This window comes from Bos indicus, chromosome 2 (assembly GCF_029378745.1).
Source record: "Bos indicus isolate NIAB-ARS_2022 breed Sahiwal x Tharparkar chromosome 2, NIAB-ARS_B.indTharparkar_mat_pri_1.0, whole genome shotgun sequence".
Taxonomy (NCBI): Eukaryota; Metazoa; Chordata; class Mammalia; order Artiodactyla; family Bovidae; genus Bos; species Bos indicus.
Window position 1 is genome coordinate 133710274 of NC_091761.1, and position 141372 is coordinate 133851645.

General features: G+C 55.9%; 1 protein-coding gene across 2 annotated transcripts; it reads right to left on the bottom strand.

Moving 5' to 3' along the window:
• Positions 1–688: 688 nt before the first annotated feature.
• PAX7 (paired box 7) lies at positions 689–107615 on the bottom strand. Of its 2 annotated transcripts, none has more exons than XM_070777955.1 (9): positions 107419–107615; positions 104636–104871; positions 103943–104072; positions 102131–102259; positions 51761–51960; positions 44135–44300; positions 42711–42913; positions 11398–11644; positions 689–4586 (listed from the first exon to the last, which is right to left on the bottom strand). In XM_070777955.1, the coding sequence occupies exons 1-9, from the start codon at positions 107501–107503 to the stop codon at positions 4471–4473; spliced, it is 1512 nt and encodes a 503-aa protein (XP_070634056.1). In that variant the 5' UTR covers positions 107504–107615; the 3' UTR covers positions 689–4470. The 2 variants fall into 2 exon arrangements, with proteins under 2 accessions (XP_070634056.1, XP_070634050.1); XM_070777949.1 differs by having other exon boundaries at positions 102131–102265.
• Positions 107616–141372: the final 33757 nt, after the last annotated feature.

Consider the following 141372-nt stretch of genomic DNA (forward strand, 5'->3'; position numbering starts at 1 on the left):
CAGGTAAAACCTCCTCTTTGCCCAGCTCCTTCCCCTGCCCCATCCTTCTCCTTTGACTCCCTTACACAGGGCTCCCCAACTGCCTGGATCTAACGGCTGATGATCTGAGGTGCAGCTTATATAATAATAACAGAAATAAAGTGCACAACCAATTTAATATGCTTGAATCGTCCTGAAACCATTACCGCTGCCTCAGTCCCCCGTGGAAAAATCGCCTTCCACGAAATCAGTCTCTGGTGCCAAAACGGTTGGGGACCACTGCCCTCAAGGATTTCTCTTGGAGGCTCTGCAATAATTCAACTGCCCCCAACTCTCTCATATCAGGCTCTGCTTGAAAGACAATAAGTGAACTTGTGAGCTCTCTGCCACCTTGCAAATTCTGTATATTGATACAAGGAGAGACCACAGAGGGTTCTATGTTTAGTGGCGGGAAAATCCTGGTGAAGAGAACTGAGGTTTCCCCAGAGAGATGCGTCCACTGAACAAACATTGATGAGGCTTCTGCTACGTGTCCAGCATCTGCTTAGCACTGGGAGACCTGGCGGGGCGCGAGAGAAATGGAGTTCCTACCCCTCAACACACACTCTCTAGGTTAGGTCAAAGGTTTTCTTGACTGCCCCTCGGTCCCTTTTAAGGGCCTTCGCACATGGAGATCAATTGAGTACACGGAACCCTGGAGATGCTTTTAATTTCTTTTTAATGTATATGTAACAGTTACGCCTGAGTTACAGAGGAAGCGCTTACAAGCAGGTAGTTAAAGCAAATGCCAGTTTCTCTTTCTAGTCTACTACTCCATATAGCTGAATAAATTATGGTGCGATTATACTTAAGCACACGCCTTCGTGCCCACGCGGACACCCCACTCACACTCTCATGCACACACACTCGCTCCCACATGGAGGAAAATGGCTGTGAGTCAAACACGGAAGCAACCAAGTTGCCGTTCCTAGGAAGAAGGAATGATGGCGAGTGCTACGCGGATAGTTCCCAGGCTGGGATTGGCCTTATCGATATGCAGATGTCTCTGACAATTGAAGGCGGCGGCTGGAGGACCCCATTTGGCCTCGGCTGTGGTGCCTCTGCGGGAGGGGAAGGAGAAGGTCAGTCGGCCTCAAAAAGCATCCAGCAGTGCGGGGCACGTTGGGGGGCCTGAGGAGAGTATCAACCCGAGAGAGGCCCCAGAGCGTCGTGTCTTTCTCGGGCCATCGTGGGGTTTCCCAGGCTCCTGGATCCTCATCTCTGAACGCACTGCCCGCTCCAGATCCAACAACACAGGATTTCGGTGGAGTGATCAGAGTCATGCATCTGCCTTGTTCTCAGGCCACCACCAGATGGAAAATCTGACCTTCTCGTTTTCCTTCTGGGCAAACCTCTCTCTCGATTATTCTCTCCTTCTCTTTCGTTCCCTGCACCCCCACCATCTCTCTCCTCCTTCACGTTCCTCTGGCAAAAGAATGGCAAATGTAAATCAAGGAAAACATACGAGTAAAAAATAAAACATAGCTTGGTTCTTACACATCACTTTTTTTTTCATAGCAAGATAGAAAGACCAAGTGAAAAACAAAGCAATAAAAATGAAAAAACCCAGCAGAGCCCGGAATGTATAATTTGAAACACACGATATGCAGATATATCCCTACAGATGGTCCCTGGCGCTAGCACGACACGCACTGTGGGGGGTTTTCGGTCCTTTTTTTTTTTTTTTTGTATTTATATATATATTTATAAAACTTCCTATAAACGAACAGCACATCACCACGTTTCCAACTAATGTACAATGAGTTCAGAAGAGGGGCCCCCATAGGTAGGACCAACAGCTACTTGTGAGAAGTTGGAGGAAGCATGTTTTATTTCGCTATGGACTCTATTTACAGGGCTGGAGCGGGATCGTTCCTGGGCCAGCCTCGCCACTGGGATTCAGACCTTCTTTCTCAGCCTGTGGCCAACCCTCGAGAGTTGGAAGCTTTTATAATTCTCATCCAGTATCATCTTGCTGGTGAAGCTGCAAGCTGCCACCACCAGACGGAATTTTACAGACTGAGTTGGGTACACACGTTAATGCTCTAGGTTTTAGGAAAAACCTGTTAGGGTCAGGGTTTCTTTCTGAGGAGGGTGGGGCCGCTGGGGGAATAAGTCCCACTTTCTACCAAGATGGTCGCCTGGGAGAACTCCAGAGAAGACGGACTTAAGGAGAAGTCATTTGCTTCACACCCATTTTGCCATCGGAGGCAGATTATTTGGGATTGGTCCTAGCATTGGAATGTCACTTCCAGGGGTGGGGGGAGCTGGGTGGTTTTGAGGTCACCAGCCTGAGATCCCTACTGCTCCCGGAAAACCCAGGGTATAAGGAGATGCAGCGGAGGGCTGAGACCGGCTTCCAGAGGGAAAGACTGACCATTCAAGGAATGTGGATGAAGACTGTAGTTCAGCTTAAGGAAGAACTGCTTCCTGGCTGTGATAGCTACAAAAACACGGACCGGGTCGCCAACAGACAACACACATCCTTCCTTTTTGTCCAGAGCTTAAAGAGCCCAGAGTCTCCTGCCTTGGATGCTCCCGTTGAAACTCTGGCTGACCTTGATGGGCCACACGTGTCTGGGTGTCCACTGCTACTAAAGAGTCTGTTTGTCCCCAGTTAGTCATAGGCTCCTTGAAAACCAGAGATACAGGCCGCCTTGGTCATGGTCCAGGACAGGCCTGAGATACTGAGTCTGAAGACGGGAAGTAGGTGAGAGCGTTTGTCACAGAGGTGATGTCCATTCAGGGAACTGTCCTAGTATCTTGCTAACCCGGCTCCCCAGAAGGGAGGAGCTCAGGTTGATTCCCAAAGCGGCAGCCTTTCCCTCTGGGAATGTCCTGTGAGCTGAGGGCGAGGCGTGAGTTGAGCAAAGAGGTGGTGCCAGGTGCCCAGGAGGGGCCAAGCAATTTGGTCCGGTCTATGCAGATTCGGTGCTGTGTCTCCCGTCTCAAGTGCTTTGACCCAGCAGGACTTGATGCAGGTGATCCACGCGTAGATTACAATGATGGAGATGAATATAATTTTGATCAAGGGTAAAGGGAAGAGTTAGAAGGGAGGCCGTAGTCAGGGGCCTGAGCCACTCCCCAAAGGTCTCAACGTGTAAAGAGAAGGCAGTTGGGGAGAGCCGCTGGAGTGGCTGTGGAAGATGACCTTGCCCTCTTCTCCAGAACCTTTGGTGCCCCTCTCTGCCCAGGGGCCGCGGCTCAAAGACTGACCACATCTCCACGCCCTCAGCTGAGAACAGGTCAACACTGAAAGATGCCAGTCTGGGTGGGACAGGGACATGCCCCTCCCACCCCCCAAATGCCAAAGGGACTCTGTGGTCTTGTCTGTGGGGCAAGCAGTCCCTGATGGTCCAAGAACCATTTTCTAGAGCAGATGGAGGCGCCCTTCCTAGAGGGCAGGGCATTCAGGGGATGGGCCCAGGTCTCTGAAGGAGGCTTTGTGAGAAATCGATGCTCCATGGGGTGTGGACTTGAAGGCAGACCGCTGAAGCCTTTGGCAACAAAGGTTTGCCGCCCACAAGCAGAGCAACCCCAGTTATGAGACCCTCCTCTGAGCCTGCCTCATCGCTCACGTGTTCTCAAGACTTGGTCTCCTCCCTGTGCCATCTGATTCAGCAAATGAGGAAACTGGAGGGTCTGTGTGCTCCCCAGACCCCACCCGGGGTGGGCAAGGTTGGAACTGGGGCTTCAGTGTTAAAGCCTAAAGCTGCTTCCGAATACCCGGCCTGGGTCCTGGTACCCTGGACCAGCCCACTGCCAACAAGCCCCACCCATGTGGCCCTGCCCCCTTGGCTAAGCTTCTTCCTGGTCCTCCCAGTCCCCTTGCTTGGGCTAGATTTCCCCCCTCCACCCAGCAGAGGTGTGTGGAGAAGTCCTGAAGTCCTCAGAATTCGTGGGTGATTCCTGGAAGCAGCCCAGGGCCAAGGTCCCCCCTCCTTTGCTAAGGAGGATGAGCTGTGGTTCAGGCCCTGAGCCAGAGACCCACCAGGAGGGCTGGCTCCCGGCACTGCCACCAAGATCAGCCCCGTGGGCTCCATGTCTGACCAGGGGACCCACTGGCACTGGGGTCAAAGGGCTCCTGGACCTCATCCCAGACAGCGTTCTCCTTTGGTTGCCCCAGGAGCTCTGTTCAGGGTGAGCTGTGGTCTCTGGGTCTGAGATGACAGAGGCCACGTCAGAATTTGGCTGGGGCAAGACGGCAGGTTACCAGAGACCCTCCAGTGGGGAGAGTGAAGAGGCAGACTCCACGGGGGTCACTCCAGGTCCCTAACCACAGAGGAACGGTGGGCAGGCTGCCTGTCTCCAGAGGGCTGGGCACAAGAAGGGAATGGGCTCCCTCCCTGGCCTCCAGGGACCCCAGGGCGATGGAGGGACTGAGGATGGGAGGCTCAGGGATCAGTAAGGGTTAGGCTGGGACTCAGGCTGGGGCAAGTCGCCCCAGGGGCCCTAGTAAGCTTGGCCAGTTTCCACAGGCAGGAGTCCCAGCACAGCCGAGTGCTCCCCGAGCTTCATGCGACGCTGTGTGGACAGGCTCACATTTTTGGCCAGGTAATCAACAGCAGCTGGGGAAAAAAAGAGAGACTCCTAGAAATTGACGTTCTTTTTGCCTGTTAATTCAATCTGTTCTACATCAATTCATCCACCCATCCATCCACTTATCAATTCATCCATTCGTCCTTCTCTGCATCTACCCATCTCTTCTTCCATCCGTCCATCCACAACCATATCTTTATCCATCTATCTGTTGTCCATCTATTTATCATCAATCTGCCCATCCACTTTTGATCTGTTTATCCACCTGTTCATCCATCCACCCACCTATCCATCAATTTCTCATAAGACTCTTTCTCTCACTTCCTTTGCAATCATTCAGCAAATATTTGCTTACCACATTGTTTCCCCAGCTCCCCTATGGGCTCTGTAGGAAAGTACCTAGGGTATCCCATTGTCTAGTGAAGAACTGTCCCTTTCCCCAACACGCCTCTACGCATCCCTGTTCTGAGGCACGTCCAGTGAGTCCCCTGGGGTCCAGGTAGGAGTGGGGGCAAGGTCCTTCTGCCTCTTCTGGACCCTAAGCCCAGCTCACGGCTGAGGCAAAGCAAGACCTCGTACTCAAAAATGAAGGGAGCTTTTGCCAGGGAGCTGAGGGGTCCCTGCAGGAGGAAGGGCCGGGAGCCTGTGATGCAGGGAAATGAGACCTGCAGCCCTGCCAGTTCTGGTCACCCAGAGAGGGATGAGAGTCTGAGGGCGTACATTCATGTGTGTGTGGACAGTGGGAACAAGACTCTCCACGACGGAGCGATGGACACGAGCAACACTTGCACTTGTATGTGTGCACAGACGTGGGTGAGTTGTGTGCACCTGCGTGAGGTGAACGGTGGGAACACAGGAAACTGCACAGGTGAGTCCCACCTCAGCCAGGCTCGCGCATCAGGTGTGTGCAGGTAGGCCCATTTGAGTTCTGGGCCGACTCTCCTCATTGTGCCTGCCTGGGGCTGCAGCAGAAACCATCCTGGACCAGACGATTTGCCTGGCATGTGACCGAGGCCCCTTGAGGCACAGAAAGGCTGCCTCCCAAGCCAGAATTTGCAGCTCTGGCTGATCCTACCTTCTGGGACCCCTCCGATCTGGAGGTGAGAGGAAGCTGGAGAGAGGGCTCTCCCTTCACTGTCCCGTGCCCACTGACGGACCCGGTAACACTCTCCATGCCTTCCCAGAGTTGGGGGGCCCCTGCCTAGGGTGGGTGGGTGGAGCCGGGAGGTGACGGCGTGGCCGGAGGGCAAATAGGGAGCTGAGGTGGGCTGTATCAGTAACTGAGTTCCAGGAGGCCCTACTGCCTGGGGGCTCAAATGCCCTACGTTCAAACTCTGCACCTGCCGACGCTCCGTGTGTGATCTGGGGACACACCATCTCCCCTTTCCAAGCCTCAGTTCCCTTGTAAGGTGATACGAGCACCTGGGTTGGAGGGTTATTGTGATTAGATGAGAAAACGTATATGCAGCGGTCAGTCGGCACCACGCCTGGCGCACAGGGAGTGGGATGGATGAGGGCTCCTGGGGCTGGGGCGCAGTAAGCAGGCATGCCCTTTGATGGGGAAAAGAAGGAAAGGGACGGTGAACTGGGCAACCCAGGCTCCTGACTGCCTCCTGCTCACGTGGCTTTGGGCAAAACACTCTGTCTCTCCAGCCCTGCTTCCTTGTCTGTAAAATGGGGAGGACAAATTCCAGCCTCCTCGAGGGCTGTTTTAAGGACCAAATGAGACAATGAGGTTTAAGATGCCTGGCACAGGGGCTCCGGGCACGGCTCCCTGGGTTCCTGAAGGATATACGCATGCCCTGGGCCTTACTGGAGGCCTGGACTCGGCGTCCCTCAGCTTCCCAGGCTGAGCCCCCAGGGGTTGCCTCTAGGGTTCCTCAGCCTCCAGGCTCCTAGCTGGTGGGGCAGAGTGGTGGTGCCCCATCTTACCCTTGTCCAGGGTCCAGCCCTTACTCTGGGGGAGGGTGAGAAAACCTCCCGTCTCTGGTCTCAGGGGGCCCCGGCAGCTGTGACCACACCGTCTCTACTAGTGGGGTCTGTCTTACCTGGGTTCCGGGTCTCGCCCAAGAGGAGGCCACATTGTCAGAGTGGTAACAGGAAGTAGGGGCAGGAAAGAGCTGACGTTTCCCCGGAGCTGACTCTATGCCAGTCCCACTCTAAGCACTTGACATGCATCATCTCACTCAAGTCCCCCAATACCTCTGTGAGGCTGGGATTATCACCATCCCCATTTCACGGATGACAAACCGAGGCCCTGCCCTGAGAGGTTGCATAACTTGAAAGATCCCAGCATTCCTAAATTGTGGGGCCATAATTCAAATGCAGGCAGTCTGATGCTAGCTGCTAACCACCCCTGCCAGCTCCATCCCTGGTCCCCACACAGCACTTGAGAATGGATGGAACTCCCTACAACCCGAAGCCTGGAATGGCCCCATTCTCTACTCCAGGCAAGGTAAGGGACTTGTCTAAGGGCCAGCTCTTCCTGCAAGAGTGGCAGAAAGGTCTGGCTTTGAATAACAACAATGGGAACTGCTAAGTGCCAGGCAGACAATATCTCATCTAATTCTTTCAACTGCCCCATGCTTTAGGCTACAGTTGTTCCCATTTTACAGATGTGGAGACTGAGGTTCAGGAAGAGCCACCGGCCCAGAGGCACATGTGAGCTGGAGGTGCCTGAATTTACTCTGCTTGTGCCTCTGGTCACTCTGTCTCTTCCTCTTTAGCCTCTCCCTGTCACCAGCCATGGCCCTGCATGCTGTAGGGACTTCCCCAGGCCCTGTTGTCAAGACGACCAAGGAAACACCAAGAAACACCAAACTTTACTGACGACTCAGCCAGCTTCAAGGGCACCCGTCATCCCTCAGAGCCTGCCTCTCCCTGGGGTGGGGCCGGGGTCCAGCGAGGGCAGGGCTGTGACATTTCTCATTACAGCCTGTCAGTGGCCCTTCCTGTCCCTCTGTCTCTCCGAGCCTCCCCTCCTCTGCCTCGTGCCCGAGCCTGGGCTCTCAATGTCTCAAATTAGATTAATCAGGAGTTGGCAGGAGAGGTGGTGGCGATGCCAACCAGTAAACAAATCTCAGCCGTCAGCGTCTCGTCAGCCAGCAGCCCCAGAGGAGGACCCTTCTAGACACAAATTCTTATTAGACTTGTCAGATCTATTAAAATTCTTTTCACACTTCTGCGTTCTATCAGCCCCATCATTAGTACGGCCCTGGCCTCTGGGAACACCAGGGCCATATTAATCTGCTATGCGCCCTGTCCCTGCCCCCCTACCCCCACCCCATTTAGGGACGGGGAGAGACAGACGGATGGATGGATGGCGGCAGGGAGCAGGCGGGGACGGTGTGATGGTGTCCCTGGGAAGATGAGAGGACCAAGGCGAGGAGGTGGACTCTCCTGCTTTAGGGTTTGGTCCACCTGACCCAGGCACACTCAAAAGCGATGCTCTCCACGGTCAAAGGGGTGGCCCTGTGCGCCTGGATAGATACTGTTTGGTGGTCCCAGCCAAACTCCCTGGGATCCCCTTCCTCATCTGCCCAGAGGGAATAACCCAGGACCCTGCACCAGGTGGCGGTGAGGATGGGGTGCCAGACCCACAGTAGATGCTCAAGAAATGATCACTTCTCCTTCCTTTGCAGACGTGCGTGTTGTAACGTGATACCCTGGAGCCATTATAGACACAGAGTAGTGAATACTCACAGAGAAATAAATCTCTGTCCACGCACAGATGAGTGTGAGCTTGTGAACAGGACTCCACACCAGGGCTAGTGTGCATCATTCCTCAACATCTTGCACGAGTTTGTGGTTTGACTCAAAGAGAACTAGGTTTGAAGTTAGGAGACTCCACTTTCTGTGGGACCACGGGGAAAGCTCCCAGCCTCTCTGAGCCTTAGCTTTTGCATCTGTAACCTGAGGACAAATAACCTGGGGTTTTTGAGGATTACACGAAATGAAGAACATGCATTTCACCCAGCGCCCAGTGGGCTAACTCACGCACAGGACAGGTGTGGGTAGACAGCAGGTGGCCCTGGGCATACACAGCATGGCTTAGAGCATGAGGATGTCACACATGGACTGTGGTGAATTCAGCTGCCCGTGGACAGGGGGAGGCGGTCAGTGGGAATCCCACGTGTGTCCCTGGGCTGTCCCAGGATGTCACAGCCGAGGGGGATGGTACCATAGGAAAACATCAAGACAATGGAATCGAATCCCTGGGCCCCCATTTCACAGATGGCAAAACTGAGGCTCAGAGAGGCGGGTAACTTGCCCACATCAGGGTGGTGGAGGGACAGATTCTCCCTCAGTCCTCTCCTAGTGTGCCCCGGGAGCCTCTGTGGGCTGGGTGGAGGAGAGTGGGGTCCGAGCTGGGGTACCCCCGGGGAAGGGCTGGAGGAGGTGGCCCAGGAGGAGCTCTGAGCAGCCCCTGGCGGAGCCAAGGGAGGCAGGGTGGGGCTGAGGGGGATGACTGGGGGGCGGAGCTGGAGGTCGGAAGGGTGAGGGGGTGTGGGGGGCGAGGAGCGGGCAGGGAGGAAACCCCGGCCAGCTCTTCCCCAGCGAAGGGGAACAAAACTCCCTTCTCGCCCCCCGGGGCCCTTTCCCTTTTGATCCCCCCTCCCTCGTGGCCCCCATGCTGACTTCGGGGTTAATTTTATTTCCGAGTTGGGCAGGCGCCCCTGGAGGCAGGCACGGGCTCCGGGTGTGACTAACGCCCGCCCCGGGCCGGGGCCATGGCTGCCGCTGGAGCCACGCTGAACTCTTTATCAAGAGCATGTGTGGCCTGCTCCGTGCTCGGGAATGCAGGCCGGGCACAGGGTCACCCTGGCCCCTCTGGAGACACCGCCCTGCCCGCGCGCACACCCAGTTCTCAGACTCGCAGGCACACACACACACACAGACACAATTATACACGCCTCGTGAGTTCACACCCAGATGCACACCTGGATACCAGTACACACAACTACACCTGTACCCACGCTCAAGCGTACCCATACCTGTAAGTACACTCTGCACACACACGGACTCCAAATACACACGCTCATTCCAGCATACGCACATGGCAAACGCATGCATACACATGTACACACAGCCACGCATAGTCCATATTTACACACATGCACGCATACATCCACACAGCACAGCAGGGCAAACTCACAGGCGCCCACACACACGGAGCCACATGAACACACCTGAACGCACATCTCAACACACATGCGTATGTTATGGCCACATATACTCACACGACCAAATGTGTACACATGTTCACATATAAACCCACGTGCACACAATATGCTCATTTACACTCACACATGTAAATCGTCGTGTGCACAGATACACTGTGTCACTCACACATTCATGGATCCACATGCGTACGCATGCTCACCTAGACACAGAATGTGTGCACTAACACGGGTGTGCCAAAACACACACACACACACACACACCGCCCGCAAGGTACTCCTGACACGCTCACTCACGCTCACCTAGACACATGTACGTGAACACACGCATCCACAGGGAGGAGGCCATGAACACAGCCGGGAGGTGAGGCCGGCACAGCTGGCCCGCATTTAGCCGTGGAGACGAGGCTGTGTGGGGGGTGGGGGCGGGGGTGGGGTCAGGAAGCAGAGGTCAGGGGCCAGGCGGGGCTGCGCAGGGACAGAGAGGGCCCTGGGCCGGGAGGTCACACCCTGCTGCCACACGCCCTTCTGATGAGTTTGACACCAGCAGGTGACGCCTTTGCCGGGGGCCGGGCGGGGGCCGCATGACCTCAGCCCCCCCAACCCCGGCCGTCGGGACTGGCTCCGCGGCCGCCCTGTCCACCTGGCAGCTGGAGGCGGCGGCCCAGTCTAAGGGCCCGCCGTCTCTGCTCGACCAGAGGCCAAGAGCGTGGTGCTCGGGGTGGGCACCAGAGACCACCTCACGGTCTGCGGAGACCAAAGCTGGGGTGGGCTGGGGGAGAGAACTCGAGACACGGCTCTGCCCTGGGGGGCGAGGGAGAAGGAGAAAGGGGCAGGGTCTGTCCCCTGGCTCCCCAGCGCTCGGCATGTGCCTGGCGCAAGCGGGGAGCTGCAGGTCACCTTCCGATCTGATTTCCTCTTAGATTTAAAACCTGTAATTTGCTTTAATTTAGTGGTTGGGAAGATCCCTTGGAGAAGGCAATGCCTACCCACTCCAGTAGTCCTGCCTGGAGAATTCCACGGACAGACGAGCCTGGCGGGCCACCGTCCCTGAGTCTCGAAGACTCGGACACGACTGAGCGACTATCACAATCACATTCACAGCGACTGAGAAATTTTTCAAAATATTCGGAACAACTTGAGTGTGTAAATCTACTTCCTCCAGTTGTAAATTTCATGAAACAAAGGCAGATCTCATAGCTCCAGTGAAAACTTAGTAACTGAAGGGAAACGGTCTGGATTTCAAAAACAGTCTATGAAAAAAATGTGAAAAAGTCTTCGTCATCATGACATGTGGATTACGTATCGGAATGATAATCTTTTTTAGATATACCGGGTCACCTAAAAAATGTTAGTAAAAATCATTCCTCTTGTAAAAGGGGGCTAGGAGGAAATTTTAAATGGTACCGGTGGCTCGTATTATGTTCCTACGGGACAGCCAGGCTCCAAGACAAGAGGAGCGTGCGTGCAGGGGTCCAGGGCTGTATCATGTCAGGACAGCAGTTCTGCCTTTCTGGACCTCAGTTTCCTCACCTGTGTAATGGGCACCCCCACCCAACACCCCCTCACAGTTTTCTACAAGTAAGTGGGAGGTCCTTGTGGGGGGGTGCGGTGCTGGGACAGGGAGGGGAGGAGGGCGCCCGGGGCGCCAGGCACTCACTCTGGCCGTACTGGCCGTACTGGTAGCCAGCCACGGGGTCCACGCTGTAGCCGGTGGTGCTGTAGGTGGGCGGACAGTACGACTGCGAGGTGGGCAGGCTGTCTCCCGGCTTGATGGGGTCCGCCCGCTGGCTGCAGCTGGCCGAGATGGAGGTGGCGGAGTCCAGGCCGCCGTGCAGCGGCGAGATGGAGAAGTCGGCCTGGGGCTGCGGCGGCACCGCGCTGGGGTTGCTCAGAATGCTCATCACCTGCGGGGGGAGAGTGTCAGGGTGGGCAGGGCGAGCGGGGCCCCCGCAGGGGCAAGCAGGGAGCAGGGTCGATGCCAGGCTGGCCTTGAACGGCCTTCGCCGGACTGTCTCCCTTGAGGGCCCTGCAGCCTTGCGATCCTCCGTTTACCTGGCTTGCTTGCCTTTGTGGGAAGATGGTTAGGGGTTTGTCTGGTTAAATTCCGCCCCGGGAGCGTCCCTGCACTGAGAGCTTTGGGGGCAGGGCAGGCCCAGTTCCCTTCTCTGTTCCCGGGCCCTGAGGGGCACCTTGTGCCTGTCTGAATGAATACACATGTGCATGAATGAATGAATGGACCAGCTAATTATGTCTCTTCCATCGGACAGGGAGCTCCCCCAGGAACTGCGTCTCCCCATCAGCCTGGGACGCCCCCATCTTCCAACACAAGGGTTCAAGGCTCTGCATCTGTCAGCGTCACCCCCAGTCCCGTGCTACGCCCACTGCACTCTCGACTTGGAACTTGTGCCCCTACACGGCCGGTGCTTCCAAGTGCTTCAGATGTCTGTGACCATCACCCCCTTCTCTGCTTGGCACGGTTTGGCAGACAGGAAGTCACTATCGGTGATGGCAAGCCCAGTTCGCGCGGTGAGGCTTGTCTCTAGAAACTCAGCTGAAAGAACCTGGTGTGGGTTCATTGGTGTGCTCACTTATTCATTCAACAAACACAGACGGATGATGACTATGGCTCCAAGCCTCAGGCCAGGCCCCAGGTTTTCAGAGAAGGAAGAGCCCTGGTTCCTGACCTCGGCCCAGGGAGAGGGTTTGGGTCTGCGGGGGGGGGGTGGTGTAAGTAGTGTCAGACCATCAGGATCTGGAGTGACGAGGGACATGACAGGGGGCTGTGGGTACCCGCAGGAGGGCACTTGGGTATCCCGGGGTCCAGCTCTTGGAGAGAGGGTAGTAAAGGCAGCAGGGGAGGGGAGGGGAGGGGCCAGGGTGACCTGGCCAATCCAGAGAGGAGAGGAGGGGAGGGAGAAGCAGTCCTTGTGGACCTGACCTGCCGGGGGACCCTGGTGACCTCCTGGTAACGCCACCTTTTATGGGAGGGAGACCCCAGGCCCAGGCGAGGTCCGCCTTGCTGACAGCCTGCCCTGCATGGAGCCAAAGGGGCACACTGGCACCCATGCTGGGCACACGGTGTGCTCTCTGATGCGCCCACCCGCCCCCTGGGGAGAAAGCAGACTTTGCACGTTGGAGCGCTGAGCTTTCGGCCGACTGGACACCTTGTGAAAACTTCACCTTCCCGGGTCTGACTCATCCCTGCTCCAGACAGGAGGCACCGATGTGGAATCCTCAGGCCAGGGCCAGATGCTGAGCTCCTCCACATGCGAACCTTTAACCCCTACGACCACCTCTATCCTCAGAGCGGGGCCGGCAGGCCGGGACGTGCTCAGGCATCAGCGGCCCCAGGTCCTCTGATCCTCCTTCTCTTTCCCTCCTCTTAGCAACAGACTCGGCGTGACTCTGCCAGTGCAGAGCCCTCCAGAGACGTGTGGGGCGGAGTCATGACGCCCATTTCTCAGATGAAGAGACCGAGGCCCACCCAGAGGTGCGTCTTCCCCAGATCTCACAGCGGGTGTGCCAGGGCTTGACCCCTCTAGCCTGATGATGTCAAGTCTGACTCTCAAGGATGGGTTTTAGACACGTGACCATGATAGAGGTTCTCACTCCAGATGGGGGTTCCCTGGGGGTGTGGGGTGGGATCCCAGGCCCGCAGGGGGCCTGGCTCCTCAAGAATACCATGAGCACAGCCTCCCCTGACTCTTCCTGCAATGCACCCAGCGTGCACCTCTCAGCCTTTCTCTCAACCCCTCTGTCCTTTCCTCACCCCACCCCCAGAGCTGAAGTCAAGGGCACCAGGCCTACTGGGGCTGGACTTTGTCTCCACCGCAGCTGGTGAAGTTTGGGTGGGACTTTGCACGGTGCCAGCCCAATGAGATGGCAGAAACACAGGTGGAGCTGGGTTTGTTCTTTCCTGACTGTTGCGGTGGGGTCCTGGGCCTGAGGAGTTTGCTGGGTGTGTGTGTTTGGTGGGTCTGTGGGGCCGGGGGCACTCAGGAGGCTGACACTGCCCTGGGGTTAGGAGACCTGATTCATTGCTAACACTGCTCCTCCTTCAAGGAGCCCTGGCCCCAAGAACAAACTTAGAGGCTCAGGGAAAACACACAGCTCCCATTTCTCTTTCTTTGAAAGGATCGTTGTGGGGTGGGAAGCCTCTCATGAGGGTTTGTCAGTTCTGATGAGCCTCTGGTATAATCCTTCTCTTTACATACCACCAAGATGCCAGGCCCAGCAAGGATGGGATGGAGGAGACAAGTGGGGAGGTATTTGGGGAGAGGAGAAGGATGCTTTGGAGGACAGGCTGGAAGGTGTGCCTAGATCCATACTCATCCTGCAAGGCAACAGCCGCCCAACAAATCTGACCACGTTGCTCAAGAATTACCCGTGGCTCTTTGGAACCTCCCAGATGAACAGGGCGAAGCTCCGTGGGACTGGACCTCCACTTGCCTGTCCCAAATCCCTGCCTCCTTCCTACCTTGCACTTTCTGTCCCAGCTGTCCCAAACCACATAGTGTTTCCTAAAGACATCCTTCCTTCATTCATAAGACACTTCACAGAGCGTTATTATATGCCAGGCGGGAGACAGGGCTCAGCTGTGAGCTCTCTGAGGGCAGAATGAAATTGTGTTTCATCCATCACTGCAGCCCCGGTGGCTACACTGTACCCCCTGCAAACTATAAGCTCAGAAAACCCTGTCAAATACATGCATGTTCACTTAACAAATATTTATTGAGCACCTAATATGTGCCAGACACTGTACCAGGCATTGAAATTCAGGAATGAAGAGTAACAGCTCCATGACCTTCAGGAGCTGCCAGTCAGTCAATTGTAGGAAGATGAAAACAGATAATATAATTTCCAATACTGATAAGTGCTATGGAAGAAAAAATATGTGGAGTAGTCAGGGAAGACCTCACTAGCAAGACCAGAAAGAATCAGCCAGGGGAAGAAAGAACAGAGAGTTGTCCAGGCAGAAGAGCCAGCAAGTGCAAAGGCTGGCACACGCCTAGCAGGTCTGAGACACAGCAAGAAGGTCGATGCTAACCTTCCGGGAATGCTCTGTGAGAAGGGGTTCGTGTGGTGCCCAGTGGCTTGGGGGGGCTTGGACCCTGCGCCATTAACAGACAGCTCAGAATCTGCTCAGGCCCGGGGAGCTTTCCCTGTACTGGGATTTGTTCAGTGGGATTTGCCCTGCAACATCAAATCAGGTCCACATCTGGGCTGGGTGTGAATGGGGGGTGTGCAGCATCTGCTCGCTCTCTTACAGGGTGCCCGGAAGTCTGGGGATCAGAGGCCTTTGCCTGCGTCCAGCCTCCTGTCTCAAGGCATGCATGAGCGCTTCCAAACTGATGGGGTCAGACCCCTCTAAAGAGAGGTGGAGCGTGGAATGACTTCTCCGGCAAATGAGCTGTTTTACCCCCATTCTACAGATGGGGAAATCAAGGCACAGGGACGTGAAAAGGAGTGCCTGAGACTGCACCGCCAGGTCGTGGCAGACTGGGACTTGAACCCGTGTCTCCTCACCCCTCGCTGTGATCCCTCCCCACAGCAAGCTGAGCCAGAGAGCATGGGGAGAGAGGCCCACGGCAGCCCCGCAGGGCAGAGCTCCACAGGCCTACACGGCCCTCGCCAGTCTCGGGCGGCTGACAGACCCCCACGGGTCCCCCTTCGCCCAGGGAAGCAGGAAGCGTTGGCCCACAGTTAGGGGCCCACCAGAGGTCTGGGGCCTGCAAACTTTTGAACTTGAGGAAGTCCTGATCTGATGCGGTCATCACCCCCCTCAAGAATGCCCTGGCCTCTCCCCCAGTGGGTTTTACCTTTTTCCCAGTGACCTTGCTTCCACTAATGTATTACTTCTTGGTACCTTACCGTTACTAACTCAAAATCAATACCGACCTCCACATCTGTAAGGTTTTATCTGAAGGCCGATCTCTGGGCTGTCCGTCAGGCTGAGTGACAGCCGTCCCTTCCTCCCCCACACCTGCCCCCCCCACCCCCGGCCCCTTGGTCTCCCTCTGCTCTCAATCAGTCCCAGCCTCCACCGGACTAAATCAATGAGGGGCCGGCCTCACCTCCCTGCACCCCCACCTTCCGCCCGCTGGGGAGAGGCTTGTAGGTTTTGGGGGGTGGGGGCCACGGGAACCCAGCAGCAGCCCCCCTTCCACATCCTTTGCTCACCGCCCCCTCCCCGGGGACCTGCCGGCACTCCCCTACTTTAAAAGAAGGGGATGGGAAAATGTAATTAATTCCCTCCGTTCCTGAGCTGGCCCTGAGGGCCTGGGACCGGGGAGGCTGAGCTGTGAGATCTGCACCCTCTGTGATAACCGAACGTGGCTTTGGGAGCGAGGCTGCAATTAGAAGGGCGATCACCATCGTGGGCGCTCCATGGCCCGGCTCGGGGTGGGCGAGTGGGGGCCGTGGTGGGATGCAGGCGGGCAGGGAGGGGCAGGGGCCGAGACGCGTCTGGGCAGGACGGCGGACCTCGAGGTGAGACTGACGCCAAGGACCACAGGACCAGCAACCAGGCGGTAGGTCGAGCGCCCCATCTCCTCCACGCCAGGAGACCGAGGCCCGAGGCCCTGGCCGACAGCAGGTTCACCAAGGGCACTCAGCCAATCAGGGGTCCAAGGGGTCTCCCTGCAGCACGGGGAGGCCAGGACGTCTGCATGAGCATCCACGCTCTGCCCCTGACTAGTTCTGACCCTGGGCAATTTCTGTAACCTTCTGTACCTCCGTTTTCTCATCTGTATAATGGGAGTGATAATAACTGTCGCTACCCATAGGGTTATTGGAAGGATTAAATGAGTAAACTCACATAGGATGCTTCAGCCAGTACCTGGCACGTTACTGATTCTTGGTAAATGCAAGCTCTCCCTCACCTCTCCTTCTCCCCGCAACTGTCAACTGGATTATGTGTGCTGAGGCTTGAGAGAGGGCAGATCCAGGAACTCCTCGCTGTCAGGGACCCTGTCTTTTGCCTCTCTTCTGCCCCATGGCGCATGGCAGCCAGCGGGTGCTTTCTGAATGAAGCGCCACTCTGCCTGCACTCTGGAAAGGGGCAAGATGGGCCTTTCTTGCCCAAGGAAAGGCCACACCCGCTCTGGGGGATGGTCTGGGAGGGGGAGGGCAGTTCATGGCCTGCCTTGGTCCCCGAGGGTCCTTGAACCTGCTCACTTGTAGAGAGTGATGGCGAATCCTGAAGTCCCAGTGGAGAACTAGCAAGGCCCAGAACTCACGTTGCTGCACAGCACACGCCATTCACAGGGACGCACGCCTGAACCCCAGAAGGTGAGGCAGCTCAGTGCTTCTCCAGATTGCCAAAAAGCCTTCCATCAAAAGCCCAATAAACCGGCTTGATACACCTTGCGTATGCCCTCCTACCTTCCTTACTCATCAGTGCGCTTGCACAAGGCATGCACGCACGCAGATGCACCCAAATACACACAGGAAAGCTGGGAGGCGCCGTGGAGACGGGCCACGGCTTCAGAGGTGGGGAAACTGAGGCTCAAACACTCAGGCCGAGTGTCACAGCCAACGCGCGGCAGGGTGGCCAGGCCCAGGACCCCCACCAGTCACTCCTTTTGGCCCCGGGCTCCAGTTTGGCCCCAAAATGACCAGCTATCTTGGCACACGGAACACTTTTGTCTCCAAGTCTCAGAGCCGACTAGACCTCTGCCTGGCCCACCCTCTTACTAACTCATCCCTCTGACTTCCACAGGAGCTGGGAGGAGCGTGTTTGGGGGGCAGCCTCTCCCTCTGGTCCAGCAGAGGAGGTGAGGGCACAGCTTGCCGGGGAAGCAAAGCAATTTCTCTCTTGGGGCCCCAAACTGCCCCAGCTTGGGGCTGAGGTGGGGAAGCCCGGCTCACGACTCGCCCTGGTCCCGCAGGGCCCTGAGTCCATCCCCGTGTCCCGCTAAACCCCACGGGGGCAGGTTAAAGGCCGGGGAGCAGGCACAGGGTGGCCCCACGGGGGTTTGTCTGCTGAGACAGCTGATTCTTCACCTTGGCCGCCCAATGCAAACGCCTGCAGAGTCTTCTAAAACACTGATGCCAACATCCCATCCCTGAGAGCTGCGGTCTCCAACCTCTTTGGCACCAGGGACCAGTTCCATGGAAGACAATTTTCCCACAGACCAGGAAGGGGGGTGGTTTCAGGATGATTCAAGCGCATTTGCATTCATTGTGCACTTTATTTCTAAACCAGCACCTCCACTGATCTGACAGGAAGTACCAGTCCACAGCCCAGAGACTGGGGACCCCTGCCTCAGAGACGCTGAATGGTTGACCCAAGGGTCTGGGAATCGAGATTTTTAAAAGCTCGTTCCCCAGGTGATTCTAAGGCTGCCAAGTTTGAGAATCACCACTCTCAGATCATCACTATTATTGCTACACACACAATATGACTACACACCCACACTCACGTGGGTGAAATCACGGGCTCGCACACAAAACACACTCAGACACGCACACTGAGATAAGCATAGCATTACACAGACGGACCAAGACGGACACGCGGAGAAGGACCCGCGTGAACAGCTGCCTGCCCCCGTGCCATCCACACGCTGCACAGACGCGCACGGGCCAACAGACCTGAGCACATTCGCACACGGCAGCCTCTGAACCGCCAGCTCACTAAGGCCAGCTTCCGTGCCACGTTCGCCCCCGCCCCCGCCCCCGACGGACGCGCAGACACGCATCACAGATGTACCCCGCCCGTCCGCCGCCTGTCCCCAGCTCCATGCTGGGATTAGCGCAAGCGAGAAATCACCCACCCAGGCAGCCGCCCCCCGCCACTCCCCCCTCTCCGGAGCTCAGTTCTCGGCTAAGAGGATCGGGGCCCCTCCCCGCTCCCTGCCCCCTGTGGACAGCGGTAATGGGCTTCGGGTGCTGACTTTGAGCTTCCAAACAAGATTTCCTGCAGGTCTCCCTGTCCCCACCCGCCTTTCGTTTCCTTCCATCTCTGCTTTATGGCCCTAGCCCGCCACCCCCTCCACCAGACACAACTCACACGGCAGTCCCCCCGCCCCAACCCGGGAGAGCTGGTACCCTGGCAGGCGCCCCTGCCCTGCCCGACTCCGGTGCCCCTCTCAGTTGCCCCACCCAGCCCTCCAGCGAGGCCACTCTCTTGCACAAGCACAGAACGTACAGTTCCCAAAGCCACCTCCCTGTAAGCCTCAGGACTATTCTGTGCAACTATTAACCCCATTTCTCAGACGAGGAAACAGAGGCTCAGGAGGCTCTCAACCAGAATAACCTAGGGGATGAGCGACAGCCCTGGGGCAGGAACGCTTGAGCCCGACTTCTGCTCCAGTACTCTGGCCCTGCACTGCTGTGGTTGTCGTTTACCAGAGATGATTCTGGGTCCTTCTTAACTCTGTGTGTGTTATACCAGCCCTCGTGGGGATACTGCGTGTTTGAGGGCAGTGTGGGAATGCACACGTGTGCGTTCACACGGAAGTACTGTGTGTACGTACACTTGAATTTTGTGTGTCTGTGAATCCGTGGGCACATATATGTGGGTGTTCTGTGTCGTGTGTGAGTGCCGTGCATGCACACACATGACCCCATGAGAGTACGTGCAGGGATGAGTTCTGTGTGTGTTTGTGAGCTCATGTGAGTGTCGTGTGAGAGTACTTGCGTGCATGTGTGTGAGCACAAGTGAGTCTCATGTGAGTGTTGCTGTGGATACTGCCCGCGTGTCTGGGCACACGTCCAGCCTGCCCCACAGGTGACCTCTCCGAGGGCGCACGCTGGGGTCTGGAGGCCTCAGAGGCTCCCGCGTGCTCCGGAGAACGCCGGGCCATGGAGTGCCACCTCGGGCCCCGCCCCCAGAGCCCAGCGGCTTCTCTCCCCCTCCATGGGGTAGCTCAACATACGTGAGAGTCGCTCAGTCCTGTCGGACCCTTTGCGACCCCATGGACTGTCCATGGGCTTCTCCAGGCCAGAATACTGGAGTGGGTAGTCTATCCCTTCTCCAGGGGATCTTCCCGACACAGGGATAGAACCGGGGTGTCCCGCATTGCAGGCGGATTCTTTACCAACTGAGCCACCAGGGAAGCCCAGTTCAACATAGAGGACCCGAAAAGACTTCAGGAGTCAGGCTCTGTTTGATTGGAGAGGAAAGCAGGGAGGGTAATTTCTGCAGAGCGAGGACTCAGCCAAGACCTCCTGTAAGAGCCTCCTGCTGTGTGGAGGGGGACACGCGGACAGAGGAAGCCAAAAAACGGCCTCTCTGAGAGAGGACTTTCAGCCCGACTGGGCTCCCCGTTTCTGCCCTGGCCGCAGAGCAACCTCGACCCTGGGTCGGCCAAGAGGTACTAGAGGCGCACTCACTGTCCTATTCCCACTGCCCGTCGCCCCACTGCCCGTCGCGTGGCGGTGCCCAGCCAGGGCTCTGCGTGTGTGTGTGAGTGCCGTGTGTGTGCACACGTGTACATGTGAGGGAGCGTGCACAGGTATGAGTTCTGTGCATGTGCTTGTGAGCTCGTGTGAATGCCGTGTGAGAGTCCTGTGTGTGCAAATGTGTGTGAGCATGAATTCACACCTGTGAATGTGTGAGTGACTTTTCTGTTTATCCCCAGCACAAGGCCTGGCATAGACTGGATGGATGAAAAGAAAGGGAAGCTCCCTCCCCTCCCCTCAGCTCTGTGGGTGTCAGAGCCCCCTCTTCACCTCAGGGGTCCTGCAGGCTTAGCTAAAGGCTGTCTAGAAAACGGGGGGTACACATATAACATGGGCAGTGCACATAAATGGGGGTACTCATAGAAAGTGGGTGGGGTGCACAGAATGCCTTCCAAGAAGCTAAAGTGCTCTGTCTCTCACACACATTTCCAATGTTTGGTCAATAAGATGTCACACTGTATCTCTGGAAACATCTAGAAATACCGCTGGGGCGGAGCCGGCTTGGGCTTCCCCCTCCCTCGGTGGACCCCGGGTTGGCCCCAGCCTGAAGGCGCTCGGTGCCAGGATGGGTGCGCGGGCCCCGTGTTCCGCGCCCTGGGCCCCGGCGGGTGCTGGAGCCAAGCGGGTGCGGAGGGTTCAGACACTGTCTCCGATGGCGCGATAATGGGGGGCCGGGATTAGCGCAAGTCCGCTCGGAGCGGCGGCGGGGTTGGAGAAGGAAGGGGCCGATCGCCGGGAAAGATATGACTATTTAAAGATAATGATTGCATAAATTTAATTAGCACACTTTCACGCGGCAAATGGCCGTTTTGTAATTAATGTATCTGGCCTTACTAAGCATGAAAGATGCCATCTCCTCCCCCTCCCCTCCCCTGCTCAGCAGCCCTAATGAAAGACAGAGAGCAAGTGACAGAAGCAGTTTGTCAGCGGCTCCAGGTGTCGGGGGCCTAATTGGCTGAGCTGGGGGGCGGGGGCAGCCGGGAGGGCCAAGGGGGAGGGGGACGGGGCCTCCCTGCCTTTGGCCGGGCGGTTTGGAGAGGAGGTGGGGGACAGGGTGGCTTGGGCTCTCGGCGCCCCGGCGGGGTGGGGGAGCTCCCTCGCAGTAATTACCCGAGACTGGACGCAGATTGGCCATGGCAGGGAGTGAGTGGTGGCAGGGAGGCCTCGTTAGAGCCTGGGCAGACAAGCTGGCACGTATCACAATGCGTTAGGGACTCGCTGCCCTGATGGCTCAGGCCCTGCTGGCCCTCTGGGAGCAGCAACACCCTGAACGCGGAAAGAGGGAATGAAAAGAGGAGCAAACCTCAATTTTCTCTTCTACATAAAGCAACCCTTCGTGATCCAGAGGCTCACAAGGAAACCTGATCCAACCCTTCCATCCTTAAGCACCTACTATGTGCCGAGCACCTACTATGGGTGCGGGCAGCACTGCCATTCACTCCTTAGCACAGCTGTCGAATGATGTGACTTCAGTCTTGGGAGAACTGGAATGCATTTCACCACCCACGGCACCGTGCTACGCCTATCGTGGCAGCCAGGATGCTGGTTCGCGTGAAGCATTTCTTGAGGCCTTCTGAGAAGTAAAAGAAAGGGCCAGCCTCAAATTGTCTTGTTGTTGTTGAATTGCTAAGCCATATTCAACTCTTTGCGACCCCGTGGACTGTAGCCTGCCAGGCTCCTCTGTCCATGGGATTTCCCAGGCCAAAATGTCGGAGTGGGCTGCCATTTCCTCCTCCAGGGATCTTCTGGACCCAGGCACTGGACCTGTGTCTCTTGCGTTAGCAGGCAGATTCTTTAGCACTGAGCCACCAGGACACCCATCAAACCGTTAGGTTCAATGAAATATGGGTATTGGCTCTTCCGTGTTACAGCCAGGAAACTGAGGCTCAAGGAAACTAAAAAATTCACCCAAGTCTGCACAATCGGGAAGTGGTGGGCTGGGATATGAACTCAGAAAGTCTAACTCCAAAGTTGATTCTCTTTCTAGCATTTTCCTCCTGCAGGGCCAGCTCGGTACCTCGCCCCCACCCCAACCCCATGGTACCATTCTTTGCAGGCTGCCTAAGAAGCTTGCGTGGTCCCATGGGAAGCCTCTTTGTTAGAGGGGTACAGCAGTCAATTGCAGTAATGTTCCCCAAAGTTAGAGCTGCCTGGTTTTCTTGTCGGGGGAGCAGCTGATGGGGTTGAGAGGGTGTCAGTGGCCCTAACTGAGCCTTGGTGGCTGTGCCGCGCCCACCTCTCTGACAACGACCCTCTGCCCACTTCATCAGCTGCCCTCTGCCAGCCTCTGCCACCAGCCCCTGCCTGGTTTTCTTGGAGGAGGGCAGGGCAGAGAGGCCTTGAGTCAGCCTCGTCTGGGTGGAGCAGGGCCCAGCCAGCCCTTTCCCGGACCAAATTCAATTTCGAAGCTTAATGAGTTTGCAGAGGAGCCGGGTGAGCTCACGGACGCCACTCCTTGCCGGCTGGGTGGTTCCCGGCCGGGCCACCGAGCGCGCAGCGGCCCGAGCGGGGAGAGCCCTGGGCTCCGTCGAAGAGTGGCGGGGGCACTGAGCGAGTGAAAAATGTCAGAGCAAATTGCTCTTGACAGCGTTAATATCTGCACCTCATAGCAATAATTACATGTAAATAAATAGCAAAATCACACTCAGCTGGAGGCAGCTTGGGGAGGACAGGCACTGCAAAGGACCAGCTGGGGACCCTGGTCGCTCTGCTCCATCCTTTTCTTCCCTTCTGAGAAGAGTCTCTGCTCCCCACCCCCCTCCAACCAGACTGCACCGCAGCACAGAGCAGAGACTGCAAGATCCTGGCCACCATGCTAAAAATGGAAGGGAAACGCAAACGTTTGAGTCTCCCCATGTCCTCCTCCACCTAGGGGGACAGCTGGACCAAGCGTCCTCCCAGCCTCTCCCTCCTCTCCCTCTGAACATACATTCCGTCTCCTGGTCTCTCTAGAGAGAAGCCGCTGAAATCCACATCTCTGCCCCAACCTCTCTCCTGGGCACCGCCTGCCTCCCCCGAGCCTTGACCTCCACACGTCCACTTGGACCCAAGTCCTCCTCCTGCACGCCCTGTATCTGCTAGGATTACATTAGCCTCTTGGTCACCCAGACTCCACACGTCCAGTCATCTTTGCTTCTCTCCCAGCCTCGACACCCACTCTGTTGCATGGCATCACATACCATGCCAAGTCACAAGATGACATGGCACAACTTCCTGGAGCATCGACTTGCCCTGGTGCTAATTAATTTTATTATGATGGCCAGTAAATATGGCTCCACAGTGGCAAAGCAGACAAAATGAGCGTGCATTTTAAAGGTAATCATGAGCAGTCTGTGACATGTTGCACACCACTCCCAGGGCCTTCTCGTGGGGGCACATTTTGGACTTTGGAGTGAACCTCCAGAAGTCCAGTGCGCACCCAGAGTTGCTTCTTGTTGCCATGTGTGGGGACCTCTGGGTTTGGTATGGTCGGTTGTCTGTAAAAGCAAAGACTATGTCTCATCTACGACTGGATTCACAACACTTAGCAAAATCCCTTTAGAGGTGGTTGAGGGAAGACAGAAAAGAAATGAAAAGGAAGTAAAAGGCTAGGAGGAAAGGGGGGAGGGAAGAGAAAGGTGTCGGAAGGTGGAAGATGGCGAGAAAGCTGCTGTCCAGGGAGGTGACAGTCCCCAGATGGGCCTGGGGCGACAGGCAGCGGAATGGAACTCAGGGGCCCACCCTCTCCTTCCCAGAGGACCCAGAGGCTGCTTCTGCAGGGGGACCCAACCTCCCTCCACTTCCTGCTCGTGCTGTAGCGAGTTCCCACGAGTCAGCACTCCCCTGCCCTGGGAGAAGGAGCTCAGAGGGCCGGCCCGCCAGCTACTCCTCCGCCCTGCCTGCCTTGCTGCACAGGGCAGGGACGCAAGCTCCATTCTTCGAGAAACAAATATCTTCTCCGGAGCAGCCCCCACGTCCCGCACCATCTTGTTTAGCTCACCGACTAATCCACTTATCGAGGATAAAGCGCCTGTGAATCCCCATTTGATAAAGGCAGCCACAAAATTAGCAGAAACGCGCCCACGGCTCCGATGTACCAAACAAACAAGAGGCTGGGGACGGCCATGGAGAGATGTTGTCTCTTTGCTGGCCCCAGGCTGGGAGAGATGCAGGATGAGATAGGAGCTTTTCGGCTGGCACTCGGGGCTGGGAAGGCGATGCCCTGGGTTGTTTGAAAAGGGGGTGGCGGAAGGAATCAGAATGGAGTGCCCACCCCACCCTCTAAGGCACGCACGCCAATGCAGTGGGTTTCCCAGCTCCCAACACAATCCAACTCCACGACTCTGTGCTGACTGCACTTCCAAAGGTAACCATCCCAGCTAATGCGGCTTCAGTGCTGACTCCACGCCAAGCAACATTCTAAGCGTTTCCTGTGTCAACCTATCTACTGCTCACAACATCCCTGCGAATCAGGCACTGCTGTGATCCACATTTTATAGACGAGGAAACTGAGGCCCAGAGAGGTCAAGTCATTTGCCCAAGATCACACAGCTGTAACCTCTGCTCCCACCTGGAGAGTTATCGTCTAAAGCACTCACATTCACCATGACCAATCGGAGCCCCACCTGCGTCTCCAAGAAGGGTCCCCGACTCTGACAGTCGTCCCCAAGCCACCGGGCAGTACCCCCAACCAGCCACAGTCCCCTCCTCGGCCACTCGCGTGAGAGCCTTCAAGTGCCTGGAGGCCGTGTGCCCCCACATGGTTCGACGACTGTCAAGTTGCCTCCTGGGGTAACTGCCAGAGCCACACTTGTTCTTCCACCCAGGCTCAGCTTTAGTGCCTCTGTCTTCGGGGCTGTAGGGACCTCCCCGCAGGCCCTCAGAGGTCTCTGTGCCCTGCCCCAAGGGGCTCTGGGCACTTTGCTGACATGACCTCCTAACCATGGTTGCAGGGTTAAGGATATCACAGAGACCGGAGAACAGGAGCTTGGATGAAAAGTCGGCTCGTCTGAGTTTAAGTGGCTCCTCCAAGGGTGGCCTTGAGGGAGGGTCTTCCCTGCTCTCGGGTCCAGGAGGAGGGAGGACCAGATGGGGACTCTGGAAGGCTCAGGCCCTGTGCTGCCCACACACCCACCAGCTCTGGGGTGGGGAGTGGGGGCAGGTCCCAGCCTCGGGAGCGGGGAGATTAATCACAGGGGGGCCCCCTGTCAGGGTGGCATCTGGAACTAAAGAGAAACACTCATCAGAAGGCCAAGACTTTTCACCCCTGGTTCCGGGGGCTGGGAGACCAACCACCGCCAGGCCAGGAAGCCAGGGCTGGGAGCGGGGCATTGCGGGCTCAGGCCGGGGCTTGGGGTGAGGTCCCTGCTATGGACATCTGGCCCATCGGTGTCCATGTGAGGGGGAGAGGGAGCCTGGACGGCAGCTGGGCTCAGGCAGGTGCCCACACCCCCTGATGCGGGAACCCAAAGTGCAGCGCCTTCCTTCCCCAAAGCTACGCAGCTAGCAGGTGGCAGGGCTGGGAATCAAACCTGAGTCTGGCTGCAGGGCCAGGTCGGCGCTCCGGCACGCCCTCTGCACCTGCCCCCTCCAGCTCTGGGGTCCCCTCCTGTCTGGGCTCCGGGGCCCCATCCCACTTCCGTGAGCTCAGCTCCCTGCAGCCGCGTCTCTGACGCCATCACTCCTGGCTCCCCGTCATCCCGGCCTCTCCTGGTTTCTGCCTTCTGCTTCCCGTCCTCTCCCCTCTCTGCACAGCTCTGTCCGTGCTATTCTTTCTCCTTTTCTTTTTCTCTCTCTGTCTCCAGGCGTCTCTCTTCCCGTTTCTATTCCTCTGTACTCGTCTCCCCCAGATTCTCTTACCGTCTTCCCACCTCCCTCCCTCAGCCTCCCCTCCTCCCTCTTCCCGACCATCCTGCCTGCCTAGCCAAACCCACCTCCCCTCTCTCCATCAGCATCTCACACCCCGATCCTCTCTAAGGGTCTGTCCACTTCCTCGCCCCTGTGCCACACACCTCCAGCAGGCAGCGCCCTTTAATCAGCCCTGGAGCTCAGCGTGCCAGAGTCGAGGTTACCAGGTCGGAAGGCGAGGTTTGAACCTGGTCCAGCAGGTTGTCCGCCCGGGCTGGAGGAACCCTCAGCCAACCTCCCCTGCTTCTTCCCCTGAGGGGTTTTGGCAGCTTTTCCTCCAAAGCCCCTTCCTGTCCCCTTCCTCTGCCGCCCGGGGTGGACCATTCTGAGTCACTCCAGAAGCTCAGGAGGCATCTGAGAGCTGGGAAGGCACAACACGGTCATTTCGGTCAGTGCTTCTCAAACTTGCCTGCACGTGGGAATCCCCTGGGAGCTTGTCAAGGTGCAGAGCAGACCTGGAGAGGCAAGAGTTCTGCTCTGACAGCCTGGCATGGAGGGAAGAATTTAATCTCTGGGATCGGGCGGACCGGGCTTTTGAATTCCGACACTGTCCTTTGCTGCTGACCTTGAGCTTTGCCTCTCCGAGTCTGCAAGATGGGCATGACAATTCTGGGCCCTCAGAGCTCAGTGAGGACCAAACAGTTAACGGGGGTGGAAGCACATCACTGACCCCTCTGCTTCTGAACAGAAGGGGGATTTCTTGTCATTATTGAGGACTGTATAAAGGTGCTGGAAGAAAACCCCATTTCTTTGGGGGTCAAAGCAGAGTGGGACCTCAGCTGGGACAGAGGCTTAGAGAGGGAGACTGGAGTTGGCTGGGGGTGGAGTCAGCATCCAGGGCGTTCAGGGAAGGACGCCCGGGGGAGTCAGGGGTGGGGATGGGTGTTATGTGTGATGGGGAGGAGAAGGCAGCCCCCGGGGGAAAGCTCAGGAACTTCTGCCCCGGGGCGTCACGTCTCAATTTCGGCCTGGATGCACACTTTTTGTGTAAGATGCTTGCCAGTGTTCTCATAGGACCTTAATCCTCTGGTGCCGCAGGTCAGACCCCCGTCTAGCAGGAGCGTCAGCCTCACACTGAGCTCTCATGCTCTCTGCTGGCCCCCAGCAGCCCAGCAGGGTGGAGGGACAGGAGCTGGGGAAGTGATGGGTCTCCCTGTTCAGTGTGCTCGAAAAGGCTTCCCAGGGTTTTGTGCCAAAGTGGGGATTGCCCATGCAACTTGACTGCATACGCTGTCCACTGATCAGATCTGAAAGGATCTGGGCATGGCCACGCTCACTGTGCCCTAGGAAAAGTCCGGCTAATTCCCGAGTCTTTCTAGGCAGTGACAAGTGTGTAGCGCTATAGCACGTGTCTATCGTAAAAGGTACCGGTGGGTTAATTACTTCAAGGCAGTCGCCTATCCTGGAGACTGCTGAGAGGGGTCTCAGTCCTGCCCCTGAGTCACTTCCTAAAGAAGGGGGCCTGGGGGTCAAGGTGCTGACGAGAGGTTGACAAGGTGAAGGCTCCCTAATCCACTGCTCAGGATGTGCCAAACCTCACAACAGCTGCCTCGGACAGTGCCTTCTTTAAAATATAGACTCCTGTCCCCCTTGGACTGCAAGGTGATCAAACCAGTCCATCCTAAAGGAAATCAGCCCTGAATATTCACTGGAAGGACTGATGCTGAAGCTGAAGCTCCAATACTTTGACCACCTGATGCAAAGAGCCAACTCATCGCAAAAGACCCTGATGCTGGGAAAGATTGAAGGCGGGAGGAGAAGGGGGCGACAGAGGATGAGATGGTTGGATGGCATCACTGACTCAATGGACATGGGTTTGAGCAAGGCTCCAGGAGATGGTGAAGGACAGGGAATCCTGGTGTGCTGCACTCCATGGGGTCGCAGAGTCAGACATGACCAAGCAACCGAACAACAACAATTGATCTATCAGGGTGGAGCCTGGGAATTTCTATTTTTAACAGGCATTCCCAATCATTCTGATGCACAGCTTTGGGAACTACTAATTGAATCTGCTACCCTTCCAAGAAGCCGCTCTCCAACTTGCCAAAACCAGATCCTGCCTGTACCCCCAAGATGAGGGTTTCTGCTGCTGCTGCTGCTAAGTCGCTTCAGTTGTGTCCGACACTGTGTGACAGTAGCCCACCGGGCTCCCCCATCCCTGGCATTCTCCAGGCAAGAATACTGGAGTGGGTTGCCATTTCCTTAGACGACAGGTTGCCTCCCCTCAACTCTGCCCAGCACCCCCTTCCTGCATCACCTGGGACCCGGGGGCTCTCCCTGTCCCAAACAGACCAGACAGCCCTGGGGGCTTAGGATGGGATTGTGAAGGTTCCCTTTTGCGCTCAGGTTACATAATCTGACCTCTTGTCACCTCCTGGATTTCCACGGTGGACTGGGGAGCCAAGGAAGGTGGTGGTCCGTCCAGCCCAGCCTGGCGGCTGAGGAAGGCGTGTGCTTGTTCGGTGAGTGCGGGGGCCACAGACGCTTTCCCGCCACCGCTCCCCCTCGTCTGGGGCATCCCTTCCTCTCTGGGGGCTTCTGGCTCTTGTTTTGCCCGCTCGACTATTGCCAAACTAACTGGAAAGCCTCTGAAGGCAGGGGTCACAGAGACAGGCAAACCCGGATGGATGCCCAGCGTCCAGTGCAGCTCCACCCGGGTTTACCGGACCCCGCCACGCGCCAGGCTCTGTGCTTAGCACAGGCCCCCAGAAAAACCTGGTTCTTGCTTAGGGAGAGAGCAGAATCCAGAAAGTTAGCATCCAGAGGCAAAAGCGCTACCCCGGGAAGGAGTGCAGGGCGCTCGGACTAGAGGAGGGAGGCTTCCCGGAGGAAGTGAAGAGGGGTTGGTAAGTGAAGGGGGCGGTGAGAATGTTCTAGCAAGTGCGTCACCGGCTACCCGGGGACCAAAGGAAAGCAGGGTGGGGGAGAGAGGAAGGGAGAAGGGCCCGTCTGCCCGGCGCGCTAACTGCCGGCCCCGGTCCCCGGACCACCGGCCGCCCCGCGCGTTCCGGGGGCGGCTGGGCCCGCCGCTGCTCCCCGACGCCGGCCCCGGCCGCAGGAGTTAAGCGGGCCGCCGAGCCCGCGCGCGTCCTTATCTCGGGGAGACAGTTGTTGGGAATCACTTTGACTGAGTGGTTTTGTCTCCCCGCATTTTCCACTGTCAGGCGGCCTCGGGCCATGGATCAAAGGCGCGGCGGCGGCGGCGGAAGCGGCCGCGCGGACCCGCCGGTCCCCCCTTCCCCGCCCGCGCCCCGCTCCACGCCACCCCCGCCCCCGCCGCGCCCCAGGTCCGCTGGGCCCGGGACGGCGCCTGAACCGCGCGCAGCCCCTGCCCGGAGCCCGCCATCGGCGAGCTGGGTACGGAGAGACGGGGGGGTGGGAGACAGAAACGGGGAGGGGGGCTGGGGGAAGGGCAGGGGAAGGGAAGGGGGTGCAGAGGGGGGGAGGGGAGGGGAGGGGCAGCGGGGGAGGAAAAAGAGGTGTTTGCGGAGAAACCGGGAGAGGCGGTGGGAGATTAGGAGTCAGAGCATGGGGGAGGGTCTGGGGGAGGGGGAGGGGAGGGGGGGAGGGGGAGGGGGAGGGGCGGGCGGGTGGAGGATCTGGGGCAGGGGAGGGGAGGGGGTGCAGAGGGGGGAGGGGAGGGAGAGGGGCAGCGGCGGAGGAAAAAGAGGTGTTGGGGGGGGTGGCGGAAACCGGGAGAGGCGGTGGGAGATTAGGGGACAGATCATGGGGGAGGGTCTGGGGGAGGGGGAGGGGAGGGGCCGGGGGCAGGGTTTGGGGGAGGGGCAGGTCTGGGGGACGGGGAGGGGAGGGGAGGGGAGGGGAAGGGGAGGGGAGGGGCAGCGGGGGAGGATAAAGAGGTGTTTGCGGGGGAAACCCGGGAGGGAGAGGTGGTGGGAGATTAGGGGACAGAGCATGGGGGAGGGTCTAGGGGAGGGGGAGGGGGGAAAAGGAGGTGTTTTCGGGAACCCAACAGGCCTGAGAGATTAGGGGACAGAGCATGGGGGAGGGTCTGGGTTTGAGAGAAGGAGAGATAGAGGAAAGGAGAGTGGGACGCACACAGGGCCAAAATGGGGAAAAGAGCCGGAGAACTGGGGGCTGGAGGGGAGACATGCAAGGCGGAAAGGAGAGCAGCCGCTAATTTCCCATCCCCTGGGCCCGAGGGAAAGTTCTCGGCTGAGCGTGGGCGGGGGGACCTGGAGACCACTCTGGCGGGAGGAAGGCAGGGGGAGGCGGCCTGCACGGGCTGAGGGTGGGGTCGGGGCGCCCTCCTTCCAGAGACCCGGCTGGCGCTCCTGACTCACAAGGACACAGGAGCAGAGTGGCTGTCTCTGGCTAAATCACCCGCGGGAGGTGGGGGCCACGCTCGGGCCTCCTGGGGGACCCTGGCCCAGGTCTCGGATGCTCCCAGAAGCCCCAGGAGAGGAGCCTCCTCCCCCTGATTCCTCCCCATCAACCCCGAGCCCACAGAAACCCCCCCTGGAGCAGCTCAGAACACCTGTCCCAAGGACCAAGGTGTTGGAGAAAGGTTCCCACCTGGGGAGAGGGCTCAGCCGGGAGGGTCTAGAGGCGGGGAACCCTGGGGCTGAGGTTGGGGCAGGTCAGGAGTCTAGACCCAGGGGCAGGGAGGAGCAGGAAGCCCCAAAGGTGCTGGGAAGAATTAGCCTGGGGCCCCACACCAGCTCCCCCTATGGCCTTGGGAGCCCCCATCTGCAAACAGCTACGCCACAAGGCGCCAGATGCCGACTTGCTGTGTGTCTATCAGCACACTTATTCCTCAGACTAGCTCTGAGATGGGAACTATTCATTAGCCCCACTTTACAGAGGGGGTAAACTGAGGCAGAGAAAAACCTGTTCGGAATCGTCCAGGCAGAAGTGACAGTGCTGGGTGGACCCAGGCCCGGGCGTCCCAGAGCTGCTGTCCTGGCGGCTCTGCCCTCCTACCTCTTAGGGCCCCAGGAAAAGCTGAAATCAAAGGGTGTAAGGACCTCAGAGGTCTCACCAGCGAGTGGAAGACAGACCACTTTTGTGACGTGTACTGGCCAACAGCATGGTTTCTGGGGCCAGGTTCCAGACCAGGCCCCAACACTTGTTAGCAGCTGACCTTGGACAAGTGAATTAAACTGCTTGGTGCCACTGTCCCCCACCTCGTCTGTAAGACAGAAATAATTCCAGGTCTTCCCCATCCAAAGTAGATGTTATGACCATTAAATGGGATAATCCGTATAACGGGCTTATGACAGCATCTGGCCTGTGGTTTAAGTGCCCCCAAAATTGAATTATTATTACTGAATATTTGTCTAGTGACACTTGGCTGACAAGGGTCTGTAAAGTCAGTCAAAGCTATGGCTTTTTCCAGTAGTCATGTATGGATGTGAGAGTCGGACCATAAAGAAGGCTGAGTGCTGAAGGATTGATGCTTTTGAATTGTGGTGTTGGAGAAGACTCTTGAGAGTCCCTCGAACTGCAAGGAGATCAAACCAGTCCATCCTAAAGGAAATCAGCCCTGAATATTTATTGGAAGGACTTATGCTGAAGCTCCAGTACTTTGGCCACCTGATGTGAAGAGCCGACTCACTAGAAAAGACCCTGTTGCTGGGAAAGATTGAAGGCAAGAGGAGAAGGGAGCAGCAGAGGATGAGATGGTTGGATGGTATCACCAACTCAATGGACATGAGTTTGAGCAAACTCTGGGAGACAGTGAAGGACAGGGAAGCCTGGCGTGCTGCAGTCCATGGGGCCGCAAAGACTGAACAACGTTTTTCTAGTAATACAGGTACTTTTAATACCCTGATGAAATGTGGTAAATGCACAAGGAAAGCACAACCAACCCAGCATGAGGGGTGAGGGAAGGCTTCCTGGAAGGGGCCAAGTCCTAAAGTGAGTAGGAGGGGGTCTGAGATGATGACAGGGCTGTGGAGGAGACCCGGGCAGGGGATGCAGCAGGTACAAAGGCTTGGAGGCAGGAGAAGTCCGGCCCCCTGGGGACCCTCCAAGTCTCCCCTGCCTCTCCTGTCTGGGGGCTTGCCTGGCCTCCGAGGTCTAGTATTGTCCTGCCATCTCAGAGTTCTCCTACAGCCAGGGACCCCAGGGATGGACCGGACCAGTCCTGAGTCTGCCTGCTGTATTCACTGCTGACCTCCCTTATTTTCTTCCCTCTATCGGCTGGGACGGTCTGGTTCAGCGCACTCCCTGTGCTAATCAGAAAGAAGGACAGATCCCTCTCTTTGCATTCTCTCCCACCATGCCAGGCAGGTCTGGTTGGCTGAACCCCTGGCCTGGTGGGAAGCCCGCCGGCCTCAGGCTGGGGCCCCAGAAGGTTGGGGCGGGCGCGGAGGAGGCACAGGCTGGAGAGAAGGGCTGGCCCCCACCCAGAGACCGAGACTGGGACTCTAAGCTCCTTTTACAAAAACTCCCGGGAATCACGGACTCTGTGCAGGAAGGATGGTTCCTAACTAGCGCGTGGCCCATCGCGTTCACTGCACAGATGGGGAAACTGAGGCCCAGAGGGGCGAGGCGTCCACCAAGGTCACACAGTGAGTCAGAAGCAAAGTCCAGAGGGAACTCACATTGGCCGACTTTCCAGCCAGTGACCTGGGCTGGGCTGAGCCAGGCCTCCGGTCCCAGAAGAGAATGGCTAATTCAATTTCTTTTTTTTTTTTTTCCTTTTCCATTATGGTTTATGACCGGATATTGAATATAGTTCCCTGTGCTCTACATGGGACCGCGTTGTTTATCCGTTCTATATATAATGGTTTGCTAATCTCAAAGTCCCGACCCACCCAATTTCTCATCAGGGCCGGGAGACGCAGAGGGGGACGCACTGCCGCTTACTGAGTCCCTCCTCTGCGCCGGGCACGGTGCGTGGTGTGCTGCACGAACCGCCTCGTGTATTTCTCGAAATCCTTCCAGGTGACTAGTGTTGGCCCCATCTTCCGGATGAGGAAACTGAGACGCAGAGAGCTCGTGTAATGTGCCTGTGGTCACACAGCAAGTAAGTACAGACAGCCCGGGATCCAGACCCCGGTCTGTATCATCACCTCACTGAGCCCGTGATGTGTCTGAATTAGACACCGGAGGGCGGGAGGAGAAGGGGACGACAGAGGATGAGACGGCTGGATGGCATCACCGACTCAATGGACATGGGTTTGGGTGAACTCCGGGAGTTGGTGATGGACAGGGAGGCCTGGCGTGCTGCGGTTCATAGGGTCACAGAGAGTCGGACATGACTGCGCGACGGAACTGAATGTCCAGTCTGCACCAGCCTCCTATTCCTTCACTGATTTTCCTCTGAGCAAGTGCTATACCTACCCCTTTGAGAAGCCTCCTCCAAGAAGCCGCCTTTGACGTGCCCTCCCTTTTCCGAACTCCTCTGCTCTTGCTATCCTGTCTGACCAGAAATCGCGCTCAGCTGTCAGTAACTGATTCCCTCATTGGTCTTTGACGCGTCTTGCCCAGAGTAGATTTGGGAAGAGCAGTGCCAGCCGCGCGTATTTCTTCTCTGCACCTCCCTGTGCTTTGTCTTGGGCTGCGCACATGGTGCCAGTGGTAAAGAACCCGCCTGCCATTGCCCGGAGACGTGAGAGTCATGGGTTCCATCCCCGAGTCAGGAAGATCCCCTGGAGGAGGGCATGGCAACCCTCCAGTATTCTGGCCTGGAGAATCCCATGGACAGAGGAGCCTGGTGGGCTACAGTCCACAGGGACGCAAAGAGTCAGACACGACAGAAGCAACTTCAGGCACACGTGCATACTTTGTGTTAGTAACAGGTGGTAAACAAATGAATTTGAAGGGAATTGCGTGTAATGACATTCAGACTAACTCACCAGCTGCCTCAAAAACCTCGGGTACAGACCAAGCGGCGTGTAGTATGGCCTGCAGTACGCGGGGGGCTCAGCAACACTTGTTGGAGGCCCACTGCGGACCAGACACGGGCTTCTGTGTGTCACCAGGATGAATCACCACACACACAGTATGAAGACCTTGGTCCCTCTGTCCCTTGGTGTATGGAAACATCTACATCTGCCCTTCCCTGCTTGATGACACCAGGCCCACGGGGAGGGGCAGAGGTCAGCTCCCACCTATACCTTCTCAAGGAGGGAGGTCTGGATCGCTACAGATGTATCATGGTGGCCAAAAAAAAAAAAAGAGAATCCGAGCATCTGTGGAGGGCAGCCCTGAACCCGCGGCTCTCGTCCAGACTCAGGGAGGCAGGTTCAAGATTCTGTCTTCCCAGAATCCCATTCAGTCCACTAAGAACGGAGAAAAGCCCAGCGTGTGTGTGCTAAGTCACTTTAGTCGCGTCCAACTCTTTGGGACCCCATGGACTGTAGCCCACCAGGCTCCTCTGTCCATGGGATTCTCCAGGCCAGAATACTGGAGTGGGTTGCCATACCCTTCTCCAGGGGATCTTCCCGACCCAGGGATCGAACCTGTGTCTCCTGTAGCTCCTGCACTGCAGGCAGATTCTTGACCGCTGAGCCACAGGGGAAGCCCAAGGCGTGGCCTCCATGATAAAGAGGCAATAAAAAGGCAATAAACCAGGCCCTCCAGTTCCTAGCAGGACCTGCCCATAGGCATGACCTGCTCCCGTCACTAGCGTTCAGGAAAGTTCCTGATCCCGGTCTCGCCTGTCTGTCCCCCACCCTCCTCCCCTCCCCCGTCCCCTCCACCCAGGAAGAAGGGGTGAGAAAAGCAGAGACATAAACACCGGTCTGTTTTCACAGGAGACGAGGGCCTCTCCCTGTGGGCTGGCGTTGGGCTCTGACTGACGTGAGCAGGTGGCTGTGTTTGGCGAGCAGCCTCCAGGGGGGATATAGCTGAGCCTTTCCCACTGAGGTAGGTTAACCGTGGACAAAGGGAAGCTGGTTGTGAGAGCAGGATCTTGGCAGGGTCTGTCCCCCTGGGGGCTGGGAGGGCTGAGGATGCCTGGGACCCCAAGGCTGACTCTCTGAGCACGCAGCTCATCCTTGTCCTGTGGTGGGCCTGGCTGGGAGTCAGGCGGAAGGGGCACTGGGCTTCGGGAAGGCCTGATTAGCTGAGTGGACACTCCTCACCGCCCCCAGTTGGTACCCCCGATCAGGGCTGTGACTAGGGTTGGCAGATCTGTGACTGGTTGGGGCGGAGGGTCTGGGAGCTGGGCTCTTACTGATGCAGTGAAAGCCACTTGGGGAGGGCAGATACTGGAAAAGGGCATTTGGCTTTAGGTCCAGGAAAATCTGGCCACAGACTCTCGGTCATTTCCACAAGCTGACCGCTGACCCTACACCATCACCACTGGTCATCGTGAGAAATAGGTGTGTGAGTGGGTGGCTGGGGTGACTCAGATAGCTTTCCCCTAATCCTGGGGAAAACCAGTGTCCTTCCAACCGGGGTTGGTCACTCCTTCCATCCCAGCTCATCCTTCCCCAGGGCCCGAGGGCGGAAGGGGACAGATGGCCTTTCCTGTGCTTTCCACTCCCTGCACCCTGGCATCTTCTCTTCCCAAGACTGGAAACCAACTCAGGCATTTTCCAGTACTGAGGGGAAGGGGGGAAAAGACAGAAAAGATGGGGTTCCAGTACAACAGAGTTGGGAGGTGGGTGGAGAATTCATTCGGCACCTGCTGTAAGGCAACCCACTCCAGTACTCTTGCCTGGGAAATCCCATGGACAGAGAAGCCTGGTGGGCTACAGTCCATGGGGTTGCAAGAGTCAGACGCAACTTAGCAGCTAAACCCCAACCACCGGCACTCGCCAGGCACTGTACTCAGATTCTCCTTTAGTCTTCACAGCACCCCGGAAAGGTAAGCGTCATCACTCCCATTTTCAGATGATGAAAGGAGGCCCAGAGAGGTTAAGCCAGTGACCCAGGGCCACACAGCAACTTGGAAAGAGGCAGAACCAGAACTCCAACTTGGCTGCTCCCTGGCGGAGGCCGTGCAGCTTCTCTTGCCCCAGGCTTCCCGAGAGAGACCTCCCGGGACAGGGAGAGCCTGGGAGAGACCCTGGGAAGGCAAAAGGAAGGAAGCTGGAGGCAGAGGAGCTGCTGGGAAGGGAGGAGAGGGAAGGGCGGGGCAGGGCCCAGAGGAGCGCTCACTCTGCTGGGGTTAAAGCCCCATGTTCCTACAACCAGCTAAGCCGGAGAAATGAATTCTGATCCCTCCAAAACCCAACCTTGGAAAATGTGCGAGAGAAGGGTCTCCTTTCAGGGGAGCGGGAAATCCTTCACACCTCCTCCCGACGCCCCGGTAATGCCAGGATGTCCCCAATCTGCTTTGAGGAATGGAGAGATTAAGAATAATAAAAAAATTGCAATAAAATATGTGTGAAGGAGGGGGTAATTGTGGACAAACGCAGCATTCAAATTCATTTTTCAGCTCTTTTACACACCATTTCAATCTTATTTTCTGCTTGTTAATGAGATCTTGTTGCCTGGGCTAGGCAAAACCTTCCAATATCAGGACGTAATTGCACATAATTTTCTCTCCTACCAGTGATTTGCATCAGTTTTTTAAAAATTCTGGGCTATTTAACACCCCACGATCCCCCTCCCCGTCGTCCTGCCTACAAATCTCCTACTCCCTCCTCCTTCCTCGTTCGTGGTCCAGCAAGACTCATTTTAAATGCTTATTATAGACGCAGTGTTGCCAATGAAGGGGGAAAAAAAAACACAGAGAGGAAGTGAGGGGGAGAAAAAGGCGAAAGGGAGTTTCCAGTGGCCACTGCGTGAGGGGCCCAGGCTCAGGGATAAGATCCCGACGAGGGCGAGGGGCAGGTGAGACGCGTGGGTCAGGCGCACCTGCCCGAGAGTCCCATCGCCACCACTCGCCTGCTGTGTGACCTTCAGCGGGTCACTTAACCTCTCTGAGTCTGTCTTCCCAAGTCTCAGGGGGCTGGAGTCACTTCCCAGAAGCCAAGGGCTGATAAGGGACATGGCATCCGTCCATGATCAGCTGATGGATCGCCTTTCCTTGCTGGGTCAGGCCCCCCGGAGGCCTCAGCGGATGCCAGAAGGGTCGCGGTGGAGAGGCATTCAGGAGACCCCACCAATAAAGAACTGGAAGGCTCTGAGCTTTGTCCCCGCTGATCTAGGGAGGGGGAAGCTGGGCTTTTTGAAGATGTAGACCATGAACCTGGCCATGCCATTAATTTCCACTGTGGCCTCAAAACGCAGTTTCCCCATATGGATCACAGGACCAAGCTTCCGGGGCAGACACGAGAGAACAGCAGAGTGGGCTCTGGAGCCAGACCAGTCGAATCCCGGCTCTGCGACCTTCCCAGAACCTACCGAGGGGCCTGGCAGGTGGTAGGGGCCTAATTAATATCTAGACGGGTGGATGGACGGACGAAAGTTTAAAGTTAGTTGCTCAGTCATGTCTGACTCTTTGTGACCCCATGGACTGTAGCCTGCCAGGCTCCTCTGTCCATGGGATTTCCCAGGCCAGAATACTGGAGTGGGTTGTCATGCCCTCCTCCAGGGGATCTTCCCGACCCAGGGATGGATCCCGGGTCTCCTGCACTGCAGACAGATTCTTTACTCTCTGAGCCACCAGGACGACGCTGCGTATCTGCTTTTCCTCATCTGTAAACCGAGGTCACCAAGCCTGGCTGGCTGAAGCTGGCGCAACCTTTAGCTCATCCACGGCTGGCCCACGCTAAGCACTCGCTCCGTGGAAGCCGTCAGCATCTCTTACAGGAGATAGGGCGATCGCAGCCGTGTGATTAACTTCACACTTAGAGACTGCTTTTCATTTTTCATTAGTTCCGTGGGGGGGAGATTGTAAATATGTAAATCCCTTTACAGGTCTCTCCACGTTAAGCTCCACAGAGGAGCCAAAGGGGATGACGCCCGGGGCAGCATGATGGAGCAGGCGGAGGCGTGGTGGCAGAAACGACCGCTTCCCAGGAAGGCGCCCACGGCGGGGGCCACAGGCCTGGGGTCCCAGCTCAGCCCCCACCCCAACGCTGGGATCTGGGCAATTTTCTCCCCCTCTCTGGGCCTCAGTTTCCACCGACTCGGATGAGACGCTGCCTCTAAGAAAGCCTGAAGGAGAAGGCAGCCCCAGCCGCAGGCTGCTCCCCCAGAACACAGCGGCACAGGCCCTGCAGAAGCCCCGGGACAGGCGGCCTGCCCGTGTGACCATGAGGGCCTCCAGCCCTCATGGCCCTCGAACCAGCAGATCTTTGCTCCTGATTCTTTGCTCAGAAGCTCAGATAGGTCAGCACTGATTATGAGTCCATGGCCTGTCTCCCCCGTCACACTGGGAACTCTCCAAGACACAGCTGTGGGTGCTTCCAGCATCAGACTGGGGCATCCACAGACAAGGGCTTCTCTTCTGTCAGACTCTGGGATCTGAGCACAGAGCTCCCGAGTTGCTCCTCAGGGCGGGGGCTGTGTCTCCCTCATCACGCTGGTGGATCTAAGGACCCAAGTGGCCCCTCTTCTCTCCACCCATCACCCTTGAAAGTGTGCTCCACTCACGACTCCAACACAAGGACTGGTACGAACTGTTCCATCTGCAGGAATCGCATCACCCAAAGGGTCACCTAGGGGTCCTTTGGTCCTAGGCTCTCCTCAGCTGGTTTCTAAGAGCTGCTTCCAAGCAGAGCCGGGCCCACTCACCTGCTGAGTCCCTAATGCTGCCAGGCTGGACCCTGGGGGTGGGTGAGGGCCTGGGCCCCGAGGGAACCAAGCCTCAGGGTCATCTACGCCTCTCAGGAGGCTCTTGCCCATATGACTCAGCCCCGCCTATTGGCCCCTAACCTGAGGTCCCAGCCTCAGTGTTCTCATCCACAATATGGGCTGAAGGAGCTTTTCTGTCCGCTGAGCTGGAAGGACCGGCTTCCCGAGATGATTTCCCCTCACTGCCTGTCAGTCTCTCAAAAAGAGAGCAAGGCTGTGCGTTTCTGCGAGGCAGGAGGGCGTGTGGGTGGGTCAGTCTCAGGCTCTACAAATGAGGGCTGAACCCAGGCTCTGTCCCGGGAGAAGCTCAGTGTAGAGGGAGCGCCTCAGGAAGCTCAGCTATCCCTGTCGAACGCGTCCGACGTGCTGGCGTTAGACATGCTGCGCGCCGCGCCGTCTGCTGATGCTTCTTGCCTGCCTGTCTGCTTGCACTGCCAGCCCCACTAGAGTAGAGAGGGTCATCCCCTGCGTTCACTGAGTCACCCCAAGTGCTGAGGACAATGCCTGTGGCAGACCCTCTGTGGCCAGGTGCTGTATCAGAGCCAGGGGACAGCTGACGTGAGAACATGACTTTTGCCATGAGATTCCGCTGGGGAGACTCTCCACGGGGTCTCTGAGGCTTGAGGTACCCACTGCCCTGGCTGGGTCCGGGACCAGCACCTGGTCCCCCCCCGGGGAGGAAGCAAGCCGGCTGGCGTGACGAGCAGGTGCCCAGCAGGGCCCCAGCCTCATCCCTTTGGGCTTTTGTAAGAACAAGAGCCAAGGCTCTCTTGGAGGACGGCGGACCTGTGATCTTGGGTCGGGGGAATATGCCCAGGTGGGGCCCGTCCTCTCCCCATCACCCTGCAGAGAAACCCCTCCTGTTGGGAAGACGGGACACCACGATGCGTCTGTCTTGGTGGAGAACCCCCGGGCCCACCCGTCCCAGGACCACACAGATAAGCTGGAAGTGCGAAGGCGCTCAGACAGGGGAGGACGTGCATAGAGAATCAGAGCTCAGAAAAGCCAAGAACGTCCACCTGAGACACCGAAACGGCCCCTCGCGCCTTCAGGAAGCATTTGCAGCGTGACCCCCGCGGGGTCCACACCCGGAGGTGCCCCCAGCCTGCCCTGACGTGTCTGCCCTGCCTGCAGCCCCTACCCCGCCCTCCAGCAGCTGCTCACCTCCCGGTCCCCTCTGCCCCTGTCAGACCCCCTATCTGTCTTCACACCTTTGGTGGGAACCTCCGGACAGGTCTCTGAAGTTCTCTCGATCCATCACGCCCCATACGACTGTCCACCCTGAGGGATGGGGCGGAAGCTGGGGGCCTCTTGGAGGAGGGCAGGGACACGGCCAGCTTTGGTCTGGCTGCCCACAGCAGCGGGTCAGGCTCTCCCCTTCCCCGACCTGCCTCCTGCCCAACGTTTCTGGGCCCAGACAACACCTGGAACCTCCTTACCCTTTAATCTCAGTGCTGAACCACGCTCCCCAAGCTAGGGGCCCCTTAATTTGCTAGTCTCTCCTCTGCCCTGTGATGAAAGTGCTGCTTTAGGGGCTATAAAGCTCAGCCCACAATGAGACGGGGGCCTGGGGAGAGCAGCGGAGGGGAGCCAGGTGCCCTCACGTGCGGGTCCAGCCCAGTCAGCGTGTCCTGTGCCCCCTCTGTGAAGGGCGCTGGAGGGCCCGCTCAGACTCAGCACCCCTCTTCAGATTCCTCTGATTTGTTTTGTATCACGAGGCTGGGCCTGGGCCTCATTCTCGGGTACGGACATCCTGGGTCTCTGCAGTTATCCCTACCCGGCCAGCTCCAGGTCCTGTCGTGTCTAAACCTGGCTCTGGAAGGTTAGCTTGGCCAGTTAGTCCTCGGCACCAATGAGATGGAGGTGGTGGCCTTGAACCCCAAAGAGGACGGTTAGGCTCCACTGGGAAGACATTCCGGTGGCAGACTGCCTTACCCCTCCTAAGTGGGGCCCGAGAGCCTTGGAGCTTCACCCCGGGGACCTCTGGCTTCAGCTGCTTCCGTCCACTGGGCACTCACAACTCTGCGCTAGACCTGGGCTAAGAGCTTTACCTAGGTCATCGCAGTCAGCCTTGCCAACCCTATGAGGTACGAGCTAGCATCACCCCCATTTCATGGATAAGAAACCTGGCCTGTAGAGAGGGGAAGGGACCTGGCGTGCGTGCTCTCTGCACATCCGTTTTCCTGTCCAGGAGATGGGGCTGATGCTAGCTCCTAGCATACGCAAATGATGGAACTGAAATACAATTAGCCCTCATGCACGCTCTGTCGCTCCCAGCTCGTTGCAACTTCATGGCCTGTAGTTCGCCAGGCTCCTCTGTCCATGGGGTTATCCCAGCAAGAATCCTGGAGTTGCCACTTCCTCCTGCAGGGGATCTTCCTGACTCAGGGATTGAACCCATGTCTCCAGTGGCTCTTACATTGGTTGGTGGAATCTTTCCCACTGAGTCATCTGGGAAGCCCCAGTAAGCCCTCAGTGACCCACATTAACTGAGACAAATAGAAAAATCCCCCAAACACGCAGAAAATTAAAGGGTATTAAGCAGGGGAAACATTTTAGACCAACGGTGGCTTACTTTTTCTATTCGGGCCAGATGATGTGATCTCTGTGGAAACCACTCAACTATGCCATCATCACAGCACAAAAACAGCCATAACTATGTAAATGAATGGGCATGGCTGTGTTCCAATAAAACTTTATTTACAAAATCAGGTAGTTGGAAGGAAGTGACTTGCAGGGGTGCAGCTGACCTTCTCTTTGGTCCCCTTTTTTCTTTACGTAACAGATTTCTCATATTACTGTATTGTCCTGGCAATGGTTGTGGGGGGAGGGAGGGAGAGAACTAACGTTTATTTGACTTCTATTTTATCCCACCTCTATGCTGACTGCTTTGACCTGTTAGCATGCTAAAGGCAGAGAAGGCCCTTCTTAGGAGGTTAGCAACTCTTTATTTAATCACTCTTGTTTAATGGGGGATACCCCAAAGCTCGAAGATGCTCACTAGCCTAACTCCCTGAACAGTGGGGCTGGGATCCCACCCCCACTCCAAGCCTCGCCTGTTCTTACAGCTGTTCAGATAAGTTTGCATCACACATATTCTCACCACAGACACGAGAGAGGTGTCTCAGAAGGTGGGAGGCAGGGTAAAATGAATCTTGGATTTAATTCTTTCCCTGTGGATGTCTGAGAGCCTGTTATAGCAACAAAAATGAACAGTTCTTCCAGTTCACTCTGATTTCAAGCATCACTGAGTCCTGCTCCCCGGGCTCACCAATAACCACATCAGCTCCAGCCTGTCTTTCCCACTTCATCTAAAGATGGTCCCACCACTTCTTAACAGCTCCATCAGCCATGGAGTGACTTAGCTAGCAGCCAATCACATGTGAGGGAACAGAGTTCCAAGACCCAGTGGGAGCAGAGCTCCCGCACTAGAATCATGCCTCCGCCCTACATCCCTGCCCGACTGATTCTCTCCACCAGTAGGTCATGGTCTTGCCTTTCACTCGTTGGTCACTCCTGGTGACCAAAGGTGGGAGATGGAGCCCAGGATGGAATCTAAGAAGCACTGCTCTAGAACAAAGCCGCAACCACAGTTCGCATCCCCTAGGAAACAGTGCAAGGCTTCCATCAATGCACTGAAAACGCCTGACTGTTATGGTCTGCACAGTCATGAAGCAGGTGATGGGCCAGATTAACAAGCTCTGGGTGGTGACAAGTATGGAAACCTGCGATGGAAACCTTTTCTCTGCAACTGCCCACTGGGTCACCAGACTTGCAGATGACAAACCCAGGGTGAAAGGCTCACAGAAAAATGACAAGTGAAGGCCGGAGGAGCCCACCCCCCACCTCTCCTCCCACGCAAACCCTCTCGAGTTGACCAACAGCCAGCGATGTGGGGGAGACCAAGACTTCCTCCCCAAGAGAGAGCCACCTGTGTCCCCCTGAACCCTCGCTGGATGGGCTGGCAAGCCTCTGGCCCCTGGGACCCTGGACAGAGAGGCGGGGCGGGCCCCCTACCTGAGGCGACAGGCCGTTGCTGACGGGGTTCATGTGATTGGAGGCGGCCGCCGGGTTCATGAAGCTGTCGGAGTAGCTGGAGAAGCCGTGGCGGGCTCCGTAGGCAGAGCTGGTGTCCGCGGCTGCAGCCGCCGCGGCCAGGCCCCCCTGGTGCATGGTGGACGGCGGGAGCGGCTGGGGTCGGTGCACGGTGCTGCCCCCGTCTGCAGAGAGAGCCAGCAGAGGGCCTGAGCCAGTGGCCTGGCCCCAGAAGGCCAAGCAGGGCAGGCACCGCCCGTCTGGAAGGCAGGTCCCCAGCGCCCTTCTCTGGACCTCCATCCAGCAGAGGCGGTGGGGAGGGGGCTGCCTTCTCTCACTACTGGGGATGGGACAGCTGGCTTCTGAGCAGGACACCAGGAACTGGCAGGTCTCGATTGATAACGAGCAACATTCCAGACAACTTCTCAGCACCTACTGCGCACTGGCCCTGTTCTCCGTGATTGGCACATAGAAGGTGCTCAATAAACCTTATCTGGGCTAAAAGTCAGATCTCCTTGAGGACCATGTCAGTCTGCTTGGGGCTGCTGGATAACATCTGGTGAGCACCAAAATCACCAGTGCTTTCACAAATCCCATCTAAGGGGATGAAGCAAGAATGATTCCCATTTTACAGATGAAGAAACTGAGGCTCAATGGGCCCAGGGCCCGCCCTTGTGCACGGTGATGTGGCTAGGGAGCAGGGGGCCAGGGTTTGAATTGCCACTCTGATCCCAGCTGCTGGGCTGCTCTTCTCTGTCACAGCCTCGCTACGTGGTCTTCCAGCAGACGGGACCTCCACCGTGGGCGATGGTTCAGTTTCTCATCAGGAATCACAAAGAGGCCTCTCTCCCCAGCTTCTAGAACTCCAGCCTGCCAGTCCTCTAAGAGGAAGCCATGGGGCTCCTCCATGAGACAGAAGTCAAGCAGTGGGTTCCTGCTGTGTGCTGGCGGGGTGGAGTGGAGGGAGCGGGCAGAGGGCAGACCAGGGGGCATGGGCCAGGGAGGAGGGGTGCTACCCTTCTCTACCTACAGGGCCCACCACCGTCTCTTCTGAAATTTAGTAAGATCCAAGAGATTCATGTGACCTTTATAGTTTGAGAAGCTCTGTTAAACGTGCACATGGAGGCGACCTTGCTCATCTTCACCTGGATGCAGAGGGAAGAGGTTCAAGAGCAGGACACCATCTCTTTTATCTTCACTGTCCACATCAACGCAGACAAACACGGTCATGAAAGAGCAAGGAAAACCACCTCTCTCCCCTCCTCCCGCCAAAGAAAACGCTTTTTATTCCTTCTTTGTTGAGGAGGGAAGGAGTGGGTGGGGTGGGGTGGGGGGGAGATAAATGGGAGGGCGGGTGAAGGGGCGGGGCGGTTGAGGGGCGTGGCCGGGATGCAGCTGAGACTCACCTTGGGAGATAGTAGTGGTGGGGTAGGTGGAGTCCGGTAGCTGGTAGGGGGGCAGCGTGGGCATGCCAGTGGGCGGGAAGCCACCTGGCAGAAGGTGGTTGAACGCTGCCAGCTGGTTGGCTCCTGCCTGCTTACGCCAGCGGGCACGGCGGTTACTGAACCAGACCTGGGGGACAGAGAGCCGAGCGTTGAGCCCTCAGCCTGGTTTCCGGCAGCGCGCTGAGGCACAGCTAGAACCGGGCCCCTGCGCCATCACCCTGGGTCCAGCCAGTGTCCTCCTCCGAGGAGAGCCCCACCGTCCTGCAGCTCAGGACAGTTTGCAAAGCACGTTCATGGGCAGGATCCCATTCTGTCCTCATGACGTCACTACCCAGGGACGAAGTCATTGTTATGATCCCCATTTTACATATGGGCAAACTGAGCCCCAGAGAGGGGGTGGGGGGCTTGCCCGCATGACAGGGTGGCCCGAGTGACTCTCAGCCCAGTGCTCTTTCCCTGCAGCTGCTCCTGCCCTGAAGGAAGTCAGTGGGTGACCATCTTTGTTCATCCATGTTGCACACTCCTCATCTCCTCCAGGAAGCCCCCAAGGAAAGCCACACATCCAGAACCCACCTGAATGAGACCCACCTGCCAGACTCAGAAGCAAAAGCTTGTTCTGTGTCTGGAGTCTGAGGCCCTGCTTGGCTTACGCTGCACAGGCCCCCTGAGTTAGGAAAGCCCACCACCCCCACCCCCACCCCCAAACACAGGGACTGATTGATAACCTAACATCTTTGAGTCTCCCTTTCCTCTGAGCCCTGTGCTAGCGTTTCCTGCATCTGTCCATACGCAGACCCATGAGGCCCTCCTAGTCTCATTGACCCAGGGGGAAACTGAGGCTCCCAGAGGTGGAATCACGTGCCCACGGCCACATGGCTGGTCTGTAATGATGTGAGGTTCAAAGTTCATTCAGTCTGACTTTCTAGAACTCTCTGGTCTGGATTTGCAACAAGTTCCCTGGGATGGGCCGGTGAAATATGAGAATGAGTGTGCAAAACGGGGCTCCAGAGAGAAGGTGCTTCTCCACCTTTGGACTTTGCACATGCTGTTCCCTCCATCTCAAACACTCTTCCCTGTGCTGGCTCCTTGGCCTGCAGGGCCGGCAGAAACGCCTCCTCCTGCTCCAGCGAGGACTGCCTGCCTCAAAAGCACTTTAGGCCAGTCCCCACCTCCTTTTCTCAGGAGGCCTCCAACTGTGAGCTCCCTTACCCAAACAATTATTGTCTTTACCTGTTTTTCTTGTCTCCCCTCTGGCCCTAAGCCCCACAGGCAGAGACCAAGCAATCCTGGCCCCCTGCTCACACCTCTGTAGGAATCCTCATTGAATGAATGAATGGATGGTGGGAGGCAGAGGTGACTCTGGTGTGTCTTTGCTGGTGCTGCCCTCCTCCCTCTGCAAGGCCCAGTGGGGAGTCCTCCCCTTCAAGGGTGAAGACCTAGGCCTCCCCTGGCACAGATCACTTGAGACCCTGAAACCTCTAGTCTGTGTCTGCTGACCTGTGGGAGGGGGAGTCTGAACAGGGGTGTCGGGGTGTTTGTGTCCCCTCGGATCATTTGTCTTTTCTCTGAGGCAAGAGATGGAATTTGGTTTTCTGAGCTGGATGAACAGAGCTGCTGGCTCTGACCCGTTTAGGGTTCACAAAGAAAGGAGATGTGGTGGCCAAATAAAGATAAAAAAACTGGCTTCTGCATAAAACGCAGGTCCTGGCTGCTCCCACCTCCCCAGGGCAGAGAGGGCTTCCTCAGGGGCGTCCGGGGCAGATGAACGCTGGCCAGGCTGACTGAGGCCCTCTGAACAGCTCTGTTTTAAATCAGCGTTTCCCAAAGGCTGGGGCTCCTACACTCCAAGGTGGAGACACGTCCCCAGAGGCGAGTGACACAGACATTAGATAACCTTGAACTGCTCCCATCTCTTCCGGGCCTGGGGTGTGTGGAAGAGAAGGTCTCAACTGGGTGCTCAACGTCCTTCATGCCTTCCTAATGCTCATCAGGGCCTCCCTGGGAGCTCAGCTGGTAAGGAATCCCCCTGCAATTCAGGAGACCCCAGTTCGATTCCTGAGTTGAGAAGGTCCCCTGGAAAAGGGAAAGGCTACCCACTCCAGTATTCTGGCCTGGAGAATTCCATGGAGTCGCAAAGAGTCAGGCATGACTGAGCAACTTTCACACACACAACATCCATCAACCTCCCTTTTTAAAGCCCAGGGAGGATGCCCCGCCAGGTGATGCTTTCCTGGAAACCGTGCCACGTTGTCTCATGTTCCCTGCGTGTTTCTGGTCGCCTTCCTTCCATGAGAGGGATGTGTGAGCGCACGCATGTTCGCTCAAGCTGCTCAGTCCTGTCTGACTCTTTGCGACCCCATGGACTGTAACCCGACGGGCTCCTCTGTCCGTGGGATTCTCCAAGCACAAAAACTGGAGTGGGTGGCCATTCCCTTCTCCAGGGGACCTTCCAGACCCAGGGATTGAACGCATGTCTCCTGCATTGGCAGGTGGATTCCTTACCACTGTGCCAACTGGGAGGCCCCTGAGAGTGATATGCATGTTTATTTTAAAATACACTGATTTTATTTTTTTTAAGTAAAGGAAGACATGGATATGCAAAAGTGGCCCAAATCCTGAAGACGGTGGAGAATGGTTTATGTTTGGGACGCTCTGCTGTGGTTTTGTTTGTTCAGTGAGGGTCATCTGCAGATAAAGCGGACTCAGCTAAGGCGGGAACAGTCTCCCGCCTTCTCTCCTTGGCCGCCTCGCTCCTGCTTTCCTTACTTCCCTCCTTCCCATCTCCAGCAGCTCCCGGGACTCCCTCTGCGTCAAGCAGGACAGGAAGGACAGGGGGTGAGCAGGACACGGTCCTGGCCCTCAAGCTGCCCTTGGCCTGGCCACATGACAGACACGTCAAAGGACAGCTGCTCTTCAGTACAGTCAGCTTAGATGGGCTGGCATGCGACGTGCCATGAGGAGGGGCTTCCAACTCCTCCCAGAACCCAGGAGGACTTCCTGGAGGAGAGGACATGCCTTTTGCTTTCCTCTCTCTCCTCTTCTTCCTCACTGTCCTATTTCCACGGGGTTGCCCCCAGCCCAGCAGGCATCTCCATCCTCACAAAGTGTAACGTGGCACAAGAGGAGGGGCTCTGGAGTCTGATCAGTTGCCTGAATTTGAATCCTGCCTCTGCCTCGTAGCTAAGATGGGCAAATTCTGTTATTCCTCTGAGCCTCACTTTCTTTGTTGCTAATAGGCTCAGTTTTAAAGAATCCACCTGCCAGTGCAGAAGCCACAGGAGACCCGGGTTTGACCCCTGGGTTGGGAAGATCCCCTGGAGGAAGGCACAGCAACCCACTCCAGTGTTCTTGCCTGGAGAATCTCCATGGACACAGGAGACTGGCGGGCTACGGCCCGTAGGGTTGCAGAGAGTCAGACATAGCTGAGCGGCCAAGCACACGCACAAATGAGAGCCCCTACCCTCTCGGTGGTTCTGGACCTCAAGGCAGCTAACACAGGCAACGTGCTTATTTAGAACAGCATCTCCAACACTTATTTTGCTGGAAAGCCTCCGACGTCTGAACTGAAAGGGCTCTTAGCCAGTACGGACTGCAGGCTTCCTGTTTACAGGTGGAGAAACGGAGGCTCCCAGAGGGACGGTGGTGGACGCAGGTCCCCACCCAGAATCTTTGATCAGGACTGAGCCGTTTGAAAGCAGAGGCTGAGTTTTATTACTCCTTTTTGGTCCTTCTCTCCACATCCTGCCCTGGGAGCAGGACGCTATAAGAAGAGGTTGATGACTGAGTTGAATGTCTCTTCTGGCCCTTCTTCCAATGCAGCCCCGAGGAAAGGAGCACACAGACAGACTCGGGCTTGGGTCCCAGGACAGCCGCTTATTACCTGTGTCTTTAGGAATTCACTTCTGCTAGTGAAAGGTCAGGTTTCTCATTTGTAAAATGGAGAGACTGAGTGTCCCTGCCTCTTAGGATCACGGTAAGGATGATGAAGATAACGCATATAGGTGTTGAGCGGTGTGCCTGGCACACGAGAAAGGCATCATGAATGTCATCCAGCGTAACGAAAAGATTCAGTTTAAGTTATTAATTAGAGAGTCCCTCCAGTGCCTCCCAAATGGGATTCGGTTCAGAGCTCCCGCCCGCCCGCCCCCAAGCAAACAGCAGGGCTCCAAACTGGGACCAGATGAGCTGCACGCAGCCCTGGCCCCTGGATGCTGCTCATCTGGAGGACGGGATGTTCTCCCAGGCCTTGTGGGAGACACCTGGGCTGGCCTTGGGGCCTCTCAGCTCTCAGCCTCTGTTTCTAGAAGAGACACGCAGACTTCGGAATCTCGGAGCTCAGGACGAATCAGACTTGTTTACCTGCAAGGAAGATGTCTGCGAGGTGGGGGTCGGGCCCTCAGATGTTTAGAAATGAAGACTCCTCCGGGGAAAGGAGTCACCGGTCACCAGGCATGTGTCCTGCCTCATGCACCTTACCCACCCTTCCCGGTGGCGGGGCTTTCTGCAGACTGAGATGGGCATCTCCGCCCAACATTGGGGGTACCATATAACCCCACACAGTGCCCCGCGGGCTTCCGAAGGAGGTGCCTGACCCTCTGCTGGGGGGCAGGGCTGGAGGGGAGGCAGAAGGGGCGACACAGGAGTGCCAGGGCCCTGCCCGACCTGTGCCTACCAGCTTTCTTGCTGATTTGGACGCCAGCCCTGGGACAGTAGGGATTTCTGTCTGCCGGGTCCCTGGTGCCTAGAACAGCGCCTGGCACACAGGAGGTGCCCAGTATGACTGCTAGATGAATAAGCCTGGAGTTTCGAGGGTGGAGCACTGGGCCCACTAAGAATAGGTGACCTTTACTAATCACAGCCCCTGCGCCGGGCACTCCCTGACTGTGTGAGTCTGTTTCCACGTTATCATGGAGTCCTCAGAACGAAGCGGACCCTGTTACCATCATCTCCGTTTTGCAGAGAAGGAAACCAAGGGCGAGGGAGGAAGTGATGGAGCTGGAATTTGCACCAAGGCATCTGAACCACTCTGGCACCTCCCAGTGCCACTGAAATGAGATGACACAGGATTGTCAAATCCTTGAACTACAGGCTCTTAAAATCAGAGGCCAAGACCGCAGAAGTATCCAGCCCTAAAATCGAAGCAGTGCTCAGAGGGCTTCAAGGCCCCTGCCGCCCGGTCCACAGCAGGAACCCTCTCACCGGGGCCTCCCATCCCCCAGACACCGCACTTTGGCTTGAACACTTCTGGTGACAGGGATCTTATCACCCCCCAAGGCAGCTCTGACTGTCAGTAAGTCGGGATCCTAGAACTTTAAGGAGCCTTCATGCTCATTTAGTTTGGCCCCTTTATTTATGGATGAGAGATTAAGTATCAGGAGAGGAAACTGATCTGTCGAGGGTGATACAGCTCATCAGAGGCAGAAACCAGTGGGAACCCAGCCTGCGGCTCCTGGTCTCCCCCTCCCCAGCCCCGCTCCAGGGCCTCGCAGAGCAACTGCGTCCTCCAAGCCTTCTCTTCTCCAGGCCAAATGCTCTATTCTTCCTGTCTTGATTTGGGGGCGGGGGGGGGTCAGTCTTTGTTCATTCTTTAAAACTCAACATGTATCGATCCCTTTTTTGCTGGGATCAGGCCCAGTTCTCAGGCCACGAGTGGGGGGAGAGCCAGCCCCGCCCTGGAGCGCTGAGGGTCTGCAAGGGGAGCAGCACATGGAGCATGGCTACCTTGGCCCCCGCGCCGGGGATGTGCCTGGGTTCTGCTGCTCCCCCTGTTCTCAGCCCCCCCCCACCCTTGGACCTTGAGTGACACCTGTTTCTGAGTCCCCTGGGCCAATAAAAGCACTGCCCTGACAGCCAGGACGTTTTACAAGGAGTGGTCAGGCTTCAAGGTGGTGGGAAGCAGCCGTGGCCGCCAGACGCGGGAATGAGAAAGCACCCAGGAATGTGCCCAGGAGAACAGCTGCAGGGGGATCAGAGGCGGAGGAGGGAGGCCTGGCCGGCAGCTCGGGTGTCACCCCGAGGGGAGGGGGCTGGGACGAGCCGAGCTGGCTGCGCCGCCCATCCGCGCCCCCTGGGGTCTCCCTGCGTGGCGGCCCAGGGCCTCCCACTCCGGGAGGGGGGCGGGTGGGCAGAGGGAGGTATGCTGGTCCCCGAAGCGCTCAAATGCCCCTTTGCTTCTAGCACTTTGCTGCTTTCAAATGCCAGGCTCGGAGTCCGTTTCTCCTTCCCAGATGGAAAGAGCCTGGGCTTGGCACCCACAGGCCTGAGCTCTGCGCACACATCCCCAATGCCATATCACTGCTCAGTCTCTGCCTGTGATGACTGACCACCCTGGCCTGACAAGGGGGTCTGAGGTTCCCTGGGGTCCCGTGGGAGGAGCCCCCAGCCGCTGCCCCAAGGCAGATGCCCAACAGAAGCTCTCGGATCCCTCTTGGATAAGACAGAAGAGCCCCCAGCAAGCAGTTGGGGGCAGCCCCTCGGCAGACTCAGCTCCCCATTCACAGAGGGGCCAGGCCAAGACGGGCTCCCATAGGAGCTGTTCATCAGCCCCCCATTCCTCCTCCACCCCTCCCCACCCCCCGACCCAGCCAGGCCCCCAGAGACTCTGCCTTAGAGAACTACAGACATCGTGCAATCTGAGAACTCAGCTCGGGGAGAGGAGGCGGGTCCTTCCCCCATCCCCACTGCAGGCCTTGAACCCTAGACAGACGCGGCTCTTCCTGTGCCCCACCTTCAGCAGGCCCACCGATCGGGCACCGGCACTTTGCGGGCGTGGATGTCCACAGGGTGTTCAAAGTCTGCTCACCCTTCCCCAGATGCTTCTAACTGGCCAGGAATACGTGCCCAGGCAGCTTGCATGCTTCCCATAACAGGAAACTCATTACCCACCCTAGGAAGCTAGGTCTGTTCTGGAAAGTTTTGTCCTGAATCTTTCCTCTCCTCCTCAGAGATTTGGAAGTGTTTATTTCCTGAGCTCCCTCTCTTGTGGCTGAACTCATGTCCTTCTTTCCTCTGTCCCTTGCCCTTTCCTCCTCTCTCTCTATCCCTCCTTCCTTCATCTTCCTGAAGTTCTTGTCGGCAAGAGGAGGGAGGCATTCCAAGTCCTCACAGCCCCTCCTGGCTTCCCTGGGGCTGTCCGAGGATTGGTTAGTCAATCGATTAACATTTGCTGCCCGTTTACTCTGTATCAAGTGCTGGGGCATTACTTGTCTACACAGCCCCTGGACCACTTGCCACAAAATCCCCACTCCTACTCCAGGGGGCCCACTAAACACCCTGACCCTGGCCACCCCCTCTCTCAATCCCGGTCTCCAGATGACTTGTGTGCTATGGTGCGTGCTTAGTCACTTCAGTCGTGTCTGACTCTTTGTGACCCCATGGACTGTAGCCCACCAGGCTCCTCTGTCCATGGGATTCTCCAGGCAAGAATACAGGAGTGGGTTGCCACTGCCTCCTCCAGGGATCTTCCCCACCCAGGGATCGAACCCACGTCTCCTGCAGCTCCTGCACTGCAGGCGGGTTCTTTCCCACAGAGCCGCCAGGGAAGCCCCTCCAGATGACGCCCGCAGCGCAAAGCCCGGTGCCCCTCACCTGCACGCGCGCCTCGGTCAGCTTGGTCCTCTGCGCCAGCTCCTCTCGGGTGTAGATGTCTGGGTAGTGGGTCCTCTCGAAGGCCTTCTCCAGCTCCTCCAGCTGCTCGGCCGTGAATGTGGTCCGACTGCGGCGCTGCTTACGCTTCAGAGGGAGGTCGGGTTCTGACTCCACATCTGAGCCCTCGTCCAGACGGTTCCCTACGGCCAAGCGAGAGGGCAGGAGAGGGCGGGGGCCCAGTGAGACGGACGGGAGCTGTGTGCCCACCTCCAGGCCTCCATGGCACTGAGGGTCAGATCCCTCTGAGTACAGGAAGGACGCCCCTCACGGCGCTGTTTATCAGAGCGAAGACTGGGACACAACCTCCCTGCCCACCCTAGGGGACGGGTTAAATACCTTATGGTCCAGCCATTAAAAACACAAAACCCTGTAGTTGGGCATCTAGGTTCTTACCACTGACACGAAAGGATGCTCATGACATAGGACTCGGGGGATGGTTTCATGATGAAGCACATTTGTCAAAATTCCTAGCACTGAATTCTCCAAAAAGGGGAGAATTTTTCCCATTTATTCACTGTACCTCAATCAACGTGACTTTTAAAAGAAGACAAGGCACAAACCAGCGTGCAGAACCGAAACCCACTTTTGGAGAAAGCATGCGTAGCACATTATGGAACTCTACACTCAACAGGTGAACAAACGCGAACCTTCAGGATGACAGGACTTTTGTTTTCTTTTTGAAATATGTTTACAGTTTAATATTTTTTAAATGACAATCACTTAGACAATGATGCGATCGCATTTTGGGAAAACACTGCAGAGACTAAGGAGAGCAGGAAGAAAGGAGAGGACCAAGGAAGCGGGCAGACGCTTGTGCCCGGAGCTGGCAGCCAGGGAGCGTGGATTCCAGGCTTGGTTCTCTCCCAGATGCCCTGAACTCTGACCTTGGGTCTCGGTTCCCCCATTCTTCTCTATGAAAGGTTAAGACTGTGTGACTTCCACACCCAGGCCCTTGCTGGGACATTCCAGGATCACTGAGTGATCTTCCAGGCTGGAGGGGGAGACCCCACCTGGTGATCTTGGTCATGACTATGACTCCCACCCCATCATCCCCAGTGTTTCCACCCTGGAGCCTAGGAGTGGGTGAAGGCCTTTGCTTCCTTTGCAGAGAGAGCTCAGGGGTCTGGGGCCAGCCCACTTCCTGACTCTGGATGGGCTGTCAGGCCAGGTATCTACTCCTGTTCCACGTCTGGGTGAGGAAGGCTGCAAGAAGGGCTTGATCAAGCTCCTCAACAGTCAGAGCTGAACATACCTTGGGGACTGAACTGACTCTCTGCCCACAAAGCTTGGGCCTCTTGCCCATCCCTGATCTGGCAGAAGGAATGCTAGCAAGGGGCTCGCTGGGGCTCTGAAACTGCACCCTCAGGAGTGCCGGGGGACCTAGAGGGAGCGGGGAGAAGGGGGCTGGTGAGAAGAGGAAACCAAGGACGGGAGGAGAGAAAGCAGGCAGGGACGATTCCCCCCTCCCCACACCTGCGTCTCCCTTTCCCTGCTTCGCTTTCCTCGCCCTCCTTTTCCATCTCCACCTTCAGTGTTCCTGGAAGTATTCTACGTTTTCTCCTTCCCTCTGCGGAGCACCGATGCAGCACCAGCCGCGTGCCACGCACGGACTATGAACGCAAGCCGTGTTCCGGGAGATAGCCTGAGTCGAGCCTCAGAGTGCATGTGCCTGCACTACAGATGGGAGGAACTGAGTCACAGAGAAGTAACTGAAGCGCCCACAGTCTCAGCGAGCGTCCAGATCCCACCCAGGCCCTGCTTCCCTGGTTCCCGTCCTGTTCCTACCCAGTGGCTTCAAAGGCTGGCGACAGAGACAGGTCGAGGCTCCTCCCACAAGGGACAACCTTCTCCCAACCCTGAAAACAGCACAACGCCTAATGCTGCCTCTTAGGTGCCGAGTGAAGGTGAAGGAACAGGCCTGCCGGGCCGGGGGGAGAGTGTGTGCAAAGGTCTGGCGCGCCAAAGGGCACGGTGGGTGATGCTGTCGTGGGGCGGCGCCCACGGCTGGCAGGTCTCGGGCAAAGCCCCCTTTCCCCCCAGATCTCCTCTCCCCCGTCCTGCTGACGTGGCCATCTTCCCAGGGGGCGCTGGTGGTGAAGAACCCGCCTGCCGATGCAGGAGACATAAGAGACTTGGGTTCGATCCCTGGGTCAGGAAGATGCCCTGGACGAGGAAATGGCACCCCCTCCAGCATTCTTGCCTGGAGAATCCCATGGACTGAGGAGCCTGGTGGGCTAGAGTCCAGGGAGTCACGAAGAGTCGGACAGGACTGAAGGGACTTAGCTAACATGGCCAGTGGGAAGTCATCCCTGCTCTTCACTGGCCACCGATGATGATGCCACGCAGCAAGGAACCAACGGCAAGGAGACGTGCCTTCATCGCTGCCCGTCTCACCCCTAAAGGCAGGGACCTGGGGTGGGTCCAGCCCCTCCCTCTGCCCTCTCCCAGCTGCCCAGCTCCCCATCACCGAGAGGAGGCCTTGACGGGCACAGCTGGCATCTGGGGTGCTTTCCCCAGCATGGCTGGGGCTCACAGCCAAATACAACTAATCCCAAGGATTCATTTCCTGAAACTCACTGCATAGCTTCAGTTTTCTGACGTTGACAAGGAGAAAGGGCCCTTGGGGCCTCAGAAGGAGGAAGCAGAGGTTGGCAGGAAGGGAGGCCCGCCCACAGACGGGGAATGGGACAACCGACTCTGTCCTCTCCTGGGGACTTTGGGCTCGGACAGCAGCTGAGGCGAGGAGCAGGGTTGCCCGGGCAACGCCTACGGGCAGAGATTGAACTCAGAGCTGTGAGGTCAGACCGGGGAGGAGATGCGAGCCCCAGTCTGATGGCGGAGGCACAGCCCTGTCCTGGGAGAATCTCCAGCCTGATTAAGTCTCAGTTCAGTTTAAAGCAGTGCCATCTAACACAACTTTTCTGTGATGATGGAGATGTTCCAGGTCTGCGCTGTTCCACAGGCAGGATCAGCCGCTTGTGGTTCTGAGCGCTTGAAATGTGTCTAGCACAAGATCTGAGTTTTTCATGTTATTTCCATTTTTCTGCAAACTTGCATCGCCACACAGGGCTGGTGGCCACCCAAAACGACAGAATGTCTTTAGCACCATTGGTCTCTCTTTTTAACAAGGAGAGGACAGGCTTCAAGTTCTTTCTGCCCACACTAGTCTCCGGTAGAATTTAATGACCTCGTTTGTTTTTAGGATATTGGTTTGTATGGGTCCCAGCTGTCTGTGGGCTTCCCAGGTGGCGCCAGTGGTAAAGAACCTGCCCGCCACTGCAGGAGACACAAGAGAGGCAGGTTCCATCCCTGGGTGGGGAAGATCCCCTGGAGGAGGGCATGGCAACCCGCCCCAGTGTTCTTGCCTGGAGAATCCCATGGACAGAGGAGCCTGGCGGGCTATGGTCCATGGGGTCGCAAAGAGTCAGACACGACTGAAGAGACTTAGCGCGCACACACCTGTTTATAGGATGTGATACGTGTATTCCCTTTACAAGAAGATCAGTTTCCTTGAATTCGGTTTTTAAAGATAACTTTGTACCGAGAAGAATATTCCTTAATAATAGGGCAGGCTGGAATCAAAGTCATGCACGCAATCAGCAAATGACCGATGGGGGATAGGTTCAAGGTGCTTCTGATACCAGAGCTTGCCCAGCCTCAGAGCCTTGCCACCCAATGACTTCGGGCTTTCTAGGTGTCTCATGGAATTCTGCATTTATTTCTCCCCTTGTCTTCCTGTCCTTCCTGCCCCTTATTCAGCATGGATCTGGGAACTCCACAGGCCCAGAGAGACACCTGGGTGGGAACCTAGACCGGGAAAGGCAGAGCAGGTCCCTACAGGTCTCTGTTGACTGAGAAGACCTAGGGGCTTCCCTGGAGCTCCAGGAGTTAGGGCTCCATGCTTCCACTGCAGGGGGTGTGGGTTCGATCCCTAGTCAGGGAACTAAGATCCCACACGGGCAAAATAAGTAAATAAACAGGAAAGAAACAAAAATACTCACTTTAAAAAAGAGAAAAGAATGGAGGGTCACACTAGGATGCTGTGGTTGTCATAACAACCTTCTGGATGCTGAGTGGGGAGAGCAAGGCCGGGAGATGCAGAGAGAGCTCTAGAGAGCGGGGCTGGGGCCTGTGACTTAGGCCCTGGAAGGGATCTCCCACCTCCTCTTGGCCCTTCTCAGGGGAAGAATCTCCCACCCCATGTTAGGTCTGTCTCATTCTGTGTGCCAGCCTCATGCAGACCTAGGAAGCGGGCACTGTTGGCTCTTCTACAAACAGGGAAATGGAGCTCAGAGGTTCAGTAACTTGAAAGAGGCTGCACCACTGTGCCACACTCATTCCTGGAGAGGGGTGGGGAGGAAGACACACTGGGAGGGGGTCTGCAGGGCCCCCGGGGCAGCTCTGGTCTGGCCCAGAGTCCTTCCTGGGAGGCCTGACACCTGGATTCTGAGGTCTGTCTCCGCCCTCGCTGCGTGGCATTGGGCCCGTTGCCTCCCCTCTCTGGACTCCACTGTCTCAAGGCTAAAACGAGGACAGTGATGCATCCTTGCATTCCTCACTGGGTGCTTTGAGAATAGAATGGAATAACGACTTTCAGAGGAATCTGGAGCCTGTAAAGGGCACGTGAAAGATTGCTATTATTACTGTTAATTACTGATGATGATGTCATGACGATGATGATAGAGAAAAAGGAGCCTCAGGGCACTGCTGCTCACCCAGCAGGGCCCCCAGGGTCAAGTCCTCCCCTGGCGAGCCTTCCTGGGCCCACCCAGGCCAGGCTGGTTTCTCCGCTCATCCTTGGAGCCCTCAGAGCTCCTCGGAGACAGCAGGCTGGCCAGTGCCTGGTGCTCTGGGTCCCACTGGACCGAGAAGAGGGACACAAAGAACTCAGATGCCACCACTTCGCCTGGGTTCCCCGTATGCTGCCCCTCCCCATCCCCACCCCTGGGAACCCTTGAGCCTCTGAGTTAAATTAATCAAAAGGATTAGGTGGACTTGGCCACAGAGAGGCCCTGCTGGCTGGAGCTGAGTCCTCCACGCACACACTGAAAGCCTCTGGGTGCAGACTGGGCCGCCAGCACGGGGCCGGGGACACGTGGGAAGCACGGGCATGGGCTTGCATCCGTTAAAGAGGCTGGATTTGGGGGGCGGGCTGCAGGGGAGCAGTCTCCCAGGCAGCTGCGGCTCTTCCTCTCTGGCTCTGAAGCAGCTGTGGGTGGAAAGGCCCCACAGTGGGCGGGACAGAGCCTGGAACGGGTCTGGAGATGGCTCCAGGCGAGGAATATCATGAGGGACCCTCTCTCTGGGTTCCCAGATCCTGTCTCACTTAGGGAGGTGGGGAGTCCAATACAGTTCCTCCCTTGGAGCCCTCCCAGTCTTAGGAGGGTCAAACAGCCTCTGTCTCAGGAAACTCCCGATCAGATGGAGGAGGCATCACCCCTGCACTAGCAACTTCCCCGTCTGATGGAGGAACACTACTTCCAGATGAGCTGGGGCCAAGACTGTCGTAAAACAGGGAGACAGCTCCGTGGGATTTGAGAGCAGCCTGAGGACAGAAAAAGAGAGGAGAGGCTTCAACAGGTCTGCTCTGGCCAGAGTCCAGCCCAGGCCGGGCTGATGCAAGTGGCCAGAAAACCACTGGGGGCAGCCCTCTGGTTCTCGCCCCAGCCTCTGCCCCTCCTCCGAAGCTCCCTGGCTTTCACAGCCACTGACCGGGAAGGCCTCCGTTATGCCAGTGAGGCCTCACCACCCTTGGGCCTGCCCACACGTCCAGATTCACCCCCCGCTCCCTGTCCAGCTCCCAGCTTCCTAAACGACCCAGCCAGGCTGCCCCACGCCTCCCTGCCTTTGAATTCCAGCCCCCTCTGCTCGCAACACCTCGCCCTTCGTTGGCGCACTCCTGCTCATCCGGCAGAACACAGCTGGCGGGTGCCCTCCCCCTCAAGTCTTTCTGGGTCCATGCAGACCAGGCTGGTTTCACTTGCGTCTCATCCTGGAGCTCTCAGAGCTCCTCAGGAGACATCAAGCTGGGCTGTCGCTGCGTCTCTTGGTCCCACTGGACCAGGAGATGGAGGAGTGTAGCAGAGACCGGGCCTGGCACCCAGCAGGGGCTCCGCAAAGCCTTCTTAGATGGATAAGGGTTAGCAGAACGATCACAGAGTTCCTTTCAAACTGACACTGGAGTAGTCACCACTCTCCCCTTCCACACGCACTCCACAGTTTACACGCCCTTTCAATGTTCCAACACAGTCTCTCCCGACAGAGGGTCAAGTAGGTGGGATTAGCCCCATTTTACAGATGGTGGGGGGAATCAAGGTCACTGAAGCCGGGAAGACCACCCAGGACTCAGGACTCCCAGCCGAGTGGAAGCCAACTTTGCTATAATTCCCAGGTGATGGAGAATTCCATTTTGGATCATGAAAGCTAAAGCAGCTTCTGCTCCATCCTACCCCGACCTTCAAACTTTCTCTGTTCTCCCGAAAGTCTGGAAACACGATGGTCACAGTTTCAGGACCTACCCATCTCTCAGAAGGCGGGAGGGACCTGGCCACCTCCAAACCAAATCCTTTTCATCCCAGATCTGCGGAAGGCAGCAGGGACACCCTGAGACTTGGGGTCCTCATCTCAGCTGCCCCCAGCTCAGAGACGCCTTCCCATCCCACTCCGGAGCCCCCACCCCCACCCGCGCAGCCTCCCAGCCCAACCTTTATTACAGTTTAACATAGGCCAGCCCGGAGCCGCGGCAGAGAAATGAATCACATAATAGCTGATATGCGTTTTAATCGAGTAATTCGGGCAGAGCCGAGAGCCGGCGAGTGCGGGCTGGGTGTCCCTGAATACCAAGCAGGCCTGGGCGCAGGCCTCGGAAAATGGAAAAGTCATTTACACCTCAGCTGGGGGCCGGCGAGCAGGGGCCGCGGCGGGCGTCCTCCCGGTCCCTCCGCGCGAACTGCTCAGCTGTGACCAGCACATGGTGTGCGCAGTTCCTAGGGTCCCTCTGCGGGGTCCAGGCCAGGCAGCTCACAAGGGGCCGGGGGACCGGGGGTGGATGGAGAGGCAGGGATCGGACCCCAAGTTATGCCTCCCTGGAAGCGACCCCCCCATCCACCTCCTCTGCCCACACTGCTCTGGGGTACCCGTCTCAGACTGTCGGGGTCCTTAATGACCCCCTTGCTCTCCCATCACGCCTCCCAGGCAGCCAGCCCAGCACCCAAACTGGGAGATGCAGCATCCTTATCTGCAAGCCCACCCCCACCCCACCGCGGTCCAGCCCCACAGTCTGTCCATCTCTCCCTGGACTCCCACGGTCGTCTCGTGCCCCACCGACTGCCAGCCTTTGCATAGGCTGTGCCCTCTGCCTGGAGCACCCCCTCATCCTCCTTCTGGCCTGCCCTTTGCAGCAGGCCACCAAAGAGGGGCATTGAAAAGCACAGGCCCCGACACAGTTTGCCTGGATTCTGTAGACTTCACGTGTGTAAATATGGATAACAATGGGAATTCCCTCCCCCTGGCCCAAGAGCCACTTGCCTTGCTCTGCGGTTTCCTACAGCGCGCACCACAGACAGATGTGCTAAACGTCCCTTTTCATGCCTGTCCCCACCCCCTCCATCATCCTGGTCATCACTCGAGTCCACGTTCCAAGCAGGTGGGCGTTTTCTCCGCTGAATCTCCAGGGCTTGGCATAAAGTGGACACCCAAATATTTGCTGAATGCCTGAACGAGTAAACGAGTGAGTCTGTTAAGGCCACAGTGCCAGGGACAAGTGAGTGCTCTGCGTGCGGGAGCTGCCGTCAGCTTTGGGCCACTCCTCCAGGAAGCCCTCCAGACACAACCTCTCCGTCTGAGTCTGGAGTGTCTGCTTCTGTGCCCTTGTGGCTGGGGCTCAGCCATACCGTCCACATGGATTCACTTCAGTCCTGCTCTCCCAGAGGCCTCCTGAGGGGACTGAGGCACTGGTAATGTGGGGATCCAAATAGGTTCTATCTGACTCCAAGTGAAGTGAAGTCACCCAGTCGTGTCTGACTCTTTGCGACCCCGTGAACTGTAGCCCACCAGGCTCCTCTGTCCATGGGATTCTTCAGGCAAGAATGCTGGAGTGGGTTGTCATTTCCTTCTCCAGGGGATCTTCCCAACCCAGGGATTGAACCCGGGTCTCCTGCATTGCAGGCAGACGCTTTATCCTCTGAGCCACCAGGGAAGCATCTGACTCCAAATCTCACGCTATTTCTCGGCGACTGACTGATGCCCCGTGTCACCCTGCCAACTCAAAGAGGAGAGGGAGGGGAGGAAAATGTGACAAAACTTTTTCTTCTTTGGGAAGTGTCCATCTAGTCCCAGCAAACTACCTTAGAAAACAAAAGAAAACTCTGAACCGTAAGTAGATGATTTGCATTGTAAACAATTGTGTCCGTTGGGGTATTCTCTGATTGCGGTTTCCGTGGTCACAGTAGAGTCCTGTCCTCGGGCACTAGAGGGCGCTCTTCGTACATTCCTGCCAGGAAGGGGCATCTCCAGGAAGAAGGAAGTAGTACTGCTAGAAATAGCAGTGTGTTGTAGTTCCAGAATTCAGAGCCATGTTTTTTCTCATGATGGATCCAGAGATCCCGCTGCCCTGAATTGTGAAGCACAAATCACGTTTAGAGGAGAAGGTAGAGTTGGTAAAGGGCTGGAGCCGTCTGAGCCAAGGGCACTCAGTCAGGGAAGACTTCCTGGGGACAGAGTTTAAAACCACGTTCACCTCCTTAAGGCAAGAGGGTGAGCTGAAGGTAGGTGCTGGGCAGACAACAGAGTTTGCTCTAACAAGGGGGATCGCCAACGGGGCCTCTTCTCACAGAGTGTGGCCGAGGCTGCAGACACTGAGAGAAGGTGGGCAGAATAGAAGCTGTGGGATCAGATGGACCTGGGTTTGAATTCTGGATCTGTCTCCCACCACTATCGATGCTGAATGTGTAATTGACCTTCTAGCCTCATTTTCATCCTTTCTAAAATAGGGGCAGTGATGCGAGTCAGGGAAGAAGGGAAGACAGAAAGCCGTCTGGAGGCTGAGCTCCGGGAGTGTAGGTGACTGAGCTGAGCTGAGCCATCTCTCCTTTCATTCAGACAGAAGGCTGGCAGGTGGGGAGCCGGCCCTCTGGGCTCAGCCCTCAACCTGCTGTGTGACCTTGAATATGTCACTCGCACCCTGGAATCTCTATTTCCCCATCCGCCCACTGGGAGAAAAGCCATCCACCTGCCCCTTAGGGTACGGATGCAGCTGCATAGATGGAAACTTTGAGAAGTACCACAGGGCACCCTTGACGCAGTGATCACAGCCTGCTCCTCCACTAACTCAGGAAAGTTGCTTCACTCCTCTGGGCCACAATTTCCTCCTCTGCAAAGTGAGGGAAATCATAGCACAGACCTCACAGAGTCGTCACACACGAAAATTAGTTGAATTACTGCAAGACAAGGCTTACAACACTGCTATGTATACAGTAAGTGCTCAGTATATGTTAGCTATTATTGTTATTGCTATTACTATCGGTGCCTGAGTACAAGAACTTCATCTATCTCAGTAGCCCTTGGAGGTAAGCTCATTTGCCCAGCAAAAGGCAAGGAATGCATGAATGAATGAACCAGTGAATGAATGAATGAACACATGAATGAATGAATGAACACCTCTCTGTCATTTCTCCCTTATTCTCCTACGGTGGGGGCTTTGCACAAACACGGTCACACGCACAGAGCCCACATCACACCCATGGGGGCGGGCCATCACAGACACTCGTGGTGCCCACGGACAGGAGAGGGCACAAAGGCCTCAGGTGAGCCATCCAGCTGGGGCACCAACGCTGACAGGGCTGAAGGGGCCAAGCAGGGCGGCGGGCCCCCAGGAAGCTGATCCGGGGAGGCCCGGGGTGAGGCCTCAAAACCAGCCAAGGGGAAATGGCCGCAGCTGGGGCCCCGGCGAGCCAGATGCAGCCGCCCTGCGTGGCAGGGAGGGAAAGGCAGCTTGGCCACCCATCCGCGCCCCACAAAGCCACTGTGAAAAGACCATATGCCCAGGGAGCCAAGCCTGCCGGACCCCCCTTCCCCCACCTCCCAGCTCCCCTCTCCCCCTCCTCAAAGCTGCAGCCGCTAGAAAGCCATCACAGGAAGTGGGGTGGAGAACCTGGGGTTTCAGAGCCTGGTTCCCTCCACCAACCCTCCTGCCTCCGGGCTCAGCCCTGAGAAAGGGCTTAAAGCCAGGGCTCGTGGAACCCCAAAGACTGGGCGCTGTGACCACACAGAGCCTCCTACAGCAGGAGTATACAGTAAGTGCTCAGTATTGTCACTGCATGAAGGCCACAGGAGAATAAACACAAAAAGAGCTGCGCGTGTGTGTTTTGGGCTCTGCGCTGTTCCTGTAGCAAGTCGCGTGGTCCCAGAATAGCCCTAAGAGATGAGCATTTCTCTGAGTCCTGTGTTACAGATGGGGAGGCTCAGGCGGAGTTAGAGCGGACTGATGACTGCACCCGGGCAGCTTGCACCCAAGCCCTGTCTTCACCATCGAGGTGACCCTTGTGAGCCTGGCTTTCAGGGTCCTCCCTGTCCTGGCCCAAACGTGCCCCTCCTGCAGGCTGTGGCAAGGCCTTCGTGTCCTGCGGTGACTTGGGATGCTGCTCTCACACTACTTCTTACTGTCTTACTTCCCCTATCCTTCAGGTCCGACTTGAAGCCCACCTAGTCCAGGAAGCCCTCCATGACTACCACACCCTGAGCACCCTCCTGAAATCCCTGTGCCATTCGCCCCCAGTGGCCTTGACTCCTGCTGGGGACAGACAATTAAGTTTCAAGGCCTGTGTTTTGTTTATGAGTATGCCTTATCATCCAATTTGTAAGGAGTTTATTTGAACTGCTTGAGAATGGGACCTAGGTCTCCTCCGTCAAGCTGGGGACACCCCAGAGTAGAGGTTATGCCTCCAGAATAAGACTGGGGGTTTCTTAAAGCTCTAATCTATTGACATATTTCTTCTACTATAACTGGGCATGACCCCAGGGCGGGGTGACTGGGCACACCTCTGTGTTCCCATCTCTCTAGAATGTTCTTAATAACAGTATCCAATACAAACTGCAGCTGTCAGTTGAACAAAGCCACAATGGGCCTTTCCATTGCGGGCAAAACAAGGAGAAACTACTCAAGTTTCCCCCGAGTCACAGGTTCTCTCTCAGGACCCTGGACTGATCCCTTTCCCCTTGGGACTCATTTCTTGCTGTCCAACGTCCATCTGACCCCTCCCTCATCTTTCTTTGAATGGGCCTCCCAGAAACCTCTAACATCATATGGAACATTAAGGGGCACCCACAGGGTACCCCACAGACCCCCCCAACAAAAGCCAGGGCAATCCGAGTGCACTGCCATGAAAACGAGCAGATTTCTGAGCATCTCACCCCTTTGGAAGAGAACCACTCTCTTAGAGGCAGACAGGGCTGTGAGCTGATTCTCGGACGCAGGTTTGAAGGTGAACCAGGATTGCTGGGAAAACAAGCTGCACCTTTAACGTTGCTTCATGGAGGCCGGCCTCCCTCCCTGGAGGCAGAAAGCTTTACCTGGGGAGCCCGCCTAACAGGACAGACTCCCCCTCCGCGGGCCAGCAGCAGAGGCCCCACCGAGTCCTGTCTCCCTGTCTCACTGCCCCTGGGGGCTCCAGACTAAAATAAAGAGGGTTCCCTATTAAAAGAGGGTGCCACCCACCCCTGCCACAGGCAGCTGAGACCACGGCCGGAGGAGGTCTTATTACTTTACCCAGAGCAGGGTCCCCAGGGAGCCTGTGAGCTGTTTGGAAAGACAGGGGGCTTCCAGATTGGAACCCTGACCTGTGTGTGGCTGGCTTCGCCTCCAACTTGCTGTGTGACTCTGGCAAGTCCCAACCCCTTTCTGGGCCTCCTTTTGCCCATCCCTGAAAAGCAGAGGTCCTCCTGGGTCTCTGAGAGTGAGCCCGAGAAGGGGGGCTGGACGGCATCTGATTTATGCATCACTTCCCACTCCAGAACCCAGTACAACTCCTGGCATACAGTAGGACTTAGGACGTGCATCTGTGGCTAGATGAGAGAATGCTGGTGGTCGAGGGTAGCAAGGAGCTCCGGGGGGACTGGGCTGCTAAGGAGGGGGTGCAGGGTAGGCTACGGGACCCCCCAAGATCATCTGATTCCTGTGGGGGTGGGGAAGGATGGACCTCGTGGCCCTGGGGTGCACATCACATGCTGCCTGGCCAGTGGTCCCGGACCTTTCTTCCTCTCTTAGGGGAGGGGGTGGGCAGGCTCGGCCCTCCGTCCCCCTTCCCGTCCCTGCCCTCCCCTCCCCGCCTTGCCCCCTCCCCTCTCCCCATCCCGTGTCTCAGGCTGGTCGCTGGGCAGCGGGCCTTTCACGGTGCATTCTCCCGCTGCCCCTCCCCAGCCTCGCTCCCCGGCAACCTCATCCTGTTGTGCCCCCATCAATCTATGGCAGCCCGGCCCCTCCAGCTGGCCTGGCTGGGCCGTTCCCAGGCAGAGCAGGTCCACAGTGGAAGGTGGTGGAAAAATGTGGACAAATTTCTGATTTGCAACACTCTGGGAAAGAGTTTATTGCCATTGTTTGAGGACGAATGTATAAATAAAGCAAGGCGAAGATTGCAGGGGGAGGCTGATGAAAGGCAGAAAACGAGAAATTTTATGGCCATAAGGAGCGCACTCTGATGGTGATTTCTGAGGCACCAGACCATGGCAGTTACTTAGCCAAATGATCGCTGTGAAGCTGGGCAAGGGGCTTATTTCTTAATTACTGTTACGTATCATGTCAGGCGGACGCCCCAGCCCGGGAAAACTTGGCCTTGAAGCAGACACCTGCTCGGAGCCGCGTCCCGGGGTTGGGAGCTGCTGGGTCCGTGGGAGGATATCACTCGCCCCCTTGAGGGCAAGGGGCTTCCCAGGACCCGATGCCCTCTCTCTGTCCAGGCTCCTGCACCCAGACAGTAAATCATCCACTCGACACATAGGGGTCAAACACATGTAGGTTCTGAACCAGCTCGGGGTGACACAGCAGAGGATGAAATGGACGAGATGTCCAGTTACAGAAGATATCAGCAAAAAGCGGCTGGGGCTCATTTGGGGCTCCTCCTGCAAAAATGAGTCAACAGGCAGGACAGCAGAGGGGAGGAGGCAGGCGGCGGGGCTGGAAGGCGGTGGAGGGGGAAGAGCGATGGCTTTGGTTGTACCACCTGGGCTAGGTACCTCTGTGAGCCTGTGTCTTTCCCTGAGAAAAGACGGGGCAGGACGAATTTCCCTCCTTTTGGTCTCCCTCATGGTTCTGAGATCCTGGGATGCTGTGATTCCATTATTTTTAGAGTTGGTGGGGTTGGTTTTTTTCAAAAGTGAACAGCATCTGTCCTGTGAAGCACTCTAGTCTCTTTCTGGCGGTTCGCGTCAGTCACGTGACGCAGTAACAGAAGGAGCAGGGGAGTTACGGTGTATTCAGGGTCTGCTCCGTGCCAAGAAGTCAACACGCATTGCGTCCTCGCGTGAAGTGCTCAGTCATCTCTTGGAGCTGGTGCTCCTTGCTGAACGCTCAGAAAAGGCGAAGACCTGCTCGGATACTAAGTGGCAAAGCCGCCCTTCAGCCCAGGTGGGTCCCACACCAAAGCTAACGAATGCATTTTAAGTAAACCAAACTGCCTCGCCAGCAGCTCCTACAAGGGTGGTTCTCAAGCTTTAGGGCATCAGAATCCTTGGGAAGTGAAACTTGCTCAGTCACATCCGACTCTTTGAGACCCCACAGACTATGCAGTCCATGGAATTCTCCAGGCCAGAATACTGGAGTGGGTAGCCTTTCCCTTCTCCAGGGGATCTTCCCAACCCAAGCATCAAACCTAGGTCTCCCCCATTGCAGGTGGATTCTTTACCAGCTGAGCCACCAGGGAAGCCCAAGAATATTGCAGTGGGCAGCCTATCCCTTCTCCAGCGGATCTTCCCGAACCAGGAATCAAACCAGGGTCTCCTGCATGGCAGGCAGATTCTTTACCAACTGGGCTATCGGGGACTCAGATATGAAACAGAGATTGCTGGGTCGCCCAGGGGAGTTTCTGATTCAGTAGGTGGAGCCTAAGAAGCTGCATTTCCAACAGGTTCCCTGGGGAAGCCACCTCTGCTGCTGGGGGCCATGCTTTGAGAACCATTGCTCCACAGAAATTTAGAGAAAAGTAGCAACAGCTAACAAACAAAAACCACACTGCTCCAGGGGAATGGAAAAGCATACAAGTCTTCTTACTGTTATCAGAATGGAAGTAGCCAGGCTGAAAGAGACCGCAGCCTCTCATGGCACCAAAACCCTAGATCTTTTCCAGAATGATGAGGGAGAAGACGGTCAGCCCGAAGAGGACCAGCCAGGGGGTCGGCTCAGCAGATGAACTTTCTTCTCTGTGGTCTGGCAACCTGCCAGGGTGGCTGGGTCACCCATCAGACCCCGGACAGACCACAGGCATGCCTGGAACCCTACACAGGGCCCTGCCTGTCCCGGCTCCACCCCAGCCTCTTCCCACTCCTTCTATCTACCTTGTCCCCCTTCCTAAGCTCCCTTCCTTCTCCCACCATCTCTCCTTTCACCATCAGCAATCGGGTGGGCACTGTTCCTAGTAGGGGAAAGACCTGCCGCCCACCCAAACAGCGACTTTAAAAGGTTTTCAAAGTCAGGGACCCTCCCCACACCTGCCTCCTCCCTGGCCCACCTTCCAGCCTCCCAGCTTGAATTATCTGGAGAGTCATTATTTATTTCCGCTCCAGAATAACAAGGATCTTTCTCTGTTTTGTTCACTGCTTTAATTCCCAATGCCCAGAAGAGAGCCTGGCCCATTCAAAAAGCTCAACACAGATTTGTTGAATGAATGAATTTATGGAACGAATGCACAGCCCTCTCCAATATGCTCAGATCTCTGCTATGAGTTGGAACGCTCCGACAGATGCCAACGAAGGCTTGCTCTTCAGGCCAACGTGCTCATTGGTGACTATGATGACATTGGTGACTATGACAATTATCTCATTAGAGATGTATTTATGCATCGTCAGACACCTGGCACCACGCTGAAAGCCCCAGCTAGCCAGCTGAACAGTTCCAAGAGGTCTGGAGGATCGCTGCTCTGTAAACCAACACACAGGTACTCCACTGAACCCCTTCATCCACATCCAGATGTCTGGTCCACTCAGGGGCAGCCCAGATGCTAACGCACCATCTGAACGATGCTCGCAAAACAGCCTCCGAGGCTGCCACCGAACCCCTTGGCCACCCTGGACTGCGAGAGTCTTCCTGCGAAGCATCAGACACCTTTGGAAATGTGTGGCTGGAGGAGCCTGTTTTTAAAGGAGTTAAAATCCAATTTGATCCTGCTGCTTACGCCTTTTCTAGTTTGATGTGTTTTTGATAAAAAAATTTTTTTTGATCAATAAAAATAAAATCTGTTACTTGCACCCTGGGACAATTATTGCTCTGGGCTCAGTTTGCTGAGTCTTGATAGAATAAATAATGTTATTTTCCCCAAACGTGGCCAGCCACAGGTTAGGTCCATTAAACCAGCAGAGAGGGAGTGGAATCTGAAAACACACTGGTTCTCAGAGGGCTTTGCCCACCTGAAACCATGCTGCGAGGAGGTGGTAAAGGGTTGGGCTTCCCAGCTTCCCAGCTCTGGGGAGCGACTGGGGATAAATCTCCGTGAGGGGGAAGCAGCGATAACAGGCCCTCGCGATGGTCTTACCTGGCCAAGTGCTGTGCTCGGCACACGTAACTGACATCCTCCCACGAGACTCAAAGCAGAACTGAGACGGAACTGATTCTAAGGACAAGACTTAGAAAGAGGCAGTGACTCACCCAAGATCACTCAGCTGGCCATGGCTTGAACCTGGACCACCAGGACCCCGAGCACACGGTCGGACCCCTCTGCCCCCATGTCCCTCTCACTGGGTGAGGGCAGCGACAAGGCCCGGGAAACGGCGGAACAAGTGCAGGCGGATGCCTCTTTCTCTACATGTTGCCTTCTCCCCCTCTCCCCGAAGTGCCATCCTGGGCTCGCTCCAAATCGCCCTGATACAGGGCTGCTGATCAGACCAGCGCTCTCCGTCTGGCCTGGGGTGGCGTTGGGGGAGGGGCTGCAACTCTTGCCATAGAGGGGAGCACAGTGGGAAGGTCTGGATCCCGTGCAACGTGGGTCCCATGGAAGGACCCACATCCACTGTTAGCCACGGTCCTGCTGGGTATGAGCACATGTGCTTACAATTCCTGTGACCTTTACTTCCTGTTAGATATTTCTCAACAAAAGAATTGATATTTTACTGAAAGAACCTGACGTATCCTACAAGAGGTCAGGGCGGGTGCATTAAAGGAGCGGGGATGGCTTGGCAACCTCAAAGGCTGAACTAGACAAGTAATACCAGGCGCCTAGGGCACCCAGCGGAGAAGGCAATGGCAACCCACTCCAATACTCTTGCCTGGAAAATCCCATGGATGGAGGAGCCTGGTGGGTTGCAGTCCATGGGGTCGCTAAGAGTCAGGCATGACTGAAGTGACTGAGCAGCAGCAGCAGCAGGGCACCCGGTGGCAACCTTCAGAGGGTCAGTGGTGAAAGAGAGGGAGATGGTCCAGGGATTCTGAAAGTGAGGGGCTCGATCAAGGTGCCTGGAGAGTTGGAAGGCGTCAGTGACCGTGGTGTGGAGATGGACACTGGTGGCAGATGAAGAAGGACAGAAATATACAACCCAGCGGGCCCAGTGTGTGTCCAGCTTGTGTGCTGTGTGCTAAGTTGCTTCAGTCACTTCCAACTCTTTGGAGCCTTACGGACTGTAGCCTGAAGCTTCATTGGAAGGACTGATGCTGACACTGAAACTCCAATACTTTGGCCACCTGATGTGAAGAACTGACTCATTTGAAAAGACCCTGACGCTGGGAAAGATTGAAGGCAGGAGGAGAAGGGGACGACAGAGGATGAGATGGTTGGATGGCATCACCGACTCAATGGACATGAGTTTGAGTAAACTCCGGGAGTTGGCGATGGACAGGGAGGCTTGGTGTGCTGCGGTCCATGGGGTTGCAGAGTCAGACACGACTGAGAGCCTGAACTGAACTGAACTGGACTGTAGCCTACCAGGGTCCTCTGTCCATGGGATTTCCCAGGCAAGAACAGTGGAGTGTGTTGCCAGGCCCTCCCCCATGGGACGTTCCCGACCCAGGGATAGAACCCACGTTTCTTACACCTCCTGCATTTCCGGCTCGTTCTTTACCACTAGCGCCGCCTGGGAAGCCCTTGGGGGATCTTTCCCACCCAGGGATCGAACCTGAGTCTCCGGCACGGCAGGCAGATTCTTTACCCTCTGAACCACCAGGGCGGCCCCGTGTCCAGCTTGGATGGTATTAAATACATTGCCTCCTTCCATCCTGACAACTTGAGCAGAAAGGAACTGTATCGTTCCCATTCTGAAATGAGGAGACAGATGATCCCACGAAGGCTCTAACTCAGAGACAAGGCAGAGCCTGGATGCAAGATTCGAACCCAAGCCAGCCGAGCCCCGGTCACGCTGGGAAGGGGAGGCCTCCCCCAGAGTCCGACTGTTACCCTCACAGCCCTCCTCGCACATGGCCACGGCCCCCCCCCGCCCCGGCCCCCTACAGGCTGGGCCGCCTGCCCTCTAATTAGATTCCCCTGGAAATAAGAGTGTATTGTGCCGTTCTGCTGAAGGCAAACGGATTTTACAATTTCTTTTCTTTCCTCCTCTTTAATAACTCGCAACGTCTCAAGGAGGTTTTACTTAGGGCCTGCACACTGGAAAATTATTCTCTCATGCACTCGCTTTTCTCTTGAGGAAAATTGAAAACTGGATTTCTCCTCCACCGCCGGCTCCTGCTCCTGGCCGATCATGAGCCCAGAATATGCGAGTCCGTTCCTCAAACCCTCCTTGGAACCTTCTTGACCTCAAAAGCAAGGGCCCCCCTGCCTTCCTGCCCCACAGCCTGGAAAGCCTGGCAGCCCCGCTCATCCCGGGAACAGCGAGCAGCCTTTCAAAGCTGAGCGAGCGGGCCGGGAGCGGGCGGGGCACAGCTCCACTTTGAGGTGCTTTTTGCCCCTGGAGAGCTGGACGGGCTCCAGCCACTTCTGAGGTGGGAGCGGGTGAGGCAGGGCTTTTATTGGTCCCATCGGGTTCCCGTTAAGTGTCAGGGAATAAATCATAAACAAATGGGTCCCATTTCCATTTCTGAAAGCATCAGCCCTGCCTTGGCCCTCCGCATCGAAGGGTACATCCCTTTAAGTGGTGCCTGATGGCATGGGGAGCCAGGTGGATGGTGTCACCTCAGCGGCCGGCGGGCACCCAGTCTTCAGCCGGACCGGCGGCCACGTGTGGCGGACGGACAGATGGGCAGACAGAAGGGTGCCCCTGGGGGATGGCGGATCTGGGCTCCGAGTGGACAGGTTTCATAAATTAGCGTTTGAGAGCTCTTGCCCAAGGGGAGGCAGGAGGGTGGAAGGGAGGCTGAGGTGCAGAACACGGCCAGGGCTGGGCTGGGCTGGGGTGAGGGTGTGGCTGGTACGACCACCGCTGGGGGCTGAGAGGGTGGAGATGGGCACGCCGGGGCCTTGGGGCCGGGCACTCAGGGCTTGTGGGACAGAATGTCTCTGGCATCATAAGCATGGTGACACCCCCTACACCCCCACCTCCCAGCTCCTACCGCCCCGCTCCCACAGTGGGGGGTGGAGATGGGAAAGCGACTCAGCTACACCCGTGCACATAATTCATCTGACAACAACCGGGACCATTTGCCAGGCACCCAGGTCCAGGCACTTACGGTGGTCTCATTTAAGCCTGGCAGTATTCCCACCAGGTAGGCACCATTACCCTCACTGTACAGAGGAGGGCTCTGGAAGGCGGAAACACCATTCCCAGCAGTTATTACCGCCCCCAGGAAGCACTTCCTACGCACTTCCTGGCACTGTTCAAATGTGTTGCAACGACTATCATTCCATTTACAGAAGACCCCAAGGCTCAGAAAGGCAGAGCGTGAGGATCCCAGGTCCAGGGCAGGCGCCGACCTGTGTGGGGAGGGGAGGCTTTCCCAGACGAACTCGGACTCTAATGTTTGAAATCTTTTTGTCAAGAGAGTCTGTTGGTTCAAGCTAGGAGACCCGAGAGTCCCAACTCATTAGGATTCAACTTATAGTTGGAAAAAAGGAAGACCAGAGAGGGGGTGTGACTCGCCTGAGGCCACACAGCAAGTCTGTGGGAGAGCTGGACTGGCCCTCCTCTAGAGACCCCTGGGCACTCTCGGGTACGTGAGCAATGGGGAGAAGGGTTCCCAACAGCAGGCCTCCCAGACAGGGCTCTGCAAAGGGTGCTGCCAGTACGGCCACTGTGTAGTTAAGCCCTGGGATCACTGACCCAGGACGCATGCTCTGAGTTCTGACCACGCCCTGATCCCTCCCAGCCCTCCCCTGCAAACCTGGAAGCAATTCTATTGGCTGCCACCACCCCCCGCCCCACCCCACCCCCGCCCCCCGGCCCCGCTCCGCCCTCCCCCCCGCCCCCCACCATCCCCACCACCCCCCTGGCTGCAGACCTGCAGACCTGGGAGTTGGGAAGGAGAAAAAAAGAGAGAAGGAGGCCAAGGGCCAGGAACTGACTGGTGTCAGCCAGGCTGGGGCCAGAGCGCCCTTCTTGTGCTCCCCACGTGGAACTAGAGGTGGCCAGCAAGACGCAGCTTCGGAGACCAGCAAGCCGGGAGTCTGAATCCTGGGCGAGCTCACGCTGGCCCCGCGACCTCTCTGAGCTCCAACAGCTGGGAGGCAGGCGGGCGCCCAAGTGACGCAAGTGTGTGAGGACAGGAAGGCGAGGGAGACGCTTGCCGTCCCTCACCCCATCCATCCCGAGGGCCCCCGAGGAAGATGGACACAGGCACTGGCTGCCTCCTCGTGGGCCCCGACATGCTGCAGGAGGAGACTCGAGGAAGACGGGCCTGGCTGGGGAAGGGACTCCACGACGGCTGAGTCATTATTTGCTGACGGTTACCTAAGATGTGCCCAAACAAGAACCAGGCAGGGTCCTCCTCCAGGGCCGCCAGACACACCCGCCCATTTCAAAACCAAGACAAAGGCAACCCTCCTCGTGGAAAAAGACGTGCCAACCCAGCACCAAGCACGTGCTCCATGATGGGAGCCGCGATTATTTTCACGAGCACTTAATGAGCACCTACTCAGCCCCAGGAACCTTCTCGCATGCTCTCCCTCCTAAGCTGCCATCCGGGCTAAGAGACTTCTCACAGTTCCCGGTTTGAAGCTGGGAGCCTGTGGCTCAGGCATCCGTGTGATGGAATACCCACAGCTCTGATTCTGGGCTCTCAGCCTGGGCCACTCACTAGAATCCTCTCGGGAGCTTTTTAAAAAAATACTGTTCCCTTCTGATGTAATGGTCTGAAGATGCAACTTGGGCAGGTTTTTTAAAGCTCCCCCATGTGACTCTTCCATGCAGCCAGGGCTGAGAACCGTTGCTCTAGGGCTCCTGGTCCTTGCTCCAGAATTTCCCATCTCCTAGTTAGCTCTGGAGTTGAAGAGATGGATGGTTAAGAGAGTTCAGAGGACTGGCATGAAGTGGGAGCATGTATGCCAGTGACCTGGGCTGGAGGAAGAAAGGAGCAAAGTTTGGACTCTCCCTAACTAACCCCTGGTGCTGGCTGGGTTGGCTCAGGGAGCCCAGCCGAAGGTAACAGGTGGGCAGGAGCTCCTGGGACTAGACTGGGGAGGTCATTCACACCATCCTCCTGCCTCCACCACATTCTTGGAGTAAATCCCACCCTGGCCCCTAGCTAATCTTCCTCCCTGCCACCCCCCACCCAGGACCTCATGACTTGTAGAGACTAGTGGGTGGGCATCTCCTTAAGTCTGACCTCAATCCTTCTAGCTGCACCCTCCAGAACCTGTCTCCTGGAACCTGTCCTCCCTGGGCGCCACTGTCGTGGGGGAATCCAGCTATGCTTCTTGAGAAAAGGGTTTCCCTTTATGGGGCCCCTGCAAGCTGAGGGATGTATCTAGTCCAGAGACTCTTTCCTTCCCTTGCAAGTCTCTAACAGAGGGCGGAGGTGAAGGCCGGTCGCAGAACAAGCTTCTCCGCAGCCCTTCCCTTTCCGTAAGACCTAACAGCTGACCATCTGAGAGTGGGTGTTTTTGCTGCCCCATTTACCAACGGGGAGCAGGCACAGGGAAGTCCAGCGGTTTGCCCCACTGCACACTTGGCTAGCTGTGGCAGGGTCAGGACCTGGACCCAGCTCCTCAACTCAGCCACTGAATCAAGGGCAAGCAGTCAAGGACCTGTCATCTTTGGATCTGCAGCAGGAAGGAAGAGAGTCAGACCAAAAGAAGGACTGCCCAACCTTAGACGCCCCAAGTCCTAGAACCAGCTGCTACGGGAGAGCGGTAGGATGTCTCTTCTGAATGAACCCCAAAGCATGCCTGCCCCCGAAGCCTACCACTGGAGCCAGGCTCCCAGATGCCCCCCGACCAAGCAGCCTGACTCTCCCCCAGGTGAGCCCGAGAGGAAATTCAATCCTGTTTCCTTCTCTCTGAACTTGCCAGGAGCTTGTTTGCTCTGAGAGGCCCTTGAAGCCTTGGCTTCCCCGGTTTCAAATAATTGACTTTCACAGCCTGTCTTCAGGTGGAACGCTGCCACACACCACCTGGGCGAAAGGTTGAACCCCAAGGACTTTGCCAGGGATTGAATGGGGAGGTATCCTAGCTCCGAGATTGGGTGGGTGCCTCCCAGAGTCAGCTCGGGGCCCCGTTGTGCCCTTCCCCCACCCAAAGCCTTGCCACAGTCATTGGCTGCCACGGAGTTGACTCCGACTGGGGGCCTGAGATGGGCAGAGCACGCTGAAGGGCCCTTGCACCCTGGAGGGTCCTACCAGGCAGCTCTTAGAGGGAACGTGTGTTCACCTGTGCCGCTTGCCCTGCTGGGGCTGGAGGCAGAGAGTACACTTCCCCGCACCCAACAACCTCTTCTCTGCAGGGCCTGTGGTCCCCACAGGCCAGAGTGCTCAGGTCCCCCTGGACTGAAACAAGACCGCTGTGTGCAATGGGATGGGGCGGGGGACAGGCCTGAGGTCTGGAGTTGCAAAGCTGGGGGCTCTTCTCCTCCAGATTAAATCATCATTTCAAAACAGAATCATTATTCTGAATTGGCAGAAAATAGGTGCAAATTTTCTGCACCTATTGGGGCTTCCCTGATAGCTTAGTTGGTGAAGAATCCACCTGCAATGCAGGAGACCCTGGTTCGATTCCTGGGTCGGGAAGATCCCCTGGAGAAGGGAATGGCTACCCACTCCAGTATTCTGGCCTGGAGAATTCCATGGACTGCATAGTTCATGGGGTCACAAAGAGTCAGACACGACTGAGCGACTTTCACTTCGGGCGCAAATAACCACTCCTTGCTTTCTCCTGCAGGAAACCCCATCATTTCTGCAGCTGAAATGCCCCGCTCCCCGAACCTGCCCATGCCCTCGTCTGTCTAGCTCCAGACACAAGACACCTGGTCCCTCAGCCTTCCGTGTTGGCTGGAGTCCTGGGAAGGACACATGCCATAGGTGTGCTGTCAAGGCTACTGGGGCCGGGAGCTCCAGTTTCAACCCCTCTCAGTCTGCCCCAGAAATAAAAATAATCAGCTGCCACATTTATCCAGAGCTGCGTCCAGGCTCCCTGCTGCATGCGTGCGTCTGCCATCCAACTTGCTCAGCCACTGTCTGTGGTGGAACCGCGTCACGTGAAGGAGTGAGTGGACATGAGGGAACTCAGGCCCAGAGAGATGAGGTCACCGTCCCAAGGACACACAGCAGAGTCAGGATTGGAGTTCAGGTCCAGCTGACTCTGGAGTCTGGGAGCTCAGCTACCACCCTGCACTGCCATGTTAGAATCCCTGGAAGCAAGAGGTGGTATCTCAGGCTGAGCACGGTCAAGAGCCTGGCGTGGCCCCTGGGGAAGGCAATACACTGTCCTGTTTCCCCCAGGATTTGGGGTTCACCTGTCACATGTTCAGGGGAACAATATGTGTCCAGGGGAGCAGATCGCAGAATAGGAGCTCCTGGCCTGCCCTCCTCTGGGCCTTACACTTTTCATCTGTATAATGGGGGCAGAGAGCTAGCTGACCCCAAGGCTCCCTGCCCCAGCCCCGGTCTGACACTCTGTCACTTCCTGTGAGGCTCTGAGCTACTGATGTCGCCCTTCAGGCCTCAATCTCCCCTTATGTAAAACAGAGTGACACCCCACAGAGGGTAGCGAGGATCACAGCCTTGGACGAGCTTTGTAAACTGTAAAGGGAAAGTGAAAGTCGCTCAGTCGTGTCCAACTCTGCGACCCCATGGACTCTACAGTCCATGGAATTCTCCAGGCCAGAATACTGGAGTGGGTAGCCTATCCCTTCTCCAGGGGAACTTCCCAACCCAGGAATTGAACCAGAGTCTCCTGCATTGCAGGCGGATTCTTTACCAGCTGAGCCACAGGGGAAGTGCTGGCCAACGGAGAAGCCGGTGGTTACTTCCTAAGTGGACTCCGGGCATGGCTAGCTCACCCTCAGCCCCAGGAGCACCTCCTCTCCCCCTCCCCCTCAAGCTTTGTCTTCCCTTTTCCAGGTCACTGGCTCCCCATTTGTCATGCCTCCTGCTCTCCTCCGGGTTTGGAGGACTCTCAACAGTTGGGAAGGGGAAACCCAGATGTGGCTGTAGGCCATCAGGGGGGCCAGGAGAGGGGTCACCACCGCCTCAGAGGAACGAGATCATCTTTCCAGCAAGATGGAATCGGTCCCGGCCCTGCCACTAATTAGCTGTGTGACCTTGGGCAAGTCACTTAACCTTCCTGGGGCCTTTGCCCCTCCATCTGTGAAAGTGAGAGGGTCAGACTAGATGCCTCCCGAGCTGACACATGAGATGGAGCCGGTGCTGGGGAAGCTCCTTTCTGCTCCAAATCACAATCCTAGTGCAATGACCGGGGGGAGCTGGGAGTCTCCCGATCCTGGATGGGAAAGGGAATCAAAGCCCCAGGACTCCACATTCCTCATGACGGGTGAGGGGCGGGTGGACATCTCTCTTTCTCTGCCCTCTCTCTTTAGCGGGAGGGAGAAGGAAAGGCCGTGGTACTATGTACAAGCCACTGAGGATGGGCTGGTAGCAGCCGGCCCTAACGTCAAGGCCACGTTAAAGTCTTGCAGCAGTTCCTGGCCTGTCGGGAGAACGTCCGCACTGCTTATCTTTCCCGTGGGGCCAGGCAATTCTTATCTGGAGTCTGTCCTCTGAACTTAGCAGTTGTATTTTAGGATGGGGCCTATTCCTCCGCACACCCCAGAATATTCCAGAGGACTTAGAAAATTCAAATTCCAGCTCAGCTACTTTCTATCAAGAGGCTTGATGGAACATTCTATTTCTCTGGTCCTCAGTCTTGCTGTCTGTAAAATAGGGGCAGCAGTGGCTCCTGGAGTTAGCAGGTGAGAGCCACAGGCCCAGCGCTAGGCACATCAGCTCTCACCTGTCAGATCAACAGGGACAAAGCAACTGACAAAGCCCTCGGCTCGTGAGGCATTGTGAAGGAAGCAGCTTCTGTACCAGCCTCCAGAAAATGATGTCCTTGACACACGAACTGTTTGAGCCTAGAACAGGGCTTGCTGCTCCTTTAGTCAAAATAAATACACGTGTGGGTGTGCACATTTCCCTGTAGAGAAATACCTAGAAGATCAGACTCCCAAATTATTCACCATATTTAACTCTGGGGGACAGAAAGAAGGAGATAACTTTCTACTTCCTTCCTATGTTTGACTTCTGTTTTCACATGAAGCAGCTAATTTTTTATAATGAAGAACTAACAGGTGCTTCGCTGGTGGTCCAGAGGTTGAGAATTCACCTGCCAATGCAGAGGACACAGGTTTGACTCCTGCTCCAGGAACATTCCTGAAGCCTGCAGGCCCCAGAGCCTCGGCTCTGCAACGAGGAGCCACTGCAGTGAGAAGCCCGCACCCACCGCGAGGAGCAGCCCCTGCTCGATGCGGCCAAAGAAAGTCGGAGAGCAGCAGTGAAGACCCAGAGCAGTGAAAAAGTAAAATAAATAAATCTATGTTAAAAAAAAAAAAAAAAGAGAAAGAACTAATAAGAGGTTAGAAACCAGCTTTCTTTTTTCTCATTCCAAGCAGAAGTCTGACCTGCAACCATCACCTCTCTTCCAGGGCAAGAGAACACGCGAACCAAAGCAAGAACAGAGACGTGGCTACAACCCTACAACTTGACGATGGTCGCCTGATGTTTTCACATCGTCACGGAGCATCACTTAGGGCGTCCTACAAGGCTGCTGGGACGCGGCCATCATCTTTGGGTCTGTTTTGAGGACAAGGTCGCCAAAGAGAGAATGAGAGGCTTGGCCAGGGCCCCATGCTTCAGAGGGCTCACTTCAGGCTCTGGGAGGTCAACCCCGCCCCCAGTCCCCAACTCAGGGAGCGCATGGAAGAAAGGCCGCGTCTCTGGCCCTTGAGTGCCCACCCTGTCCCTGGCAAAGCACCCATCCCCGTCATCCAGTCCCAGGGCAGCCTCTGAGGACATCGGTGCTCGCCGAGACCAGGCTGTGCTCGACCAGGGACCCAAAAATAAAGAAGCCACTCTCCGGGCTCCGGGAGGCTGGCTTCCACCCGCTCCCTGGAAACGTTCCTTGACTTCAAAACAGGCTGGAGTGTAAAACCAACAACGCGTCCTGTGCCCATAAACAAATAGGCAGCCGCTTGGCCCCCTCCTCCCAGCGCCCTCCGCTCACCCCCTGCCACTTGAAGGCGCGGGCAGAGGGCAGGGCTGCGTGCCATTGTCCCGGGTAATTAATTGCGGTAATAAGGAGCTGCCCTCTGCTTCAAAGGCCAGCCGGCCGGGAGCCCAGCCCTGGCTCCTGCGTGTGGCCGGAAGGCAGCGTGGACCCGGCGGGCCACTGCACCTGCACCCTGAGGACCCACTGTGTGCCGGCTCCGCACCAGGCCGTTGGCTTTTTCTAAACTGTCCACTGGGCCATTCGTCCTATTTTACAGATGAGAAGACTGAGGGTTAGAAAGATTCTGGAAAGATGCATAGGAAGCGTGAGCTTGAAGAAAAGATAGACAAACTCATCTCCCTCCCCTCTCAGCCTGCGTGCCCCACCTCAGGCACCGCTCACACCATGGGAGAGGCATATCCTGTCTGTCTGTCTGTCCCCCACACCAAACAAGGGGCCCCCAAGGGCAGGGATGTGCCCAGGTCGTTCTCTGCTCCAGCCCAGCGCCTGGCATCTAGTCAGAGCTCAACAAAGACCAACTGATGGGACTGACAACAGGGCACCGACGATTTCCACTCTCAATCACAACCCCCTCATTCTGTGACCCCTGCTCTATCACATTTTTCTTTCGCTCCTTCCCCTGCAGCGTTCCTGGGCCCCTAATCCGCTCCAAGCTCATGCAGGCTGCCTTCACCCACACTATCTCACGGAATCCTTGTAAAACCCCCAAGAGGACAGAATTCTTAGCTCCATTTTACAGGTGAGAAAACTGAGGGTCGGAGAGAAGAAACACCTTCTTCTCTGGGGGGAGCTGGCTGACCACTGCTTCTCCCCTAATTCTTTCTACCTCCCGATTACCCTCCCGGCCCTCCACCCTCACCCAGCCCCTCCTCGGCCGGCGTGCTTCCAGCCTGGGTCCGCCCCACCTCTGAGCGCCCTTCTGTTTTTTCGCTCAGGATTCCTAAGTCCAAGGAGCCGGGCTTGTTTATAGCCCTGCCTGCCCTGTTGCCTGGGTCCCAGCTCAGGTCAGCTCTCTGGGGCTAGGAGGGACTTTTGAACGTGCTAAATACAGGTTACAGGGGTCAGAAGGTCACAGCCCTTCCTTGGGGGACGTTTGACTTGAACCATCCATGAAATAGCGACTGTTATCTCGGGGGGCGGGCTGTGGGGAGGAGAGGCAGGTTTCTTAAATTATGATGATGCTTCGACCACCTCCCCGTCTTGCCCCCCCTCCCCAGGCAGGCCTCACTCACCCCCACCCCGCTTTGGTCTCTCTGGGTAGATTCAGCATCTGGATTTCCCGTTTGCTTCCCTCTAATTCCGCCCTTCAGCCAGAAAGGCATACAGGGTCTGGGGGACCCGCAGAGCAGAAGTGAAGGGAGGAGGGGATATTCGCTGGAGGCCTGCTTTGCTCTGGGCAGACGGGGGTTTGAGGGGGTCTCAACTCCCTTTCACAGGCTGGGTGACTCGGCAGAAATCACTGGTTGGCGAGGGGCAGAGCCAGGACTGGAGCTCGGTCTGAAACTAAGTGTCAGGACCCCCAGGGTGGGCCGCTTGGTCGACACTGCGCACTTCCACTGCAGGGGGCACGGCTTCCATTGCTGGTCGGGGAACTAAGGCCCCACGAGCCACCCAGTGTAACCAAATAAAGTCAGGACCGAACCACCACGTCAGAATCGGGCCCACCCTGGCGACCCCTCCGCTGGTGGAAACTCCGCCGCCCCGAGGCCCTAGCCCCAAGCTCCACTTCCAGGAGCAGCCAGAACCCTCCTCAGCCACCCAGCACAAGTACGCACGCCAAGAGGCCTCCCCAGACACTGCCTCAAAATACAGAGCCCTCCATGCTTTTCCAGAGAGGAAAAGTCCCTCTTCCCTTCCCACCCCGCCCTTTCACAAAGCCAGGATGAGGCTGAGATGACCCCACTCGACGGTGACATAGCTGAGCCTCAAAGAGACTTGTCCCTGCACCCCAGGGAGGAGGGTGACCAGCCACCCCAGTCTGCCCAGGACTCAAGTTTCCCTGGGAATGTGAGAGCCCCAGTGCTGACCCAGGACAGCTCCATGCAAATCAGGGCAGCCTAGGCCCCATCCCACCCCCCCACCCCCAGAGGGGAGATGCAGAGGCTCCGAGGCAGCGGCATTTTCCTGCCACCTGTCTCACTCAGCTTCCCGCTCTTCCCCTGTCCATCCCTTTCTCCAGGGAACAACCAGCAGGGAGGAGGACTGCCAAGGCCCCTCCCGGCGCTGCCACGAGGGAGTTACTCAGAAGGTGAAGGCAAGCCACCCGGCTCTGACTCTCCAGCTGCGATCATGAGGGTCCCTTTTTGGGTCCCTCAGTACTCAGGCTGAGACAGGTGTGGGAGGGAGCGAGGGGGAGAGGGGAAGGGGAGGCAGGGTGGGAGAGACCGGCCTCACTCCCAGCAGACGCCCGGTGCCCCTCTCACCTCCACTGTCCACCTGTCTCAGGAAAGTTCCAGGTTTAGGGGGCAGGTCTTGAGCACCTACTCTGCCTACGGTATTGAACCGAGCAGAGGGGGTCAAAACAAAATAGAATGCAGTTAACTAGTCCTGGCCCTCCAAAATGTTCTAATCTGGCACAGGAAATGGAAGCACAGAACTATACCCACTAGGACAGTGAAATCTTCAGGACACACACACACACACACAAGTACACACACACACTATTGCCCACGTGTACTTGCATATGCACACACATGCACACACATAAACACAAGTGCACACACTATTGCCCACGTATACTCGCATATGCACACATATGGACACACGTGTACACATATAAACACACGTGCACATACTATTGCCCATGTGTGCTTGCATATGCACACATGCACACATGTGTACACACACAACACACATGTGCACACACTACTGCTCACACATACTCGCATATCCACACACGTGGACACACACAACACACAAGTGCAGACACACTATTGCCCATGTACTCGCATATGCACACATGTGTACACATACACAACACACACGCGCACACACTATTGCCCACATGTACTTGCACACACACGCACACACATGTACACATGCACAGCACACCCAAGTGGATGCACTATTGCCCATGTGTGCTCGCATATGCACACACATGCACACATACACAACACACACAAATACAAGTGCACACACACTATAGCCCACGTGTACTATGCACACACATCCAGACCCATACACAAACACATACACACTCCCCACCCTAGTCCGAGGGAACCTGGAGCTCTCCCCCTTCCGGTGGCTGATCTGGGTGACAGTCAGGAAGGGGTTCTGGCCCCACTTCCAGTCCAGCGCCCCCGCCAGCTCTTCTCCCACAGCCCGGCGCCCCAAGATTCAGGCCTCTTCCAGACGACTGCTCTCCCAAAACAACACGGATTCTCTCTGATCTGAGTCACAGCCAGCCCACTCAGAAGCCTGCTTATCACTGGGACTAAGATTCACTTTCGGCTTCAAACTGCATCCTGAACGCAGACCCTGGAAAACAGGGAGAGGCCTCAAGCGTCAGCCAGGCTCAGAGTACATCCCAGCGGCATCCTCCTTCTCTCGTCTCACTTCCCACCCACGACTGGGGGTGAGTAACCCCATCCTCGACATGAAGGCTCCCCTGAGGGATGACACACACCCACACCCCCTCCAGCCCCCAGGACGCAGTAAGTGCTCAATAAACGCGGTTAGGAGGAGGCAGCGAGCTGGGAGGAGACCCCAGTCTCTCGCTTTTCTCTGGAACTGCCCACCCTGGGGTCCCTGGAAGACTCCAGCAGGCTGTGCTGGGCAACATATGGCGGGGGGAGGGGCGGGCAGGCAGGTGGGGGCAGGGAGGAGGAGGAGGAAGGCTGCAGTTAGGAGAAAAGAAAAACCCACACAAAACCGGTGAATTCCAGCCGATTATTTCTACTGCTGCAGATGCACATTAATGCAGGAGGAGCGGGACGGAGCTCCGGGCTGGGGGAAGAGAGACAGCGCCTTTTAACAAGCCGTTGTCTGGCTTGATCTTGTCACTCTGAAGAGGGCCATTGAGGGGTATTCATGCGTCGGCCCTGGGGGACAAAAGGGGCCGGGACACGTACTGACTGCTCAGTTGCCCGCGGGCCTCGGGGCCTTTGTCTAACCTTCCCTTAATAAACTTTTGGGAAGAGTTCATCAATCCGCCTCAATAGCTGATGTTCTCATTTTCAGAGAGGGAAGAAAAATAGCAGAAGGCTGGCGTGGCTTTTTTTTTTTTTTTTTTTTTTAGGAGGCATTCTCAATGAGAAGGGGAATGGAAAAGAGAGAGAAAAGGAGAAAGCCGGCAGACACCCCACTTTAAAGGGAAAAAGAACACATCACAACCACAGCCACAAATCCTAGATGGGCGCCCAGACAAAACCGCTATTCACAGGGGCCCCAGGCCGCCTGCATCTGAGCCTCTCTGGGCCACTGGCGCTGGGTGCCCTCGGCTGGAAAGGCTGAGGTCGCCGCTGCAGGGAGTCGGGGTGAGAGGAGACATTTCTTAGAAGGAACGTGTGGCTCAGAACGGATGATAGGCAGGCGCCTTCTGTCCAGTTTCTGTGTGAGATCTGGGGTCACGTGGTCTCCTTTCCATTAGGTGGTTTTTAAAAGCAGGAGGAGGTGTGTATTTATTTTTTTTAATTAATCAAGACAGTGATGGGATGAGGTGGGTGGGCAGTTTTTTCTCTTTGAGCAGTGTTTCCTTCTGCAGTTTCAATCCCCAGCCCCATTTCCCTCTAAAGCTCTGCTGAGGCTGTAGGAAGTGCCCCCATGCGTGCGTGTGGCTCAGTCGCTTTGGTGGTGGCCGACTCTTTGTGACCCCATGGACTGTTGCCCACCAGGCTCCTCTGTCCATGAAATTCTCCAAGCAAGAATACTGGAGTGGGTTGCCCTCCTCCAGGGGATCTTCCCGACCCAGGGATTGAACCTGCGTCTCTTACGTCTCCTGCACTGGCAGGCAGGTTCTTTACCACTGGCTCCACCTGGGCAGCCCAGAAAGTGCTCCCCCTGCTCCTCCCCAAAGGAGTAAGACCCAGAAATCCCGCCCCCCCCAATTTCCATGATGCATGGTGAGGTAAGGGGAGTGGGCTGAATTGGGGGGAACAGGAAAGACAGGATATTCCAACGTGTCTACCATGCTGGACGCTATACGAATTTTGACTCTGTATGTGTTAACTCACTTCTCACCACTGTGCTACTTTCTAACACACATTTTTTTTTCTCATTTTACTTGGGGAAACCAAGGCTCAGAGAAATGATCTCTGACCCAAGGTCCAAACTCAAGTCTTCTCTAATCCACATTTTCAAGTGTTAAACAAAGCTGCCTCTTACATTTTAAGGTGTTATTTAAAGTCATAATAGCTAGAGAAGTCACACTTTTAAAGGTGCTGGGCATTATCATAAGACTTTATGGACATTATTTTCCCAAGAGCCCAGTGAGACGGGTGCTTTTATTATAACACCCATAATACAGAAGTGGTGACTGAGGCACAGAGGAGAAAGAACTGGCAGACAGCCCAGTGGGCAGAGTCAGATCAGAACCCAAGCCTGTCCTGACTCTGGGGCTCCACCTGGGTCCCCACACTGCTGTGAGTGCAATGAAGGCAGAAGCAGGAAGACAGAAGCAGATGACCAGACGGACCTGACTTCTACCCCGGCAAGTTGTCGTCTCCAAGGTCCTGGTTCAGTTTTGCAGTGCAGGCTCCCAGACACACACACACACACACACACACACACACACACACACACACACCCCTCCTCAAAGTCTCCCCAGTGGCTCTAGTTCAATGTTTTACAGGCCTAATGAGTGTTGACAAGTTTAATGAGTTTGTTTTAAAGAGGGGAGGGGGGACCTGGTCAAACTGAGATTTCCGAGTCAAATGAATTAGTGGAGGCCGCCAGACTTCAGCTGACAGGCCTGGAAACCCTCCCGCAGCCCGCAGCCTTGAGCCACAGACCCTGGCTCCCTCAATGGGAGCAGGGCCCACACCAGCCAGACACCGGGGGCTTCGGGGGCCTCGGAGCAGCCCTCGGGTGCCCGGGTCCCTTTCCACAGCCCCGCTCCCAGCCAGCCCACCCCAGAGGGCCTCCCTTCTGCAGGACTCTCCTCGCCCACTGAGGCCCCAGTGAGAAATTTGATTCAAGCCCAGTTTGGCAGTTGTTTGCATATTGATTGCGTGGTAATTAAGTGGCTTCATCTGAGGAGGGGACGCGCCACCTGCATTTCTAAGCTTCCCAGTCAAGGGCTGGGACAGGGCGGTAGCCCTTGTTTCTGACCATGCAAACTGGAATCCAGGGAGACCAGCTTCTGGCTGCTAGAAGGGACTTCTGTCATCCTCCTTTAAAACAGCTTTTTTTCTTTCTTTCTTTTTTGTGCTGTTGAATTGGGAAGGAGCTTGCACAAACCTGACCAGCTCCAGATGAAAGAGCAGAGTTAAAATTAAATCATAATAATTATGCCAAAAAGAAAGGAATACATATGCGCTTCTGATGTGACTGTGTCACGGTAAGCCTGTGCAAAGCCAGTTCAGTTCTCCCTTTGATTGGCCCCTCTTGAGCCATGGTTGGGGGAGGTGGTCGGGGGGCTGACCTGAAAGCCAGAGAGGCTGGGATCAAATTCCTTCCACTTCTTTTTCTAGACCTGATCTTATGCAAGTGACTTTAACCTTTCTGGGCCTCAGTTCCTTCATCTGTAAAGTGGGTTTAATAAAACCTGTGATACTCAACAGGGTTGTGGGCACTTTAAGGAGGGCCGCTGCCCGGCACACACTGAGTCCTCCACCCTGCTGAGGTTGTCTTCCAGAGCTGTATCGGGGTTTGATCCCTGGGTTGGGAAGATCCCCTGGAGGAGGGAATGGCAACCCACCCCGGTATTCTGGCCTGCAGAATCTCAAGGACAGAAGAGCCCGGCAGGCTACAGTCCACGGGGTCGCAAAAAGTCAAACATGACTGAGCGAGTGACACTTCGTCTTAGCTGGAGAAGGGCCCGACCTGTCCACCTGGAACTGTCGCAGCCTTGCAATCTAGTCCTGCTACCTCCCAGCCCACCCAACCTTGCTGTTTTCTCTCCACCAGCCCTGTCGCCTGTGAAGTTCCCCAGGGGCACCTGGTCACCTCCCGGCTTGCCAGGAAGAAGTGGGTGAGCAGAGATTTGGGAAGGAGAAAGGCCCTGCATCCCAGAGAGCTGGTTTCGCTTTATTCTGCTGTGCTCTGTCGCCCACTAAGGAGATCAGAGCTGGAGCTGATGCATCTCAGGCTGGGATCCCAGCCCCCCGGCCCCTGCCCAGCTTTCTCCTCTCTCCCACACATGATTATTTACTGGATATTCCCCCTGGAAGGGGTGCCCCTCCCCTTCTTTAACTTCCCCCTAATCTCTGGTCTGAGGCGGTGAACTTGTGAGCAGTGTTCTCTGGAGTGAGAATTTCTTTACAGGCTGTTTTCCCTTTCCAGCTGGGAGGAGGAGGGGGCAGGGCGCGGGGGGAGGGCTGGGGGGATGGGTCACTCCAAGTCAAGTGGGCAGACCCTGCGGACCGCCTCTCTGGACAGAACTGTGGTGCCTCTCTGGTGATTTCTTCACTTCCTAGGTCTTGCCATTGTTCAGGGCTGTAGCCAGCTGCGGGCGTTAATCTTCGGCGTATTTGCAATCCCAAGAAAGAAAGGCCCCGCGTGCAACAGGGCTGGGCCCGGGGCCCAGGGAGTGGGCAGAGGCTGAGACGCCAGGGTGAGGAGGGGGACAGGCATGTGACTGCACACACGTCCACCCGCCAGGCCCCAGGACAGAGGCTGCCGCCATGCATGCTGGCTTGTGAACCTTTTGTTGTCCCTTAAACCCATCCTGGGGACCGGAGGAGAGAGGCTGGAACTCAGGGCAACCCTGGTTTTCCTTCTCGGCTCAGCCACCAACTAGCTAGGCGGCTTCTGGCCCCTCAAGTCTCTGAGCCTCAGTTGCCGTCTGTAAGATGGGGGCAGGTGCGCTTAGACCCCAGAGAAACTCACTGACCTCTCCCATGCACAGCAGAAATGACATACTCACGCACACCCAGGGCCGGCCCCCTGATATCGCCAACAGATGCACACCCATATCTACACACCCACACACCCCTGAACACACTCACACGCCGTCCTCACACCTCACATCACAAGGACATACTCACACATACCAACATCCCAAGACAAAGCCCCTGCCCTGACTTTCCTGGAGGCCTAGTGGCTAAGACTCTGCACTTCCAATGCAGGCACCTGGGTTCAACCCCTGGTTGGGGAACTAAGAATCCACATACCGAGCAGTGTGGCCAAAAAATACACTGATTTAAAAAGAAAAAAAAAAACCCACCCAATCTAACCAGAGCCAACTCTACCTCACCCTGACTCCTAAACATGATCCATCAGCAGCCGTGTGTGCACAGAAGAGCCGCAACAACAAAACGCACACGTGGAAAAACACTCCCCGAACGGATCGCGGCGTCTACCTTCTAACACACTCCTGAGGCCACCTCCGATTTTTCAGTTCAGGATCCCAAATGCAGACCAGAAATGTGGACAGGGTACCCCATTAAAAAACAGATCATCAAGCCGTCTTCTTGCTCAGTCTTCTGTTAATGACAAGCCACTGGCTCTAGAGACGGGGGAGCCACTCCCCAGGGACACAGGACCCTGCGAATCAGTGCAGGGCATTCCAGAGTCAGATGCCTGCCAAACGCTGGTGCACCAGAGCAGGAAGAGTTCGCGGCGCCCAGATTCTGTTTCTGGCTCTGCCGCCTGCTGGCTGTGTGTCTCTGGGGAATCCAGTGAGCCTCTCTGAGCTCTACTTTTGTCTTCAAAATCGGGATAATAAATACCCACAGGGCAGGGTTGGGGGTTAAGTAAGATGAGGCGCCTGACGAAGCATCATGAGGGGGGCGGGCCGACAACGTAGTTTTCCAATGAGACATCCCTACCTGTCTGTGCCCCAAAGGCTGAATACATCCTGTGCCTCACATTTTGAATCTATAAGCGGGCATCGCAATAATCCCTCCTTCAAGGTGCTCTTGGGAGGATTTCATGCATTCATTCCTGTAAAGGGCTTAACCCAGTGCCTGACCCATAGTCGGCTTCCAGTGGGCTATTCTCCCAAGTAGATGTTCAATAAATGGCTGCCTCTCTTCTGCCATCCAGGCCTCAGGTCAAATATCACCTCCTCCAGGCAGGCCGCCCTGATAATCACTCTCCCACCCCACCCCACCCCATCAGTCACTTTCTCTTAGGACTCTGCTTTATCCTCCTCAAACCTTTGTCCACCTTCTGAAAGTATTTCCTTACTTGAGGATGTACGTGTTGCCTCCCTTCCCCCAGGGTGCAAGATCCAGGAAACCAGGGCTTTGTGTGGTTCTAGGTTGCTGTCCCAGCCCCTGGCACAGTGCCCAGCGCACAGCAGGTGCTCAGCACATCGCTGTGGGAATAAAGTGGTAGTGCTAGCTCTGCCCCCTGGGGCACCGGTGGTGAGGGAGAGGAAGGAGGATGGTGGAGGTTGCAGGCCCTTCCTTCTCCTCCCATCCTCCGCCCCCCCTTGCACCCCGCCGCCCCCCTTCCCAACCTGACCTGCCGGCCCAGCCTTTCCGCTGCCTGCTGCCAAGGGGCCCAGTGAGCCTTGATGGGTTTACCTGGGTGTTAATCCCCCAACAATCCCCCCTGGCCTGACCCTAGAGCCAGCCTCCATTCTTGTCCTGGGTCTAATTAAGTGCCTGAAATGCCACTTCCCCTTTCAAACCAGGCTGCTTTTCTCCGAGGCGAGGCAGGTAAAGCCCAGCCTGCTGCTTTGAAGCCGAGGAGGCCGGAAGCCCAGGCAGGTGCATGAAGGGGAGGGGGGAGCACTGAGGGCCCGGGGGGAGGGGGCACCTCTGTCTGCCCCTCATCAGAGAGGACAGACGCCTGAAAAGCCCCCACCTTGGAACGCTCAACCTTTCGAGGCTCTTGAGCGCTAGCAGACCCAGGAATCCTAAGAGTTTCTCCCTCAGGGAAATGCATAGACACAGACAGTACCCATGAGTGAAGACTCAGTTCGGGGGCTCCATGGCCCCTTCTGAAGCCTCTGTAGTCCTTGGGTTAAGTTGACGTGATGTCACTTTCCTTTAAATATACGTCTGTATCTAGATGGATGGATCGATGAATACTGATATAATCTAGATATGTGTATATACCCTGAGATAGCTATACCCCCAGTCTCAACAAAGTTATCTCTAGGGAAGTAGATTCTCTCTAGAGAAGTAGAGGATTTTTTATATATTAAAAAATATATTTTTTATTTTATATACTTTTTTCTGCTTTGAAATATTATGAGTATTTTGTGGCTTTTGTAATGTATTTTAAAATTCACATGAAAAAACATGCATACCTATTTTCCAGCCCCTGATAAAACAACGTGTGATTGGCTCAGGAAACTCTCTTCTCAGCCACGTTTAGGGATCCCCTATGCCACACAAATTACTTTCAGGCCTGTTATCTCGTGTTAATCACACACTCCCTGGGTGCCAACCATCTTTTCTCTCTTTTCACTCATTCACTCCTGTTGTAATTCTCGCTGTCCACTGGCTGGGCGGGAAAACGAAGCCTCAGGGAGGTGAAGCGACTCTCTCAGGGGACACAGGGCAGGGGGCTGGGTCTGGGTCTCACTGGCTCCTTTCACGGCCCAGCAGTGTCTGCCTCAGGATGCAAGGGCTGGGGGCCCGGAGCTGAGATGAAGGTCAGTGTCCGGAGGCCATCCCTGCAGCGTGGGCAGAGCTGGGCACAGGGCAGGCAGGGGGTGCCCTCAGCCCCGTGGCTCTCGGCACGGTGCCTTGGCAGGATGCCCCTCAGTGGGGGCAGGAGACAGTAATCAAAGGTGAGGCACCCAGAGACTTAGAAGAGTGTTCCCTGCACGGCGTCTGGGCTCCCAGTCTGGAGGTCGGGTCTCTGTTCCGACTCTGTTCTCAATTTGCTGTGTGACAGGAAACAGGTCTCTTTCCCTCTCTGGGCCTGAGTTTTTCCATCTATAAACAGGGCGCTGCACTACACCAACGGCTCTCAACTGGGGTGGCCATCAGAATGACCCAAACCCCACTCCCCTCAGAAGTCGCAAATCGAGAAAGCACCAGGCGTGTAGGCTTGGCAAAAATGCCTGGGTGACACGGGCACAGCCTTCTGCCCTCCTGGCCTTCCATCTCCCCTACCCTATATTGAATCCTCCTTCCAGGACCAAGCCGAGACGGCGCTGCAACCCAGCCACACCACCAGTGTCCCAAGGAAGCACAGAGAGGGCAACCGCCTCCCCGTGGCCACACAGCAGGCTGGGCAGGGACTCCAGAGGTAGACCCCACGGTCTGGAATCCAGCCCAGCTCTGCCTGCGCTCCCAGAGAGACCTCCCAGCCAGGAGAGAAAGTTCCCTCATCAGGGCAATAGAAGAGGAGGGGGAACCATTTGTCACCGGATAAGCAATATCAGCTTATCTCTGAAGACCAATGACCACAGCCTGGGGCTTGATCCCAGGCATAAACAGAGCTCCTCCCTCCTCCCCTCCAGAATAGCCAGGACAGTGGTCCAGGCTAGTCTCCAGGACAAAGCCCCATCTCACCAGAGTTTCCTCTATCAATAATTCTGACTTCCTCCCCCACCACCTCCCAGTGCAGACATGCTCAGAGCATCAGCGCTTGGAGGATCCTCACAGACTGTGTCACCCCTGAAGCTCCTGCATGGAACCCCGAGGCTCCACGGAGCAGCGTTAGAGAACCGCTAGGCTGGCTGCGCCTTGCCATGGCTCAGACAGGACCAGGGACCAGAGGAACTGTGTCCAGTTACATGGCAGTTAGTGCTGAAGCCAGGGCCTCTCCATGGGAGGATCTGAATTCCGGCCCTAGCCAGGATACAGTGGTTACTTTCCCTTGGGGCTTTATTTTCTCTTGCTGCTAAAAGGACTCTTCCCAGACCCTCAGAAGGCCAAATCGGGGGCATCCCTCAAGACTCAAGATCCCAGTAGGTGCTCATGGGAAGCAGTGGGGGGTACCAGCTTAAGCCACAGTCTCCCCGCGCCTGAGGATGAAGGGTTCCTGAAGGATGGGGAGGCTGCTGGGGGCTGCATTGTTCAGAAGTGGCAGGAAGCACAGCGGGGTTTGTGCCCTTCAGGATTCTTGGGGGGAAAGGCATCAAAGTCCTGCAGACCCTACTAGGGAAGAAGCCCCCACGGCCTTCTTCCTTGGGCACATTTCTCCGTGCCTCAGTTTCCCCCTCTGAAATAGAACTTGAAAGCATGCATCACGTTAGAGACAAAGAATGAAACAGATGGGAAAGGGCGGTATTTCCACGCCCTTCCCCAAAGCCTTCAATTCCTGGAGATGAGATTTCCACCAGCTCATTTTACCAAAGCAACCCCCAGCAGACCAGGTTATTTCTTCCTCCTTTGGGCTCTCTCTGGCTATGACCTCTGGACCTCAGCTTTCCCATCTGTGAAATGACCTGATGGCCATTTTAGATGTACAGGCTCAACCGTCTTACCCTTTGGGATCTCAGCCTAGAGAGGAATTCCAAGCTCCCTTGAATTCACCCAGCCAGCCATGGGCTCAGCACACATGGGCATCAGGAGGGAAGAATCTGGAAACAACTGCTTCTCTCCCTGCCTCTCCATCGAGGCTGGGGCTCCCCTCTCCTAAAACCCCTCTGCTCATCCTCTGTGCCTCTGTCTCACATTAGCCTCCCGGCTGGTCTCTGCACACCTTCCCGTACACACTCTGCTCAGTCCATCTCTGCCCACCCTGGCTCCCTGCTGCCCTGGGAGTGAGGCCTAACTCCTTCACTCTGCCTTGAGGAGTCTACGCTCGGGGCTCTGGTGCGATCACCCTCAGCACAGCTGGCAGGAAGGAGGACTTCATTAACACTTGTGGAATGAAGGGATGGACAGCCCTCAAGCTCTCCCGTGTCATTTGGGTCAGAGTGTGGACCTACTCCATTTCAGAAGCGAGGAGCTGGGATTGGGGAGGGGAGGTGTTTGGGGGCCTGCTTCCTTTACTCCTGGAAGGTGCTTCCGCCATCTCCCCAGTCACTGCGTGCTGCCCACCTTCCTCCCTTACCTGCCAAAGCTGCCCTTCTCTGGGAGTGGGAGCAGGGCAGCGCTCCTCAGGAAGGGAAGTCTGTCTGCACATCTGACAAGGCTGTGGAGTTCTATTTTTACCTTCTCTGGCCTCTGTTGAATGAGGAGTGGCCCTCTGACCGCTGATTTCTTTCAGTTAAGGAAGAGCTCTATTTGTTGGCGCCCAGCTGAGTACCTGCCCTCACCCCCACACACCCCAGTCCAAATACAGTAATCGCTTGTAGATTTCTAGCCCCCATTGTTTCTGAAGCCAAAGGACAGTGGGCTGTGGGTGGAAAGAAGCCTTGGAGAAGAAGAGGTGTAAAGGATTGGAGAAAAATATCAACTCAGTCCCTCAGTCGGCTTTGTGATTTATGACATTATACTGACTCTTTCCAGAGCACTTCACAGGTGTCACCCATGGGGCCATTTTACAGATGGGGTCACTGAGGCTCTCAGGGGAACTCACTCAAAGTTACGCAGACCGTGCGGAAGTCCAGGACTTACCCTTTCTTCTCCTCCCTCCCGGCCTCTCACTCAGGCCCCTCCTCCAGGGCCTCTCCCAGGAGTGGCCTCCGCCCACCAGACGTCACTCATCACAGGCCGCAGGTGGACCCAAGCCCTTCCGTTCAGGAGGAGGAAGGCAAGGCCTGAGAGTCAGGGCCGCATTGCTAGCCAGCACTGCTTCACCCTAGACACGTCTCCCTTCTTCCGAGCCCCCTCGCAAGACAGCCAGCGACACCAGGCTCCAGCGGGACATCCCCAGCCCCGGGGGCCGCCGGGGCGGCTGACCCAGCAGAAGCCCCCCAGCCCACCGGGGCCTGGCGCGCCCCGGCCCGGGGCTCGGGCTCGCGCTGGGGTTTTGCGCGTCCTGTTTTGTTCGGCCCGGGGCCCCCCCGCCCGTCCCGGGCTCCCAGCGCGCCGGTTCTTGACTTCATCCACTAAGTCAATAGCCCGGGCGCGGGCGGGCCGCTCCCCCCGCGCCGCCCCCCGGTTTTCTTCTCGGGATAATGGGGGCTCTTTGTGGCCTAATCAGCCTCCTGAGGGGCCGGGAGGCCGGGAGCGCTTCCCCCGCGGCCGTCGGTGAAAATGAAAGCGGGATTAGGCCGGGGCCTCGGCCCACACCATAGTAAAGCGCCACCAGGCATTCGCCCCTTCAAAGCCCCTTTCGGGGGTTTGGTTACTTTATTTCTAAAGTTGTTTGTATTTCTAAAGTGGCCATTGAGGCGCGAGCGGGACGGGGCCGACCGGGTGCTGGGAGGAGGGGGCGGCCGGGGCGGGGGAGGAACTCCCGCTCCTCGCTCTCCCCCTCCTTCCTCCCCCGCTCCTCGGACCCGCGGACCGGTTTCTAAAGAGCCTTTCCCGGCCCTGCTTCCCGCCCGCCTCGCGAGGTGGGGAGGGGTCTTAGCCCACTAATCAGATCGGGAAACCGAGGCTCCGCGCTAGAAGATGCGCTCCTGGCATTCAAACCCACCGCGCAGCCAGGGGCGGAAAGGGGGATTTGTGTGATTTCGTTTTGGTTTTTTTTGGTCGGGGGGAGACGCCTAGGGCTCTCAGCTCCGAGCGCACCAGCTAAATCTCTTGCTGTCGCCTGCCTGTACAGGCCACCAAAAGGAAAGTCCAGACCCAAACACGAGGCGACCCCCTGAAGGAGGGAAACTCTGCCCCACCTATTCAAGAAAGTCCCAGGACCTCCTGTCTTAGGATTCACTCTCCACACTTCGGATAAACCCCAGAAATGGGGGCGCAGTAATTCAGAATCTTCCCCCGTCGCTGAAGATGGGAGGGGTGGCAGAGATTCTGCACGTGGACTTTCCCGGCAGCTGGAGGAGGAACAGAGAAGGGGCAGAGACGGGGGTCGGGGCAGAGACGGGGGTGGGGGCAGAGATGGGGGTGGGGGGCAGCAGAAGAAAGGAGACTAGCTGCGCCCCTTTCCCCAAGTGCAGACGCTGGGATTTCTTTATTTCGGCCGGACTTTTAGACCCTACGAAGGGTGAGTCCGCGCTCAAAAAGTCCAGACTAGGAGGAAAACTGTAAGGATGAGGGTCGCCAGAAGGGGAAGGGAGGGGGAGCTTAGTGCAGATTCTGGGGTCAGGTTCTAGTCCTGCAGCTGGACCAGCCGTGGGTCAGTTGTACCCGTGGATACAAGAGAGATCCTCAGATACAGGCTTTTTATAGGTTTTCACTGGGAACCAGAGAGTTCCAGAAGCTTCCTTAAGACCCCGAGAACGTTCGTTAAGACGCCCCCGACCCCTCCCAACGCCAAAACTGTCGCTCTAGAAAGAAAACTCTAGCGTGAATCCCATGTTCTTGTCTAGACAGCTCAGAAAATTCGGCGCGGGCTTCCAGGATCAACTTCCAGGCAACAGGAAGGTCTGGCCCCACCTCCACGCGCAAGTAGAGACAACACTGAACCCAAATCCACGGACGCCCACTCTTGCCGTCTCTCCACCTTCCCCTGCTGTCCAGAGCCCGGCGGTCTGAATTCCAGCCCCAAGCCATCACATCCTCTCCACCTGTCACCCCGGGCGACCCGAGTGGAGATGGCCCCGCGGAAGAATGGCCGCCCACTCGGCTGGAGCTCTGGTTGGTACGGGTCCCCCGGAAAGGACCCCAGAGGGGTTCAGGGGGAGTTTCCAAGCTACTTCTCAGTGCCGGCGCCCCACCCCCTTTTCAGTCCGGCCCGGGGCCTCTTTGATCTCCGGTCAGACAAAGAGCACTGGGAAGGCCGGCAGGTCCTCCTCCCGCTCGAACCCGCGGCGCGCTTGGAGGCACCGGCGGCTGCCTGCGGCTGCCCAGATGAGCTTGGAGGCTGCGTGCCAAATTCAGCCACGGCCCCCAAACACATCCTGCTGTTGTGCCCACCCGTCCACCTACCCCCCCCCCACACACACACACTTCATCCCCGCCTCTGCCAGCATCCACGAACACCCAGACATACACAGGTAACCAGGCAGGTAGGTAAACACTCACACGAACACACGCACTGAAGCGTGTCTGTTTCTCACCAACCTTTAATTTTGTGTCTCTGCCACCTGGCTCAGAACTCCACCAAGGCAGGGGGCCTTCCTGATGTGTCAGGTATCCTTGGCACTTAACACAAAGTCTGGCACATAGTAGATGCTCAATAATTTTTAATAGAATGAAGACTTGGGCCCCCTGAGAAGATGTCTTCCCCCCGCCCTCTTTTTTCTCTCCCTTTCTTTTTCTCTCTTTCCCAGGGACAAAAGAGGAGCACAGCGTTTGGGTTCAGTTCTGCACATAACAGCCTCCTAAGGACCCCTCCAACAACCAAACAGGGGTGGGATGGTGGGAGTCACTGCCTCTGTTTTGGAAAGAGGAGGAAGCAGCGACGGCCAGAGGCGAGCAGGCACTCAGCCTCACCTCTCGCCCCACCCCACCCCATCCACCATCCATTTCCTCCTCCTGGACGCCTCCTCCTGGAATCCGATGCTCCCTCAAGAATACCGGAGTCACCAGAAAACACGTGTATGTGAAGTTCTTACTGGGGTGTGGCCTCTAGCAGCCCAGAGAGAGATCCTTTATGTTCTGTCTGTAAAATACCTCCTGTGTGAACCTCTGTGAATGGCCAATTTCTCAGGGTGCTATCCGATTCTCAAAGGGGTCCAGGGTCCCCCAGAGGATGAGAATCTTTGACTTGGTGCAATTCTCTGGTTTTCTCATGAAAACAAAAAAAGACCCAGAGGGGGCTAAGAGCGTTGCTTAGGATTTCACTGCTAGTGAGTTGGGGGGTGGGGGTGGCAGAACCCTTACTCCCTTGGTACACCGTAGCGCTCCTGGCCCCTCCCAGATTCGCCCTGCTGGGTTCAGGCGGAGATGGGGAGAGCAGGCCCTCGGAGGCGGGAATCCAGCTATTAGCCGCCGGGAGCCGGTGGGTGAGAACTGAATCCAGAGCAGCGCGAAGCCGGCAGCTCGTGCAGTTCTGTAACTCACTCTGCTCACCCTCCAGTCTGCGCGTCCGAAGCTGCGAGTGGAGATGATGGCCTGGACGCCATCTCCTCTCCAAGCTGGGAATTTCGAAGGGGCGGCTGCTGAAAACCGGAAGGCGGTGCGCCTCCGTCTCCGGGCTGCGCAGCCCGGACTGGGACGTTTCTCTAGCAACGCTCCAAGGAAGGGTTCTTCGCCCCCTCTCGCTCGCGGCGAGTCCCGGAGGGGCCAGGCTTGCGGGCCGGCCTCTTTCCAGCACCCGGGTCGGCCTCCCGCCCGCCCCGCCGGCCCGACTTGCTCGCCTCTAATTAAGCGGCGGGATCTCAGCGAGCCGCCGGGCTGCGCTGTAATATGATGAACTGCCTTTGTGCCAGTGTCACCGAAAGCTCTTCTGATAAGGGCAGGCCGCGGAGGATCAAAAGGACGGCAGCGGCTCGCCCGCCTCCCGCCGCCGCCCGGCCCTGCGCGCTCGCCCTCGCAGCCCGCGCTCGCCCGCGGGCTGTCTCCGGGCCCCGCGGTCCCTCCTGATCCGCCCGGCCCAGGCCCGCCTTTTGGTGCCTAGGCGCCTCTTTGTCTTTCGTCCTGCTGCTGCGCGCCTCCCTCGCCCTGCACGAACGCTCTAAGCAAGGTTCTCTCCTCCCGTGCTGGTCTTTCTCTGAATTTTTCTCTCGCGCGCTCTCTGTTCCGACGCTTTCCACCCTTTTCCAGACTGTCTTTCGTCCCCCCGCCCTTCCGTGGCTCTGGGTCTCCCGGGTCTCTACTCATTCCTCCTTTCCTCTCGACCCGGGCTCGGGCCCAGCACACCCCGAAGCCCTGGGCGACCGCATCTTGGAAATGTCCACGGGCTGACCCGCAGCCCCAAGGAAGTTGAACCAATTCATCCCCAGCCCCTGGCAACCCGTGCTCACTCAGTTGCCCAAGAGAGCAGCCCAAGGCGCCCTGGAATGCCCTCGGGGCCTCTGGGGAGCAAGACTTGGGGTGTACGCAACTTCCCCTCATAGCTCCCTCGCTGCTGTGGTCAGAGACGCCTCACCGCTCCCCGGGGGCTGAAGATTCAAGTGCAGCCCCCACCCCTGGCGCCCCCTTCCCTACACCCCTTCCTTTGGCCCCCACCTCCCCTTTGCCCTCGACCCCTTCTCTTCCTCTTGCAGGCCCCTCCCCTTGGCTAGCTCCTAGTCCCCCCTGCGCGCTCTCCGGACTGCCCCCCTGCCTCGCCTCTCCCTTCCCCCCACTTTGTTTGAAGTTCTGGAGAGATCCATCTACTAATGGGGAAGTTTCCCCCTTAGGTCACCGTTCTGCCTTGATTCGATTTGGGAAGGCGCGTTCCCTCCCTCCCCCTACCCGACCCCAGCCGGGGCCAATCGCTCCGGAGCGGGTCAGAAAGCGCTGACCCCATTTCCACCTTTCCTCTTTCAGCCAGAGCTGGGGGAAGGGGGGGGGTGGTGGTGGTGGAAAGAAGCAGAAAGGCCCGCGACAGCAAAAACTGAGAAGGGAGGGGGGATTGTCCCAACCTTCCAATCCCTCTTACCCCCAACCCCAACTGGGTTTCCTAATTACCTCCTTAGTCTGGAGTGGGAGAGGAACTATTTTTATGGAATTTCTGGAATGTGCCCCTCTTAGTCATGGCCTTCGAGGCCCCAAAGTCCCTGGAGAACGTCCCCTTTGGGGTGTCTCTTCTATGTCCCTCTTTATAGCAGGAAGGCTTCCCCTCACCAGGGACCGTCTATGTGGTGTGAGCTCTCTCTGGCTTTGGACTCTGCTTGTCCCAGGGCCAGAGCCCGGGACCCTGTGCATTTCATGTTTATGTCCTTAGTCCCCATAAGGAATGAAGCTTCATCAACTTTGCTGATGATGGTAAATAGAAACGCCAAATAGGCAATCTCATTTGCTCAGTGCTCTCTCCCTATATAAAAGTATGTATGTTTGTAAATAATATTATTTATATAAAATGTAGTGTGTGACAACTATCATTTTCAGAAAGAAGTCCTTTAAAAAAAAAAAAAAAGCCCAAATAATCACCTTACTGCTTTAAGGCTACTGTTATATGTGCTTTTAAATCCTTCCATGTAAATTCCACTGAAAAATTTGGAAAGCTGTGAAAGGGGAGGGGGCCGCGGGGGTGGGAGGGGGGAGGTTAATCCGGGTTTAACGCTGCGATGCCGTCTTAGGACCAGGGTTAGCCTGATTGCGTTATCTCTTCCCAACATTTGAGACGCCCATATTTCACCCAGCCAAATAGCTCGGAGAACAGCGCAGATGGCCGCCGTGGTCGCGCCTCAGGAAAATGTGTTATTAATATCTAAATAACTTCCCAATACTGTCTGGTAAATCTCCTCTCCACCATTCCAAATGATGAATTCGTTTGAAGTCTTCCCCCAGCCTCATCTTTTCAATGTCTCTCTCTTCTCTCTTCTTCTTAGCCAGGCTTATTTCAAACTGGTAAATATCTAATTCCTTTAACGGCTGTGCCGTGCACACCAAGTCTTTTAGGTACAAACGCCTGGAAACAGCCGGTGCGTGGCGGTGCGCGCCCGGGGGTGAACAGAAAACCCGCGTGCCCTCGCAGCGGGGGATCCCAACCTGCTCCGAAACGCGTTCAGAGACGGGGGGCCGCGCGGGAGCCTCAGTCTGGGAGCCGAGCCCCTTCCTTGGCGCGCCCGGGGGACCTTCTCCTGGTTCCCTGCGGAGTCCCGAAGGCCTCCCTCCTCCGCAGCGCGCGGCTCTCGGCGGCTAGCGTCTCCGAGACCCCACCCGCAGCCCTCCGAAGGCGTCCCTCGCTCTCTGGGGCGGGTAATTACCCTCCGCTCGCCTGTTCTCGCTTGTTTCAAGTTTGTTTTCTAAATGTCTTCTATTAGATTATGTTCGTTCATTCCCCCTCCAACCTTATCTCCTTCTGTCTCTTCTCTCTTTGCCCGTCACACTCGATTTAGGCACGAGTTTATCTGGCAAACAGTTGGCCGACTCTGTTTGTTTACCGTGGGTTCCGGGGCTGCGAGCGCGCGCGCCAGGGTTCGCCTTTGTAATAGCTATCTCGCTGTTGTTCTTCGTTAGTCCCAGCTCCCTCCGCCCCTCTCTCGTCTTCGGTTGGGGGGAGTAGAGCAAAGACAGGGGGAGTCTTGTCATCCCAGTGTGGGTTCGCCCCTCGCCCGGGGCCCCCTCCGCCGGGGTAGATCCCCCCTCGCCCCGCGCGCCCCCTCTCCGCTCCCCCCATCCCCCCAGCGCCCCGGCGCGGCACAGCCCTCGCCCCCTCCCTCTCCCCCTCCGGTCTCACTGAATATCCACCGCCGAGCGCTGCCTAAAGCCGGGGAATTGCCTGACACCCTCCCATCTTCCTCCGAGCCCCCATTATGCGAAGCTGATCCCACTCTGAACAGCCTCAAATCCCGCCTGGACTCTGTTTGATTAGATTGCCAACCCGGGGTAATCCTTTGATTTGGTGGAGTGTCAATTACCTTTCTCTAAACACACATTTACAGAGGAGGGAACTTGTTGGTTTAAATCAATGCAGATTGTTTCTTGATAAATGGACTCTCTTCGACCCCTCCCTCGCTCGCTCTTCCAAGGGCCCCTCTCCCTGGGGGCCCCTCCCTCCCCTTTCCCCTTCTCGCTTATCCAGTAAACAATGCCCCTTCCAGGTGTGAAGACGAAAAAACGGTGTGGGCTGAGGGGAGCCCTGCCCCCCTCCCGCTATTCATTCGCTCCCCCGGAGCCTAATTAAATTTGGCAGGTCCTTGTACACACAATCAAAACAGCTTCCTCCGGTGTAGCAAACGACCGAAAACCGCATTAGCAGCTATCGCTGCTGCCAAATTAAATTGTTTCCCACCTCCTTTTACAAGTGTCTAAAACCGAGACTTCGGGCTCTCCCCTCCTTCCCCGTCCTTCTCCGTCATTTCTCACTCCACACCTGTAAGTCTGCTGCTTTAAAAATGAATTAAGGAAGAACGCAAAGAAATACAAATCTGCCTCTCACACACACCCTTGGCCCCCCACTTCAGATGTCAACAGATTCTCAGATGGACTTCGCCCCCTCTCCGCAGGAGAATGCACACTCTTCTTTTTAATCTTGTGACTTTTCCCCCTTATTTCACATTAATTGTGACCCAGCTGGGCTTTCCACCCTAGAGACCAACCGCGTGGTCTGATCTGGTCAGTTTCAGCCTAAACTTGTCAGATGCAAGAGGCCTCCTACTGATTAGTACTGTGGTCATTCTTGTTGTAAATAATGTCTTCACACCCACCCCCTCGGCTCTCACAGGAGGACGGTTTGACTCTGCAAACCCCTATCAAATTTCCCACCAGCATCTCCCTGGACTCAGGTTGGGAAAATCTTTTTCTTTCCCTGTCCCTCCTCAAATCCTTTTCCAGGCGGTCCCTGCCTGGGTCTGCCCTGATTCTCCTCGAAGGGGTGAGGAGGAGAGAGGCCAAGTGGCTGAGGGCAAGGAACCTTTCCAGGTGTGTTGAGTGTGGCCGGAGCCCCTATCCACAGTGGTCTGAGAATTCTCACAACCAACAATCCTAATAACTCAGTCTTAACAAGGATAAGAGCAAAAAAAAAAAAAAAAATATGAACAGCCTCATGAATATCAGCCCAAGGGGAGCAGGAGTGAGCTGTTCAGAGATGAAAGTGCACAGAAATAAAAGCTCAATTTAATCTGCTTTAAAACCCTTCAACTTAACGTTTGTGCTTCAAACTCTGAGAGTGAGGACTGATTGCGGATAAATAGTTTCTTACCATGCCTGGAAGCTATTACACCCCTCTCCAACACAGTTTCCTATTCAGCAGTCCCAGTTTTCATTACCAGCTCTAATAAGTCTTAACATTATTAAATGCCAAGCGGACGATAGGAAAAAACGGACTCAGGGAGGGATCTCTCTTTAGTGCTTAAAGAGGAGAGCTCTTAAACCCCTTCTTGGGCGACTCCCCGCCATGAGAGGGGCAACCCCCGGAGAAAGCATTTGTCAAGAGCAAGAAGCCAAAACAAAGTTTGTGGGTGTGCACCCCTCCCCCTGCTCTGCCCAAGGGGATCTCTGCCTCTCCCCACCTGGCCCACTTGGGTGGAGGTTGGGAGGTCTTTTCACCTTTAACTTGGCCATGAAACTGACACCTGGGGCCTGGGAGAGAGATGAGAGTTTCCAACTGGGTGGTTCAGCAGGATGCCAGTCCCTGGCCAAGGTACTCGAATCCAGAGCTGATAGACACCCTTTGTCCACAGATGGAAAGACAGCTCCGTCTTCCCCACTCTCACATCATCCATTCCGCCCGTCTGCGATCGCACCACACATCCACGCAGAATCCCACGATTCCATTCCAAAGTCCGGTGGGCAGACAGCCACCCTGAGACACAGGCACTTTCACAGCCATCCAGCTCCCAGCCACCGCGCGCCGCACGCCCACTGTCGCTCCAAAACCACACAGCCTGCTGGATGCCAGGCCCACCACTTTCGTTTCATTTCCGCAACTCCACTCCTAGACTCCCAGAGCTCTAGGACTCTGCAACTGCCAGCCTCCTCCTGAAACCCTCGGGGACCTGGAGCTTTCCGGTTCCATTCAGGGAAAACCTCTGTCCAGCGAAACTGCTTGTCCGCTGGTTCTGTAAGCCAGGTCAGCACTAGAACCCCTGGATTCCTTTGAGCCAAAGGCATCGTCAGAGCGGACTTGCTACCCTCTTCCTTCCTTTCTCTTCGGTTTCAGGAGAAATGTATCTGTTGTGCTTCCTCACAGACTGAACTGGACATTCCCCTGCTGCACACACACATATACACCTAAAAGTCTCTCCGAACAAAACCGTGCCTCCTCTTTCCTCCCAGGGTACCTCTCAGAAGATCCATCTGCAGTGCTGTATTTGGCCAGGAAAGATTATTCGAGTTCTCTGTCCCCTCCCAGCCCCCCACAAAGGAAGTCCAACTAAGTCCCTTTTTATTCCAAACTGAAACATGGAGTGGGTCCCCACGCAGGGGTCCCGGGCTGCCTCCTCCCAGCCAGGGGCTGCTTGGCAGGCAGCGCCCGCCCCCGCCCCTCCGCAGACCCCAGGCCCTCCGCAGGCCCGGCACAGCGGGGTGCCGGGCACAGCCCGCTCCCTTTCTTTCCTGCCCTTTTGTCCCGGTGGGACTGGGCTCTACTAGGGGCCCTGAATGTCAATAGCCCGCCCCTTCCCCAGCCCCAGCCTGCTCTCACACTGGGCTGCCCCTGCTCCCCCCTCCCCTCTTAGACCAGGCCTGTGGGGGCTGGGCCTCGCTGGGACTTGTCTTTGGAAGCGGGGCTTTGTCTGTGAAGTTCATCTTCAAGGTTGGGAGAGACTACTGAAAACCAGAGGGAGACCCCGGTAGAAGTTCCAGGGAGGCGAGGAGAGGACAACCTCAGTAACCCCTTGGAAGGAAACTCAAACAGAACTGTGCGCTTGAACAAGTTTCGGGGTTCAAGACACTCCTCCCCCACTTTTTCCAAAGCCACTTTTTTTTTTTTAGAGGTTATTTAGAGGTTTGCCTGCTGCCTCCCTGCGTTGTGTGTCTGGGGGTTTAGCTTCTTTCCCCGGTCCATCTTTGTGACTTTGGGTCTTACGTTTTTCTTTCTTTTTCCACGCCCTCCCTACCCCCACCGCCACCCCCGAAGCACACTGACCAAGTCTCAAAGAGACCTAGGGAGGCAGTGGTGATGGGGAACGACTTTCCTTTCCCCTGAAAATAACCCGTCAGTAAACAAAAGCACACCCCCTTTCCTGGGCGTGCAGGCGCTTGAAAGAGAAATGCCGTCCCTAGCTCACCTCCAAAATACAGCCCCGCTAAAAGCGGGGAGAGGGCGTGGTGGAGCCCGAAACTCTCCCTCCCACGGGGACCCCCCGCCCCGACCCCGGGCATCTGGGAACCTGGCCTCCACCCCTGGGCCCACCGGCGCGTGCCCGAGAGGAAAGCGCCTTAAAAATGTACGCTTCTGCCTCCGCGCTGTCTGTGCGGCCCTGGCGTCGCGGGTCGGAGAGTGAGGCGGCGGCCCACGCGGCCCGCGCTAATTTTTATTGATTGCAGCGGTCAGTCAACTGTCAGGCGGGGTTTCAAGGGACCATTTAAAGAGCGTGTGCGGGTCTGGTTAACAAATTCATTTAGGGAGCCGCGGGCCGGCTCCTCCTTCTTCGCCCCCCGCCCCTTTGCCCAAGTTTCCTATAAATAATAGATCGACACCGGGACAACCAGCCAAAACGCCGGCCCCGGAGGACGCACGGCCCGGAGCCCTCGGCTGGAGGGGGCGCGTCAGGGTGCGAGGTTCGCGGCCCCCGGAGCCCCCACGTGCTGCCGGGGTCCCCGGGGACGGCTGGACCCCGCTCTGCCGCGCAACGGCGTCGCGGGAGCCGCTGCCGGGCGCACCGAGGGGGCGCTCCCCGCACACCCCGACAGGCTCTCGTTCCGCCCGCCGGTCCGGTGGGACGGCGCCGCCACTGGCCCGCACGCTGGCGCACGAGGAGCCCCGCGGGCTCGGGCGTTCCCGGCCCCGGGCGGCCCCCTACCTTTGTCGCCCAGGATGCCGTCGATGCTGTGCTTGGCTTTCTTCTCGCCGTCCTCCTCCTTCTTGTCCGCTTCGTCCTCCTCCTCCTTCTTCCCGAACTTGATTCTGAGCACTCGGCTAATCGAACTCACTAAACCTCAGAAATTCAAAGGCAAAAGAGCGGGTATAAGTCGTTGGGGCCGCGGAGGCCGGCCGCCTGGGGCGCTGGGAGAAGTCAGGAAGCGCGTTTCCCCCCTAAACACACTCAGGGGACTCACACACACCCCAGCCCTGTCGCAGGTAAACACCTACACTTATTGGGAGGCACAGGTACGGTCACCCACATGGAGACTCACCGGGCCGGGCCCCCCAAGGCTGCGACAGAGGCCCCCCCTAAGTGCCACCCTGCCCTGCCTGTGCACGCCTGGACTTTGCACTATCACATACCCTCAGTCAGTCGGTCAGTGAGAGTCGCTCAGGCATGTCTGACCCTGTGCGATCCCGTGGACTCCACGGAAGTCTCCAGTACAGGATACTGGAGTGGGGAGCCTTGCCCTTCTCCAGGGGATCTTCCCAACCCAGGGAGAACCACGCTCTCCCGCATGGCAGGTGGATTCTTTACCAGCTGAGCCACCAGGAAAGCCTGAGAACACTGGAGTGGGTAGCCTACCTTCCCCTAGACACACTCATACCCACCCTCCAGGACCTCCCTGGAGCCCTTCCAGCTCGCTCGCTGCTCCCCACACTCAGATGTGCATCCCAGTGGTATGCCTGAAAGCTCAGGTACACACACACACACACCCCTGAATGCTCAGGTACACACACACACACACACCTCTGAATGCTCAGGTACACACACACACACCCCTGAATGCTCAGGTACACACACACAGCACCCTGAATGCTCAGGTACACACACACACACCCCTGAATGCTCAGGTACACACACACACCCCTGAATGCTCAGGTACACACACACACACACACCCCTGAATGCTCAGGTACACACACACACCCCCCTGAATGCTCAGGTACACACACACAGCACCCTGAATGCTCAGGTACACACACACACACACCCCTGAATGCTCAGGTACACACACACACACACCCCTGAATGCTCAGGTACACAGACACACACACACACCCCTGAATGCTCAGGTACACACACACACACCCCCCCCTGAATGCTCAGGTACACACACACACACACACCCCTGAATGCTCAGGTACACACACACACCCCTGAATGCTCAGGTACACACACACAACACCCCTGAATGCTCAGGTACACACACATATACCCCTGGGGGCACCTTCCCACCCACAGGCAGCAAAATCCAGGGCCTCCACACTTGGGACCCACTGGTGGCTGGGGTCAGCAATAGCACAGAAATGGTGACTCGGAGAAAGAAGTCCAGGGAGCTTGTGACCGACCCTTCTAGGATGGACTCAGCCCTGTAGGCCACTCTCTGCGAAGGCGCCAAGGGAATGTCCCTTGTTATCCAACTTCATAACTTTCTGCTCAACTCCTTCCTCCCCCCTCCCGTCCTTCCTCCCTTCCTTCCTTCTGCTCCTCTCTCCTTTCCTAACTTCTTTTCCTCCCTTCTTCCCTGCTCCCATCTTCCTTTCGGTTTTAACTCCCTCCTGTGCCCTGCCTCCTTTGCGCTCTGGCTCTTTTTCTCCCAGCTGTTCTCCAAGTTCCCTGGCTTCCATCACCTCCTCTGCCCCTCAGTGCCAGCCTCACACGGCCGAGCCCTGGCCCTGGTGACTTGGAGAAAGAACACACAGGGTGGGGACTGGGTGCGCTCTGCGGGCTCAGCTGCCTTCTCACCTGAGGGCACGGTGCTGCGGTCGCAGTGCCCGTCCTTCAGCAGTCGGTCTCGGATCTCCCAGCTAAACATGCCCGGGTTTTCCCTCTTGTACTCCTCGATCTTTTTCTCCACGTCCGGAGTCGCCACCTGCTTCAGAGGTGGAGGTGGGAGAGTCGGAGTGGAAAGATGGGGTGGGGGGAGGGAGACACTTTTAATATCAACCTCCCAGGAGCCCCAGGGCCAGGCTGACGGCTCTGGTCACCATGCCTCCATTCTGAGATTGGCTTCATCCTTTCCAGAAACCTGTTCCTGGCTCCCAGGAAGGCTGCTGGGGTTGGGGAATGTAGAATAGGATAGGTAATAAACTAGAAACCTAATTAGGACCCCCTTCTCCGCCGCCACTATTCCAGGCAAGACTGAAGGAAGATTTCCCTCATTTGGGATGGCAACGGGGTTCTGGGCAGATGTAGGGACAACACAGGAATGACTCACTGGCCTTTTGGGAAATCTGGACCCCCAGTTATCCCCATCTTTGAGAAATTCAAATAATGGAGGAGGTCTGGGCGTGGGGACCTTCTTCCACTGTACTGCCCATAGGTAGCATGTAGACTGACTCCCTACTGCTACGGGATGGCACAGGGGAGAGCCGGGCTCCAGCCAGGACCCCCAGCCACGGGAAGGCTGGCTGTCAGCTCTGCGGCAAAGACACTCACTCTGGGCTTGCTGCCGCCGATAGCCCCAGGCCGGATGGACCCGGTCTCCTGGTAGCGGCAGAGGATCTTGGAGACGCAGCCGTGGGAGACCCGCAGCTGGCGAGAGATGACGCAGGGCCGGATGCCATGGTGGGCCATCTCCACGATCTTGTGGCGGATGTGGTTAGGCAGGGGTCGCCCGTTGATGAAGACCCCACCCAGCTGATTAACCCGGCCTTGGCCAAGCGGGGTGGACACTGGAGAGGGAAGGGGGAGATGAGGAAAAAGAGAGACATGGGGTGAGGATGGGGATACTGAGTACCGCCCTTTGGACTTCAGTTTTGTTTGAGCTCCAAGACCCCTGCAAACAGATCTCCGTCCCCCACATTTGGAGCTGCGGCAGTTCAGATGTCCGGGGGAAAGCTGCCATGAAGCCAAGGGAAGGCCCAGCAGGGATGGGGAGAGTGGTCAGGGCTGGCTGCCAGAGTCCTCCCAGATGCCGCGAGTCCCCAGTCCTGCCACACTACGTACGGAAGATGAGGATACACCTGGGGGATCTGTGTCTGAGAAGGGGAGGGAGAGACGCAGAGGGGACAGCCTAGAGACCGGTGGAGCCTGGGTACTCGAACTGATGGCTCTCTGGACTGGCAGCTTGGGCGGAGGGTCTGCTTGCCTTCTAGAGACGCTGATAACCGGTGAGATGGGGCCCATCTGGTCGGTTCCATGCTCTAAGTGGTCAAGTCTGATCCATTTGATATTGGCCCTGGAAAGGCTGGTTGATTACTAGTATTTACAGCTCTGGCTTGTGCAGCAGAACTGTCCTACCCATAACTGGATGGTCGAGGCACAGCAGAGGGACCGGCCACAGAAAGCTGTTGGCTGCTGCCCCCGGGGGCTCCTGGCTGCCCCTCGAGGGACTCCCCTTCCTTCCAACCTCTCTCGAAGTTCAGATTTCGTTTGGGGATGATTTGGGGGTGATCTGCTCCACTGTCAGCAAGCTCCTAAATCAAATACTCATTCGGCCTCAGACACCCGTGAACTGTCCCTGCAGCTTCGAAGAGGCCGGTGCACAGATGGGCCAGAGTCCCTTCTGGGAACCAGGAAGACAGAAGCCCTTCGCCGTGTGAGCCGGGGAGGGGAGCACGCGGAGGAAGCTTTAATGCAGAGTCCACACAATTTCTTCCCAGAAGGTTGGGGGTGGGGGGGACACCCGGTGCACTAATCCAGCCTCGATCCCCCCAATTTGGGGACTCGGCGGCTGCGGAGATCTGGTAGATTAGAACGATTTCACAGCCCTGGGAGTGGAGGGAGCTGACAGTGTAATTGCAAGGAAGGAGGCGAGCAGAGGCTCGGTAGCTGAGCTGTTCCTACCGCCTCCTCCCCTCGCTCTGCCGTCCCCCCCCCCCACACCCCCGCCCCATGGAAAAGTGGGTGCCTGAAGCCACCCTCGGATTTAATCAGAAATCGTGCGTCGCCAAGTCAGAGTCACTCGGTCTCCGTGGTGGGATATGCCATTAGCGCTGGAGAGCTCTCGAGCGCCCAACTTTATATTCAAGAGCCTCTTTAGCGACCGGCACTCGGCTCTCCTCAGTATTCTCCGTCATGTTGGGCAAATATTGTCCTAATCCGCTGCGCGGCCGCGGCCGCCTGTTTTACTTGCGTTCGCTACAAGAGAGCGCTGCGACAAATCCCCGGGCCGGCGCGCTCTCCCGCCTGCGTGGCTGCTCGCGCGCACTTGATCACGGAGCCGCTCTCATCGCCGCGGTCTAATTCCCGGGCCCGCGCCGTCTAGCTGCCGGAGGGACACCCCCCTCCCCGGATCGCAGGCTGCCTGCCCGTCCTTCCCCTCCTTGCCTTGTTTCCCCTCCTCGCGCACAAGTGGCTCATACAATCATAAGAAGAGTAATTAAAAAATAAAAGTCGCACCTATCTCTAACCACGTCTGACATCCTGGGCTACCTACCCCCAGAAGCCAAGGGATCCCTCAGTTGACAGGTCGAAGGCCTAATATTAGTTTAAAAAGAAAACAAAACAAGAACGCAGGAAAGGGTCTTGGTGCGCTCCAGCCCTTGCTGGAGCCAAGAACCGGTTCACCCCGGCCAGTCCCTTCGGCTCATCCCCGGTGCTGGATGTTTAGGGAGGAGACCTTAGAAAACTAACACTCTCCCCTTGTCTGGGCATTTCCATGCCCTCTCGCCGTCTTGAGGTCTCTCCCGAGGGATTTCTAGAGTTCGGAAGCCCGAGTGGAAAGTTTCCGGGGGGCGGAAACCGTTACTGTTTATTATTTCACATTAGTTTGTTTCCAGGCTCGAAGGCGAGGTCCTAGTTAAGAGATATAAAACATCACACACTCTTGGTATTTCGAAATAAAAGGGATTGTTAAACCATCCCAGGGTGAAAAGAACAATTCAAAACAAGAGTAGAAAGCCCCGTAGCTGGCAGGACACAGGGGAGCCGAGAAAGTATTAGGTGGAAAGTATCTGAAAATAGTGGAATGAGTTGAGATCCACTAGGACTTGAAATTGACTAGGAGTCGAGATCGACTCGGAGTTCAGCCCGGCGGGGAAAGGCCGCAACCCAGGACCCGTGACGCTGGGGCCGCTGGTCGGTGAAACCCACGCGGAGACGGACGAGTGTGGGTCCCCAGAAACTTCCTGGGTCGGGCGCCGGGACTCGGACTCAAAAGCGAAGGGAACCCCCCGGCTGCTCCCTTGCTGGCGCCGCCGCCACCCCGCGAAGATTGCCACCTCCCCGAGGACTCGGAGGCCCCGGCGGAGGAGGGAGGCCACCCCGGGCGCTCTTACCTTCCAGGGGAAACCCCGTGCGAGGGTAGTTCTGCCCGGGAGCCGGCCGCACCATCCTGGGTACCGTGCCGGGGAGCGCCGCCATTCTTCGCGCACGCCGGCGGCGGGTCCCGAGTCGGCGAAAACCGCTTTCCGTCCGCTCCCCTTCCCCCTGCCGCGATCTCTTTCTTTCCTCTTCTTCTTCTTCGTCTTTTTTTTTTTTTTTAAACCTCCTCCCCCTCCCCTCGGCAAACACTCCCCACCCCCCACCCCCGGCAGCAGCCGCTCGCGTCCAGAAGCTGGGGAGGGCGGGGTGGGGGTGAGGTTGGGGGGCGGAGGTCGGGAGGCTGGGGAAAGAGGGGAGGTGGCGACGAGGAAGTTCAAACAAACAAACACAGCCACCCCGAGGCCTCCTCTGCCCGCCCCGCTCGGCCAGAAGTTGTGCGGGCGGATGCGCGGGGCAGCAGCGGGGCCCGCGGCCTGGACGCCGAACGAGGCTGGCGGGGGTGGCGGGGGGGATCGGGGCCGGAGTCCGGGCCCCCAGCCTCGGACTGGCGAGGGCCGCGCTCCCGCGCTGCGGGCCAAAGTTTCTGAGCCGAGCGGCTGCGGACTGGATTCCTGTTTCCGTATTTATTTATATATTTATCTTCTCGCTCCCCCGCCCTCTCCTCTCCTGCTCTTCTCCACGCCTTCTTTCTCCGACCACACTCGCTCCTCGCGGACACGCCAGCTTTCACACTCCCGCCCCCCTCCCGGAAGATCTGGGGAGGGAAGAAGGAACCTCTTGGGTTGCGGGGGCCGAAGCAGGGGCGACAAGGGGGTGGCGGGGTCGGGGGGAGGCGAGGGGAGAGCGATCCGCCGGGTAAGTTGCGCAGAAGTGCTGGTTGTAGCGCGCGCGGGAGGCGGCGGCGGCGGCGAATGGGACGTGATGGATTCGGACTTTTCTTTTATTCATGAGGAGGGCAGGGGGCCAGGGCGGAAGGCAGCCGAGGACCAATAACGAGAAGAAATCTACGAATTTATTTTTTTTTTCCCCTCTGTTTTTTAATCCTCGACTCACCTCGCTTTGGGGGGAGCGTCTGAACCGCGCGTTAAAACAGAGGGAGCAAAGGGTGGGGGCGTGGTGGGGGCTGGGGGGTGCGAGGGAGAAGGGGAGGGGGCCCTCCAGTCCCGGTGTCTTCCCCTGACGGACGGGCCGGGTCGGCCGAGCCCACAGTCCCGCGGTCGCCCACAGCCCGGCTCTGCAGTCCGGCTGCATGGGAATGCCTGCCTCCCGTCGGTGGTTGCCTCGAATTCTCGCCTCAGCTCTAGCCTCCCAGAGTCGGAGCCCAGCTGGATCTCACGTCTTCTCCCTGGTCTCACTCACACATTCTGACATTTCTGCCATTGGGGTCCACCTGGAATAGGCCTAGGTGACCTGGGGGTGGGGGTATGACTTTGTCAAACTGCCTCTGAGCCCCGGTGTCCTGTTCTTGCCCGGCCTCCTGCAGCTCTGGGAAGCCCAGAAGGATGGCGGGGTCTGGGGCTTGGAAAGCCCTATGCTCAGTGTTAGGGACCCACCCCCTTCTCCCCTCCCCTCCCGGCCCCCCAGCCCTCACCCATCTCCAGCCAGGATTAAACTCCTGCCCCTGTTCAGGCCACACCCAGAAGCCCTCTCCAGCAGGTACTTCGCTGCCTTGTGGCGACCCGCAAGGAGGTGCCCAGGATCTGGGGGTCCAAAGGGCTGGGACGTGGGGAGGAGGGTACCCCCCGAGAACCCCAGCCCCGAGGTCCTCTGCTGGTGGGGAGGAGGGAGCCCCATTTAATCACTGAGTGTGGGAGAGAGGTCCTGCTGTTCTGCGCTCTCCCCACCTTCCCCAGGGCCGGAGTGACCGGACCCTTCTGCCAGGGGGATGCCGAGTCCTGGGGGCGAAACGCCCTCCCAGCGGGGCAGGACGCCACGACTGCGGGTCTTTTGTCTCCCCCGAGAAAGAGTGTCTCCGGCCCAGCGCTGGAGGCCAGATACAATAAAATAAACCCAGCCCCCAAACTCGCCCCCACCCCTAGCCTGCCCCCTGCCCGCCCTCTCCCCTTGCTGGGGTCAGCCCCCTCCGGGCCTGGCCTGGGAGCCTCCTCAGGCTGGCCCCGTGCGCCCCCTCCCCTCCCCCTTGCCTCACCTGTGACCTTTGCCCCTCTAAGCCTGTGACAGTCTCCTTCCTCTCCCCTCTATTCCAGGACTGGGGGCTCCTCCGGCCGGAGGTGGGGGTGGGTGGGTGGGGGAGACCCTCTAGAAATGGGGGCCTGCTGAAAAGCTGTTACACTCATGCCCCCCTCGGGGCCCCAGAATTGAGGGGGGAAGGCCACATAGCTTTAAAATTGGAAAGCCGGCCCCCCCACCAGTCCCTTTAGGAAACCAGGGTGCCCGGCTGCCTGAGTTATAGGGGCCCTGCAAGGTTTTCTGTGACCCTTTCCTTTCTGGAGATGCTGCCCCACTGAGAGTAGATGCTTGCCCCCAAGAGAGATGAGAAGGTGGCATTTTATGCCGCAGTGTGTGAGTCTGGGGACGATGAGTCAGCCTTGAGTCAGTCCCTTTTCCATCTCATCTCGCTGGAGGGTCTGGCCTGCCTTGACCTCCTGAGGTGGCTGCATATACACACACAGGTATACATACAGACATACCTATGTAACACACACACACGCATTGTTCATCCATTCATGCGCCCATCAGTACTTTCCATCATGGTGAGGAAGCATTTAAGCCTCCCCGCCTCTGCGTGTGTGGCCACCCATGGTGTGGTCCGTGTGTCTGTGTGTGGACAGGTTTGTGTCCACATCTGTGTGTAGGTCTGCGGTGGGTGTGTGGATGTGTGCCCACTCTGTGTGTGCTTCTAAGTGAGGGTCAGAGCCAGGGTTTAGGCTCTGCCGTCTCTTCCGTGTCCTAGCGTAGCTCTAAGCACCCATCAGGAAGGTGTGAGTGGGATTTGGTCGATCCCCTGGGGTGAGAAGCCCTCTGGAGCGCGCTGAGCTCTGTCTCCCGCGCACTTCAGGGCCCCTACTGGTGGCTGCCAAGGACGTTGGAACCCCAGGCGGCCCACTCAGGGCCATCTAACTCTTGGCCTGGTCCCAGCCCTCCGCTGCTGCAGAAGACTCAGCGGGGTGGGTTCAGTCAGTCGCGAAGGAGACCCCTCAGCTGGCGCCCCTAAACCCTGGCGGCTCCAACTCTGGGTTTCCATGGCTGGGGGATCCCGTGGGCTCCCGCGGGGCGGGTGGAGGGGGAGAAAGAGGGGGGTGTCTGTCGGAATAAGCGTGGCCGTTCTCGCCTGTTGGAGACCAATTTCACAAATGATTTTTGCAACAATTAAGAAGTGTGTCGGGGTGAAATGGCGATTTCACATCCAGCAGGGGAAAGGGGGGTGGTTCACCTGGGCTCCGGCGGCACCGCTGAGCAGGGAGGGAACATCCCCTCCTCTTGGCCCCGAAAGTGTTCCCTCCAGCCCCTCACCCCAGTCTCTCTTTCCCTGTTTCTTCCGCTCCTCTTCCGCTGTCCCTCTCACACACTTCTCTGCCCCTCCCTGCCCCCGCAGTCTGTGTCACGGGTTCCTCTGTCTTCCCCCAGTCCCCTCTCCTTTCCCCTCGGCCTTTCTGACTTCTCCCGGGCTATCTCCTCCCCGCTTCTGCCCAGTTTGTCCGCCGCGTCCCCCATCGCCATGGTTTCCCGAAGTATGTATGGTCCTCCTTGGCTCTCTGAGCCTGAGTCCCAGGGCAGGGGGCCCTTTGGTTAGATGGGGATCCACAACGACCTTTGGGAAGACACCTTCCTCTGTTTGGCATCCACCTTAAACTCTCGAAAGGAGGTTGTCCAGGCCCGGCCCAGTGTGGTTGAGCACCCCATTCCCTGCAGGAACCAGTGTCTCCCAGACGTTCTAAAGGCTTCAACAGTGGTTCTCTACTGCCCCCTTGTCTGGTCTGAGAGCTCCTCCACCTCTTTATTAAGGGCCACAACAATGCTAAAATAAGGAATCCCCACTCCCCATGTTCCCAAATGGAACCTTCCGACCCCAATTAAAAGGGGAACGACAAAGGCCCAAGGGTTAGGGGCAAGACCTCAGGTTGACTTCAGCTGGGGAAGTTGGTCTTTGGCTGTGAATTGATGAGACGGTGAGATCAGTTGTGGCCACCACTGGGGCTCCTTTCCCCAGGGGGCCAGGGGTCTCTCCCCAGCCCAAGGGAGAGGACACTCTTTCAGATCCCTGCGCAATGAGCACTTTTTGAAGGCGATTACCCAATAAATCTTCCTTTAAAGGATGATAAATCCACCTTGAAAACCAAGGGTTTTGATTTTGGCTGGGCCTTTTGCATTTTCTAGGCTCCAGCCGAAGACATCGACAAATGGAATTATTCAGTCTTCAAATGTTTGATAATGAGGGAGGTGGGGGCGGGGAGAGAAATGGAATATCCGCGAACAAAGGCCCCTCCGGTGGCAGCCCCGGGCTCTCTCCAGGTTCCTGAGGCCAGAATTACTCAGGGCCGTTGGAAGAGGCACCTTTCCCCCCAACTCCCCAGAATCTTTTATTATTTTTTATTCCTCTTAAGAAGGAACACTCTTCTCAGAGTGACCTTGAAATATTTGTCCAAACCCGAGGAAGAAGAAAAGGAAAACGGGGGTGTTTCTGGGCTTGACATTTTAATTTCCCCCAGAAAAAACGAATGGGGTGCCTTGGATTCCAGTTCCCAAGGTAAAGACGGCAACACGCTCCTAAGGAGGCTTCTCCCAGGCCCGCTGTTCCTTCAGCTTCAGGCGGCCTCCTCCTTCCTTCCTTCTTCCTGGGGCTCAGTCCTCCTCCTCCTCCTCCTCCTCCCTCTCTTCTTTCTCCTTATTCTCAGGCTGGTCCTGAGGGCCTCCTGAAAACTTGGAAGGAAAGGCAGTGAGGCCGAGACGCCTGGGCCCCTCACTGGCTGGTGGCTTGGCCGCTGGGGCCCCCCTTGTCCTGTTCTTCCGCCTCTGGATGTCCCTGTCTTGTCACTGCCTTCCCACTGACTTTCAGAAGTGCAGTCCCCGTATCTGTACACACCTGTCCTCCGCCCGTGAGTCTCTCTTTCCTTGCCGTTTCTGGGGCGGGCAAAGGACCTCCCCAGGAAGAGGAAAGTGTCCCTCCGATCGGGTCCCAGTGGCCTAAGGAGCATGGAGTGGGTGTTGGTGACTGCGTGTCAGAGTGTGTGCGTGAGGACAAGTGAGCTGAGTGCGTGTATGAGAGCGCGTCAGGACGTCTGTATGTGGGCACATGTGCCTCTGTGTGCATGCACACACACAGATCCGAGGAGGTGGAAGTGAGTGTGCAACAGAAAGCCCTGTGCGCTGGATCCACGGAGGAGCCTGGGGAGGGACGTCTCCTCCCAAGCCCCTGGCTGCCTGAACAAAAGACCACGTGTCGGCTGAAGATGGGCTGCCATCACTGACCGCTTCAGTTCATTTCTCCAAGTTCAACTTGCCCTGAGTCCAGCGTTAACGGGTTGTCTACCATGCTCAGACAGTTACCTTATCACAGCTGAGCATCTGTGAAACCGGCAAAGCGTTTTCATTAAACATATTCAAAAGGGTTGGCAGCAGTCTGCTCCAGCCAGCCTGGAGCTTGTGGCTCTGCACACATTCCAGGGAAGCCCACAAGCCCAGGGAACTTTCCTTCCAGGCCCCCAGGCCTTGGAGGGCTGGGGTGGGACCGGACTGAGGATGCAAACATCAGACGCTGCTGGGGTCCCACCTCAGACGGGCTTGTTGCTAAGGGGAAGCTGGTGGAATTGAGTTCCTCGGGTGCCCAGGGTTTCTCTGTCCTCTCCTGGAGAAGGCCCCTCCTCTGCCACGTGGGGAGGGGTCTTCCTTCTCCTGCATGCAGGAGCACTTACTTGTATTTCCTGGTGTCAGCTAAGTTCCTTAGCGGATGTTCAGTAAATGCTCATTGGATAAATGGGTGGGTGAGTGAATGACTCTGGCACAAGCAGGGTGTCTGGCCTCGAGAAAAGGCTGGGAGGCCTGGGCTTGAATCTCGTGAGGCCAGTGATGTGTAGGGATATTGAACCTTTGGAGTGGCTTCTGTGCGCCAAGGCTTTCTCAGTCTCTTGGAGCGTGAGAAGGGTGACTAGCCACACGTGCAGAGAGAAAGAAGCCCAAATGGAGCTTGAAGCCTGGCTGATCCGTACCATTTTGAGCAGCAGTGGTGAGTTGGGTCCAAACACCCAGGCTGACGTTTGATCTGCAGTCGGCACTCAGCGGGTGGTGCTGGCTCCATTCCTTCCCGCTTCCTCCGTACAGTTGGCCGCTGGGTTCCTTTTGCGTTTATCTCTGGGGCTGAGCTAGAGCACAGGGTGCTCAAGAAAGGGCCAAACTGAGTGACCATGTTACTCGTTGACCATGAGCCCCAGTGTGAGTAACTACAGTGTTGAACGGTAGCCCCGTGCCAGGCACTCAGGAAAGCCTGTTTCATCTGAAAGCCACTCCTGGTGGTAGATGGCAGCGTCTGTGCTGTACAGAGGGGGAGGCTGAGTTTCAGGAGGTCCAAGGTCAGATTCTTTCCAGAGCTATTTTTCCTCTCTTCCCCAATGGCGTATTGGACGCCTGCTGACCTGGAGGGGCTCATCTGGTGTCATCTTTTTTGCCTTTTCAAACGAGTCAATCCTAAAGGAAACCAACACTGAATATTTACTGGAAGGACTGATGCTGAAGTTAAAGCTCCAATACTTTGGTCACTGGCTGTGAAGAGCTGACTCCTTGGAAAAGACCCTGATGCTGGGAAGGATTGAGGGCAGGAGGAGAAGGGGGTGGCAGAGGGTGAGACGGCTGGATGGCATCACCGACTCACTGGACGTGAGTTTGGGCAAACTCCAGGAGACAGTGAAGGACAGGGAAGCCTGATGTGCTGAGTCCATGGGGTCTTAAACAGTCGGACATGACTCAGCGATTGAACAACAGAGGTCAAACTGAGACTGGTTTCAGGTCAAGGAGCCATCAGGTGAAAGGGAAAGGATTTTAACTTAGTCCTCCTTGACTCTAAAGGCTGCTCTCTTTCTCGCTCCCATTTCTTTTCCTGCTGCCTCAGTTTCCCCTTTGGTAAACTGGATGATCGCCAGCTCTAAGCACAGAGACTGGTACTTGGCGGGTGTTCAGAGACGCTACTGAATGAATAAATGCATGAGATTGAAACATCCTAATGACCATAGGGCATTATGTCCCGTACGAGAGTCCGTGGGGGTGAGGGGGGGTGGGGAGGGGATGGCAGGACCAGACCAGAGCATGCCAGAGCTGGGAGGAGTCTTTGAGATGACCTTGTCCATGCAATTCGCAGGTTCAGGAGACCAGCCCCTCCTGGGGGCCCTGGGAACCCGGAAGATGCTTAGACCAAGGGAGGAGGTGGCCAGTCTTGAGGGGGCGTTACTCTGCAGCCCTGGCAAGTGCCGGTCCTCACCGGAATGCATAGACGGAAGGGAGAGAGCACTGCATATTTGTCTAGGTGAATTAAAAGCACAATCCCCATTTCCCAGAGGGAGCGGTTGGTTCATATTTATACATTTAGTCTTACAGGTGTAAAATAGGTTTCCTTTATGCTTATATAATAATTTTTCATTTGAATTTCAAGGCTTTATTCCCTTCTTTGGATTCAAGTCTTCCACCTGAACCCAATTCTCTCCATAACCATTAATTCCTTCATCATAGAAATGAATTCCATCTAATTCTCTATAGTGGCAGTTAGAGGAGATCAAAAAGGGCCTTTGCACAGGGCCCCCCTCCCACCCCTGCCTCTACCACCGTGGTTTCAGCTCTCCTGCTCACCCCACCCCCACCAACGCTGGGTTTCAGAAACCAGAGCTTGGAGCAGAAAAACTTATTTCTCTCACTCAGTAAGAGTGTGTGTGTGTGTGTGTGTGTGTGTGTGTGTGTGTGTGCATGTGCCCATGAGTGTGCTGTAGAAAATGCTGCTCAGTTCCAGAAAGGCAACAACAGCAATAATAATAATGATGGCTTATGATGCACCAGACACCTGCTAGGCACTTCATAAACATGATACTTTTGAAAGCGCCTACACTCTCACGAAGGAGGGATCGATATCTTCATATTACAGAAGAGGAGATGAAAGCCCAGAAATGCGAAATAAATTGCCCAGGGTCACACTGCTTGGAGGTGGCAGGGTTTTAAATTTTTTTTAAAAAAATTATTAAGTATTTCACACAGATATAATAGAGTGGGCGCCTATAGACAAGTTCCTTATGCTCTCCTCTACCGAATTATTCCCCATCTTTCCCTTTAGAAGAAACGCAGTCATGACTGCTGTTATTTCTGTACACGCTGAAGGAGGCTGAATAACAGCCCCCAAAGATTGTTGTTGTTCATTCTCTCAGTCATGTCTGACTCTTTGTGAGCCCATGGACTGCAGCATGCCAGGCTTCCCTGTCTTTCACTATCTCCTGCAGTTTGCTCAAACTCACGTCCACTGAGTCAGTGATGCCATCCAACCATCTCATCCTCTGTTGTCCCCTTCTCCTCCTGCCTTCAATCTTTCCCAGCATCAGGGTCTTTTCCAATGAGTCGGCTCTTCACATCAGGTGGCCAAAGTAATGGAGCTCCAGCTTCAGCATCAGTCCTTCCAATAAATATTCAGGGTTGATTTTCTTTAGGATGGACTGGTTTGATCTCCTTGCGGTCCAGGGGATATCAGGTCCTAATTCCTGGAACCTGTAAATGTTACCTTAAAATCAAAAAGGATCTTTGCAGATGAGACTAAGCTAAGGATCTTGAGACAGAGAGATTATCCTGGATTTTCTAGGAGGGTCCTAAATGCCATACCATGTGTTCTTCAAAGAGAGGGCAAGAAAGAGATTTGACACAGACAGAGGAGGAAGGGTTGCTGTGACCGTGGAGACAGAGACTGGAGCGATACGGCCGTAAACCAAGGAACGCTGACAGCCACCGGAAGCCGAAGGAAGTAAGGGATGGATTCTCCCACAAAGCTTCCAGGGAGAACGGAGTTTATGACACCTTGGTTTCGGCCTGGTGGCCGTGTGATCCCCAGAACCATGAAAGAATAAATTCCTGTTGTCCTAAGCCACCAAGTCTGTAGAAATCTGTTACCACAATCACAGGGAAGCAAAATACATCCTTTTATAATCTTACAACCTTTTACATTGAAATATGTAGTCTTTACAGTTTATATAATGGTATGCTATAAGTAGGTTTCATCCTGAAACTTGCTTTTATTTCCCAAGATAATGTTTTTGAAATTCATCCTTATTGACATAAGTAGTTGTCAGTAATTTTTGGTTTGGGGCGGCCGTGCTGACTCCTCATTGCTTTTGTCGTGCGGGCTTTTCTCTGGCTGTGGTGAGCGGGGCTGCTCTCCGCTGCAGTGCGTGGGCGTCTCATGCAGTGGTTTCTCCTGTTGATGAGGTTCTAGGACCCGAGGGCTCTGGGATGCGTGGGCTCAGCTGCTCCGAGGCACGTGGAATCTTCCCAGACCTTGGATCGAACCCGTGTCTCCTGCATTGCCAGGTGAATTCTTATCCCCTGCACCACCAAAGAAGTTCCAAATAGTGTTAGTTCAAAGACAGAGAAGCATCTAATATGCTGGGCAAATACACTTGGATCTGGAGTGGCCTGATTTTCGCCTCTGTGAAGTGTTCTGCTGGGTAGAAGCTGAGAGGTCTCTGGCTCCCGTGTTCTGTAAGGCCAGGCCCACACTCGCCCTCCCTGTACCCTCAGGTAGGGGGACCCAGACGAACACAGGTTTGCCATGTGTTGGCAAGGCTGGGACCATTGCAGCAGGCAGAAGCTATGGGAACCTGATTTCAAGTGAACTTAAGGATTCCGCGCCTCTGAGACCTCAGAAGAGGCTATGTTCCCAGACATGAAGAGCAAGACACTCAACAGGAACACTCAGGTGGAGACAAGAATGTGTGTGCACGTGCGTGTGTGAGTGTGAGCTCCTTGAGGTCACAGATACAGTCTGCCTCCCCCACCACCCCGACCAGGACCTAGGAAACAGTGATTATTTGTTGAGCAAATGAATGAGTGTGATTGTGAGGGTAGGAACTGGCTGGATATCTGTCCTGTATGTTTATAGTATGTATGATGAATTCAAGTTGATACACGTTGGTATAAATTGTAAGGTTGTGAGTAAGCACTTCTGTGAAATTCATCTAGGATTTGCACCTCATTTGAACACTTTTACAATTTATGGAGTTTTCATGACCGTGTTTTAAAAACTTGATTCTCTGCTCAGAACCACCACCAGCGGGTGGGCTGAAGAGGATGGAGCAGCTTCCTGCCCGTCCCAGGCTTCTCGGGAGCTTGGGATCCAAGCCACATACTCTCGAATAAGAAAACCAGGAGACTGGCTCAAGATGGCAGAGTAGAAGGACGTGTGCTCATCTTCTCTGGCCAGAGAACCAAAATCACAACTGGCTGTTGAACAGCCATCGACGGGAAGACACTGGAAGCCACCACTTGATTCTCTCCTAATGTGGCGTGATACAGAGGCAGGCTATTATTCTCCTGAGATGAGGAAAGCTGAGGATGAAGGCATGAAGCGACTTTCCTGGGGTCACAGAGCAAGCAGGTGGCAAAGTGAAAGTGAAGTGAAAGTGAAAGCCGCTCAGTCATGTCTGATTCTTTGCAACCCCACGGACTACACAGTCCATGGGATTCTCCAGGCCAGAATACTGGAGTGGGTAGCCTTTTCCTTCTCCAGGGGCTCTTCCCAACCCACGGATCGAACCCAGGACTCCCGCATTGCAGGTGGATTCTTTGCCAGCTGAGCCACAAGGGAAGCCCAAGAATACAGGAGTGGGTGGATTAATCCCTTCTCCAGCAGATCTTCCTGACTCAGGAATCGAACTGGGGCCTCTGGCGTTGAAGGCAGATTCTTTATCAACTGAGCTATGAGGGAAGCCAGTTTGCAGAATCCAGGTAGGTCCAGTGAGTGGGATTCTGCACGAGGACATAAGCTTTATATCTTGATGAGCTCCACTTTCATCTAGGTTTTGGTCCTCAGGAGCTGTGTTTCCTGGGGGAGTGACATAACCTTTCTGAACTTTGGTTTCTTCATTTTAAAAATGAGCACAGAAACACTTAGCTTGTGGGGATTCTGGGGAGAGAAGCCGGTCAGCAGGGCTTGGTAAGGGCGGCTCGCCTTGCCTTTTTCAACTGAATGGTTTTCCCTCTTTCAGTCCTGGGTTATAACCTACATTCCACCAAAAATCATCAGGGAAATTTAGAGACACAAGCCGCCAAACCAGTTGGCTGGCATCAACTGCTGTCACCAAGGGGCCTGAGTTATCCCTTTTTTGGGGATCACTGGGGCGTGATGACCTGTGACCTATGCAGCCAGCAGGGGTGGGAGCCCAGGAGATTTGGGGTCATCTAGGACTTCTGGAAAGATCTGAGAGACCACTTTCCAATCTGGGTTTTTTCATTATGTAGGGGGCAGTAATCAAAGGGACTGCCCCAGGCTACAAACTTAAAAGGGCCCTAGGCTGACGGCACTGGGCAGGGAAGACACCGATGGGGAGTAAACTATAGCCCCCTGGCTTGTTACCAAACGGATCCGAGGAGAACAAAGTAACACACAGGTGGGAAAACCCACCAAAAATCAAGCCAAGTAAATGACAAGCTGAAGGAAACACTGTCAACGTCTCTGCTGTTCTCGTCTTTGCTATACAAAGAGCTCCTACAAATCACTAAGGATGACGAACAGCCCCGGTCGACGGACACGGGCAGGCAATTTATTAGAGACATGCATGTGAGCTGTTAAGTGTCAGCTGCTCAGTCGTGTCTGACTCTTTGCGACCCCACGGACTGTACTGTCCATGGAATTCTCCAGACAAGAAACAATGGAGTGGGTAGCCATTTCCTTCTCTAGGGGATCTTCTGATCCAGGGATCAAACCTGGGTCTCCCACTTCGCAGGCAGATTCTTTCCTGTCTGAGCCATCAGTTGCTGGTCTTACCAGATACCCAGTCAGTTCAGTTCAGTTGCTCAGTTGTGTCCAACTCTTTGAGATCCCATGGACTACCAGATACCCAAGAAACGAAATTAAGAAGTTACCATGCTCACCCATCACAGTGGCAGCTGTGAGGGGGAAAATGATGCTGTCCAGGGTTACTGAGGGTTCTGGAAGCTGGGACTCACATGTACCTTTGTGGCAGACTGTACTGCTATCAGTTTTCTGAAGGACAACTTGGAAAGCATGTTTCTAAAGCTTTAGGAATGTTTAGAACCATCCTCTGGCTATCGCTTTATACTTTTAGGAATTTATCATGCATATGGGCAAAGATGTAAGTGTGTTCGTTTTTTTTTTTTTTTTTTTTTTACAATAGGAAAAACAGGAAAAGAAACTTCTAACAAGAGGATATTGCCAGTATGTTACGAAACATCTGTATAGTGGCACACTCTGGAACCATCACAGGCACACACGGTCAAGGGAGTAACATTTGCATATTTCTTTCACTCCACGCTAGCAACCCCTCTAAATGCTTAGCTCATTTAATACCTACAACTGTTTGAGACAGCTGCTAGCATTATCACCCCAGCTGAGGAAGAACGTGATGCACAGTGACATTAACTTTTCTTGGTCTCTTACCTGGTCAGCGGCAGACCTCCGTGTGAACTCAGGTCACCCGGAAGCAAGGTCTGTCTTAACTGAACTATGCTGCGTCTCAGAATTTTTAATAACTTGGCAAAACGTTTATGACATATTGAGTGAAAAAAGTCACTTCCAAAAAGGCGTGATACTACATTAAAAAAAAAAAAAAAAAGCAAAACTTACGCATAGAAAAGTAACCCCAGAGGAATGTTGACCCAAATAATGAATGTGTACTACTAAAGGGTAAGTCAGGAGCTTCGGCTCCCGGGCTTAGTTGCTCTGCGGCCTGTAGGGTCTTCCCAGATCAGGGATTGAACCCGTGTCTCCTGCATTGGCAGGTGGACTCTGCTGAGCCTCCAGGGAAGCCCCTCAGGTCACTCTTAATGTTCTCCTAGATGATGTTCCCCTAGACCCTTGTGCTGTGACTCCCTTCCTTTCCACGTAGGGAGTGGGGAAACACTTGCTTGATTCACCTCCACCCAGCAACCAAGACAGCACCCCAGTACCTCTTTCCCTGACACCCACGATATGCTGGCCCCAGACAGCAGGGAGCAGCGTGGACAGATGGTTCTCCTGCAGTTAGGGATGTCAGGTGCCAGAACCTCTGTTTGACTTGGAGTCTTTGGCCCGACCGCTGTGTTATTCGGCTCCCAGATAATAACATATTTCCCCGCCCCCACTCTTGTCTGGACTGTCCCAGCAGCTTCAGGAGCAGAGAACACTGGCTCTCCAAGCATGGTTCCCTGGACCAGCGGCATTAGATCACTTGTTAGCAATGCAACTTCTCGGGCTCCACACCAGACCTGCTCCATCAGAAGCTCTGGGTGGGTGGGTGTCTGGGGAGAGGGGTGGCAAGGATCTGTGCTTTAATAGCCTTCCAGATGATTCATTTAAAAGGTGAAGGTCACTAAGTCAGGACCGTGGTGCCGGGCTAGAGTATTTGGGGGAGTGAGGGGGGCCATGGTGCCAGTATTGGGGGACATGTATTTGGGGGTGTGAGAGGGATTTCTCATCTTTTTTAGATGCCCCCAAAGTGACTGGCTCTGCTAAACTCGTTTTTGAAATCCTGAAGCCAGGCTCTGGGAAATGAGTTAGTCTCCCCTCCCCTCCTTCTCCGTCCCTCAGAACGCTGCTGACAGCTGATTAATGGGGAATGACTCTCCAAAGATTTCTTTACATATATTAGGTTCAGAAAGGCTTTGAAAACTTTTTGTGGCAATTGTGCCTGCGAAGACTCCCTCCATTGGCTCTCCTCGGGGATGGGGAAGTGTATTCGTCTCCTTGCGATTTAGACAATGACCTTGGTTCTTGAACCTCTCTGGGCAGTGCTGGGCTGGGAGCCACGGGGCCTGGGGCCCACTTGGGCTCCAGCACAGATTCACGTGATGACCTTGGCCAAGTCACTTCCCCTCTGGGCCTCAGTGGGCTCCTCAGTTTAATTACAGGGTCTGAGGGTCCCTAGAAGCTTGTATCCAGGATTTGGAACCTGAAAGTTATTTTCTGCTCTGAATGTCCAGAGCTCGGTCTGGTTGAGAAGATTCACAGAGCTGTGTTCCTGTATTGACTAATTCTAGGGAAGAAACATGTAATTGTAAGGTGAGAATGTGTGTGTGTGGGCTTGTGTGTTTGCTGTTGTTCAGCAGCTAAGTGGTGTCTGACTCTTCATGGCCTCATGGACTACAGCACGCTAGGCTTCCGTCTTTCCTGGTCTCTTGGTGTTCGTCCAAGCTCATGTCCACTGAGTCAGTGCTGCCATCCAACCATCTCATCCTCTGTCGTCTCCTTCTCCTGCCCTCAGTCTTTCCCAGCATCAGGGTCTTTTCCAATGAGTTGACTCTTTGCATCAGGTGGCCAAAGTATTGGTGCTTCAACTTGAGCATCAGCCCTTCCAATGAATATTCAGGGCTGATTTCCTTTAGGATTGACTGGTTTGATCTCCTTGCTGTTCAAAGGACTCTCAACAATCTTCTCCAATACTACAGTTCAAAAGCATCAATTCTTTGGTGCTCAGTCTTTATGGCCCAACTCTCACATCCATACATGACTGCTTGAAAAACCTTTGTTGGCAAAGTGATGTCTCTGCTTTTTTAAGTGCTGCCTAGGTTTGTCATAGCTTTTCTTCTGAGGAGCAAGCGTCTTTTAATTTCATGGCTGCAGTGCATGTCTGTGCCCTGAAGACGGCTGTGGGCTGGAACTCATAGGAGATGTAGACAGATACAGATAAAAGGAAAAGACTTCAGTTGTCTTTATTCCCTGAAAGATATATTAACCAAAAAGTGTTGACTGATCCTGGGTTGGTTGCTGTGAGTTGCAAGACGTGAGCCATTCAAATGTGCTCACTGGAAAGTCAAACATTTCTTCAAGTGCTCATGGACACCGAAGCTTTTGTAGGAAAACTGGGAGTTGGCATGAAAGCAGAGCTTCCTTGGAAAGAACTGGGAGTCCTTTAAGAGCCCTCCAGAGGCAAATTCTTTATTTTCCCTTCAAGTGCAAAGTAAACCCTAGATGGCCGGAATGGGAGAAGGCAGCGGAGGGAGCTCCCTGAACCAAGCCTCCCACTCTGTGTACCAAGATCTGGATCCCCAAACCTGGGGGGCGAATGGGGGTGGCTGAGCCAGTTGCCTCCAGCTGCAAGCCGGATTCATCCCAGGTATTACCAGTCTCTGTGCATGCCATGATGTGTGAAAGGTTGGGAAGTGAACACCTACACTTTGTCAGCGGGGCACGTGCTTAGGCTGCAAAGTGAAGAGCGTCGTAGCTTGTCTTTGCCAACCCACTGATGTCCGCTGACCTATAGCCGGGTCCCAGCATCCACCAGTCCACAGCAGGTGCTCGCTGCCGCCGGTCTCTGCTGAGCGATGGGAGACCCAAGGTACCAGCAGTGTTAGACCGGGGCACTGCTGCCCAGCTCGAAGCCAGAACCCGGGCTCAAGGTTTCCAGTGGCCTTACTGTCTGAACCTACCCAGGGCGGTCAGTATAGACAGCCCATTACCCATGGTCCTGTTTATTAATAGGGTGTGTGTGTGTGTGTGTGTGTGTGTGTGCGCGCATGTGTGTGCTCAGTCGTGCCCGACTCTGTGTGACACCACGGACTGTAGCCTGCCAGGCTCCTCTGTCCATGGGATGTCCCAGGTAAGAATACTGGAGGAGATAACCATTTCCTCCTTCAGGGGATCTTCCCTATCTAGGGATTGAACCTGAGTCTCTTGCGTCTCTTGTATTGGCACGCAGGTTCGTAACCGCTGAGCCACCTATACAGATCCCAGCTGTAAATCCCAAGCCGTACAGCTAGTAAACTTCCGCACATCCAGCCCTCGGGTTCAGACACCCTGGCTCCCCAAGAGTGTGACCCTGGGTGCCGCTGTTTCTTCATCTCTTTGTCTGTGAAACGGGGCTGATAACCCACCTGATGAAACGTGAGACGAGGTGGTGCGCGAGAGGACTTAGCAAGGCCGCTGCACTCGTAGTTGCATAATAAATGTTTATTGTTATTAAAGATTCGTCACACATGTTTACTGAGCCAGATATGACATTTATTGCCAAGCCACACTGTAGCCAGAGGGACAGCGTGGGCACAAAAACGAGAAACAGTTCAAAGTGGCTTTGACCCTGAGCCTAAGGTCTGTGTTCAAACCCCGACTCTGCCGTTTTCCAGCTGTGTGGCTTTCCTTGCTGGTAGAGGCCTGTCTGCCCCAGGGAGCTGTCCAGATAGGTGACTAGGTAGACCAGAGTGGCCTGAATGCAGGGTTAAAGTCCCAGGCAGGACTGGAGCGCTGAGGACGTGCTCATCTGAATCTCACTGAGATAACCTCGTTTATCTCTCTTCAGCATACTTGGGGGATTGGTTCCAGCAGCCCTCGTGGGCACCGAAACTGCGGATGCTCGAGTCCCTTATGTGAAATGGCACAGCGCAGCAGAGTACAGCTCACCCTCCATACCCATGGGTTCAGCACCCACGGCGACAGAGTGGGTTTCTCCTTTGCTTATTTATTTGGCCGCGTGGGGTCTTAGTTGCTCTGCTGGGGATCTTTGGTTGGCGCACGGGCTCTCTAGCTGTGGCCCGCATTCAGAGTGTGTGGGCTCACTTAGCTGCCCTGCAGCCCATGGGATCTTAGTTCCCCAACCAGGAATTGAACCCGAGTCCCCCGCATTGCAAGGATCACTGGACCACCGGGGAAATCCCTGTATTTCCCGTCAATAGTGGTGATTCAAATGACTTGCTCAAGGACACAGGACCAGTTACGTGAAGGAGGGGTGGAGAGCACGCAAGAGAGAAGGCAGGATGGGAGGCGGAAGGGGAGGACCACCGTCGCTCAGGTGGAAGAGGATGGTGCTGGTTCTGAGAAGGAAGTGCACCAGGGGCGGAGCCAGGGAAGGGAGAGGGCCACGTTCTCCTGGAGGGGCTGTGTGCCCCTCGCCTGCCCACCCCCCGCGCCCCAGCCCTCAAACACCGCGGCCTCCCTAGCACCTGTTCTCTCTGCCGCTCTCTGCCAAGGCAGCGTCTCTGGGAGGTGGCTTCTCCGCCTGTGATCTGAATCCCCCCCGCCGCTGCCGTGACAGGCGGGGAGCAGAGAGGAGTTTAGGCCATTTGCAAGCTGGAAACCATTTCAAAGGGAAGGCTGGTCCTTGATATTCCCTGAAAATGTTTGGAAAAAAATGGTTTTGGATTATAAAAGCAACACCCGCTCTTTGCGATGTAGGACGAAATAAAGACTACCCATCATGAAATCATTCACTGCGTTTCCTTCTTTCCACGTGTTTGTTTCCAGTATTTTCCCTGTACCTACATTTGCCATCCTACTCTGTGCTGTTTTACTCAAATCTATAGGAAAGTATATCTTCATGCTCACAGTTGCTTTTTCATCCAGACGGCATCACCTTCCATTGTATGGATATAGTGCAGTCCCATTAGCTATTCCCAGCTGACACTTCTGCGGTTGCTTCCCCCTTCCCCCAGGAGAAATAGGGCTGTGATGAGCCCCCCGGCACACCTGTTATATAAACACTCCGCTCTCGGCCCCAGGGAAGAGCCCAGCCCCTTGCATCATTTTCCCAGCGCTTGGAGAGGGACCAACTGTCACTCCGACTCCAAATGCCTGAGGCCAGGTCCTTCAAAGAGAGGTCTCTCCCTCCTCTATTAATTGGGCAATTTGGAAACCTGGGCTTGAGTGAAAATATTATTTTTCCCCAGTCATTCTCAAATTGCTTATTCACCAAGTTAAGGCAGCCAGTCAAAGCGAGGGAAAAGCAAACAGAGCCCCAAACTTGGAACCAGCTGTGCCGTGCTGTGCAGACAAAATATCCCTCTGACAGACTGATCGCATCACCTCTTTGACCTGCTGATTCCCCACCCCGTCAGCGAGACTTCAGCTGCTCCGGTGGTTGGGCCGTTTGTTTCTCCCTTCTCCTTCTCTCCCCCCTCCTCCTCCGTTGATTCGTTTGTTGTACAAAGGACATTCCCAAACAGAAAGACGGAGGAGGAAGGAACAGCCGCCCACACATACTCCTGGCCCAGAGGAGCCAGACTAGTCCTGCCCTCCCTCTCTTCCTCCCTTCTTTCCTTCCTTTCTAAGTCTCTTTCTCCTCTTCCTCTTTCTTCCATTCTTTCTTTACATTTAAAACAATTGTGGGAACACGCATGTATATGAACCACATAAGGGCTTCCCTGGTGGCTCAGCGGTGAAGAACCTGCCTGCCAAATGCAGGAGGTGTGGGTTCGATCCCTGGGCCAGGAAGAGCCCCTGGAGAAGGAAATGGCAAACCACTTCAGTATTCTTGTCTAGGAAATCCCATGGCAGAGGAGCCTGGCGGGCTACAGTCCATGAGTTGCGAAAGAGTTGGACATGACCTAGTGACTGAGCAGCAACAACATACAAAGTACGCCACGTTTAACCATTTTAAACTGGACAGTACGGCGGCGTTCAGGACATTCACAGCACTGCGTGACCATCACCACTGTATAGTTCTGGAATATTCTCCCTCCTCGGAAGGAAACCGCATACCCAGTAGCAGCCATCTCTCATTCCTCCCCTGACCGCAGCCCTTGTGTCTGTGCATACTAAGTCGCTCAGCCGTGTCCGACTGTGTGTGACCCCATGGACTGCAGCCCTCCAAGCTCCTCCGTCCATGGGATTCTCCAGGCCAGAATACTGGAGTGGTTGCCTTGCCGTCCTCCAGGGGATCTTCCCTCCGCAGGGATCGAACCCGCGTCTCTTACGTCTCCTAAGAGACAGATGGGTTCTTTACCACTGGTGCTCCCTGGGAAGCCTGACCCCAGCCCTTAGCAACCACTAATTGACTTTCCATATCTATAGGTTTGCCTACTGCAAATGCTTCCTCTCAGTGGAATCATACAGTATGTCTCCATTAGTGTCTGGCATCCCTCACTTAGCATGACGCTTTCCCAGTTCCTCTGTGTTGTAGCAGGAATCAGGACTTCAGTCCTTTTTATGGCTGAATAATATTCCATTGTACGGATACACTTACTTTGGCGGTTTTGAGTCTGGTGTTCCCATCAGGCAGCCTGGTGGCACGGAAGGGAGGGTGATGCTGGTGGAGGACTGTGATGACGGGGCTGGCTCATCAGAACTTTGCTCTGAGCTTCTTGGTGGCCAGTGCAAAAAGGGGAAGCAAGTGGGTTTAATCAGTCTGATGCAGGGTCTCTCAGCCTGGGCGGCAGTGGCGCGCTGGGCTGATCGCTCTTTGTTGTGAAGGGCTGTTCTGTGCTGTGTGGTGTCTTTAGCAGCACCCCCAGCCAGAAACAACCCCCACCCTCCACCCCCCTCAGTTGGGATAATTAGCAATATCTCCAGATAATGACAAATGTCTTTTGGGGGTTAAAACTGCCCTGGTTAGGTACTGATGATCTAGTGAAAGGAAACCATCCCTGATGTGGGTGGGGTCTTTGGAGAAAGGACTGGACAATGTGACCAGCAGAGGCTTCAGGATCAAGTCTCAAAGTCCACACATTTTTCAGCCTGTGCTGTTCCCAGCTGGCTCTGGTGACTTCCATCATTGATGTTAATCTCTGGGTGACGCACTCTGCTCCTCCCATCCTGGGACCATTTCCTTGGTGAAGCACATTTGCCAGCTGCCCGCTAAGCTCCTCACGTACCCTTCACAGGTTTTATCTCATGGGCTCCTCAGTCAGTGTCCCTGTGTGTCTTTACCACCCACCTTTTACAGAGACTGGGCTTTAGAGAGGACAACCAAATGGGGTCCTCTCAGTGGCAGAGGGACAGCCGTGGCCCCTGTACTTTTAGCAACCGGAGCAATAGATCTCAACTGGGGCATGCTTTTGTTCCCCAAAGGGCATTCAGCAATACCTGAAAACAGTTGCAGCTGTCACAATCATGGGGGCAGGGATAAGTGAGGGGAAGCCACTCGTGTCTCGTGGGCAGAGGCCAGAGATGCTGTTCAATGTCCTGCAACGTACCAGACAGCCTCCTCTAACGCAGCGTCGCCAGCCCAGTGGGTCTGTGGTTCTGAGCTGAGAAGCCCGCTCTAGATGCTGGTCCAGTGGGAGGAGAGGAGAGCCCGGTGGGATGGGGGCATCCTGGAGGAGGAGAGGAGATGGGGAGGGCGATACCACGACCCGTGGGCAGGTGGCGCTTCCGCTCACAGGGTTTGGGGGCCTTCTCTGAACCCTCCCACCTCCGAGAATGAAGACCCAGACCTGGAGTCCCCATCTTTCAGCTGATGTTTGCATAGGCAGGGCTCAGTGCCACCCGCCCAGGAAAGCCTCTGGAAGGCCTAGGGCAGGGCTCAGTGCCACCTGCCCAGGAAAGCCTCTGGAAGGCCTAGGGCAGGGCTCAGTGCCATCCGCCCAGGAAAGCCTCTGGAAGGCCTAAGATTCTAGACACATCTCTGTCTTTGTTTTTAATTGAGGAGGAAAAGTCGGAAGATAAATGGATCATCCTAGACCTGCAGAACTACCCAAGGTAGTTATACTGAGAGAGTCGTGAGACGGGGATTTGGAGTCAGGCAGGGTGGGCGCCTGGATATTGCCTGCCTGATGGCAAAGTGCCCTCTACCTCCTGGGCCACTGAACTTGCTGCTTCAGCTCTGCGCCCTCGTCTCAGGGATGAGGATAATAATGCCCAGCCCACCGTGTTGCTGGAGAATCCCATGAGATACTATAAAGTGACGGCACGGCACTGGCTCCCGGTCAGCTCTCACCGCGCGGCGCTTGTTACCACTGTTGTTACTGTTACTATTTAATGATTATTATGATCAGAATCGGGCTTCCCAGGTAGCACTTGTAAAGAACCTGCCTGCCAATGCAGGAGACATAAGAGACGTGGGTTAGGTCCCTGGGCCAGGAAGATCCCCTGGAGAAGGAAAGGGCAACCCACGCCAGTTTTCTTGCCTGGAGAATCCTGTGGACAGAGGAGCTTGGTGGGCTACAGTCCATGGGGTCACAAAGAGTCAGATACAACTGAGCGACTATCACAGATGTGTGAGTCAAATTCTGGAAGATGATGCTGTGAAAGTGCTGCACTCAATATGCCAGCAAATTTGGAAAACTCAGCAGTGGCCATAGGACTGGAAAAAGTCAGTTTTCATTCTAATCCCAAAGAAAGGCAATGCCAAAGAATGCTCAAACTACTGCACAATTGCACTCATCTCACACGCTAGTAAAGTGATGCTTAAAATTCTCTAAGCCAGGCTTCAGCAATACATGAACTGTGAACTTCCAGATGTTCAAGCTGGTTTTAGAAAAGGCAGAGGAAAGTGAAAGTGAAGTCGCTCAGTCGTATCTGACTCTTTGTGACCCCATGGACACCAGGCTCCTCTGTCCATGGGATTTTCTAGGCAAGAGTACTGGAGTGCGTTGCCATTTCCTTCTCCAGGGAACTTCCCAACCCAGGGATCGAACCCAGGTCTCCCACATTGTAGACAGAAGCTTTATCGTCTGAGCTAAAAAGGCAGAGGAACCAGAGATCAAATTGCCAACATCTGCTGGATCATGGAAAAAGCAAGAGAGTTCCAGAAAAACATCTATTTCTGCTTTATTGACTATGCCAAAGCCTTTGACTATGTGGATCACAATAAACTGTGGAAAATTCTGAAAGAGATGGGAATACCAGACCACCTGACCTGCCTCTTGAGAAACCTATATGCAGGTCAGGAACCAACAGTCAGAACTGGACATGGAACAACAGACTGGTTCAAATAGCAAAAGGAGTACATCAAGGCTGTATATTGTCACCCTGCTTATTTAACGTCTATGCAGAGTACATCATGAGAAACGCTGAGCTGGATGAAGCACAAGCTGGAATCAAGATTGCCGGGAGAAATATCAATAACCTCAGACATGCAGATGACACCACCCTTATGGCAGAAAGTGAAGAAGAACTAAAGAGCCTCTTGATGAAGGTGAAAGTGGAGAGTGAAAAAGTTGGCTTAAAGCTCAACATTCAGAAAACTAAGATCGTGGCGTCTGGTCCCATCACTTCATGGAAAATAGATGGGAAACAGTGTCAGACTTTATTTTTCTGGGCTCCAAAATCACTGTAGATGGTGACTGCAGCCATGAAATTAAAAGACGCTTACTCCTTGGAAGAAAAGTTATGACCAACCTAGACAGCATATAGAAAATCAGAGACATTACTTTGCCAACAAAGGTCCGTCTAGTCAAGGCTATGGTTTTTCCAGTGGTCATGTGTGGTTGTGAGTTGGACCATAAAGAAAGCTGAGCACCGAAGAATTGATGCTTTTCAACTGTGGTGTTGGAGAAGACTCTTGAGAGTTCTTTGGACTGCTAGGAGATCCAACCAGTCCATCCTAAAGGCGATCAGTCCTGGGTGTTCATTAGTAGGACTGATTTTGAAGCTGCAATTCCAATACTTTGGCCACCTGGTGCGAAGAGCTGATTCATTTGAAAAGACCCTGATGCTGGGAAAGATTGAGGGCTGGAGGAGAAGGGGACGACAGAGGAAGAGATGACTGGATGGCATCACTGACTCGATGGACGTGGGTTTGGGTGGACTGATGGACAGGGAGGCCTGGCGTGCTGCGTTTCATGGGGTCGCAAAGAGTCGGACACGACTGAGCGACTGGACTGAACTGAACTGAACTAAACACAGACATGACCAGAGTCAGGAATACTGCTAGAGCCGATCTAATCCAACAGCTTGGCTGCCAGATGGGGAAAAGTGAGGCTCAGAGGGCCAGGGACCCACTGGACATCACCCAGCAAACAAAAGGAGAAGCTGTTCCCAGCCCAGTGCTTGCTCTGGGCCCGTCCTGACTGGAGTAGAGAATTCCCACCTGAGGTTGGGGCGGGCGGCTGGGGGGTAGTGGTGGTGGTGGTGGTGGGTGTGTGTGTAAATAACTTCTCCAGTCTTGCCCTCCCTGAACCAATTTGTAATGAATGGCTTGTGGCCACGCTTCTCCCCGCCTCCAGGGCAGACCTGTAAAACCTGTATGGGAAGGCGCTGTGGGCAGGGTGGCAGCGGCCAGCCTCCGTGTTCCGGTCCTTTGTCCGCACCCCCCCCTCCCCGGCCCCCGCTCTTCAGAAGGGGGCAGACGGGCCACCTCCCCTTCCTGCGTGCCCCACCAGCACTCCCCTGCTGGCCAGGAATCTGTGCTCGTCTGGGCTGTAATTTGCGGCTAGTACTGAGGCCATCCTGGGGTGTGGTACCCTGCTGGGGATGGGTGGGGAGACCCCGAGGGGCGGCAGCCCCCTGCGGCCGTCTGAAGAATTTGGGGTGCCCATGCCGGGGTGGGGCGGGGTGGACGGCCGTGGGGGCCGGGTCCAGTGGGCTCCCTGTTCCCCACGCCTCCGTGGGCCAGGCCACCGCTACCGCTGGAGCTCTGGGAGTTGGGGCGTCTCTGCTCTAGCTGCTGACTTTGGCAAAAAAGAAATCCTCCTACTTAATACACTCTCCTTCCAGACAGACGGGGGTTTGAAGTCGGCTCTGGGAAGGGAAGACAATCTCGTTGCTAATGCACCATAAAGTACAGTAAGTATTCTGCTGACAGCCTCCAAACCCAGGAAACAATTCTGAAACTCTAAAAAATAATAATAATCAAGACAGAGAACCCAAACCCTCCTGAAGCCTCTTTCTCTTTTTGTTAAGATGGGATGTGAAGTCACGCCTCCTCCCTGCCCACCCCTCCACCTGGCACCTCTCTTTTGGGTCAAGGTCTTCCTCCTGAGTCGAGGAGTGATGTCTGATGTTACAATTTTGAAGTCAGAGCATCCGGCCCGTGGGTCGGGACGTGGTGCCCTTACCCCAAACCCTCCGGATGGAGCAGGGCCTCCTCAGAACCAACCCAAGAAATGCCTCCCAGTCCTCTTCTCTCTCTCTCCTCCGCATCCCACAAGCACCCCTGGCTTCAAAATCGTCTCCATTTTTTCATTAAATCCGAGAGTCCTAGGGAGGGAATGACCTGGCTACTTCAATTAATTTTTTTTTTCCTCTTTCAAATCAGAAGATTCAATTTTCTTTGGAGGAGGTGGTATCTTGTAGGAGGTTGGGGGGGGGTTAGTTTAAAACGGAGGGCTGCATTTGAATGTTTGGTCTTGATAGCAGATAGGACCAGCATGGAAAATCATCTTTATCAACCCAATATGGAAGGGAGAGCGTGTGGCCTGGGCTGGCATACCAAACGGCCTGCCAGCCCTTATCGTAATCCCAGGAGTCGCCCCCCCCCCTCGTCACCTCTGCTATTTCAGGCAAGTGTCAGACGTCTTCGCTGCTGTAGGGAGCCAGATAGCAAGAGCTGGGCCGGCGCAGCGGGCATAATAAGAAGTGGAAATTGCTCCCAAGGAAAGTTTTCCGAGGAATTAACTTCTGATGGGTGGAGGAGGTGCGGTGGGGGTGGGTGGGCAAAGGCAGGGAGCACGCTGGCAGCGCTGGCTGCATCCGAGGAAGCAAGAGGGAAGAGCTTAGGTTCATCTGCAAGGGATGCGAGGCTCCAGTGGGAAAGCCTGGTGGGGCGGTCAGTCCTGGGCAAGGAGCAGTGGGCGGTGAGGGGCTCTGGGGCCCCCAGCCCTCGAGCTGCCCACGGGGAGGGGCTCTGGGGCCCCAGCCCCCGAGCTGCCCGCGGGGAGGGGCTTTGAGGTCCCCTCTGGCTGCAAATCTCGCTGCACGTTTGTCCCAGAAATCTCACCGCTTCGGGTGGGAGGCATCTCTGCTCTGATGATTCTGTTGACGGTCCCCCTCTGAGCAGGCTCATCCCCGTCCCAGCCTCCTTCCCTCGCTCAAGGCCAAGTCTAAGGTTCCCACCCCTGTGCAGAGGGCGCCCAGGAACATACAATGCTTCCTCTCAGCCTTTAGTCATAGTAAGGGGTTGGCCAACAAATTCGTTCGGGTTTGCCATAAGCCGGCATGGAAAACCCGAGTGAACTCTTTGGCCACCCCAGTGTTTGTTGAGCGCCTACTATGTACCTTGGGCTTCCCTGGTGGCTCAGCTGCTAAAGAATCTGCCTGCAATGTGGGAGACCCGGGTTCAATCCCTGGGTTGGGAAGGTCCCCTGGAGAAGGGAAAGGCTACCCACTCTGGTATTCTGGCCTGGAAAATGCCATGGACTGCATAGTCCATGGGGTCGCAAAGAGTCGGGCACGCTTGAGTGACTTTCACTTCCACGTCACTTTACTAGGCACCTGGCACAGTTCCTGGCACTGGGGGCACAGCAGGGAATAGGACGGGCGCGGGCAGATGAGGATGCAAAGTCAGGGCCAGCCAAAATAAACGCCTTCCAGCAAATGAACACGCGAACAGGTGAAGTGAGAGGAAGCCCTGTGAAGGGCGTGAGGGTGCGTGGGGCCGTAGACGATGGAGTGGTCGCACTGCAGCTGTGAGACCAGGGGCGCGGGGACTGCTCCCTGCGCCTCAGATCCTGCACCTGTCAGCTGGCGATGAAGCGCCCCATTTTCCAGGAGGTGAGTTTGGTATAAAAGGGCGAGCGCTCAGTACAGAACCTGGTCCGCAGTAGAGGCTCAGTACAGCTTTGTTCATGTTTCATCAGCAAGGGTGAGTGCAAAGCTGGCAGCGGTTCCGGCGCGAAGTCCTGAGCACGGAACGTGGGGTGAACCGTGCGGGCCTGCTTCCCAGCGTGGGAACCTGGGCGAGGACGCGGCCTCAGCTTCCCCGTCCATAGACTGGGGACGCCGTTGGTAGGTACTTTATAGAGCTGCGGTGAGGATTAAATGTGTTGCTATGAGAGACTCTTGAAAGGTCTATGAAAGACCCTGATGCTGGGCAAGACTGAAGGCGGGAGGAGAAGGGGATGAGAGGATGAGGTGGTTGGATGGCATCACCGACGCCATGGACATGAGTTTGCGTGAATTCCGGGAGTTGGTGATGGACAGGGAGGCCTGGCGTGCTGCGGTCCATGGGGTCGTGAAGAGTCAGACACGACTGAGCGACTGGACTGACCTGAACGGATGAAAGGTACTCAGTGGCAGTGTGCTAAGTGAAAGGTATTCTGTCATAGATTCAGGGACCCATTTGGCCATGTATCCTCAGGGGATGTCTAAGGTGGAGGGGTGGGGAAGGAACCTGGGCTGGGAGCCAGCTCCCCGGCTTCCATCCTGGGTGGACACCCAGGTACTACCTACGTGGCCTGGTCTAGCGCTATGGGGCCACCCGGGGGGCAGAGGAGCAGGCTCAGTGCATTACTGGCCTGTTGATTTGCAGGGACCCTCAGGGCAGGTAATGAGGCTAGACACCCAGAGAGGGTGTGGGCACTTCCTAGGGCCACAGAGCCTTTAGATGGGCACCTTTCTGCCCCCGCCTGGTCCTGGCCAGGGTGATGGAGGGGGTCCTGGAGCGGATGGCTCTTCGGTTTTAGCTCCGGGAGAGCTGGAGTGATCATCCTGGAGTAATTGGGTGCTAATAGCATTATGCCTCCTATTTCATACTTTCCACATCCCCAGGGCCCGCTCTCCAAGGATCTCAAAGCCCTTTACATGACAATGCCGCCATTAACTCATAAATCCTCCCCGGCCTGCTGGGAGGAGAGGTGGGTGGTATGTGTGAGATGCTGAGGAATTAACCTCAATTATTTCCTCAGATGCAGACTTCCCCGAGTTGTCAGGTTGGTTCTGGGGTTTGGCGGGCCCCTGTCGGTGGTCGTGGGGCAGAGGCCGAGAGGCTGCTGGGGTTTGCTGAGCCGAGCTCTGTTCTCCGACTGAACTGGGGGTCCAGGATTTCACATCCTAATGTTTAGAACAGCCTTGGGGGGTTTGGGAGCAATATTCCCATTTTTGCAGTTGGAGAGATTCAGAGAGGGCAAGGATGCACTTAAGGTCACACAGCGAGCAAAGAGCAGGGCGGGAGTTTAACCCCCAGCCTGTGCTGGGTCGCCAAGCACAGGGTCGGTTCAGAGAGGGGCAGGCCTGAGGGAGGAGATGTCTGTCCGCCAACCACCAGGCTGTGTGGCTCAGGACCCTTGATGCCTGTCTCTGAGCAGGACCCATGAGCTGATGCTCCAAGGTCAGGGTCTTAGGTCTAGTTCTTGCCTCCAGATTTCAAGGGGTTACTTTGCCCCACGATGCTGAAAAAGCACAGGCCACCTAAGGGGACGAGGTGAGAAGGAAGAGCAGGGCATTCACGCATTCATTCATTCCCATTGCATGTGCTCATCAGTTGGCTTTGCACTCCCACCGTACAGGGTGGAGGCTGATAGGATGCGTTGGAGTCAGGATGCCGGGGTTCACTGGATCCTCCCCCAGGCCTGAAAGACTGCAGTGAACAGCAGAGTGGAGGGTTGGCCACAGGCCCCGAGTGACCCCGTGGAGGAGGCAGACGGGCCCTGAGCAGGTAAATCTCTCACCATCAGGTGACGGCCACACTCGGGGGGTGTGGGGTGGTTGTGGGGATTAGGCTGGATAATCCTCACAGAACTCTTCGTGTGGGGTTTGGGGCCCGGAGTGTGTTTAACCGGTGTTAGTGGGGGTTTTGATGCACTGACCCTCCACTAGGGGCTGGGGGCAGGTGACGCACACGGGCGGGTCCATCAGAGCCCACCTGCCCACCAGAAAGTGAGGCGGAAGCGGTGAGAGGTGAGGGCTGTGCTCACTGGCCTGCCTGGACCGCTGCCTCAGCCAGCCCACCGCCCCCTGCCCCGCGGCCCAGGCCCGCTCTGTGGCCTCCGGTCCTCGTCTCTCTGGCTGCCCTGACTCGCTCTGTCCTGTGTCTCTGCCCCCCTCTCTCTCTCTCCCCGTCCCCCTCTCCCACCTTGCCTCTCTGCCTTCCCTCCTTTCCAGCCCTCCCCTCTCTCCCTTCCCCTCCTTCTCTTCTCTCACTGCTGGGTCTGTTTATCCCTGAACCACTTCTCCTGCAGGGAGACGCTGGAAAGCCCTGGCTCCAAACCAGTGCGATCCTAATCTTCCCAGCAGACCGCCTGAAATGGAATTTATGAGCAAGCCTCTCCGGACTCCCAGCCGTCAGAGGGGCGGGGGGCACGGGAGTAGGGCTGGGGGCTGGCATCACCGGGTCACGGCACACGGTGCTCTATCTGCCCATCCAGGGGGAATTGGTCCAAAGCCGGGCTGGCGAAGCTCTTGACGTGGAACCAACTTCGGTTCTGGGTTTGCGGGACACAGTCACCCTTGAAGCAGCAATAGATGCTCCTCTCCTGTGGGCGCAGCAGCGCTTGGGGGAAGAAGGGACACCTCGAGGAGGACGCAGGATCAGGCCAGGGCAGCGCGCTGCGGTCACTCATTCACGGATGCTCATTCGTGCTTCCTAAGCACCTCTCTAGGGCCACACCTGGGCCTGGGAGATGAGGCTACAATTTGCAGCTCAAAGAGACCAACTCCTTTCTTCCGGGAGCTAACACGTAGAGAGAGAGAGAGAGAGAGAGAGAGAGAGAGAGAGTGAGAGAGAGAGATATTAATCCAATAGTTACTTAAGAGGATGTCAGTGGGGTCCTTGAGATGGTGATAATGGAGAGGTACACCGTGCCTGGTGGTACAGGGTTTGACTGGGTTGACAGGGGAAGGAATTTATAGGGAGCCACACCCTCTTTTTTGAGTGATTAAACAAATACCATTAATTGTTTATAAAGACAACGGTGGGTGCTCAGTCATGTCTGACTCCTTGCGACGCCCATGGATGGCAGCCCACCAGGCTCCTCTGTCTGTGGAATTTTCCAAGCAAGAATACTGGCGTGTGTGGCTCAGTCGTGCCTGACTCTCCGCGATCCCATGGCTTCTCCGGCCATGGGATTCTCCAGGTAAGAATATTGGAGTGGGTTTCTCCAAAAGACATGTCCTTCTCCAAAAGACAGCTAGGCGATCACAAACATAATTTCTGCTGCTTTGCCATCACGTTTGATCCCATTTTGATTTTACATGGGTTGACGTTAGCTACCCCTCCAAGCTGATGTGCTGAGGTTCTGATTGTCCCCTCATCCTCAGAAGTGCTTAAGCCCCTTGGACCCACAAACCGTGGCAAGTAAAGGCAGCTTTCCCTACTTCCTCTGAGCCCACGGCTCACACCGCCACTGCTTTAGATTCCGGGAGGCGTGAGAGGATCAGAGGAGAGCAAGGCTCTGCCGGTGGAGGGTCTTGAGATCTTTCTACCTCCATTCTCACTGCTGTCTCAGACGGTAAAGCATCTGCCTGCGATGCAAGAGATGCAGATTCAGTCCCTGGGTTGGGAAGATCCCCTGGAGGAGGGCATGGCAACCCAGTCCAGTATTCTTGCCTGGAGAATCCCCTGCACAGAGGAGCCTGGCTGGCTGCACTCCGTGGGGTCACAACCCACTCCAGTATTCTTGCCTGGAGAATCCCCTGCACAGAGGAGCCTGGCTGGCTGCACTCCATGGGGTCACAACGAGTCGGACAGGACTGAGCGACTTTCACTTTTCTCCCCTGTAAAATGGACAGCTAGGGCCCCATAGGGTGATCTCACAGAATTTTCCATGAGTCAGTAGAAGCGATTGTGGTGAAAGGTTTCTACTGTTGTGGAAACCCCTGGATTAATCCCCACCCTCACTGCCATCGTCGCCATCCTTGAAGGCGCGCGGAGGGCCAGGGCGAGGTTTTGCTCCCTTCTCCCCGGGACGGAAGCGCCAGCTCTTGGAAGCGGAGACCTAGCTTCTCAGCGGAGCAATGCTGACCCCTAGTGGTCACCCTGTGCCTTTCTCGTCTGGAAACCGAGGCTCAGCCAGACTTCAGTGGCCCCTCTACAAACAATGCCCCCGCCCTAAGCTCCCAGGGGTCAGGGCGTCTGTATCCAATCATTGGAGGGCAAATAGGAGCGAGCAGTGAAGGTGTAGGGCCCTCGCCCTTGTTGTTGGTTGGTGTTCAGTCGCTCAGTCGTGTCTGACCCTTTGCAACCCCATGGACTGCAGCACGCCAGGCCTCCCTGTCCATCACCAACTCCCGGAGTTCACTCAAACTCAAGTCCATCGAGTCGGTGATGCCATCCAACCATCTCGTCCTCTTTGTCCCCTTCTCCTCCTGCCCCCAATCCCTCCCAGCATCAGGGTCTTTTCCAGTGAGTCAGCTCTTCACATCAGGTGGCCAAAGTATTGGAATTTCAGCTTCAGCATCAGTCCTTCCAATGAATATTCAGGACTGATGTCCTTTAGGATGGACTGGTTGGATCTCCTTGCAGTCCAAGGGACTCTCAAGAGTCTTCTCCAACTCCACAGTTCAAAAGCATCAATTCTTTGGTGCTCGGCTTTCTTTATGGTCCAACTCTCACATCCATACATGACCTCTGTCCTTAGAATAATTGCTCATTAGCTGGGACTCCATGGGGTGAGGGGAGAGTAGAGGTCTGAGGTTCCCAGACCTCAGCTGGACGTCAGCTGCTGGATGCTTGTCAGTGTCAAAGGCAAGAAACTCATTCCAGAGAGCTTGACTCTGCTTCTACTTCCCGCCTTTCTACAGTCTGTTCTCTCCATGGGTTCCAGGCTGATCCTTTGAAAGGTAATTCAGGTTAGGTCAGAGGATTTCCTGATAGCTCGCTTGGTAAAGAAGCCGCCCGCAATGCAGGAGGCCCTGGTTTGATTCCTGGGTCGGGAAGATCCACTGGAGAAGGGATAGCCTACCCACTCCAGTATTCTTGAGCTCCTCTTGTGGCTCAGCTGGTAAAGAATCTGCCTGCAATGCCAGAGACCTGGGTTCGATCACTTTCACTTTCTCTGCTCAAAATCCTTCAGGTTGCCATGCCCTCCTCCAGGGGAATCTTCCCGACCCGGGGATTGAACCCGCGCGTCTTATGTCTCCTGCATCGACAGGCAGATTCTTTACCACAAGCGTCCCCTGGAAAGCCCAACAGAGTGTACACTGTAATTTTATGTGTGACAACAGGAGGCGACGCCTCTCCCTTTGGAAGTTTTCTGATCTGAAGAGGGAGCTGTCGCTTGGGTCCTTTAAGAACTCCCAGTATGAGGTGGGAGAAGCAGCGTCTGCCGCTGGGGGTCTCCGGCTCGGGGGCGGGGGAGACAGGCAGCGCCTTGTTGAGGTGGGAGCTGGAGCCCTGCAGAGCAACAGTGGAGGGAGGGGAGCCGCTGGGATGACTTGACAGGATGCTGAGGTGTGCCGTTGGCACGAGACGGCAGTTTTCTTCCAGCGGGTTTATGCTTTAACTTTTTACTTGATATTGGAGTATAGCTGACTAGCAGTGTTGTGATAGTTTTAGCTGGATGGCAAAGGGACTCAGCCATACGTATCCATTCTCCCTGAAACTCCCCTCCCGTCCAGGCTGCCACATAATATTGAGCAGAGTCCCCTGAGCTCTACAGTAGGTCCATTTTAAACACGGCGGAGTGTACATGTCTACCCCAAACTCCCTATCCATCCCTTCCCCCATCCTTCTTCCACCTCCCCCAAACCATGAGTTTGTTCTCTAAATCTGTGAGTTTGTATCTGTTATGTAAATGGATTCATTTGTATCATTTCTTTTCAGATTCCACATATGAGATGTCATACAATATTTCTCCTTCTCTGTCTGACTTCACTCAATAGGACAATCTCTAGGCCCGGCGATGCTGCTGCAAATGGCATTATTTCATTCTTTTTAATGGCTGAGTGATATCCCGTCATATCATACATACCACATCGTCTTTACCCATTCTTCTGCTGACGGGCATTTAGGTTGCCTCCATGTCTTGGCTACTGTAAACAGTGCTGCAGCGAACACTGGAGTTCATGCATCTTTTCGGACCACGTTTTTCTCTGGATACGTGGCCAGGAGTGGGATTGCAGGGTCATAGGGTAGTGCTATTGTTAGGTTTTAAGGACCCGCCATGCTCTTCTCCATAGTGGCTGTTCCAATTTACAGTCCACCAGCAGCGTAGGACGGAGATGGCAGTGGCACCCACTCCAGTGCTCTTGCCTGGAAAATCCATGGACGGAGGAGCCTGGTGGGCTGCAGTCCATGGGGTCGCTAAGAGTCGGACACGACTGAGCGACTTAGCATAGCATAGCATAGCATAGCATAGCAGTGTAGGAGGAGTCCCTTCTGAGAGGGCAACGTTCATTTGTCTTCCTGGAAACCATGCAAAAGGCGAACAAAGGTCCCCACAGACACCATCTACAGCACAGCTAGAAATCGGACCGTGCAGACCCAGAATGCACGATGGCTGCCCACTGCAGCTCCGATTGGTAAGGTTGTGGGGGTGAAGGGTCATAGAAGCCACACGGGATGTTCTAGATGCGAGATTGTTGGCTACTAGAGGGCTCAGAAAACATGAGCAAAAACACACTTCCTGCCAGCCAGGGACTCGCCCTGCAGGGAGAGCACCTCTCTCTCAAATATCGCAGGGGCAGGTGTTGCCTGCAGTCAGACCAGGAGAACACGACTCTTCCCCCAGTCTGTAATAAAGAGGGCCATGGGCCCCGGGGTCGGGAAGCCAGATCCCACCCAGCATCTCCTCTGCCCTCCCAAGCTGTGTTGCCGTCATTTGCGTGGCTGACGTGGGTCCCTGTGGATTCCAGAGAGAGGGAAGGGGGAGGGGAGCATGGAGGAGGTTGGCTTACTCTTTTGGAGCTTGGAAGGGACACACAGGGCCCTTAAATGAGTGCTTAGCATCACATGACTTATTTAACCACAAGGGAGGTTGGGAGATGTAGTCTCAGTATGTCCAGGAAAAGGGAAGGGATTTAAGTAGACAACTCATGGGGTAGAAATGAGTACCAGTACTTTGTTTATTTATTAAAAATATATGTGTTTATTTGTTTGGCTGCCTCAGGTCTGTAAGCTGTGGCATGCAAGTTCTTTCTCTGCAGCACACACACTCTCTAGCTGGGACGCATGGGCTTAGCTGCCCTGCAGTGTGTGGGATCTTAGTTCCCTGACCAGGGATTGGACCCACCTCCCCTGCACGGGAAGGCAGATTCTTAACCCTGGACCCGGGGGAGTCCCGAGTCCCAGTATTTCAGAAAACCATTGGCTGGTGTCTGGCAAAGCTCTCGAACACACGCGCTGTGGCCCAGCCACGCCTCTCCCTGGAGGGCCAACAGGAACGAGCTGGTACGTGTGCCAACGCACACGGGCTAGAGTCTTCAGAGCAACACTCGTCTGCATAGCCCGGAACTGGAAACGACCCAAACACCCACCAGGTGTGGAATGCGTGAGCGCAGCGAGAAACGACACAGGAACGAGACTGAACAGAGTTCTGCCGTGCAGAACGGCGGGAACGAATCTTGCCAACAAACTATTGAGCGAAAGAAGTCAGACGCCAAAGACCACAGGCCGTGCGATCTACATGGCGACGTTCAAAACCAGGAAAAGCACTCCTGAGGGTACAGCTGGGGCAAGCGGCCCCTCTGCGGGAAACAGACGCAGAGACCCTGCTGCCGTTTCCGTTTCTCAGTCCGGGGGGAAGCTGCGTGGGGTGTTCTCTTTGTGAAAATGCACCCAGCTGTACCCCTAACGATTTGTGACTTTTCTGTATCCATGTTCTGTTTCAATATGTAGTTTAATTAACACAGCTCTTAAAAGACAGGATGTGAAAGAGTGGACAGATGCATCGTGTATGGGGAAGGAGACTCAGCACCATGAAGTTCTAATTCTTTCTAAGTGACTTGATAAATATACTTTGATCAACAGTTCTCAGTGAACTGGGTGTTTATCCCAAAGTGTGCATGAAAAATTAACCAGTGAGTATAGCCAAGGAAACCCTGGAAAAAAGGAGGGCCCTGAAGAAAAGACCCATATTATGTATGATGCTTCAGCCACTACGACAGTGTGATTTTGGCCCAGGAGTTTTCACATGGACCAACGAAACAGAACAGAAACCCAGAAATTGGCCTCAACTCAGACAGGTGTTATTTAACATTTGATCGTGTTACCACATCACCAATGGGGAAAGACTGAATTATTCAATAAATAGTACTGGGACGACTGGATGGCCATCTCAAAAACAATTTTTGGATCCTTACTCTTTCCCTGAAC

Coding starts and splice junctions, on each gene's coding strand:
- PAX7 (XM_070777949.1), bottom strand. CDS start 107,503: ATGGCGGCGCTCCCCGGCACGGTACCCAGGATGGTGCGGCCGGCTCCC. Junction 104,073..104,635: donor TCGGCGGCAGCAAGCCCAGA/GTGAGTGTCTTT, acceptor CCACCTCTGAAG/CAGGTGGCGACTCCGGACGT. Junction 11,645..42,710: donor GCAACGGCCTGTCGCCTCAG/GTAGGGGGCCCG, acceptor CTCCCCCCGCAG/GTGATGAGCATTCTGAGCAA.